This window comes from Stegostoma tigrinum, chromosome 26, assembly GCF_030684315.1.
Source record: "Stegostoma tigrinum isolate sSteTig4 chromosome 26, sSteTig4.hap1, whole genome shotgun sequence".
NCBI classification, from domain to species: Eukaryota; Metazoa; Chordata; class Chondrichthyes; order Orectolobiformes; family Stegostomatidae; genus Stegostoma; species Stegostoma tigrinum.
The window spans coordinates 14,172,353-14,316,531 of NC_081379.1; the positions used below are offsets into that span (position 1 = coordinate 14,172,353).

General features: G+C 41.9%; 1 protein-coding gene across 3 annotated transcripts; it reads left to right on the top strand.

Annotated features, from left to right (window-relative positions):
* The first annotated feature begins 3,518 nt into the window (after positions 1 to 3,518).
* Positions 3,519 to 110,665, top strand: morc2 (MORC family CW-type zinc finger 2). Of its 3 annotated transcripts, none has more exons than XM_048556396.2 (26): positions 3,519 to 4,031; positions 19,572 to 19,625; positions 33,578 to 33,612; positions 35,970 to 36,038; positions 40,407 to 40,497; positions 45,604 to 45,712; positions 46,162 to 46,321; positions 52,344 to 52,455; positions 53,434 to 53,559; positions 54,473 to 54,552; positions 55,886 to 55,968; positions 57,136 to 57,221; positions 70,289 to 70,429; positions 71,945 to 72,099; positions 73,648 to 73,776; positions 83,683 to 83,788; positions 86,416 to 86,527; positions 88,164 to 88,238; positions 91,429 to 91,800; positions 92,807 to 92,965; positions 95,213 to 95,267; positions 95,547 to 95,688; positions 100,751 to 100,945; positions 101,633 to 101,726; positions 103,576 to 103,764; positions 106,760 to 110,665. In XM_048556396.2, the coding sequence occupies exons 1-26, from the start codon at positions 3,964 to 3,966 to the stop codon at positions 106,826 to 106,828; spliced, it is 3,066 nt and encodes a 1,021-aa protein (XP_048412353.1). In that variant the 5' UTR covers positions 3,519 to 3,963; the 3' UTR covers positions 106,829 to 110,665. The 3 variants fall into 3 exon arrangements, with proteins under 3 accessions (XP_048412353.1, XP_048412354.1, XP_048412355.1); XM_048556397.2 differs by having other exon boundaries at positions 88,167 to 88,238; XM_048556398.2 differs by having other exon boundaries at positions 3,717 to 3,735.
* The last annotated feature ends 33,514 nt before the right edge of the window (positions 110,666 to 144,179 follow it).

The following is a 144,179-nucleotide window of genomic DNA, read 5'->3' on the forward strand; positions in this document are numbered from 1 at the left end:
ACATCAGCTAAATAAGAGGTTGCGTGGTCTTGGTTCTGGACTGGAGACGACACAGGTTAAACAGTTTCCTATTTGTCCTATTAAGAATTTCCACTCCAGCAGAAAGTCTCATGTGGAATGTCGTATAACTGAAGATACCAAGATCAAGAGTCATGTAATGACACAACTTTGCTTGACCCCAGTTTACACAGATATTAGGTCTGTAGTGGATCTATTGATGACAATCATGGATTGCAAGCTGTTGTGCAAGCGAAGGAAAGAAAATTTCTGTGCACAACAAAATTTGAGGAGGAATCTCAACTGTTCTATTCAGTTGACATCGTCAAAAGCCATGTATAGTGACTGTATACAAATAGTACATCCACCTGGCTGACCTTATTACAATCTGACTGGTCATTACACAGATAGCCCTGTTGTTCAGCACTGGAATAGTCATTACAAAACTCCTTCTCGTGACTTAAAAACTCCTGGAGTCTCAATTTGGATTTTGTTCATCATGTGGCACAGTAGACAAATTCAATATTTGAATTTTGCTTTTACATTCAGACAATGTGGATTCTGGAAATCTGAAAAATGAACTAAATGCTGGAACTAATTAGGTCATGCAGAAAATCCTTGTAATACCTAAGTTCAATTATTAAAGCTCGTTGAACAACATGTTTCCCAATAATGTTGCCTGACCTGTGTGTTTCCAGCATTTTCTGTTTTATCTAATTAATATACATGTGGCGAGTAAAGGGCATATCAGTGCTTGGTATGGAAAGTAATATAATTGAGTGAAAAGTAGAACAAAGCCTTTATGTTTAAAATGGAAGCCAGCAAAGATTGTGGAGAAAACAGGGAATGGTTAATTCGGGTGGTTAGGCAGGATTGACTGATGATATGGTATTGACATTAAGGGTGATGGTAGCAAAAAAGAGAATTGAAGATGATAAGATCGTAATCTCTAATGGGGTGTGTTGGTGTGCAGGAAAGTATGTGAAAACACAGTAAGTTGATATATCAGGGGAGAGGCTAGGAGCGGTAATATAGGAGTTCTAAATAGGGAAGATGATCTAAGGAAATGGGAATACTGGGGAGAGAGCAGTTGAACTTTTTCATCCCCTGAATCCTACCATTATGTTTTCTCTCTGCCACTTCTCATCTATGTTGTGCCTTCCTCTGCCTCCAATCTACTTCTCATTTTTGTTTCCTCCACCAAAGAAGCCAAAGAAGATTGAAAGCAGGGTGGTGGATGTTGTGTGTATATATAGACTTTAGTGAGGCATTTGACAAGGTTCCATGTGGTAGACTGGCTGGCAAGGTTAGACCATCTCCATTACAGGGAGAACTAACCATTTGGATATAAAATTGGCTTGAAGCTAGGAGACAGAAGGTGGTGGTGGAGGGCTGCCTTTCAGACTGGAGGCCTATGACCAGTGATGTGCTGCAAGGATCTGTCCTTTTCATCATTTATATAAACGATTTGGATGTGAGTATGGGAGGCATGGTTTGTAAGTTTGGAGATGATGCTAAAATTGATGCTGTAGTGGACAGTGAGGAAGGTTACCTCAGAGTACAATGGGATCTTGATCGGATGAGCAGGTGGAGTTTAATTTAGATAAATGTGAGGTGCTGCATTTTGGAAAGGGAAATCAGGACAGGAGTTATACATTTAATGGCAAGGATTCAGGAATGTTACTGAACAAAGAGAATGAGGAATGCAGGTACATAGTTTCTTGAAAATGAGGTCACAGGATAGTAAAAAGGGGTTTGTTACGCTTGCCTTTATTAGTCAATGCATTGAGTATAGGGCTTGAGAGGTCATGTGTCTGTACAGGACATTGGTTAGGCCAGTTTGGCAATATTGTGTTCAATTCTGGTCTCCCTGCTGTTGGAAAGATGTTGTGAAACTTGAAAGGGTTCAGAAAAGATTTACAAGGACTTTCCAGGGTTGGAGGGTTTGAGCTATCAGAGATGCTGAAAAGGCAGGGACTGTTTCACCTAGTGTGTCAAAGGATGAGGGGTGACCTTGTGTAGAAGTTTATAAAATCATGAGGGGCTTGGATAGGGTGAATAGTCAAGGTCTTTTCCCCAGGGTAGGGGAGTCCAAACTAGACAGCATAGGTTTAATGTGAGAGAGGAAAGATTTTAAAGGGATCCAATGGGCAACTTTTTCATGCAGGGGGTGGTGCATGTTTGGAATGAACTGGCAGCATAGGTGATGGAAGCTGGTACAATTACAACATTTAAATAGCAACATTTTTGGTATATGAATAGGAATGATTTAGAGTGATATGGGCCAAATGCTGGCAAACAAGACTAGATTCATGTAGACTATCTGGTCAGCATGGACCAGTTGGATTAAAGGGTTTGATTCCATGCTGTACATCTCAATGACCTGACTTTGCCCAATAACAACACTCTTCCCCAATTTAATCTTACTCACCCATTTTATCCCCTTGCTTTGCCTCTTCCTGTTTGCTCGAGCTTGTCCCTCTCCCAAATTCTTGCACCCAGTCTCCCTCTTTGACTTAAATGGATTATTAGAATAGAGGGCTTTGGTTTACTGCTTCATCCAAACAGTGTGCATTATACTAATGCAATACTTTTGCACTTAAGCATCAGTCTCTGCTTAAAATGGGGATATCTTACAGTGAGGGCCATTAACCCATTATATTTATTGATTCAGAGAGGTCAGAATCCTAACATCAAAGTCAGGACCAATGATTCAGCACTGCTTGCATTGATTTTAAAATACATTGACTTTTCTGGGCCTTTTAAAAATTATCTTGTCCTCCCCTCTCCCCTTAAAAATGTAACAAAAGAGTTGCAGATGAAGAGACAAAATAAAGGGCAAAATCTGAAAGGGGTGCTGGAGCAAAGGGACCTTGTGTATTTGTACATCAGTAACTGAAAGTGCATAGGGCAGAATGAAAGAGTGTGATGAATTGTGTAAAATATTCTAGACTTTGTTAAAAGGGGAAAATAGAGTACAAAAGTAAGGGGTTACACCAATTTCGTCTCAGCCGGAGTGGAGCGTCTAATTTTGAGCATGGTACTTTCAGAGAATGCTGAAAAGAGGCACAGAAAATAATTTTAGGGACAAGGAAACTTTTTAGTTACAAAGACATTGTGGAAGTTAAGGACCGTGTTGCTTTGGGGAAAAAGCCTGAGCGTCTATTTGGTTGAGTAAATCAATCATGAGAGTCTGGACAGAAGAGAGAGCAAAGAAATTGTTCCCATTTGTGAAAGAATTGGGAATGAGGGCACGAATTTCAAATAATTGATTTTAAAAGTGACTGTGAGGAAAAATCTTTTTTGCAGGCATTTCGTGGCTAACATTTGGATCGCACTGACTAAGACGATTTTGGAGGCAGATTCAACTGAAGCGTTCCAAATTGTTTTTTTAAAAGGGAAGGATACGTAGACTTAGCAGACAGAGGTGAGAGAATGGCAATGTTTGGGGAGTGGGTGCTGACATGAGAGATGCTTTGGCGCAGGCGTGGTGCGGGTGGAGTCTGGGGTAGTCTTGCCGCGCCTGCGCAATCGTGCTGGAGGTTGCAGTTACTTTTTTCAAAGAGAGTGTCTCGCTGGCGGTGGATGCGGTTGTTGGAAGGTGGAGGAGGGAAAACGGTGAGGTAACTGGGGCCTGGAGAGAAAGGACAGAACCGGGCCGGAACGGACCAGGCCAGGCCTCGTAAGGCAGGCGTTAACTGAAGCACCGAAACCGGGCCTGAGAACGAGGTTTGAAAGGTGACGGTTTGGCGAGGAGCGCCTGTGTTTCTAAAAGGAAAAGGTGGAGTGGGAGGAAGGGGGGGAACAAAAAAACCGTTCGTCAATAAGTGAACGATAAATGTGTCTAAGAAATCTTGTACACGGGGAGAGAGAGGAGGACGAAAAAGGCCCGTGTGTTGCAGCGTGAGGCGAGGGGGCGGCCCTCAGAAGCCCGGAGCGCTGCGTTAGCAGAGAGGGGAAGGCGCCATGGCTGGTACCAATTACAATTGCCTTAACCGAGCTCAACTGACCTTCGAATACCTACACACCAACTCGTAAGTATTCAGATAGGGTGAGAAAATCATGTCTGTGTGGGGGTGGACGTTTTAAGTATCACATGGATTTTGTCTTGAAAGTGTAACCTAAACGTTACCTTAAATCCGTCTCTTGAAGTAGCGTTTTATTAATGTCTGTATTCTGAATTCTGAGGTGTTTATTTTAAAAAGACACTAATAATTTTGATTTAGCAGAGGTAAACAAATCTGCATATTCCTCCAGATTGAAGTATCCACCCATGTAGTGTAGGTGTGGATTTATTCGAACTCAGCAAAATAGAGGCCAGTTGGTGTTTAGGCTGTTGACAAGGTGGGACAGCATCAACTTGTTAATAAAGCTCTTTTGACTAATCTGACGATTGCCAAACATATTTGTACTTTAACGCAAATTGAACTGTGAGGTAGCCAGACAGTAGTAGAAGCACTCCGTCTGTGGTTAGCAGAAGCAGTTTGATTAATCACAGGCATGACATTTTGTCAAAATGAGAAGAAATAAGAAATCAAATTGTTTGAGTTATTTGGGGGGGATTCTCCACACAAAAGCACCTACTTTTCTGGTGTTTACTTCATTTTGTATTGGAGCAGTTTATTTAAAATGCCCACAGTGTATGAACAGGCCATTCAGCCCGTCAAATCACTCTGACTCTCTGGAGAGCGTCCCAGCACATCCCTGTAGTCCTGCATTTGCCGTGACCTAATCCACCTGGCCTCCCTGACCCTGGACACTGTGGGCAATTTAGCATGGCCAATCCATCTAATCTGCACATCTTTTGATGTGGAAGAAAACCCTTGCAGACATGAGGAGAAAGTGTGATCTCCACACAGAGTTGCCTGAGGGTGGAATTGAATACGGATCCCTGGCACTGAGGCAGCGCTCCTAACCGCGAACCACTGTGTTGCCTTGCTCATGCTTTTCAATTGTTTCAGAGATAGTAGGAACTGCAGATGCTGGAGAATCTGAGTTAACAAGGTGCAGAGTTGGATAAACACAACAGGCCAAGCAGTGTCAGAGGAGCAGGAAAGCTGATGTTTCGGGCCGAGACCCTCCTTCAGAAACGAGCGAGGAGTTCTGAAATAAATAGGGAGAGGCGGATAGAAGATGGGTAAAGCAGAAGGTAGACAGGTCAGAGAGGCGGGGATAGAGCCAGTAAAGGTGAGTGTAGGTGGGGGGAGTTAGGGAGGAGATGGGTCAGTCCAGGGAGGATGGACAGGTCAAGGGGGCGGGATGAGGCGAGTTGGTAGGATGTGGGGCTTTAGGTGGGAGGAAGGACAGGTTAGGGAGGCGGGGACAATCTGGGCTGGTTTTAGGATGCGGTAGGGGGAAGGGAGATTTTGAAGCTTGTGAAGTCCACATTGTTACCATTGGGCTGCAGGGTTACCAAGCAGAATATGAGGTGCTGTTCCTGCAACCTTCAAGGATGGCAGTGTTGCCTGAGGAATGGGAGGGGGAGTTGAAATGCTTCGCGATTGGGAGGTGGTGTTTAGTGCGAACTGTGGCTCCACCTCCCGGTCGCGAACCGCGGCTCTACCTCTCGGCCCCATTCCTCAGACGACATGTCCGTCCTGGGCCTCCTGCAGTGCCACAACGATGCCACCGAAGGTTGTAGGAACAGCACCTCATTTCGCTTGGGATCCCTGCTGCCCAATGATACCCATGTGGGGATACAAAAGACCAATTTCCTTGGAAATCCAAAGTCCACATGATACCCATGTGGACTTCAAAATCTCCCCTCCCTCTCGCATCCCGAAACCAGCCCAACTTGTCCCTGCCTCCCTGACCTGTCCTTCCTCCACCTATCCCCTCATCCCACCTCAACCCCCACCCCCATCTCCTACCGACTCGCCTCATCCTGTCCCCTTGACCTGTCTGTCTCCGGTCCACCTATCTTCTCCTTTATCCATCTTCTGCACGCCTCCCTCTCTTTCCCTATTTATTTTTGAATCCCTTCCCCCATTTCTGAAAAAGGGTCTAGGCCTGAAACATCAGCTTTTCTGCTCCTCTGATGCTGCTTGGCCTGCTGTGATCATCCAGCTCTGCACCTTATTATCACATGCTTACCAGTTGTTTAGTTTAATTTCTTGACCTTTTTTAAACTCGACCTGATCTGTGCTTTTTTTGTGACCTGAATGCTTTAAAGAAGTTGTAGATGTGCTTTTCCATTTTTCAGCATAATATAACTGGCTTGTGTTCTTCTGTACCAGGCTGAATCCTGGGATGGTATGACTGACGTACAGACTGGATTGCTTTGGGCAATATTCACTAGGGTTTAGAAGAATGATGGGGGAATCTTATTATACAAAATTCTAACAGGATCATACAGGGTAAATGGAAGAATGATGTTACCACTGATAAGAGTCATTAACTGGGGTCCCAGTCTCAGGATATAAGGTATCTGCCTTTTATCACAGAGATGAGTAATTTCTTCACCCAGAGAATGGTAAGTTGGTGGAATTTTCTGCTGCAAGAAACTGTTGATGCCAGAATGTTGCAAAACGTTCCAAGGAAGATGTAGATATAGTTTGTAGGATTAAAAGGATCAAGTTATGTAGGTAGAAAGGTGGAACAGGATACTGAGCTGCATGAGCAGCCATGGTCATATTGACAAGCAGAGTAGGCTTGAATGGCCGCTTGCTGCTCCTATATTCGATGTTGCTATGTATGCTTAGATTTTAACTCTAGATGGAGATACAAAAGACCAATTTCCTTGGAAATCCAAAGTTTAATTTTGTGCTGGGAAGTGATGGTTGTATCCTGCAGCAAGTCATAAAATTTCGTCCATGGCTCATCTGTAAGGTAAATTACTTCGAACATTCCAGAGCATCTGAAATATTCGGCATTTAGCTTAATTGTGGTGGTAGATATATATTAAAATCATAAAGACTTCATTGATTTGTTGAGAACAGAAGATCCGGAGTTGCTTAGAGATTGTACATTTTGAATCGGCTTGCGTAACAGCCATTAAACAACTGTGACAATGCAGATCATTTTTCAGTGTTCTCTCTGTCACATGTAAATGCAGGCAAACTTTGAGGAGGAACTTAACAAGAAATAGCATGAGGAGTAGACCACACAGCTCATCAAGCCTCTGCTACACCATTCAATATGATTGTAACTGATGTGTAGCAGCATCTCCACTTGCTCACTTACTCCTATCTCCATGAGTTATCTAAAATCTGTCCGCCTCAAATAAAGCATTCAGTCCTCTAGTAGATAATTCCAAGGATGTGCCATCCTTCGAATGAAGATATTTCTCCCTTCTGAGTACCAAATGAGCATCCCTTTTATCCTGAGAGAATGCCTACTGTGTTCCACGTTCTCTTAACCGCAGAAACAACCCCAGTGTCGAGCCTCTTTAGAATCTTCTATGTTTTGGTGAGATTGCTTTGCATTCTTCTAAACTGTGGAGAGCATAGTCCCAATTTACTCAGCCTCTGATCATAGCAATGTCCTCGCAGCCCCAGCTTTAGTACCCAGTTGAAATATCATACTGCAAAGGGCATCAAGGCAAGATAGGTCTTGTCTTTGCCAGGAGTTGAGCGTTTTCCAAAATACACACAGCGGTGAGGTGTATAAGTATTTTTGCTCCTCATATGAAGACATTTGATTACCCAAAGCACAAACCAGAAACCAGGTATGGAACTTTGTTAACCTGCAGTTAGAGCATACTAATGTGTTTGGGACGACCGCCCCAATCAATGGACATTTATCAGATGTAATGGATAAGTAATATATTAAGTCTTTATTGGACTTTAAGTAATTGGTTCCACAAGTCATAAGCAAATCAGCTGCTGTAGTCATAGTTACTATGGCAATCTTTGTCATATATGGATCTAATTCTTTGACTTGTCAAATTTGGGTTTCATGGTGAGATCCAAACATTTTTCAGGTTGTGACTGAATTTTTAAAAATGTTGATGAAACTGAAAGGTAATAGTAATACAGAATTCAGTACTGATATGAGATCTACTGTAGTTCCTTTGGGTTAAGATTATTCTGTCTGCTGCTTGCTTCCAAGGCTGATTAAATATTGGTGCCAGGTATCCTAACCTTTCTCTCTTTAATGCGGGAGACTCCAGTAATTGTCCTAAGAGAATGAATCATCTAGGAGAGATGATTGTTTAGAGACAAAGTTATGAACCTTCATTCTTGATCACTTGCCCAATAGTAGTGTCATAGAATCCCTAACTTGTGGCAACAGGCCCTTCAGCCCAACAAGTCCATGCCGACCCCTGGAGCATCCCACTGAGACCCATCTGCCTATAACCCACATGCCCCTGAACACTACGGGCAATTTAGCATGGCCAATCCACCTAGCCTACGTATCTTTGGACTGTACGAGGAAACCGGAGCACCTGGAGGAAATCCACGCTGACACGGGGAGAATGTGCATACTCCACACAAACAGTCGCCTGAGGCTGGAATCGAACCCGTGGCCTTGGTGCTGTGAGGCTACAGTGCTAACCACTGAGCCGCTGTGCTGTCCCAGTTCTCTCTATTTGAGCAGAAAGTCCCTTTGCCAATTCATTTCCATTAAGAAATGCAGGTAGTCAAGAATACAATATGCATGTAAGAATGCATAAAATTGACACAAGTGGGCTGTCATTGTTCTTCCAAGGCAGAAGGTTAAAACTAGTTTTCTGATATCAGAAAATGACGACGGTTGTCTATTTATTGTAAAGGAGTAACTGATTCATTAAACTAGGAAGATTTCAGTATGTCAAGACGCATTCGTTGGACTTTGATCTCATATTGCAACAGCTTCCGCTTTGAACTTTTTTCTCAGCAGTTTGTTTCTAATATACACATATGTGTAATAAGGTACAGTAAGTACCTTTTTCTATTATGTTGGCAGCTCATTAATTTTTACTGCAGAGTTCGGATTTTTGCCAACCGATTTGTCCTGCTGCCACACGATTCTGTACTTGCCACTGTGTGTAAGGAGTAAACTCATTTGTAAATTCTATTGAATTCTAGACTGGATAGCAGAACTGAATTTTAATGGACCCTGTAGGCAAAAGACTTGATCTCTCATGGGTTGAAGATTTGTTGGGCTTAATCAAGTACAGCATAACTAATTGGAAGTAAAAGATTTTATTGAGAGTAAAGCAAAATGCACCGAGGGTGAAGGGAAGGAACCCTCTTGAGGGATTGCACAGAATATCAAATTATTTTGAGGTGATTGAGCTACACGCAACTCAAAATGAAGTGTCCACAATCACTTAGGTTGTAAATTGAATATATTTTCTTTTGGAAGGCTTCATGCCACATTTCTAGACTAGAGCATTTTTTTAAGGTGAAAGGCATCCAGCACTGCCGGGGGTGGGCCAGGAGGCGGGAAAATGTCTTCTCTTTAAGATGGATGCCCTGTTATCACCTGTTAGACCTGTGTTCATCTGTTCACAACTTTAATCTCTTCAGTCAGGATTCCAACACGTTGACAGTGACGAAATGGCCATGACCAAAGCCACAAATAATCTTCCCTCTGTTGTGCTTTGCTCCCTATTGTCTCTGGAGGGTAGGTGACATTGGCAGAGTTCTGTTTATTGTTCTTTGACTTGCTACTGAGAAGTTGCTAAGGCCGTTTCCTAAATTTAGCCTCATAATGTGTGATTAAAGTCACATTTAGGCCAGATTAGGTAGAGATGGAAAACTTTCATCAATGAAAGGCCAATTGGGGTGTTGCAATAGTCAGTGCCCCCCCCCCCCCGTCCCCGGTATCAGACTGTATTGTTGCGTTAGCTGAATTCAGTTTCGTAATTTGCTCTAGTGAGATTTTAAATTTGCATCTAGCCTAAAATAGTTAGTGTGTGGCATGAACTGCTGGAGGAAGTGGTGGATGCAGGTACAGTTACAACATTTAAAAGATGTTTGGATAAGTACATGAGTAGGAAAGTTTTGGAGAGATATGGCCAAACACAGGGCCCGGAGTAGGTTCTGATTAATTGTAAAATTGTCAGCTTTCAATTTTTTCGCTGTCTGGTGTTCATTATAAAACTATAACTAAATAGAGATCTCCTCAATCTCAATTTCTAGTTGTCATGTTTGTGTATGACTGTCATTAATCATGTTATTTTGTTTAATTTTTTTTATTGAAAAATGCTATTATTGTACTAGCTTAAGAAACAATTTTATAAGTTGTTTTGCAGTGATCTGGTCATGTTGGTATAATTTAAGCTTTTTTAATTTTTATCAAGAGCAGTATCCATTGAAAATTTTTTAAACCATTGAAGCGCTCAGTATAGTGGAAAGTGTGCTTTCAATTGTGGCTATACCATAGTACACATTTTATTTTGAAAACAATGAATGGTAACTTATGGTCCATTCCCTTCTGGGACAGCTGGTGCAGATCCTTTGTATACCTGGGATGAGGAGAACAGATCAGCATTGGTACCTGTGAACTCAGTAAACATACTGCTGTTCTGATTTGATTGCTATATGTTCTATTTCGATTCATTTGACTGAATGTGGGTATCGTTGACAAGGCCAACCCATTCTGAAATGCCTTTGAGAAGGTGGTGACTGAGCCTTTAATTTGAAATCCCCTTGACCTAGGAAACAAACCTAGTCACTGCTTCTATAATGGCAGTGAAAATGATACTTCAACTAAGATACAATATACTCAAAGTTTGGCTGCTGCAGCTGTCCGCATTTCTCTAAGGTGAAGACAGTATTCTTCCATAATGTCCAATTTCCCCTTTTCTAGGAGTTTCAGCATATTATCAAGGAATGCTTTCTTTTGTAATTTTGGCTGTATGTTTTTAAGTTTACCAGCACAGACATTGCAACATGAGAGTTTTGCAAAACCAGTTAGAAAAGTAAAAGTAAAGTACAGTGGATGCTGGAGATCTGAAATTTTTTAAAAAAAGTTCTGGAGCAACTCAGGAGATCTGGTAGTGTCGGTGGAAATTGAGAGAAAAACTTGACATTTCAAGTTGATATGACTCTTTCTCGGAACTTCTTGGGCAGTTGCAATGGGTCTCTCCCCAAATTAGAGCTGTAGTCGAAGCTTGGACCAAAGAGCCGAACTGGTAAGGTGAGAGAACTTCCTTTGACATCAACATAGTATCTGAGTGCATGTAATTTCAAGGACCTCTAGAAAATTAGGAGTCAGTGGGAATCAGAGAGTACACTCCACTGGTTTGAGTTGTAATTGGCACAGAGGAGTATGATTGTGATTATTAAAGGTCTCTTATCTCAGTCACAGGATTTCCTCGAGGGAGTGCCCTTTCAATTATCATCCCTGTATTCAGAGATCAGAAGTGGAGTATTCACTAACTTTTGCACAATGAATATTATTTGTGACTTCTCAGCTGTTGGAGCTATCTATGTCTGTATGTAACAAGACCTTGACAGGCTGAAGCTTGAGCTGATAAGTTGCAAGTTATGTTCACATCGTGTGAAGTGAGAGATATTGGTTATCTTCAACAAGAGAATTTAACCATTGACTGGGAACTGAAGTGGGCCAGGCATATATATACTCTGGTTCACGGTGGTCAGAGGTTGGGATTTCTGTGGCAAGTAACTCGTCTCCCTTCTTCACACAGCCTGTTAACCATCTGCAAGGTAGTTTGGGATTGTAATGGAATACTGCCCTTGCCTGGATGAATGCAACTCACTCAACAGTCAAGAAACTTGACACCATCCAGGGCAAAGCAGTCCAGTTATCAGGTATACAGTCTGTAAGATGGACTGTAGCAAATTATCTTTACTCATTTCACAACACCTTCCAATCCCACAACCTCTACCACCTAAAAAGGTAAGGACAGCACACACATTCACATTACCAATGTGAGTGCCCCTCCAAATCCAATTCCATCCTGACTTGGAACTGTCACCTCACCCTCTCTGTCATTAGGTCAAAGACCTGGAACTCCTTGAACAGCGCTAAGTCTATCACATGGACTGTAGTAAATTCACTGAGTTGACTTATTACCATCTTTTCAGGGGCACCTGAGGACAGACCATATATGTTGACCTAACCAGCAAAGTCGTCCTCCTCTGAGAGAGTAAAAGAAATGCTGCAGTGAGGTAATTTTGTGCATGGATCCAAAATGAAACTGAGGCAGTGAAGTCATGCACACAACTGACAGTTGGAAACAAAGAATCACAGATTGCAAAGATTTCCATTGAGATAATTTGTATTGTGCTTTGTGGTAAATATATCTTTATATTATAAAGAACTAATGCCCACATTTTTGGTAGCTAGTGGGCAGTTGGGTTTGTGGGCACCCAACTTTAACTATTAAGTCATATCAAGGATGTGAAATAGTGCTTCTCTGCATGACTTATTAACTAAATTTCTCTTAAAACTAAGATAACAAAGTGTGAAGCTGGACGAACACTGCAGGCCAAGCAGCATCTCAGGAGCACCAAAGCTGACGTTTCGAGCCTAGACCCTTCAGAGAAGGGGATGGGGAGAGGATTCTGAAATAAATAGGGAGAGAGGGGGCGGTGGACCGAAGATGGATAGAGGAGAAGATAGGTGGGGAGGGGATGGGTCAGTCCAGGGAGGACGGACAGGTCAAGGAGGCGGGATGAGGTTAGTAGGTAGGAAACGGAGGTGCGGCTAGAGGTGGGAGAAGGGGATAGGTGAGAGGAAGAATAGGTTAGGCAGGCGGGGGTGAGCTGGGCTGGTTTTGGGCTGCAGTGGCGGGAGAGGACGAGCTGGGCTGGCTTTGGGATGCAGTGGGGGAGGGGGAGATTGTGGACTTCACAAGCTTCAAATTCATACTATTGGGCTGCAGGGCTCCCGAGCAGAATATGAGTTGCTGTTCCTGCAACCTTTGGGTGGCATCGTTGTGGCACTGCAGGAGAGCCATGATGGAGATGTCGTCTAAGGAATGGGAGGAGGAGTTAAAATGGTTCGCGACTGGGAGGTGCAGTTGTATATTGCGAACCGAGCGGAGATGTTCTGCAAAGCGGTCCCCAAGTCTCTGCTTGGTTTCCCCAGTGTAGAGGAAGCCACACCATGTACACTGGATACAGTGTACTACATTGGCAGATGTGCAGGTGAACATCTGCTTAATATGGAAAGTCATCTTGGGGCCTGGGATGGGGTTGAGGGACGAGATGTGAGGGCAAGTGTAGCACTTCCTGCGGTTGCAGGAGAAGGTGCCGGGTGAGGTGGGGTTGGAGGGGAGTGTGGAGCGGACAAGGGAGTCACAAGGAGAGTGGTCTCTGCGGAAGGCAGACAAGGGTGGGACTACTTTGGATTTCTCCCTCTTGTTGCCGTTGCCATTGCTAACACTGAGAATTGTACGCTGTCCACAAGTTAATGTTTTGCATTAACTGTCTTTTGCATCATTAAAAGTGGCAAGCATTAGATGGGTATCACAGGCAAACTAGGCACCTGTAGACCTTTTTGTATCTCAACCAAATGAGAGATGATAAATGTGCTGATAACAAAGTGACCTTGGACATCAAACCTGCATGTATTCATGTCTTTACCTGATTTGCCTCACTTGCATTTTCTACTTTAAGATTATCAGACCATGATAAGGAGCAGGATTTTTCTTTTTACTCCCTTAACTATCTTTCCCAAAGTCAGGGGGTATGGTGTTCAAATGTGTAATTAAACTTGGGGTCTTAATGGAGACATTGCAGCCCACTCTTTATTTTTCTGACAGTTTTTATATTTCAAAGTTATCGCTTCTTGACTGAAGTATTTTTTCCTTCTTTGCAAGCAGTTTAAATATTTTGGGCTTCAAGTTCATTATTAAAGGGAGTGTGCGTGTGTTCAGATGTTACAGTTTTGCTGGGCTTTAATATTACTTTAGGATCGATTTAGAGTTTTATTTATACATAATGGCAAAGGTTAGACGAAAAGAGTGTAGCCTCAACTGTGTATAACATGGGGCGTTTGGTGACGTGGAAATCTGATTTCACTGGAGCAGAACAGTTTAATGGTGAAACTGCAGACTGACTTTAAGAAGGAACCCCAGGGGTTTTTGAACATTTCACATATTGACTGCTGCTGCAAGGTTTTCAATTCGTACAGCAGGAAACAAATGTTGTGCAGCCCTCCATTTGGCAGCGATGAGAGAAAAATACCCTGAAGCTTTCAGGCAGTACTAAAGCTGTCTCATTGCATATCTAAGTGGTGAAGGGAAAAAACATGTCACTGAGATTTGGGTAATGTAGTGGTGGACACTTTTAAATTGTTCACCTTACGCCCATCTAAATTTTGAAAGGCACTCAAGTGAGGTACTGGGTTGCTCTGAAGAGACTGTTATACTACTACTGATTACAGGTCTCATACACTCACTGACTTTTATAACACAGGAGGAGGCCCTTCCACCCATCATATATACCCAGTCTACAAAGATCTAATTAAACTAATATCATTTCTAGCATTTGGCCCATAGTCTTCAAGGCTATTGCAACGTAAGCGAGTATCTAAATGCTGCTTAAATGTTGAGAATTTTTGACTCAGCTGCCCTTTGGATTAGAGAGCTTCAGGCCTCCTTCACCCAAACTGGATGAAAATATTTCTTTTAGCTCTTCTAAGTCTTACTTTAAATCTATGCACCAGTTATTAAGCCCTCTACAAATGGAAAAAGTTCTTTCCCCCTCTACCTTTTATATCCTTCAATGTTATGCATCTCTAACATTTTCCTCTTATCCTTTGCTGAGCCAAGGAAAATTAACAGTTATCCAATCTTTCATTATAGCTCAGACCAGACAATGTCTTGGTAATACTCCTGTATACCCCTTTTAATGCTGTCACATATTTCCTATAATGTGACCAAAACTGTATGCAGTACTTCACTTGTGGCCTAATCGCAAGCAAGATCTCCTTGCTGTTGCATTCTTTTCCTCAGCAAATGAAGGTAAAAATACAACATGCTGTCTTAACCATTTTACTTAACTGTCCTGCTGCCTCAGTGATCTGTAGATATGCACATAAGACCTCCAAACTTCAGTATATTCCAGGGTCCTACCATTTATGTTATAATCCTTTTCCTCAGTCCTTGCAAGCATGTTAACTCTCCCTTTTCCAAGTTGAACTTTATTTGCCATAGCGTTGCCCCCTGACCAGTCCGTTGATACCCTCCTGAGTCTTGTGACTATCCTCTTCCTGGTTTGCTACCCCAAAAGTTTTTCACCTTGTATGTTTGTAGTAATCTTGATCTTTTCCCTTGCATTTAACCCTGCATCATTAATTTGTTTCAAGCACAGCAAGGGTCCCACCAAAGATCCTGGGGAGCAGCATGGGAAACAAACTTTCAGTTACAGAAATGTCCCTTTACCATCAACTTCTGCTTCCTGTCTGTCAACCAGTTTTAGATCCAATGTGCTATTTTACCTTGGATTGCATGGAGTGTGACTTTCTTGACCAGTCTGTTCTGAGGGTCCTTCTGAAAAGCCTTGCTAAAGTCCATGTAGACCACATGAAATGTATTATGTTTCGCTTTCAAAACATTTGATCAAATTTATCAAGCACTTCCCTTTTCAGGTCCATGCTGACCATCACTGACTAATGTGGTCTTGACTTCTAATATGAAAATAATAGCTCGGGCTCCTGATATTTCCTACCTTGCACCCCACTCTATAATCTAGGATACATCTCATTCAGGCTTGTGGACTTATCCGCTCATGAGGCTGCTAAACCCATTTGTACCTCCTTTCTTTGTAATTTCTTCTAATATTTTGCAGTCCCCCACTCTGATATCTATATCCATGTTGATATTCATTGAAGACTGTGCACACATCTTCCAGATACACTCTCTCTCAACCTCAGTTGTTCCTATTGGGCTTTACTCTTGCCCAACTTAATTTCTTGCTCATTATAGATTTTGTAAAGAACCTTTTGAGCTTTTCAGTATACTAATTCACCAATGCTTTCTCATGAATTATTTGTTTTCCCAATTTCCTTTAAAGCACTTTTTATACATCTGTTAGGACTGTGATGAACAAGCTGTATCTGCTGTAAGCTTTCTTAATTCTAACCTTTATGTCCCTTTACATTAAGGTTTTCTGGTCTTTGCCCCACCCTGTCTTTTTGGGAACACAGTGCTGTCTTTTGTCCTTAAGTGTATCCCATTGCTCTCTGTTTTATCTGCAAGTACGTGCTCCCAGTCAATTTCTTTTCCTTTTTCTTTTCCTTGTTTTTCTTTTTGTTCATTCATGGGACATGGTTTTCATTGATTAGGCCAGCCTTTATTGCCCATCCCTAGTTGCCGTTGCCATCTTTAACTGCTACAGTCCATTTGTGACAGGTAAATCCACAATGCCAGTCCCCTTGGGCCAAGTCACATGCATCTTGGTAAAATTAGTTTTTGTCCATTTAGGGACTTTTCTTGTTCCCCATCCATTCTTTATTCTTTTCCATAACCAACCTAAATGTAATTGAGTTATGGTCACTATCTCAAAAATGCTTCTAATCCCATAAGCCAGGTATATCTTTTTTAATTTATGAAGGAGACCAGAACTGTGCACAGTCCTTCAGGTTTGGTCTAGCCAAAGCCACGTAGTTTCCTTGATTTTCTTGCTTCTGTACTCTAACCCCTTTGCAATGAAGGCCAACTTGCTTTTTACCTTCCTAACTATTTGATGTACCTGCATGCTTGATTTCAATGAATGATGCACAAGGGCACCCAGTGACCTTTATTCGTCAGCTTTTCACTTTTTATTCCTGTTTGAAAAAGAAGCTTATGCTGTGCTTGCTTTTCATAAAAGACTTGCAACAAGATTAATAATTAATCCTTTCTCATTGCAGAAAACCAATTCTAGGATAGCCAATTACCCAGCCTGGTTCCTCAGTGTACTGGTCTTTTTTGAAAAAAAAATTGTACGTGCTGCAGGAATCTGTCTTATATTGTGGTGCTTATGTCATTTTTCCAGTCTGTGTTGATGTTGTTTGTTCCTTAGTTCCACCCAGACCAATTCTACATTGTAGATTTCCGCACTACTGTCCTTCCATGCTGTTGCACTGATTTCACCTTTGACTAAAGCCACCCCATTTCTTCCTTTTGAGCTGTAGTAGAGTCAGTAGTTATATGTCATGGAAACAGATCTTTCAGTCCAAGCAGACCACGCCGAACATTATCCTAAACTAAACCAGTCCCACCTACCTGCTCCTGGCCTATTCTTCCAAATCCTTCCTATTCATGTAATTATCCAAATGTCTTTTAAATGTTGTAATTGTACCCACATCTACCACTTTCCCCAGAACTTCATCCCACACGCAAACCACCCTCTGTGGGGGGGGGAAAAATTGTTCCTTGTGTCTTTTCTAAATCTCCCCCCCTCAACTTAATCATGTACCCCCTAAGTGTGAAATTGCTCATCCTAGGGAAAAGACAACTACCCTTAACCCTATCTATACCCCTCATTATTTTGTGGAATTCCGTCAGCCCCTAACCTCATTACAACCTTGGTTCAAACATGGACAAAAGAGCTAAGTGGAATTCCCTCCCTTATGTCATTGTGGGTCAACCCACAGCAGATGGACTACAATGGTTCAAGCAAACTGCTCACAACACCTTCTCAAAAGACAACTAGGGATAAGCAATAAATGCTAGTCAGTCATTAACGCCCACATCTCACAAATGATTTTGAACATAAAGCTCTGAGGAAGGGTCAACTGAAACGTTAATTCTGAATTCTTTCCACAGATGCTGCTAGACCTGCTGAGCTTTCCCAGCAATTTTTTTATTTCTCAATACCTTTTGGCGTCCAATTCCCAGCCTTGGCTACTCCACAGATGTGTCTCTAAACTTGGAATCATATTCTACCTGTGTACAGGTACTAACCCTGTTAGTTCTTATGCCTTATTATGACTATTCTGTGCATTCAGGTATAGTATCTTTTGGAATTGTCTTTTGATACTTATACAATTCCCCTATTGGCTGCTAGCCCCTGTTTCCTTTGCCTTTCACTTTCGCTATCTACTTTCCTATCTTTCATTTCCATCTTTTTGTCTCCTGATTAGTGAACATTGTGTTGCCCTCGTCATCCTCCAATGCAGCCTCTTCAGTTTGTATGTATCTGATTGGCCCCAATGCCTGAAGAATCTAAATCCTTGCATCTTCTCCACGGCTGCACATTCACCTGGTCTGTCCTCTTTACAATTTTGCTGGGAGTAATCCTGAGATTGCTTCCTTTACAGGGCATGCTCTTGAATGTATTTCATAAACACCTGCCTTTCCCTTTTTCATAACTTATGACATTGATTCTATTATTAACCACAACTTCTGAGTGTTCTCCCTTCTCTTCACAATGTCCTGCAACCACTATGCTAGCATCAAGGATATCACTAAGGGAGGAAATTTTAATGTCATGGTGTTGTGTCTACAGCTGGAGAAACCTCTGTTATGTTTGCCCTGCAATGGGATCTCATGTCACAATTGTTGTGCAACTCTGGTTGCGATGACTTCGGCTGTTGCTGTGTTTTGTTGAGGATATTTTTTTGCCTGTGGGTTTTTTAACCTGTCCACCTTGCTGTACAGAGAACATAGAACTGTACAATGTTATTAATAAACATACCAGTCTTGGCAATACTCCTCCTGGGCTCGTGGATTTTATGTGAAATTAACCCTGAAAGCCTTTACTTCTGCTTTGACCAATTCTCAGTGTATCCTTTAAAACAGGGACTTCAAGCCATGTATTTAACCATGGTCTCACCACACTGATGTCAGTGTCCAGCAGGTTGCTGAGATGCTAATTATTTTGTTCTGGTATTCAAATACCCTGATGTAAGGGGAGGTGATGGCCTGGTGGGATTATTGATGGACTTTTAATCCGGAGACCTAGGTAATGTTCTGTGGACCCAGGTTAGAGCCCTGACGTGGAAGACAGTGGCATTAGAATTCAAGTACAAATCTGGAATTGTGAGCCTAATGAAGACCATTAAAACCATTGTTGATTTTTGGAAAACTCATCTGGTTCACTAAGGAAGCTGCCATCCTTACCTGGCCTACATGTGACTTCAGAACCACAACAATGTGTTGTTCCTTAATTTCCCTCTGTGCAATTAGGGATGGGCAATAAACGCTGGCATGGCCAGTGATGCCCTTATTGCATGAATGAATAAAAAAAGAAGTTGGGTTTGTAAGAGTTGAAAAATGTTTCAAAAATAAGTATGGTGAGAAATAAAATGATAATTACATATACAATAGAGAATTTAGGATGAGTACAGTCATTTTATTCCACCACCTTCAAAATTTCCCAAAGCTTATGACAAACAAAACCTTCAATTTTCAATTGTGTGATCCTGCTGTGTGCTCCCTTGTCACACTTTACTAATTTAAAAGTATGATTATATTGTAACGATTTGAGACATTTCTAAAAAGTATAAGATACTAAATACATTTTCTTTGTTAAAAACATTTTGACTGCTAAACACAACCCAATTTTGGATATTTATATTGCTGGGCCAGGTCAACTTTTCAGATGGCTTCAATGTGAAAATTTCATGCGTTTGTCATTCTACTTGTTTCTTTGACTGACAAATAATATTATTTGTGACCGTGTAAACTGTACTGAAATTCTGGCAAAACAGGTGCATTTTTAAAACAATTTCCATGTTTTAATTTTCAGAACCACTCATGAGTTTCTTTTTGGAGCATTGGCAGAGCTAGTAGACAATGCCAGGTAAGAATTTTCTCTTGAAATCTATGGGTGTTATCTGTTTCAAATTTATTACCACCTTTTGAATCATTGCAAGTGGGATTTGTGCTGGTCTTTTGTAATTATTCTTTATTTCACTTAGTGTTTTTTCCACTGAGAAACATCACTAAATGAAAACACAAAGGACTGAAGAAATTCAAGTTTGGCACATCCTGTGTAGGATGAAAGTGTGAATGTTTTGAATCCGCTCTGAATTCCTCAGAACTCACTATAAGTGAATACACTTTATTCATTTATGCGCTTGCTAACATTGAATTTTCCCTGAGCATTTTTTCTTGATATACAGCATTAACATCAAGTTAACACTGCAGTACAATGCTTCAGCAATACTGTCGTCGTTAGAGATGTGTGAATGAAACAGTTTAATATCTGCCTGATCCAGTGGTCAAATAAATATTAAAAGCTTTTAAATAGTGACTTTTACATAGGGGATTGTGGAAAAATCAATGAAGAGGCAATGAAGATATGGTCTTTTTCTGTAATGGCACCTTCCATTAGCTGTTCTTCAAGGGTTGCAGCTAAAGGAGTTTCCTGTCAAACCTCAAAGTGGGGAGAATGCCTGGTGGACTTGCACAGTGAAATACCCAAACAATCACTGGGCAGGCACTGGAGTTGAGGCACCTTTTGGAAATCAATCAAGCGTGACCTTGAATGGGCTGAAAATCCTGGGGGAGGAGACAAGAGGCCTAGAGGCATTGGAAATGGAATCAAGCCAAGTTTTTGAGTATGCAGTTGAAACTGCTCCCAGATACTGGTGGTGTTCTAAAGGCAGATATGCTGCATTTATGGCAGCGTGCCAGTGATGTTCCAGCTTGCATAATGAAGAATCCTTAAGCAACTCTGCTGTCAAGCAGCTGGTGAGGGTTAACTTGCAAAACTTCCAACTGTAATCACCAAGTCTAACCACCTGGGAGAGCAGGACTGTGTTGTGAAGTATTCAACAGACTGAACTTGCCAGAGGTACCTTTCATCTGGAGGTAAAATTTAAAATTCACTCTCTTTTGCCTCAAAGCACCAGGGTCCCGGGTTCGATTCCACCCTTGGGCAATTGTCTGTGTAGAGTTTGCACATACTCCTTGTGTCTGCGTGGGGGTGCACTGGTTTCTTCCCACAATCCAAGCATGTGCAGGCTAGGTGGATTAGCCATGCTAAGTTGCCCGTAAGGTGTAGATTAAGGGGGATTGGTCTAGGTGGGATTGGTCTAGGTGGGATGCTGAGTGTCGGTGTGGACTTGGGCTGAAAGGCCTGTTTCCACACTGTAGGGATTCTGTGATTTACAGCCACTGTCACAATTTCATTCATGTCCTCTAATGTGAAACTGCTGAACTTTAGATTCAGAAATATAAATGACCAAACAGTTGATACAACTGAATCTTGATTTTTGCCTCAGTCCTTATTCATTTGAGTTTGGTGTATTGATTCCTGTTGCAAAGTCAAGCAAGTGTTCTTTACATATTTTGATGTACTGGATGCCTTAATTGATATCTGACCTCTTGTGCTGAGTATCAAGTCCATTTTCCACCCATCTTACTACATGCTGTTTCTGGAATAAGTTGCCATTCATCGGATGTCCTGGGATTATCCCTCGCTGCTGCATCATCTTTAAGAAGCCACTTGCGCACCTGGGTAGCTGCTGTAAGTCTGGAACTGATCTGTATTGTTCCTGATATTTGCCTCAGTCATGGCAGACTGGAAGAAATTGGGGTGCTGGAGATCTTATTTGTTAGGCTGGTGCACAGATGGTAAATACTTTTTTACCTCCCTGGACCAGTAGTGAAGATCATGATAGTAGATGGTGCCAGCCAAGTCCAAGATTATCACTCAGGTTAAAGTGCCTTCGGCCGTCTGGCCAGGTTCGTGTCCTTTGCTATTCTGCCAAGGTAAGTACTGCTATCTTCTTCTCAGTACCTCATGCTCATTGTATCTTTGCTACTGTAACCATGAGTTGATGTGTGTCTGAGTACACAGTGTCCTTGTAGCAGCATTGCAGTGATTGTTGGCTGTGCAGTATTGAAGTGCAGAAGCATGTTTAAGTGGTTTGGAAATGTTCCATGAATGTTCTCAGATTTTGGTACAGTGGATTATGTTCAACATGAGCTGGTTGCACCAAAGGACCTGTTTCCATACAGTATGTCTCTATGACTTTGTAAAATGTAGGGTGCCCTGAGAAGTTGATGCCTTGTGTGCATGATGGAAGTCATTTAGAGCAAACAAAGTGAATGCTCCCAAGCGTCTGCTCTGGTTTCTGTGTTGCCTTTCATCGTCAGCCAGTTTATGTGGTAATGTTTGGTAAGATCTAAACCAATAGTGAGTTGCGTTGTTAACAAGGTATTCAAGAAGCAGTGCTGATCGTCTGTTGGGATGTTTAGTGAGAATCTTGTCATTCTACTTGAAAAGAGCCTAGAAGATGTGTAAAGGGTGCCCGTGGTGCAGTGTAATACCCCTCCTTTTGTGAGAGAAGATCCATGCTCGTGTCCCACCTTACTTAGTGTGGCAACATGACAAAAAATGTTGGTCAAAATAACTGTACAGTACAGTATGCCTGCAGCCACATGAGTGTGAAAACACCTGCCCGCAGAAGCTAAGCAGATTCAGGCCTCATTAGTATTTGGTGGAACTGTTATGGTACACTGGCAGCGTTTCTGCCTAAAACAAAAGGCCCAGGTTAAAGTCGTGTGCTTCATTATGCATTGAACAGGCTGCTCAAAAATATCTACTAGATACCCTTGAATCTCATGATTAACCCTGCTGAACGTCTCTCCCAATTCTGTGAGACAGCTTGTCCTAGCCCACAGCAATCTGCATCTGGTAAGATTTTGCCCACAGTCTATTATGTGGGGCGGCATTCCACGTTTCCTAATTCGTTATAAAAAGGGCCTTTTTTAACCAAATAGCTTTGAGAAGAACTGTTATCTGTCTGCTTCAAAGGAATTGGGACTCATCGATCCTGGTTGTTCGTATGTTTATTGTGTGGAAATTTTGCTGGCAGAAATCAGCTGTTGTGTTTGGCTGCGTGATGATTACAATTCAGCGCAGTTGATTTTGTAAGGTGCTGAGATGTCCCAGTGTGCTTGAATGCTATGCAATTGCTGTTGTATAGTAAAACCATAAGACACAGGAGATGTTTAAACTCCCCTTTCATGCCAAATACTCCCATTACCCTTGATTTCCTTATTACGTAAAAGTCTGGGATTTGGGTATACTTTGAGTATACTTGGCCTTTACAGCCCTCCGTGGTAAAGATTCCACAGATTCACTATCCTCCAGAAGAAATTCTTCTTCATATCTGTTTCAACTGGGTAACCTCTGACTCTGAGATCATGCCTTCTGGTTCTAGATTCTTCCACAAGGGGAAACAGCTACTGGGCATCTACCCTGTCAAATGTCTGTGCAATCTATAATTTAAAAAAAACGCAAGAACTTCGAATGCTGTAAATTAGAAACCAAATGCAAATTGCTGGAAAAGCTTAGCAAGTCTGGTAGCATCTGCGAAGTGAAATCAGTTAATGCTTTGGGCCTGGTGACCCTTAGAACCCGGAATAGTTCTGAGGAAGGGTCACCAGACGCAAACGTTAACTCTGATTTCTCTTCACAGATGCTGCCTGACCTGCTGAGCTTTTCCAGCAACTTGTGTTTGTCTGTTAAGAGTCTTGCATGTTTCATTGTGGTTGCTTTTTTTTTTATTATTCTAAACAGCAGTGAGTACAGCATACTTGACCTCTCCTCTCAAAAATCCCTCCATAGCCAGGATCAACCTGGTGAACCTTCACTAGACTGGCAGGAAATCTTCCCTAAGATGATGGGACCAAAACTGTTCACTATTTTCAATGTTGACTTACTAGCACCTTAATAGATTGAGCAAAACTTCCATATTTTTGTACTTCATTCCTTTTGCGTTAAAGGCCAGTGTTCCATTTGTTTTCTCTGTTACCTCTTAACATGGATAATTTGTGCAGGAGGGGTCCCAAATCTGTGCTGCAGCTTTTTGTATTCTATTCTCCATTTATATAATGTTGAACTCTCTTGCCCAAGGACATAACCTCATATTTTCCCACATTATGTTCCATCTGCCAATATTTTGCCTGCTCCTTCTCAAATAATCTGTTTCTATCCCAAAGTAAGGACACATCAAGGCAAAAACAAAGGGTGAAGATTTCAATTTTAACTGGTGTCTTAAAAGAAAGATATTTAGGGAGAAATTTCCAGCGCTAAGGCCCCCTGAAGCAGAAAGCATGGTCACCAGTGGTTAAGATTGGCTATGTTTGAGGTCAGAATTGGAAGAATGGAGGTATACCGCATTATGTTTTGGGGCTAAAGGAAATGATGTAAGTAGGTAGGCCATGACCGTGATGGTTTCTGAAACGAGGGATGGGTATTTTAAGGTTAATCAGGGTCAATGTAGATTATCAAGACATGCATGATGCGTGTGTGGAACCTGGTGAAAGTTAGGATTTGAGCAGCAGAGTTTTGGTTAAATATGCCAAGATTGCACACAGTCTAGTTCAGCCGTGGCTATTGCCAGGGTGAGAAATTAAGTGTAGTGTTTGTAATTTTAGATGAGAGCCTTTTGGCACTGTGGCAAGGACAGAAATCTGTTTGGAATGATTCAAATGTGGGAGTTATGAAAAAGGTGGCAAGCACTTGGGAGGCAACAGCACATTCAAGAGATAACAAGTGTGGGGCTGGATGAACATAGGCCGAGCAGCATCTTAGGAGCACAAAAGCTGACGTTTCGGACCTAGACCCTTCTGACTTTGTTACCTCAGATTCTCCAGCATCTGCAGTTCCAATTTTCTCTAGCACATTCAAGAGCTTTGAAGAGGAAAGAGATGTTTGAAATGAAGTGACAGTTTGTAAGGATATTGTTTTTTAAAGAGAGGGCGAAAGCAGCAACTTTACCATTGGTTGCTGAGAAATACGCAACAACAGCCTTTGTGTGTGGGAGAAAGGATTTGTTATTTTCCAGAACAACATTCTTGATTATATGGAAAATATGCATGTCTGCAGTTTTATCCAGATATTTTGTTGCAATCTGCCAAACTCTTGTACTGCTGCTGTCTATTCCTTTATTTAGGGCATGAAACACTTAGATGGCTTCTGACTTTTTTTTCATGCATTCTGCAATACTTTTTTTTAAATTTGTTGATTTATGCTATGCATGAGAAATCATACGACTTCTGAACTGATTTTTCACCCAGTTTATGGCTGCGTAATTTATTGATGAAAACTCAATCAATTGGTGAAAATAAACAGTCTGTAACTTTACCTTCCATCAAGGAATGTTTCAAACTGTTTCACACTGTATCTTGTTGAATTTTCCAGCATTAGGTTTGAGTCTTTTCTGGAATGTATAAAGCCATCAATATCTGAATTGTGTACTATATATGGATTTGCTACGTATTAAGTCTGAGGACTCTTGATTAAAGGAACATGATTAAAATATAAGCAAGGATTCTTCTTTGGTTCAGTTGCTGAAATGAAGCTGAATGAATCTGATGCATGGCCTGACCTAAAGCAGGTGTGAGATTAGCAATGTAAAATAAACTCTTTTGGATTGCAAAATGGAAATCAGCCAAAATTTGCCCTTCTAACAATATCAGACATGAATGCGATGCCATGTATAATTTAATTATTTTAAGTTCTCTCTTGGGATGTGGGCATCGCTGGTTGGGCCAATATTTATTGCCCATCCCTAGTTGTTCCTTGAGAAGGCGTTGATGAGCTGCCGCCTTGAACCACTGCAGTCCACGTGCTGTAGTTTGACCCACTGTGCTCTTAAGTGTTCTACCCTTCGTGCCTCAATAAGGAGGACTTTACTGGGTCATCAGGATTGTTTTGACACAAAAGTAGAACATAAAGTATAGCACAAGATCAGTCCTCAGTCCACGACATCTGCAGTGACCATTATACAATTCTAAACCAATCCCATCTGCCTGCATGTGGTCTCTACCGCTCTATTCCCTGCTTGTTCATAGCCTTTCTAAATACGTCATAAATGTTGCCATCGTATCTGCTTCTAACATCTCCCTGGCAGTGCATTCCAAGCATCTATCACCCTCTGCATTTTTAAAAAAAAACTTGCCTCGCACATATTCTTAAGTATTCACCCCCTCACTATTAACCTATGCCCCCTAGTATCTAACGCTTCCACCCTGAGAACGAGAGTCCTGTCTATCTACCTATCCATTGCCTCTCCTAATTTTATATACTTGTGTCAGGCTACCCTCAACTTGCACTATAGCAAAAACAATCCAAGTTGATCCATGCAGGCAATATCCTGGTAAGCCGCTATTTCTCTGCCTCCATAGCTTCTGCACCCTACCTATAGTGTGGCGACCTAGATCTACACCAAATTAGGCCAATCTAAAGTTTTATAGAATTGTAACATGACTTGCCAACTTTAATACTTGATGGCAAAAATGCTGTACGTTCCCTCTCCACCTTATCCACTTGTGTTGCCACTTGCACTCCAAGCTCATTCTACAGCAGTACTCCTAAGAGTCCTGCTAGTTACTGTGTATTTTTCTCTTGTATTTGTGCCCCAAAATGCTTCACCTCACACTTGTCCTAGCTAAACTCAATCTGCCAGTTCTCTGCCCTGCTTAGCAACTGATGTTGAGGCTACCTTGTTGAATTTTTTTAAGTCAGAGATTTTTGAACAGTAAGAGAATTAAGAGTCATTTTGCTTTGGTGGCTAAGTGGAGCTGAGTACATGAAAAGATCAGCCCTGATCGTATTGAATGGCGGAGCAGTCTTGATGGGACAGAGGGCGTACTCTAGCTTCTGTTTATGTTCTTATATTCATATACATCCTGCTGTATCCTTTGACAGCCATCCACATTATCCACAACTCCACCAATTTGCAAACTTTCTAACTAGATCCCCTATATTTTCGTTGAGTTTGTTTATTTGAATTACAAACAACGAGGTCCCGGCACTGATCCTTGTGGAACACCACTGACCTCCAGACAGAAGAACACACCTCCACAACTGTTCTCTATCTTCTCTGTCCAGTCACACATGGCAAGTAACAACAACTGTAACTTATACTTCCAGATCCACCGATCATTAAGGACTTTGTCAAATGCTTTTGTAAAGTCCATATAGACAACATCTATTGCCATACCCTAATGAATAATCTTTGTTACTTCCTCAAAAAAAACTCAATCAAATTGATTCAAGACCTCTCCAAGACAGGACAAGATCCTCCTTAATCCTACTTGCTAAGAATACGTCACAGCTCCTTTTAGCCCTTCTAACTTCTTGTTAAAGTTCTTTCCTGCTTCCTTGATATTCCTCATGGGCATTGTTTGATTTCAGTTTCCGTAACCTTACATATGCTTTTGTTTTCTTTTTGACTAATCTGTCACTATCTCTTTCTCATCCAGGGTTGATGAATGTTACCATCCTTAACTTTCATCCTTAGAAGATCATACTAGTCATGAATACTGATACTGCCGTTTAAGAAGACACCCGTATAGAGATTTGAATTTACTTTCAAACAGCCACTCCAATCTAATTTCTCCAAATTCCTGCCAAAGTTGTTGTATTTAGCCTTCACCACCAATTTAGCACTTTAACGTAAGGACCAGCCTTGTCCTTATCCACAACTATCTCAAAATGTGTGGAATTGTGACTACTGTTCCCAAAAAGCTCCCCCACTGAAACTTTGATCACATGGCCAGGGTCATGCCCCAGTATAATAAAACGTGAGGCTGGTTGAACACAGCAGGCCCAGCAGCATCTCAGGAGCACAAAAGCTGACGTTTTGGGCCTAGACCCTTCATCAGAGAGGGGGATCGGGAGAGGGAACTGGAATAAATAGGGAGAGAGGGGGAGGCGGACCGAAGATGGAGAGAAAAGAAGATAGGTGGAGAGAAGAGTATAGGTAGGGAGGGGATAGGTCAGTCCAGGGAAGACGGACAGGTCAAGGAGGTGGGATGAGGTTGGTAGGTGGGAGATGGAGGTGCGGCTTGGGGTGGTGGAAGGGATGGGTGAGAGGAAGAACAGGTTAGGGAGGCAGAGACATGTTGGACTGGTTTTGGGATGCAGTGGGTGGAGGGGAAGAGCTGGGCTGGTTGTGTGGTGCAGTGGGGGGAGGGGACGAACTGGGCTGGTTTTGGGATGCGGTGGGGGAAGGGGAGATTTTGAAGCTGGTGAAGTCCACATTGATACCATTGGGCTGCAGAGTTCCCAAGCGGAATATGAGTTGCTGTTCCTGCAACCTTCGGGTGGCATCATTGTGGCACTGCAGGAGGCCCATGATGGACATATCATCTAGAGAATGGGAGGGGGAGTGGAAATGGTTTGCGACTGGGAGGTGCAGTTGTTTATTGCGAACCGAGCGGAGGTGTTCAGCAAAGCGGTCCCCAAGCCTGTGCTTGGTTTCCCCAATGTAGAGGAAGCCACACCAGGTACAGTGGATGCAGTATACCACATTGGCAGATGTGCAGGTGAACCTCTGCTTAATGTGGAAAGTCATCTTGGGACCTGGGATAGGGGTGAGGGAGGAGGTGTGGGGGGCAAGTGTAGCATTTCCTGCGGTTGCAGGGGAAGGTGCCGGGGTGTGGTGGGGTTGGAGGGCAGTGTGGAGCGAACAAGGGAGTCACTGAGACAGTGGTCTCTCCGGAAAGCAGACAGGGGTGGGGATGGACAAATGTCTTGGGTGGTGGGGTCAGATTGTAGATGGTGGAAGTGTCGGAGGATGATGCGATGTATCCGGAGGTTGGTGGGGTGGAGTGTGAGAACGAGGGGGATCCTCTTAGGGCGGTTGTGGCGGGGGCGGTGTGTGAGGGATGTGTTGCGGGAGACGCGGTCAAGGGCGTTCTCGACCACTGTGGGGGGGGAAGTTGCGGTCCTTGAAGAACTTTGACATCTGGGATGTGCGGGAGTGGAATGCCTCATCATGGGAGCAGGTGCGGCGGAGGCGGAGGAATTGGGAATAGGGGATGGAATTTTTGCAGGAAGGTGGGTGGGAGGAGGTGTATTCTAGGTAGCTGTGGGAGTCGGTGGCCTTGAAATGGACATCAGTTACAAGCTGGTTGCCTGAGATGGAGACTGAGAGATCCAGGAAGGTGAGGGATGTGCTGGAGGTGGCCCAGGTGAACTGATGGTTGGGGTGGAGGGTGTTGGTGAAGTGGATGAACTGTTCAAGCTCCTCTGGGGAGCAAGAGGTGGTGCCGATACAGTCGTCAATGTAATGGAGGAAGAGGTGGGGTTTGGGGCCTGTGTAGGTGCGGAAGAGGGACTGTTCCACGTAACCTACAAAGAGGCAGGCATAGCTGGGGCCCATGCGGGTGCCCATGGACACCCCCTTTGTCTGTAGGAAGTGGGCGGAATCGAAAGAGAAGTTGTTGAGCGTGAGGACGAGTTCAGCTAGGCGGATGAGGGTGTCGGTGGAGGGGGTCTGGTCGGGCCTGCGGGACAGGAAGAAGCGGAGGGCCTTGAGGCCATCTGCATGCGGAATGCAGGTGTATAGGGACTGGACGTCCATGGTGAAAATGAGGTGTTGGGGGCCAGGGAAGTGGAAGTCCTGGAGGAGGTGGACGGCATGGCTGGTGTCACGGACGTAGGTGGGGAGTTCCTGGACCAAAGGGGAGAAAATGGAGTCCAGATAGGTGGAGATGAGTTCAGTGGGGCAGGAGCAGGCTGAGACAATGGGTCGACCAGGGCAGGCAGGTTTGTGGATTTTGGGAAGGAGATAGAAACAGGCCGTGTGGGGTTGGGGAACAATGAGGTTGGAGGCTGTGGGTGGAAGGTCCCCTGAGGTGGTGAGGTCATGAATGGTGTTGGAGATGATGGTTTGGTGCTCGGGTGTGGGGTCATGATCGAGGGGACGGTAGGAGGTGGTGTCGGAGAGTTGGCGTCTGGCCTCGGCGATGTAGAGGTCAGTGCGCCATACTACCACTGCGTCACCCTTGTCTGCGGGTTTGATGGTGAGGTTGGGGTTGGAGCGGAGGGCTGCCCGAACTGCGGGGGATCTCTGTCTCCATCTCAGGCAACCAGCTTGTAACTGATGTCCATTTCAAGCCCACCGACTCCCACAGCTACCTAGAATACACCTCCTCCCACGCATCCTCCTGCAAAAATTCCATCCCCTACTCCCAATTCCACCGCCTCCGCCGCATCTGCTCCCACGATGAGGCATTCCACTCCCGCACATCCCAGATGTCCAAGTTCTTCAAGGACTGCAACTTTCCCCCCCACAGTGGTCGAGAACGCCCTTGACCGCGTCTCCCGCATTTCCCGCAACACATCCCTCACACCCCGCCCCCGCCACAACCGCCCAATGAGGATCCCCCTCGTTCTCACACACCACCCCACCAACCTCCGGATACAACGCATCATCCTCCGACACTTCCGCCATCTACAATCCGACCCCACCACCCAAGACATTTGTCCATCCCCACCCCTGTCTGCTTTCCGGAGAGACCACTCTCTCCGTGACTCCCTTGTTCGCTCCACACTGCCCTCCAACCCCACCACACCCCGGCACCTTCCCCTGCAACCACAGGAAATGCTACACTTGCTCCCACACCACCTCCCTCACCCCTATCCCAGGCCCCAAGATGACTTTCCACATTAAGCAGAGGTTCACCTGCACATCTGCCAATGTGGTATACTGCATCCACTGTACCCGGTGTGGCTACCTCTACATTGGGGAAACCAAGCGGAGGCTTGGGGACCGCTTTGCAGAACACCTCCGCTCGGTTCGCAATAAACAACTGCACCTCCCAGTCGCAAACCATTTCCACTCCCCCTCCCATTCTCTAGATGACATGTCCATCATGGGCCTCCTGCACTGCCACAATGATGCCACCCGAAGGCTGCAGGTACAGCAACTCATATTCCGCTTGGGAACCCTGCAGCCCAATGGTATCAATGTGGACTTCACCAGCTTCAAAATCTCCCCTTCCCCCACTGCATCCCTAAACCAGCCCAGTTTGTCTCCTCCCCCCCACTGCACCACACAACCAGCCCAGCTCTTCCCCTCCACCCACTGCATCCCAAAACCAGTCCAACCTGTCTCTACCTCCCTAACCTGTTCTTCCTCTCACCCATCCCTTCCACCCACCCCAAGCCGCACCTCCATCTCCTACCTACCAACCTCATCCCACCTCCTTGACCTGTCCGTCTTCCCTGGACTGACCTATCCCCTCCCTACCTCCCCACCTTACTCTCCTCTCCACCTATCTTCTTTTCTCTCCATCTTTGGTCCGCCTCCCCCTCTCTCCCTATTTATTCCAGAACCCTCACCCCATCCCCCTCTCTGATGAAGGGTCTAGGCCTGAAACGTCAGCTTTTGTGCTCCTGAGATGCTGCTGGGCCTGCTGTGTTCATCCAGCCACACATTTTATTATCTTGGATTCTCCGGCATCTGCAGTTCCCATTATCACTCATTCCCCAGTATAGTGTCTAGAATGGCCCCTTCTCAGGTTGGACTATCTGAATAATGTTACAGGAAACCTCCCTGGATACGTCTTCTAAAGAAAAAATTCTGCCCCATCACAGTCCCTAGCCCTAAAAGAAATCCCAGACAATATTGGGGATGTTGAAATCACCACCTGCAATCCTGCGATTTTTTTAAAAAGGTGTTGTTCCTTCAGTGGCCACCAGGAAGACAACGTAATAGCATGGACTGGGTTAATAGATGGGAAACAGCATGTATAATGCAGTCTTCAAGCTATGGCTAGTGGTGCCTCAGCCACTGTGATAACAACTTGGATGCGTTTCTTTTAGTCTCCAAGTTTTCTGACCATCCACAGCTCTGAGACAGTGAGATGTGAGAAGTTTACAAGGTTGCAAAGAGATATGCATACATTAACTGTGCACATTAACTGTTTCTCTTCCCTTTATTGATCAGTATGTTGAGTATAGGAGCTGAGAGCTCATATTGTACAGGACATTGGTTTGGCCACTTTTAGAATACTTTGTTCAGTTCTGGTCACCCTGCTTTAAGAAAGATTTTGTGAAACCTAAAAGGGTTCAGAAAAGATTTACAAGGCTGTTGCTGGGGTTGGAGGGTCTGAGCTTTAGGGAGAGGCTGAATAGGCTGGAGTTATTTTCCCAAGAATGTCAAAGGCTAAGGAGTGACCTTGTCGAAGTTTATAAAATCATAAGGTGCATGGGTAGGGTGAATAATCAGGTCTTTTGCGCAGGGTAGGGCAGTGCAAACCTAGAGGATGTTGAGTTAGGGTGAGAGGGGAAATATTTAAAAGGGATCTGATGGGCAACTTTTTCATTCAGAGGCTGGTCAGTGTATGGCATACACTGCCATCAGAAATGGTGGAGGGCGGTACAATTACTTAAAAGGCATCTGGATGAGTATATGAAATAGGAAAGGTTTAGAGGAAGATGGGACGAATGCTGGCAAATGAGATTAGATTAATTTACAGTAACTGATCAGCATGGACAAGTTAGACTGAGGTTGCTGCATATTTCTATCACTGTAATTTTGGGAAATGTGGTTTTTTTTGAGGGAAGAATTTTTTTTTAAAATGGTTTTTAAATGGTGAGGCTTTGCCCTTGTACAAGAAACATAATGCAGGTCCAAAAAGTAACTAGACAGGCAGGTAGTGTGTCAACCTTTATTGCAGAGAAATTTTGATTATATGAATTTTAAAAAATCTTGTCACAAGTACCTTTGCTGAGGCCATACTCTGCTATGTACAGTTTTGATTTTCTTATGTGAAGAATTGGTACTTGTAGCAAAAGTTCACTAGATTGATTTGAGATCAGAGAGTTCTCTTACAGTTGTCTTTTTTATGTATTTCGGTGTTTGAAGAATGAGAATTGATCTCATGAATATATGGGCTTGAAGGGGCCGATGGGTAGACAGGGATTGTTTCCATGGAAAGTCTTAAATGAGGGGACATTGTCTTAAATAAAAGATGACTCATTTAAGACTGACAATACAAAGAATTTCAGTAGTCACTTGTGTACCTTTTTGGAATCATCTGTCCCAGGTGACTGAACTTGGTTATTGTTGATATACAAAATGGACAGATTGGATTTTGGACTCTGGGATATTCAAAGCAACTGGAAATCCGAGTGAAAAACCAACATCAAACGTCAGTTATAGTTTTACTAATTGAAAGGGAAGCTTGAAAGCCCATTTGTCTTTGGTTCTTAAATACTCACTAAATCTTGTTTGGAGGCCTAATAGCAATTTGACTCCAAGGCCTGTTGTCTTACAGTTGTGGTTGATGACATATTTTGGCATTAACCTGTTAGAAATTAAATAAGATAGCATGCTTAATGCATTAAGCATCTCAATGCCTTTAATTTTCTTTCCCAATCCAAAACCATTAGTAAAACTCTCAGAATTGGAAATTAAATGTTTTGAAAATGGTGGAAGCATAAGTCCATTAGTATGCAAAAGAGGATTAACCAAGCTCAAGGTTTAGGTAAGGATATAAAATGTAGGAGCAGAAATATACCATGCTCCCCATAGAGTCTGCTCTGTCATTCAATGAAATCATGGAGGAACTGATAACCCTCAACTCCGCTTTCCTTCCTTTTAACTCCTCAATTCCATTGCTGATTTAAAAATCTGCTCATCTTATTTCTTTTAAAATATTGATCGACCTTCTGTGCTTTTCTCAATTTTCTATTCTTTCAAGTTGACCATTTATTGAAAGTGTGTTGAGCAAAATGAATATATCTTCTATATTCCAGAAAATACTGGCCGAAATAAAAATTACTGTGAGATCCTTAGAGTGCATAATGCAATATTTGACATCAGTCGCCCAAAAAGCTTATTTTTATCCACAATTTACTAACAGCAATGTAATAGTGTGATTGTAAGGATATGCAACTTTGGAGTTTTGAAAGATTTTAATCTTTGGTATTTTTGACCATTATGTCCTGAACTTAATTTTTCCATCAATTATTTATTTCTCTGATAAATTTTATAGGGATGCTGCTGCTACAAGAGTGGATATTTACACTGGTAAGTTAAGCAGATGCTATTACTTTGTTTTATCTAAATTATGAAGTCACTGAAAAAGTGAAAAACCTGAAATTAGGAGTTGACTTGAAAAGTAAATCTACTCTCCGTAATATTCCCCAAGTCACAAGTTCAGATTTATGTCATGCAGAGTTGAGGTACATAGAGACTGAGTATTTCTGAGGAAAGAAAAATTGGCTTACAGCTGTTCCTTGGCTGCTTTCCAAGACCTGAGAACAGGTTGTTGAAAATTGGCAAATGTGTGAAAGCAGGTCTACTGCCCACGCAGTCAGGCATGAAATTTCATGTTGATTCTGCTTTGAGAAGCAGATGGATGATGGCTCTCAAAAGCACACTATGTACACACCAGTTTCATGTCTTGTTATTATCTGGGTCTCGGTTGCATAAATTCTGCACTTGAATGGATGAATATCACACCAAAAAACAATTATATATCCATGTACACAATGAGTTATATTAAATTGTGTATATATAGAAGCACAAGTTAAGGTCATCTGAGATCTGAATTATTCAGATATTTAATATTTGCATGAAGTCTGGTGGCATAATTCATTTGAGCACTTCCTGGAGGAAGTGTGGGTAAAGACAAGACATTTGATTTAGTGTCTCTGCAGCAATTTGTTATGCTCTTTGTTCATAAACAAGCCTTATGAGGTAAGAACAGAAGATGTTGGAGCAGAGTTAGGCTATTGAGCCAGTTGATTCTGCTCCTTCATTCAGTGTGATCACGGCAATCTTATAATCTCCTATTTCACTTCTGCCTTTTAGTCTCAATCCTCGATTCCCTTACCGATTTTCTTTTTTGCCTTTTAAAAACCTGCCTCATCCATGAATATACTTAATGACTAAGCTTCAATAGTCCTCTGCAATAAAGAATTCACCAGACTTGTTACACTGTGGGAGAAGAAATCCCTCCTTGTCCGTCTGAAACGTGTGAGCCCTTATTCTGAAATGATGCCTTCTGGACCTAGACTCTCCCACTTAGAGAAACCACCTCTTCATATCTACCCTAGATGGTGCCCTAAATAAAGATTGCCTTTCGTTCTACTATATTCCAAGAAACACAGGCCCAATCTACTCAACCTCCCCTCATTTGCGACCTTCCATACCTGATAACAACCAAAGTGAACATTATCTGTACTGCGCCCAATACCAATATATCTTTACTTAGATAAAAGGGCCAAAACTGTTTAGGTATTTCAGAATGACATTTGTCCCATGCGAGTGCAAGACAGTAACCAGAATAAAAGTTAACAATCTCCTGAGATTTTGATTGTGATTGCCACCACTGAATCTCCTACCATCAACTAATTGAGGATTGTCTTTGACCTGAAACTTAATTGGGCCAGTCATTATAAATACTCCGGTTACAGGGGAAATGGGAATTTTGTAGTGAGTAACTCCCCAAAGCTTGTCCACTGTCTCCAAGCATCAGTCAGGAACTTAGTGGAGTGTTCTTCACTTGCCTGGATAAATGCAGCAGCAACAATACTTGAAGCCACATACTCTTCTGGCCTAAATCCACCTGAATAGCACTCAGTCTACCATCTTAAACATTCATTTCTGTCACCATATTGGTAACAGCGTCATCTTCAGAATGCACTGCAACATCAAAACTCCTTTGACTGCACCTTCCAAACCCACAGCCTCTACGAGAGGGACATAGGGCAGAAGGCACATGAGAAAACAACCACGTGCAAGTTCCCCTCCAAGTTGCAGAGTATTCTGCCTTTAAACTATTTTGTCATTCCTTGGTCTGCTGGCTCAAAAACGTGGAACTCCTTCCTAACAGAGCCATGAGTGTACCAGTTGGACCATAGCAATTGACTTTGCCTATGTTGCTGGCATCTCATGAACGCATTTTCAAAGTTCAAAAAGTGGTTGGAATGTGCGGAATTTTCAATCTTTATTCAACTAGAGACTCAACATTTGCTGTCAAAATACTGTGCCTACCAATTCCATTATCTCATGTAGCCCTCATTTACTGCCCCCAGCATGCCTTCCCTTTATCCCATGCCTTTCTCTTTTGGTCTACCTCATATCCTAAAGATAAGTTTTGTATCCATGATACAGATTTTGATTGAAGAAGGGATCTTCTGCATTGATTTCTGGTGGTTGAAGTCCACCGTACAAACTGCCTGTAACTTGTCATTGATCATACTAAATTGATAGCGTCGTTCAGAGATGTTGGTTTATTCTGGGCAGATGTCACTGGTTCTTTTTCTGAGGTGAAGCCCCTAAACCATATTGTTCCTGGTATATGCTTCACGTCGGCACCTGGACAAAAGCATCTATGTATGTTTTATGTTCCCAGCTAAAATTCAATGCCTGTTTTTCAGTGCGGAATGTAGATTTGCGAGGAACGTTCATGCTGTGTTTTCTGGACGATGGAGCTGGGATGGATTGCAGTAAGTAAACATCATCCTGATGTGATACTTGAGGATAGGTACAGATCAGAAGTGTGATTCAAACAAAAATAAAATGTGAAATGGGGATTTTTTTTGTTTGCAAAGCAACTTGATGAATAAATACGCTGGAAGGGTGTTAAGACACATTGTATCAGGCCTATATGTTTACAGTTCTGCTGAGGGGCCAAGTTCTTGATCTCCACTTTGCTGCCAAAATGAATGAAGGTAGAGAATTGTTTCCATGAAAACAGGAAATGTAAGACAGTTTTTGGATGCCGTTATCATTGGTAAAATGCTTGCAATCTGCTGTCTAATCCTAAATGTGTGCTTTTCTTATCCTGGCTAATAACATGTTTGACTTTTCTCCCAATCTCTAAAAGCTGGTAGTGCCTTGATAGAATTGAATATTGGTTCTTTTTTGGTATGGTTCCACCCAGTGGGAGTTTCCATTATTTTAGTCTGTCAACTTGTGCAAGACCACAAATTGTTTTCATTCTTGTTGGATTAATTACAATAAAGGTAGGAACACTTGGTGAGTATTCGGTAGGGTTTGCAGAGTTGATACTTAAAAAGCTGCTGGCAAAATAAATAAAGTTCAGAAAGTGTAAGGATTTCTTGGCGTATTTTTACATCAATTGTAAATTAGAATTTATATTATCAAGGAATTATTTTACTCTTGTGTAAGCAATTAACAAAATTGATCGCTGAAATTTTAGAGATTTAATTTGTTACTTCAGGTTGATAAAATAATATAACTGTGGGAACTACTGTAGATCTCCATAATGCCTCACCTTTTCTGTTACTTTGAGTAGTGTGTTGGATATATTCTTGCATGTAAAGTTCTCTGTTGCCCAAAAAATTATTTACATATTTCAACAACATTGTCGTCATTGCTTTTATGTTTAGTTCACTTAAAGTTTATGGGGCGATGTTGCTGTCAAGTTGCCACTTAGATGTACTCTAGGCTTTGTGCACAATCTCTCATCTAAGGTTGGAACATATTGAACTCTCAAAGTTAAATTGCGAGCTAAAGCTGAACAAAGTATTTTCCTTAATTACAGTAGTTTAGCAATGTGACATTGTTTGGCCTCCTGACTGGATGCGAGAGCAGTTTGGGCAAATTACAATTCTTAGTAAATTGCTCATCGCAATTCATCTTAACTGTCGTACCTCAAGTTTGAAAAACTGTATCAGCAGTGTCTAATTTGCAAGTTTTGGTTCAGCACAAATTTATTTTAAAAATAAACGTGTGAGAGACACAATGGTGATTTGCAAAGAGGTGGATTGAGAGGTGGTGTATTTAGAAAATTGAGAGGGGATGAGTATTTGTGCCTTTTTAATTAACTTGTGGTTCTGCGAGGTTTCTCCATTGTATCAAATTGTTTGATCTGCTGCCCTTTGAGCAATTGAAAAGCTAAATTTAATATACTCCTTCCTTTTACATGGGCTTCAAAACTAGACACAATTATCTTGTATCAGGCTGTGTACCAGTAAACAAAAGTAGCTTCATATTGATGTAATTTGCCACTTCAGGGACTTGATGATCCCCAATAGAATTCATAACGTTGTGGATAGTGCTGGAAAACTTTGTGTGGAATTGCACATGCAAGCTTGATACAGGGTGTTCCACCATAACACAATAGTTGCATTTCTATGGGAGGACTGGTGAAGACCAACAAAAGAGATCATTCAAAATGACTCAGAATCGCTCAAAAACTAACACGAAGGATAGCGCAGTTTTGAACAAATGTTTAATTCACCTGCAATAATGAAATAACAGTAAGTTTATCACCTTATCTGGGGGGAAAAATTTGTCAAGATGACTTGATGGGGAGGAGGTTCCGAGGTAACCAAGTGTGGAGCTGGATGAACACGGCAGGCCAAGCAGCATCTTAGGAGCACAAAAGCTGATGTTTCGGGCCTAGACCCTTCATCAGAAAAGGGGAATGGAGAGAGGGTTCTGAAATAAATAGGGAGAGAGGGGGAGGCGGATCGAAGATGGATAGAGGAGAAGATAGGTGGTGAGGAGACAGACAAGTTAAGGGGGCGGGATGTAAGTTTTGAGGTCGCTGTGATAATTGCAGGGGCTGAGAATTGTCGTCATAATTGTCACATTCAGGTGCAGTTTTGTTTGCAGGGTTAGGGCGAAAAATAGTTGCTGCAGATGTGGATGGATGTATTTTGTTGTCTTCTGACTGCTTCTTGGGGATTGTCTTTAAAAAAAGACATGCAGTTTTTGCTGCTTTGCCCTTTTTCTTCATTCATGAAGAAGCAATTAATTTACATGCTAAAGAAAATCTTCCTTCACGAACTGCTACCCTGCTGCGTTCTGCATTGTAATCTTCGCAACTGCTTCTCAATTTCCCCTCCGGATAGAAGACAAAATAGAAATGGAAAGTTCTCATGATGCTGCATTCTGGACTACTATATCTTCACCTCCAGCATCGACTTCCCACTCAGCAACCAGTTGTTGTAGATCAGCTGTGGAGAGGTCTTCACAAATCGGATTCAAGCAGCTCTTCAACATCTTCACTCTCCGCTTCTTCAAATCCAACTTGCTTTGTGAGATCAGCACAATGTTCTTTGATTCTTCAGAGCACCTCCGATGGATCAAAGCTTTTTAAATCTTAAAAAAATCTGGGAGAAGCTTCCATCAAACTGCATGCAAGCAATCCTTACTGACATCATTCCACGACTCCACAGTAATGTCAGTTGCAGTCTTGATGTTAAATCTCTTCCAAAATGGAGGAACACCGACCATATCCCCCCAGTGGCTGAAATCACCCTTTTAAACGTGCACCTTAAATAATCAGCTTTAAAAGCTGCTATTACACCCTGGTTCATGGATTGAAGGAGAGAGAGATTGTGCTTGTGGATAGAAGTAGCCGTTTGATGTTTTCAGGAAGCTTACCAATGGCGGGAGGATGGGTTGGTATTGATTTCCAGGATGAGGAGAATCTTGAAATCCACATATTTTTCCTCCCTGCAATACTCCTAAAAACATCTTCCAAAACATCAACAATCAGGTCAGGAAAACATTTGTCCTTTCATCCAACCTCTCTCGCTTGACCTAAAGTAGATGTCTAGAGTAGACTTGATAACCTTTCAAGGCTCACAGATTGGCAGAATGCTACACCGCCGTGTGTTTAAGCTTTAAGTCTCCACTCGTATTAGCATCCAGCAGCACAGTCATTAAATCCTTTGCCATCTAAAAGTCTGGAGCGTGTACTTCATTTATAGAAACATAGGTTCTTGACGGCATTCGTTTCCAGTATCAACCTGTCTTATCCAAATTGAAAATTTGATCTAAGTTGTAACCTTCTTTCTCAGTTTTTTTTTAACTTTGGGAGGAAATGCTATTGCATGCTCCTCTTCTGTGCTGGAAGCTTTGCCACATAACTTTACGTTATAAAAAGCATTGCGGTTCTTAAAACCAGCCACTGCTAGTACCAAAGGCAAGCACATAAACAGGATTTTTGGCTTGTTTTGTTAGATCTTCATAAATTGATACGGCTTTCTCTTTTGTGGTGAGAAAAGTTGTCCAAGATCACTTTCCTTGTTTGCTGTTCTATCCGCACTGTTAGAAGCTACTCCACCCACTCAAGTTCCTTTGTCCGTCACCGCTCAGATTTGTCAGCACTCAAACTTGTTCCTGCAAAACAGCTTGCTTTAGTCTTTTCTGCATTCTCTAATGGTGCATAAGATAGACTCCTTCATATCTGTTGCACAAGCATTATCACAAGTTCTCTCATTACACTCAAAATGCTTTGCACCATTTAGCTTCTCTTCCAGCATTATAGCTTCTTGCATTGACCACCAGTAATTTTATCACCAGGATGCTGCTTGTTATCATTCTTGCCACTTTGCCTTCACATTTTCTGGGTAACATGGCAGAATTGTACTTTGCCTCTCACAGCACAAGGATCCTTGATGCCAGTGCGGGGACTCTTTAGGGACATGTTCAGGACAAAGATCACGTGCTGATCATGTGATGTCAATGTTGGAATCGTGTTATAGCCAACACAGTTTGCATTTTATAAATGCTGTTGCCCATACCTCAATTGTGTTATAGCCCATTCACGTTGCTGGAGCATGCATTATACGAGAACCCCCTGTACTGCGTGGCTTACTGCAGTAAAGTTGTGTGTGGCTGTCCTTGGAAAACCCGTATATTAAATACAAAATCCAGTGCTACAGTTCTACTCTAGTGTGTAAACCTTATGCTTGCCAATTATTGATGGCTTTAACCTGTACGATTATTGATATAGGCCTGTCCGGATTCTTGTGCTGTTGGAATCTGTCATATTTGTTGCTTAGACATTGTTTTATTTGGCTCTTTCTAAATTGATGAAAATTTCTTCCTGACAGATGAGGCTGCCAGTGTCATCCAGTTTGGGAAATCTGCCAAAAGGACTCCAGAATCCACACAGATTGGACAATATGGAAATGGACTCAAGTCGTATGTTTTCAATTTTCATTGAATTCATAATGTTTTTTCCTTTAAAAACGTCTGCCTCTTAGTGAATCAATCACTAGCTTGTTAACATAATGAATAGTAATAACTGCAATATGAGTGATAGAATTTTTGTATTCTCATTGCCTTTTCTCAATTTGAGGAGCATGTTAATGGTGGGAAAGTTAAAGGTTTCAAAGCAAAATTTCTCATGGCAGTCCTGTTTATTTGAAGATGTTGATCTGCTACTGTTGTAAAATTCTTTAGTCATACACTTGGAACTTGCCAAACTTCAACAAAGTCACCACTATACAGAAAGGTGAAGGCAAAATGCTTCCATTGTGACAACACCCTTTTAACGTAGAAAATACTCCAAGTTTTTATTAGTAGGTGTTGTGGAGTTAGAAACAGGTTTTATTATTTAACATAGATGATGGACTTTAGGTGTTTATCCATGCAATGAAAAATTGGGATGAGTGATTAAAATCTTGGCTGAAGGGATTTTTTTTTAAATATGGAAAGGAATAGCTTGGAAATAATTAGGGAGTTCCAATGAGCAGGATCAAAGTAATTTAGCACCATCTTGTGCAGAATGAGTGGGATTCAGAGCCAAAGGGTATGGTGGTGACAGACGCCTGGAAGAAATTGTAACAAAAAATAAAGTAAGGCCAGGAAGAGATGTAGAGATGCGAAGATAGGAGTGGTGAACAAGTGTGGCTTAGTATACATAATTTAAGAGCATTTTGCTATCTTGCAATCTCTATTGCTTTCAAGGGCAAGAATAACAATGTTGTGAGAGCATTATCATGTCCAAATGCCAAACATCTGACACCTTATTCTTTAACAGCATGTAGATAACACTGGTTAGGGCAACTCTATTGCTCTTGAGGAGGTGGTCATGAGCTGTCATCTCGACATTGTGCGGTCTGAGGCCTCGGAATGCCTGTAGTGCAATTAGGAAGGAGGTCAAGATATTATGACAGCAGAAAATGAAGAGTGAAAGGTTTCCTAGACAGGAAAATGTGGCTAGAAGGAAAGCTAGCAGGTGGTGATGTTCCTATATATTTTTTACCCTGGTCCTAATAAGTGATGGGAACTGCTGGTTTGGAAGGTGCCATCTAAGGAATTGCGTTGTTGCAGTGCAGCTTGTAGATGATGCACAGTGCTGCCACTGTGTGTCATTGATGAAAAGAATGAGTGTTGAAGTTGTTGGACGAGGTGTCGGTTCCACAGGCTGCTTTGGATGATATCAAACTTCTTGAGCAGTATATAATCAGGTGAGTGGAGAGTATTCCATCATATTCTTGACTTTGTGCCTTATAATTAATGGGTAAGCTTTGAGGAGTCAGGATATGAGATGGCTGCTGCAAACTTCCCTGTCTCTGACTTGCTTTTGTGACTGTAGTATTTAACCAAAATATGTGGTTGGCTCAGTTAAGTTTCTGGTCATTGCTATTCCCCAGTATGTTTATAGTGTGGGATTGTTACACCTTAGATCCTACCCTGAGGAACATGTCTGAGAAGATGGATCTCCAACAAGGCAACTACCTGTTTTTGTTTTACCCTAGGTATGTTTCCAACCAGCAGAGTTGTTCCCTGAGTCCCATTAACTTCACTTTTGCCGTAGCTACTTGATACCTCACAAGGTCAGATTCTACTGAAGCTAAAGGTAGCCCTCACCTCCCTTCTTGACTTCACCGCTTTGGACCATGTTTGTGATGCAGTATTATGGCTTTGAGGGGTGTATTTTATCCTTTTTAATGAAGAGAGGTTGCCATGAAGGTGCTGAGAAGTCCTTTCCAAGCCAATAAAGTTAGCAGCTTGTAAGGCCTTGAGGGTTTGCTTTTGAAAGTTGGAGCGATAGAAGCAGCAAGAATGTGTGAAGTCAGGTTCCCATGGATTCACGGTTTTAGTTTTAACTTTCAGTGGTTGATGTAATTTGAAGATGACTGTGGAAACTGCTATGTCTCCCTATTGCAGCAAAACACTCGAGTCCATGTGAGACCATCTATTTCACTGAACTTGCCTTTGCCAAGGGTGTGTTTATGGGATGTTACTATATTGGAACATTGCTATTTTGTAGTTAAGGAATCTATTATTCCATTAAATTCTCCAATAGAATTAAAGTTTTTGACTAATTCTTGTTTTTGTTTGCATTTAACTGTAGAGTAAGAATAATCTGCCTTTTGCTTAAAGCCGAGTATGCAACCAATTGAATTACAGCTGGAACATAGCACCTTACACTTTAAGTGAGAAAACGTTAGGCCAACACCTTGATATATTTGAAAGTGGTTTGGTTTGGACTGGACTGGTCTGGTCTGGTCTGGTCCATAACATTTGGAACAAGGCTGAAATGAGGTTGAACTAAGTAGGTGAGGCAGAATCCAAACTGCATGTAAGTCCGCACTGCCACTGACACCCAATCATAGTGTTCATGATTGAGAGTAGATTGGGGTGTGTAAGTATATTTGCACAGGATGGTTGTTATTAGAATTCTTGAGCAATAACATTGATATGTAAACACCCGATATTCAATATTTTGAGGGGACTCACTACTGCTGGCTCCTTGGAAGTAGTCTCAAAGCCAAGACGTAGCCTTTAGGGAAAAGAAGAAGCAGCTATCATCGTCTATGTTGTTGGCACACTATGATACCAAGCATACCTCCCTGTGCAATGTCGGGATTCTGTTGGCTTACAGATGGCACAACAAAGAGGAATGTCCAGTAGCGTACGTGTCCTGGACTTTGGCTGATGCGGAGCACAAATGTGCCCAAGTAGAGGAGGAGGATTTGGTTGATAAATCTTCAGTGTGAGAAAGTTCCACCGATACCTTTATGGACATAAATTTGTAATAGTACCAGATGACAAACCCTTGCTCAGGCTACTGAGAAAGGACAGGGCCATATCATTCCATACCTTCAGGTTAAATCCAATGTTGAGTTCTTATTCAAAGTGCGTACAGTTGCAAGTTGGATTGCTGTCTGTGAGGCCACTTAGCAAATGCGGATGCATTGAGCCACCTCCGTCTGGCCGGTATGGCAGCAATGGTGATGTGCCTAGAAGAGTCTGGACACCTTTCCGGTCACAGCCGACAATATTTGAATGCAGATATAAAAAGATTTGATCCTGAGAAAATTAAAACAGCTGGTGGTGATAGGGAAAGAAAGTGGCCATCACAACCAGAACTGAAACCTTTCTCTACCTGACAAAGATGTTGGTGACAAGTTATGTCTTGTGGCCAGCATTGGATGAGGCATTGCCGCATTGCTGGGGCAGTGCTCACCCTACCAACAAGGACAAACATTACAGTTAACAGCTTCCCCCACATTCATGGGAATGGCGAGGTAAACCCTGGACTTAGTTACACATTGATTATGCCAGCTCTTTCATGGACTCAATGTTCTTAGTCATTGTGGACGCCCACTCCAAAGTAGTTGGATATGCATAGAAATTATTCATCAAACACTGGGACAAGAGCAAAACTACAAGCATCATTTGCACTGCACAAACTCTTGGAAGTGATGGTCACAAATAACAGGCCTTTGTTTCCCTCAACGAACAAGAATATTTCCTAAAGTTGAATGGTATTCTGCGTATAAGGGGGCAGCTCCAAACCATCCATCCATCTAATGATCTGGCAGAAAGAGCTGTCCAAACTTTGAAGGAATGCTTCAGGAAACAGGCTACAACTTCACTCAATACCAAACTGTCTTGGTTCCTATTTAATTTTCGGACGATCCTTCATGCAGCTTTGGGGATAGCTCCAAATTTGATCTTCGTAAACCTGGAAATGGAGGGCACAGAATTGGCATCAGGAACACCATTGTTGGACACATGACTCCTCTAAGTGAGAGAGTGTTTAATTCTGGGGATAAAGTTTGATGCCCAAACTGGGGAAATGGCCCTGGGATGGGTAAGAGGCATGGTCAACATGACATCAGGTCCTGTGACATACAAAGTTTGGGTAGGTGAGGCCGTCCTGAGCAAGCACGTGGGCCGCTTGAAAGTTGCAAACAGCAGAAGCAAATGATGCCCAGTTCCTCAGAACAGGTAGACAGGCTGTCAGAACCCGTGGATTCTCCCCATCTGTTTAGCATCGAAGAAGCTGGTTCTGAGGAAGACTGAACAGTGTCAAGCGCTATGCACATGTAAAAGGGTGACTAGGTGACGGGCTATCAGCCTCTGTGGAGTTTTCATGGTTTAACAATAAAAATTGGTCTACCAGTGTTGTCCACTTGCCTCTAAACAAATGCTGAAAAAAATAGTCGATAATTATGCTTTTCTCCATTTGGCTGTGGCAGATGTTGGATAAGATATCATTGAGATTGTTAGAGTCTAAAAGCTATTATTTAAAATAATAACACTCAATAGTATTGGATATAATAGGGCCTGAGTTGAACAGGAGACAGTTAATGTTATTTTCTTTCACTTGTGGGACATGAGTGGCGCTGTCTGGTCTAGCATTTATTATCCATTCCTAGTTGCCCTTAAAAAGGTGGTAGTGATCTGCCTACTTGAACAGCTGCAGTCCATATTCTGTAGGTAGACCAGTCATGCCGTAAGGGAGATAATTTCAAGATTTTGACCCAGTGAAAGTGAAGGAATGGCAGTATATTTCCAACTTAGGATGCCCAGTGGCTTGGAGGGGATCTTGCAGGTAGTGGTGTTCCCATTATTGTGCTATAAAGGTACCATATATTGTTTGGAAAAAATTTAGGGCATTAGTCAGAATATGCAACTGGATCCATTGTGAAAGGATTTCTATATTCACCAAATTTGAGTAAGTAATCAAAGTTGGATTACTGAGGCAGTAAGGATATTGTACAGGATGTTATTTTTATGCAGCAACAGTTAGTCAATGGCAAATGATCAGGATGGAATCCATTATTTTAAAAAATTCATTATCCCAAGATTAGGCATTGGTCTGTGTGGCACAAAATTGATTGGCAGCTGCAGTCATTAGTTACAAGAAGTGCTTTACAGCAATGGATCGAAGGAGAATAAGTTAACTTTTTGAAGCTGTTGCGCATGTTAGGTGCTAAAATTGAGTCGAGTTTGAGACAGTTAGAAAATTTAAATGGGCTTTTTCCTCTCTTCACTCTCTTTATCTAGTGGCTCAATGCGAATTGGCAAAGACTTTATTCTGTTTACGAAGAAAGAGGAGACTATGACCTGTGTTTTTCTTTCAAGAACATTTCATGAAGAGGAGGGGATTGATGAGGTTAGCTAATTTAAATTATTCCACAAATTTATTGTGCTGATGGTATCCCCAAATCTTCCCCCTTGTTACTCAGTAATTTTTCATGAGTGAGACTAGATGGTACACTCTGAATAAATCTCACTCCTGTAACATCCACATCTATACACTTGCTAGTTTGGTCAGTGTTGACTAATCAGGATTTGGCACAGTCTGCTTCTATTGTCCCAAATTGCATGGTTGGAGGCAGTTTTAAAACCCCTATTTCCAGACAAGCTGAGATGAAATAATTTTGTTTGGACCAGCAATTGAGGTGAAAAACTGCTGTTCAATATGATACTGCCTTCAACAATAGAACAGCCATCTTATTTATGGTTAATAACTTAGGTACATGGGTCTGAGGTGTGGTAGTGTCTCAAATATGTCTGTACATGTGCTTCATTTTAATGATGTATGTTTTCTTGGGTGAAAAGGTGATAGTTCCACTTCCAACATGGAATTCTAAAACCAGAGAGCCCATCACTGACAACCCTGAGAAATTTGCCATCGAAACAGAACTGATCTACAAGTATTCACCATTCAAGGCCGAGTCTGAGGTCATGGAGCAGTTTGATAAAATCAAAGAGGATAATGGTAAGGCAGACAACTGATAGCAATTCCAATGCAAAAATACATCTAATTCTTCAGTGAACATAATGAAATATTCTTAGTGCTTTACAGTAGAATTGATAAGCGCCAAAAAGGAAGAAGAGGCAAAGTTAGTGGTAGTGACCACAGAAGACAACATAATTTGAGTGCTGTATGACATCTCTGCCACTAGTGTGCAGAGAATCAGGCAATTTGCATTTGATTGGTAGTAGAAAGTATTATGTTCAATTTAGCCTTCATTTATTCCTAATGCTTTTAAATTAAAAAAGGGTTGAGGAATTTGAAATTGATAATACCAGCAAATGCGCAGTTGCTGTAACAAATTAAAATAAGAAGAGCAGCACAGATTCCATTTCTTGACTGCTGTTCAGAAATAATGCTGTGTTCATGTCAGAATACAGGCTCACCTTTCAAGTGTTCCCTGTTTGCAATCATCCTGAGATTTGCTACAAATTGAGAGCTGCAGAAGGTGTAACCATGCACAGTAAATTCATTCCCAATCAACTGGTAAAATTTTAGCCATCACTGTATGGATTGAATATGCCCCAAAACAAATATCAGTCAGTGACCTCTGGACCAATTTTGGAATTCTTTGAAGAAGAAGTAATTGTCAGATAAAATGCAGTAAATAGGGATTTAACAAAAAGGTATCAAACAAGAGATAGTACATACAAAGTCAAACAGTCTTCAATGGAATGTGGGCATATGGGGAGATGCTTTTGGGAAGAAAGCAAAATATCAGAACTAAAGGAAGTCTCTTAGACAGCAGACATGATTAATGTTCTGTGGAATCCACATTGCAATAAAAGATTTGGACTTGAGAATTGAGCAGTCTTGACCTACAATCCCAATTTTGTGTTGGGCCACATTTAAAAGGAGAATGTACATCTACAAGAGGATATAGGTAGAATGACACAATGGGAAAATCTGAAATATGAACTGGGGGAGAAAAGAAATTGCAAAAATCTCAAGTAGAGAAATCTGGATTGTTAAGAATAATAACAAAACTAGGCAACATTTTAAAATGAAAGTCAGGGGCAGCATGGTGATTCAGTGGTTAGCACTGCTGCCTCTCAGCGCCAGGACCTGGGTTTGATTACCCCCTCGGGGTGGCGTTTGCATGTTCTCCCCATGTCTGCGTGGGCTTCCTCCAGGTGCTCCAGTTTCCTCCCATAAACCAGAGGTGTGCAGGTGAGGTGGATTGGCCATGCTGAATTGTCCATAGTGTTCAGGGATGTGTAGAATAGGTGGGTTATAGGGGGACGGATCTGGGTAGGATGCTCTGAGGGTCGGTGTGGACTTGTTGGGCCATAGGGTCTGTGTCCACACTGTAGGGATCCAATGATTCAAATCACTAATTTTTTTATCAAAAGATATCAGAAGCACCTGGAGCACAGTTAGTTTAAATCTGACTTACCTCAGGAATTCGTGGCCTTTGTTTCCATGGAGAGGAGTCAGGGAGAAACATTCAGAAAATGGCTAGTATAAATCTAACAACTTAGGGATTCGCAGCCTTGTTGCCAGGGAGCAGAGTCAGAGGGAGGAGCATACGGGCTGACTGAAACCAAACTGAAAAAGTGACATCTCAGGAGGGCTGTGGCCTGACTGGCTGGTAGGAAATCAGTCCTAATTTTGAAAAAACTGCAAAACCAATAAATAATTAACTAACCAGGGATTAAGTAACTAACCAAATTAATTAACTAAGAGATAGCTGGTCACGTAATATGCTGCAGCTGGTGGGATGTGGGAGCTGGCTGCAAGTGTTGGTTGCTGGAGGAATTTAGGCTCAGGATTGATGGGGTGGAGTCAGAGCTTCAGGCACTGCAGCACACTTGAGGGGTGGTGGGGTTAAGGGAGGGAGGGACGGGAGTTACCTGGATGCTGTGTTTCAGGAGGCAGTCACACCTCTCAAAATATGTACCACTGATTTGCCAGGGACAGCAGGCTGTGACTGCAAATGAGGTAGGTGGAGTAGTCTTGCGTTCAGGAACAAAGGAGTCTTGACCTTGTCCAACAGCTATGAGGTACTTGCTCCTGCGTGTATTAGGAACAGGGCTGTAGGGAGGGTGAGCCAGCTGACTGTGGCACCGTAGCACAGGAGTCCATTCAAGATGGAGCAAAAAGGCAAGTAGTAGTTGTAGGCGATTCTGTATTCGGGGGAATAGGTAACATCTTTTGTAAGTGGGATAGTGTCCCTCATGGTATGTTGCCTTCACAGTGTCAGGATGAGGGACATCTCTGACTGGTTTGAAAGTTACTGGAGAAATTCAGTTGTTGCGGCCTACATTGGAACCAATAACATTGGCAAGACCAGACAGGAGGACCTGTTGGGGATTATCGGGAACTAGGAACTAATCTTAAAGACCAGGCCCTCAAAAGTTATAATCTCTAGATTACAAATCTAGATGTGCAAATTGGTATAGGAATGCTAGAATAAGGAAAGTAAACATGTGGCTAAAGGAATGGCATGGTAAAGAGAAGTTCCTTCTCATGGGGCACTGGCATCAGTATTGGAACAAGAAGGATCTGTACTGCTGGGACGGTCTCTACCTGAACTGAGCTGGATCCAGTGTTCTGGCAAAAAGGGTTAATTGAGAGGTCAATAGTTTTTTTTTAACTGGAAAGTCAAGGAGGAAGGGAAGAGTAAAACTCCAAGAAGTATAATGACCAATGGGAAACAAAGCAACAGGTTAACGTCTGTGGGGATGGGTTCAACTCTATGAAGAAGTAAGGAGAACTCGGGAGAGGCTACTAAAGTCTCCAGCACATGAACTAGAACATGTGTTTGAAGAGGGTTAAGAATCAAACCTCAAGCGTACTCAAACCTCGATGATAATGAGAAGGGGGATGTCAGTACAGGACAATGGGTGTTGTATACTAAATAAGGTCAATGAGCTTCTGGAGCAGATCAGAATTGGCAGGTTTGATGTGGTGGGCATCACGGTGATGTGGCTACAAAGAGATCAGGACTGGGAGCTAAATATCCAAGGATGTCCATCCTAGGAAAACGAAGGCAGGTGGCAGAAGAGTAGGGTTGCCTTATTAGTAAGAAATTAAATCAATAATAAGAAACAAAGTAGGGTCAGATGATGTAGAATCAGTGCGGGTAGAGCTGAGGAACTGCAAAGGCTTAAAAAAAAACCATAGTGGGAGTTATGTACAGGACTCCAAATACTAGTCAAGATTTGGGGCACGGGATATACCAGGCAATAGAAAAGGTGTGCAAGAAAGGCAAGGTTACAGTGATTATAAAGGAGTTTCAGTATGCATGTAGATGGGGAAAATCAGATTGGTAGTGGATCGCAAGAAAGGGAGTTTGTAGAATGTCTATGGAATGGCTTTTTGGAGTAGCTTGTAGTGGAGCCCGCTTGTGAACAGGCAGTTTTGGATTTAGTGTTGTGCAATGAGGCAGACTTGACAAGGGACCTTAAGATGAATGAGCCCGTAGGAGGAAGTGACCGTAATGTAGAATTTACTCTGTACTTTGAGAGGGAGAAGGTGGAAACAGATGTAACAGTATTACAGTTGAATAAAGGCAACCACAGAGGCATGAGAGAGGAGCTGACCAGAATTTACTGGGAGAGGAGTTTAGCGGGATAGACAGTGGAACAGCAATGGCAGGAGTTTGATACTAATTCAGGAGATGCAGCAAAAATTCACCCCGAGGATAAAGAAGCATGCTGAAGGGAGAATGAGGCACTCATGGCTAACAAGAGAAGTTGGGGACAGTGTAAGAGTGAAAGACAAAGCATATAATGCAGCAATGGGGATTGGGAAACCTGCAAAGACCAACAGAAGTCAACAAAAAAGAAGTAAAAAAGGAGAAGATTAAAAATGAGGGCAAGCTAGCCAGTAATAGAAAAGATTTCAAGAGTTTCTTTACATATGTGAAGGGAAAAAGAGGGCAAAAGTGCAGTTGGCCAGCTGGAAAATGGTGCTGGAGAAGTAGTAATTCCGAACAAAGAAATGGCTGAGGAACTGAATAAGTACTATGCACCATACTGTGGACTGTGGAAGACGCAAGTAATATCCCAAAAATTCAAGAAAGTGAGGAGGCAGAGGTGAGTATGGTAGCCACCACCCAGGAGAAGGTGCTTTTAAAAAAAAAACTCATTTCAAGGTGAAGAAATGACCTGGACCAAATGAACTACACCCCAGTGGCCTGAAGTGATAACTAATGCGAAGAGATAGTGGAGCTGTTAATGGTGATCTCGCAAGAATCACCGGAGTCAGGGAGGGTCCCAAAAGACTGGAAAAATCATTAACGTAACCCTCCTCCGTTTAAGAAGGGAGTAGGACAAAAGACAGGAATTTACAAACTGATTAGCCTGACCTCCGTCATTTGTAAGATTTTGGAGTCAGTTGTGACAGATGAGATTTCTGAATACTTGGAAGGTATGGATAATGATGGGATAGTGTAGGGGGAGGGGCTTAGATTAGTTCACAGGTCGGCGTAACATCGAGGGTCGAAGGGCCTGTTCTGTGCTGTATTGTTCTGTGTTCTGTGTGCATGGTAAAACAGGGCAAAGTCAGCATGATTTCAGCACGGGGAGGTCAAGCCTGACACGTCATCTGTTAGAATTTTTTGAGGAGATAATGAGCAGGTTAGACCAAGGAGAGCCAATCGATGTTATCTACCTGGGCTTCAAGCAGGCCTTTGACAAGGTGCTGTACAAAAGACTGCTGAGTAAAGTAACAGCCCATGGTGTTAGATAGTATGAATAGAAAATTGGCTATCTGTCAGAAGGAAAAGAGTAGGAATAAAAGGGTCCTTCTCGGGATGCCAACTGTTGACTGGTGTTACAAAAGGATCAGTGTTGGGACCACAACTTCTCACTTTTTACATGAATGATCTACATGAAAGAACTGAAAATATGCTGGCTAAGTTTGCAGATGACACATAGGTGGAGGGGGAGTTAATACTGGGGAGGCTGAAGAAGGATTTAGACAGAGTAGGAGAGTGGCAAAGAAGTGGCGGATGGAAACTAGGTGGAAAATAGGAGAAAGAATAAAGGCATGGACTATGTTCTAAATGGCAAGAAAATTCAGAAATATGAAGTGATTCTCTTAAGGTTAACTTGCAGGTTGAGTCAGTAGTTAGGAAGGCAAATACAATGTTGGCAATTATTTAGAGAGGACTAGAATATAAAAGCAGGGATATACTTCTGAGGCTTTATAGAACTCTGGTCACACCACATTTGGAGTATTGAGCAGTTTTGAACCCCATATCTCAGGAAGTATGAACTGGCCCTGGAGCGTGTGCAGATGAGATTCATGAGAATGATCCAAGGAGTGAAAAGCTTAACATATGAGGAACGTCTGAGAACTCTGGGTCTTTACTTGATGGAATTTAGAAGGATGAGGGTGGGGGGCAGATCTAATTGAAAGTTACAGAATATTCAGTGGTCTGGACAGAGGGTACATTGTTTCTATTGGCAGGAGAGACCAGGATCCGAGGGCACAGCCTTTGACTAAAAGGAACACCCTTTAGAATGGAGATAAGGAGAAAATTGTTCAGCCAGAGAGTAGTGAACATATGAAACTTATTGCCACAGAAGGCTGTAGAAGCCAGATCATTGAGTATATTTAAGACAGGTTCTTGATTGTCAAAGGGATCAACAGTTATGGGGAGAAAACAGGAGGATGGGCTGAGAAACTTCTCGGCCATGATTGAATGGCAGAGCTGCCCAATGTCTTAAGTTAAGAACTGAGTTTAATTGTACAGGGTCTTAGTTATTTGAGAAAAAGTAATTACATGAGTCTGATGAGCAAGAAAGAAAGTAGCATTTAACTAGCAAGTTTGTGAAGAAAAGCATTGCATTGAGGGGCAAAATGCTGTGCTTTGACATTTTATGATTCTTCCATTAATTATTTACGAACTTGGGGAAACTTTAAAGAATGTCCATAAAACTTGTGATATGTCAAAGGATGTTAATGCTTTTGTGTTCTTAATTATGTATTTATTTAATATTTTGCATTTTTAATGATTATTTTGAATCCTTTGCAGGAACATTGGTGATAGTTTACAACCTTAAACTGATGGATAATGGGGAACCAGAACTGGATGTTACCTCTGATCCTACAGATATTCTGATGGCGGGACCACAACTTGAAGGAGTGTAAGTAGTTAGACAGCAACACTCTTGGGACATTTTGGTTTGGCAAGGATAATCCACTTTAAGCAGATTAATTTGTCATTAATAAGCATGGCACTTTACTGACAATTTGACATAATCCCAGAAGTTGAGAAAATCACTGTGAAAGAAACTTAAGTTTGTCTTTTCGAGTAATGGATGTGGAGTGTAAACCTATGGGGTTAGTTAGATACAAGGCATCGTATCAAAATATTGCTGTGTGGAACCATTGAATGAAGTCCCGCTAAATGGCAGTGCTATATCTCTGGTGCTGTAAAATCATAGTATCGGTTTATTGTACATTTCCATGGAGAAAGTTGATTCTGAAGTCTTTTTGATATCCTAGAGTGCCAATAAACTTGTTGAGGCACAGACCGAACTTCAATTCTGCATGATGGTTTATGGTTGTCACAAAAGTTCATCAACTTCGAATTTTTCAGACATCATATATATATTCTTATTTAACAGTCAAAAACAGTCAACGAAGTGGTGATAAAATCTGAGGACCTAGTTCTCAGGCCACTGTCAATTGGTAACAGTTATAAAGACAAATAAGGATTTTGCTTCTATCTACCCATTGTTCTCAATTCAGCATGAAAAAAGGTTGAATAAAGTTTCAACTATAACCATCATTTAAAATATTTTTTAACCCAATGTCCTCCTCTTTGTACAGTGTACCATTATAGACATATTGCTTAAAGGTTGTTTTGGGAGGATCTCTGTGTTTCTTTTCCTCATTTCTTTCCCCTCCTTACCCAGCCACTCTGTGCCCCCTGTCAAATTTGTGATGGTTTAATATTACTTTGGAGATGGTCTAAAGACTTACCCTGGTAGTTAGCTTCTGTTTTGGAAAACAGACCTCTGAACCTCTTATGAGCGAGGAGACAGCTGATTCCTGAAGATTACTATGATTGCTGGAAACTAAGAATTATTTTTGTTCTTATACAAATGTTCATTTTGTAGAAAACCTGAGCGGCGTTCCTTCAGGGCATACACAGCTGTACTGTACATTGACCCTAGGATGAGAATTTTCATTCAAGGTCACAAGGTCCGAACAAAACGACTCTCCTGCTGCTTGTTCAGGCCCAGGTAAAATCAGGGACCTTTATAGATAAGAGAATTGCATCATATTTCATGATGTCCAGTCACTTAAATGCAGTGCAATTGCTATCAAAAGTAAGTTGCTACTGAAGTGCAGGAAAAGTAGCAGCAGGTTTATGCCAAGAAGTATGGTAATGAACAGATAATTTGTTTTTAATATATTGATTATAGGATGTATGGCGACCTGAATGTTGGGGAGATATTTGAGACAAAAATAGCGATTCTTGGAAAAGCTCAACAGGTCTGGCAGCATCTGTGGAGAGAAATCAGTTAACGTTTCAGGTCCAGTGATCCATCCTTGTCAACCCAAAATGTTAATTTTGATTTCTGTCCACAGAAGCTGCCAGACTTACTGAGTTTTTCCAGCAATTTCTATCTTTGATCTGATTTGCAGCATCCTGCAGTTCTTTCGGATTTTAAAAAGGGAGAAATTCTGCTGTTTTACAAATTAGTATCAGTTATCTTTTATATCCATTTGGAAGAGGAGATCTGTTAGAGTGTCATTTCTGCTAAAAGGCGAAACCTCTTGACGCTATAGCACTCCGAGTACTAGACTTTGAGCCCAAGTCTCTGGACTAGGATTTGTTTGTATATATGGAAGCAGTGATTCAGTGAAGCTGAAGTATGAAGGAGCTCTGATTTAATTAATTTTAGGAACAAGATGAGAACTGAGTACCTTCTCACATTCCTGTGTTGTTATTTCCTTGAAAACGAGACTCTGTGTTTGTTGATCAAATAAATACTAATTAATCATTTAATAAATTAATAATTATGCTAGATAACCTTAGTTTCTATGTGTAAGTTGAATTTGAGAATACTTTTTATACACCATCTTAGCATTGACGATTTTAAGTTAATGCATCTTGGTCTGTACTCTGATTAACTTCTTTCCATTTCATAGAATGTACAAGTATTCGTCAAATCGGTTTAAGACCCGTGCAGAACAGGAAGTGAAAAAAGCTGAACATCTGATGAAAATAGGTATGTTGAGATAGGGGAAATAATTTATAACATTTTTCCATTTTATAATTGTAAGGATGTTAAATGTTATAAATGAAGTATTAGAAATGTTTTTCACAGTAGTTGTATCTTGATTATTCGTCAGCTAAACACACCCCTTGAATGGAATTTAGCTGTGTTAGCCAGGTTTACCCCAAGTTAAGTTCTGGTTTATATTAAATTAAATAGTTTTCAGGTGGGAATGAGGGGAAATGTGCTGGCATATTATACCTGAGGTGGGGTAGCAGGAAAAGTTCCTTCTACTTACAATTCAGTGACCTCTGCTGAGGTAAAGTTTTGAGAGTACTGGTACTTTGCCACTTTACATCAGAACATAAACTGTTCTCAGTTGCATATTTGACTGCAGGCAGGGCAGATTTATAGATTTAATTCTGTGAATGATTCTATAAATTTTAATAGTGCTGTACTTAATCTGACTGAGAGACTATTTTTAATCATTTAAGGGAGTCGAGGCTTATGAGGAAAGTGAAGCAGACTTGATGGGCTGAATGATTGACTTCTGCTCAATTTATTAAATCACTAACAGTTTGTTTTACTTTTGTGAAGATAACATTGTATTTCCCAAGGAGATTGAGGAGAATTAGATTAGGAGAATTGACAGCAATTGCCAAAATTATGGTTGAATAAATTAATTTTGTGGAGCTGTTACAGGAAACAGACAGAATTGGCATGGCAGAGGTACACGGGCTTGGCTATGAGGACTTTTTGTAACGTAAAAGGCACAAAATGAAGCTGAGCCATTTGACCCATTCAATTTATTTTACTTTCCACTTGAGCATGTATTCCTAATCCTATTTAACTGCAAGATTTAAGGGAGTTTGTTGTACTAGGTAGAGCTACCAGTTGAGTTTGTAAATGAGGACAAGGGTATTGAAACCCATATTGGACCTGAGACATTTTGGTCTGTGCATTACTATATCATGTGGCTTGTTAAGCCATTAAGGAAGCATTGATCACTGAAAATGCAGAATGTGCTCATCTTAACGTTTAGTGCAGTAATCCATCATTTGGTATGATGTAGGTTCATAACCGTATTCGTTTTGCATATCCTCTTCTTGGATGTATTGGGCAAAGCAAAAGCAAGCTTCCTGAACAGGTTTATATTCAAGTTGCAGAGGCCAGAGCACCATTGCCAAAAGCTGCAGTCATATAGTGATGTTCGGGACAAAGTCAACTTCAAACATGAGCTCTAATTTCTTAGATTTTTCTAATCAGGTATTGGTGCGTTTCTGGATTTTTGTAAATGTTCTTAATGCTCCCTAAGTGAAACAATATCTCGTTTTGTTGTTTTCAGCTGAGGAGAAATCACGGGAAGCGGAAAGCAAAGCACGGGCCCTAGTATTGAAGTTGGGAGATGACTTGAGCAGGGAATCGAGGGTGAGCCTATTTGATTTGTATTTTGAACAAGCGCAACATAATTGTTTGCGTATGGCTAAAAGAACGTGCCAGAATGTATGTGCACTCTTAAATTTATAGATGCCTGATTGTTTGGAGTAGCCGCCTTTTCTCAGGGAATTACAGTGCAGCAGAGGTTAAGTTGTTTTTTTTTAATCTATTTGGGTATCAAAGGAGTCTGTTTCCTATATCAATTATCAACATTGTTACTTTGATTCGAAATCCTGGCAGTTTATTTGTTTTTATGTGTAAAAGTAAACAGTTAACTGTGTTTTTCATTGTTAAATTTATTTTGCTGGCAGTGTCTTCAACTGTCTGGTAACCTGTTCAAAAAATAAAATGAAGATTTGGTTTTACCTTCTAGTATGTTAAAATTGGATGCCTTGAATAGAGCAGGAGTTCATCTGAGATCTGGTTATTCAGTATGAAGTGCTCAGAGCTATGGTTAATGAATCTTTAAGACAACCGTTAGGCAGGAAGACCAGGACCCATGGGCACAGCCTTAGAATTAGAGGGGGTAAATTTAAAACTGAAATGAGGAGACATTTCTTTAGCCAGAGGGTGGTGGGCCTGTGGAATTCATTGCCACAGCGCGCAGTGGAGGCTGGGACATTAAACATCTTCAAGGCAGAGTTTGATAAATTTTTGATCTCACAAGGAATCAAGGGCTATGAGGAGAGTGCAGGGAAGTGGAGTTGAAATGCCCATCAGCCATGATTAAATGGTGGAGTGGACTTGATGGGCCGAATGGCCTTACTCCCACTCCTATGTCTTATGGTCTTAACCTTGTACCAAGGATCTGCAAGATGAAAAGGCTGAATTTTACTGCTCAGACATAAAGTTTAGCCCAAGTGTTTGCCAAGGCTAATTTTCAATCCAAAACATTTTAACATTAGGACTTTTGTTCTTGAAATTATCTAATTGTCTATAAATAAAGTCAGAACTTTACAAATCTTTGTCTTTTAATATGTGCCAGTTTGAAACATTTAATAGTACAATTTGAGGTGGTTAAATCCTGTAAGATAATTTGAGGAATTGGTCCCTTAGGTAGTTTCCTATGCAAGATCCAGTAGAAAAATTACAGGGGTACCTCCCCCAACTCCAACCAAAGAATAAAACCTGCTAATTCAGATTGTCTCAACTTCACAGGTTCATCTACGACAGGTGCAGGATGCTGCATTCAACCTGAGCAGAGAAGCTGATGTGAAAAAACGAATACACGAGGCAAAACTCAGGTATACATTGCATGGTAAAATTGTTCTGTGTTACATCAAGAAATGTGGTATCTTGCTTCTTTGCCATTCTTTCAGCACTGATTTTGATTATTCTGGTTTAGTTGAGTATTTTGTTTTGAGAGAAACTAAATTATCAATGGCTCACTGACACTATTGTTTACAGTTAGATTAAACTTCTTGCCATAACTAGGACTTGAATGTACTCTCCACTCAGTAGCAAAATTAATGGAATTCTCTGCCAACAAATGTGACGTGTTTGGATGAGATGTTAGCCCAAAGCCCAAATATAAAAGATTCATTGGCGCAATCTGAAGAAAAACGTCTATTTTACGAAATAGAAATGGGTGTTTGGCCCAACTAGTTCACTCTGGCATTGATCTGTCATGAAAGCAACTCATCATCACTATATTTACATGTATTTTGTATCTCCATTCCCATTTTCCTACATCCATCTGACCAATCTACTCATGAGTATAAATAATTTTAAATATTTCTGTTGTCCCATAGTCTGTGTTGCTGGAATGGTGGGGGGGGGATCTCCAATTTAAATACTTCTCTTCAGATTTTAGTTTTCTCCCATCCTGCAATGTCATATGCAGGTGATATTGTTTCCTGTCAAATCTCATTCTCTTTTCTTTGATATAAAATCAAATATTGTAAATTGCTTTTTAATTAAGGTCTAATTTCATTACCTGTCAACTTACCCTTTAATTTTTGTGGCAAGCAACATCTGGGGTGGGTTAGGCAGGAGAGTTCTATGGGAAATCGGCTATTCAGAATAGCCTTTGCAATGCATACTTTATCCCATCATCTTCTTGACTTCTTGCCAGAGTTAATTCCATGTTTGCACGGTTCTTCGCTCTAACGCTTATTCTTGTACAAACTTAGACACACACCACTGTTGGTTGACAACAGGAGGCATGGCAGCAGCATCCTGGCTGAAGTAATACCCCACACAATTCCTGGAAGTTCTCAGGAGAGAACTTGTATGATAATACAAAAACAATTTGCTGGACAAACTCTGATCCGGCAGCATTTGTGGAGAAAAGGCAAAGTTATGTTTTGTTTCAGATCTTCAGCATCTGCAGTTCTTTGTTTTATTGTGGTGATATTCCATTTCCACTTCCTCTACACAAACTTTGTTTTATCACTTGTTCTATTACCGTACCTTTTGCCTTGTGCCACCGTTTTCTGTAATTTAATCTTCTCTTCTGACTACCCACTCTGAGACATTCCTTTTGTCCCATGCTCTTCTGTGTTTGTTTTCTCCCCCACAACTACTTTTCCTGCTCTGCTTAATTCTGATATATTCCAAGTAATCTCAGTTTTTGTGTTCATTCACGTGATATTGTTGACCAGGCCAGCATTTACTGCTCAAGTCTCTTTGCCCTTGCAAAGCCATGATGTGGAGACACTGTTGTTGGACTGGGGTGGACTAAGCCAGATATCACAGGGCACCAGGTTATTGCCCAACAGGTTTATTTGAAAATACAAGCTTTCAGAGTTCATGGGTACACCTACAGTGTCATTAGGAAGGGAGTTCTGTGATATTGATCTAGGCGTGCAGTTCTGGTCTGACTGCTGTTGGGGAATGTTGTGGGCCTTGAGGGGCTTCGAGGAATTGGATTTCCAGGATGTTACTAGCGTTGGAGTTTTTGGGCTGTGGGGGAAGGTTGGGTGGGCTTGGGCTGTTTTCCCTGGAGCTTTGGGGGCTGAGGAGTGACCTTGTAGAGACTTGTGCAGTCGTAGGGGGGCATGAATGGTCTTTTCCCTTCGTGGGGAGGTCCTTGGCTGGAGGGTATGGGTTTAGGGTGGGAGTGGAGGGATTTTTGGGCACCTGGGGCAGAGGGTAGTACATGTCTGAAGTGCTGGAGGCTTGTGCAGCAACATTTGGAGCATCTGGATGGATCTGTGACCGGGGCCGGGCGTTGGTGGCAGTGATGGTGCGCAGCAGGGTGCTGTGGGCCGATGTTGGCAAATGGGACTGAATTGGTTTGGAATGTCCGGTCGACGTGAACGGATTGGGCTGTGGGGTCTGTTTCCTTGCTGTTTGGCTATGCGACTCCATGAGTCTGTAAGAAATTAGAAACTTCTAAAAAGGACATTGAGGGGCAACTTTTTTTACAGACAGAATAGTTTGTGTGTGGAATGAACTGTCAAAGCAAGTGATGGATGCAGGTACAGTTATGACATTTAAAAGACATTTGTTTAGGTACATGAATAGGAAAAGTTTGGAGAGATATGGGTCAAAATCAGAAAAGTAGGGTGAGTTTAGTTTGGGAACATGGTCAGGTGTGGTCTAATTGGACTGAGGGGTCTGTTTTCATGCTGGTTGAGTAGTCATGGAATGACCATATTGCTCCCAGTCAGGATGTTGTGTGGTTTTGAGGGGAATTTGCAGATGGTGGTACTTCCTGTGCAAATGTTGCCCTTGTCATTATTAGTGGTAGAAGTTGCAACTTTAAAAGGTTCTGTTGAAAGGAGCCTTGGTGAGTTGTTGCTTCATGTCTTTTTAGATTGTGTGCACTGTTAACACTGGTGGTGGCGAAGGAAGTGAATGTTTTCTGGATGTACCAATCAAATAAATGTTTTGCCCTGGCTGTTGTCAAGCTTCTTGAGTGTTGTTGGAGCTGCACTCAAACAAGCAAGTGGAGACTACTTCATCACACTGCTGTCTTGTCTTGTAGATGGTGGGCAGGCTTTGCGGAGTCAGCAGATAAGAGACTAGTTGCAAAGTCCCTAGCCTCAGACCTGCTGTTGTAATCACTATTTAGAGTCCTAAAAGGTTTTAAAGCCTTCAATCCGTCATGTCCATGCCAGTCATCAAGAGCCTTTCTACTCTGGTTCCATTTCCGATCATTTGGCCCGCAGTCTTGTGTGCCTTGGTGCCTCATTTCTTAAATGTTGTGATAGTACCTACCTCTACTAATTTTTCAGGCAAAGTGATCAAGGTACTTACCACTTCTTTAAAAACAAATCCTTAAAACTACTTTATATCTCCTGCCCTTTAAATCTATACCCCCTGATTATTAATCTCTTTAATAAAGTTACTTCCTATCTAGCCTGTCCATGCCCCTTATAATGTTATATACCTCAGTCAGATCTTTGCTTGGTTTTCTCTGTTCCAAAGAAACAGCCCCAACTTATTTAGTCTTACTTCAAAGCTGAAACACTGCAGCTAGAGCTGGCGAATCTTCTCTGCATCCTGTCTATAGCATGGTGATCAGATCTGCATGCCGTTTCACAGCTGTGGCCTCCTAATGTTTTATATAGCTCCATCATATTCTCCTTGCTGTTTCAGTGATTATTTTGACTAATACTAGTTAGAATCCCATATGCTTCCAAACCACCTTGTTCACTTGTACTGCTGTCCTCAGGGATCTGTAGACATGCACACAAAGGTGCCACTGATCATCTGTGCTAGGGTCCTAGCATTCATTATGTATTTCTTTACCATGCATCACCTCAGACTTTCAGGGTTAAATTCCACTTGCCATTACTCTGCACACCTGACCAGCTTTATACATTGTTCTGTAGTCTAAGGCTTCTCTCCTTTATATTTAACGCACCACCAATTTTCACATCGTGTGATCAAACCACATACATTCATATCTAGATCATGAATGTATATTACAAGAAGCAAGGAACCCATCAGAGAACCCCCCCCACGTCACTGGACACAAGCTTGCAGAAACACAACCTGTGACCGTCACTTTCTGTCTTCTGCCACTAAGCCAGTTTTGGATCCAATTTGCCAAATTGCCCCAAACCTCATGGGCTTTTACCACTTTGGTCAATTTCCCCATGTAAAACTTTGTTAAAAGCCGCCAAATGCCCATGAAGCTTGCATTCTCTGTGGTACTCTCCCATCTAGTGACCTCCATTTAAAAACTCAGTTAGACATGTTAGATATGATCCGAGTCACGAAGTTGTAGAGGATGGAAACAGATCATATAGTCCCAACTTATCAATGCTGACCAGGTTTCCCAAACTAAACTAGTCCCATTTGTCTGTGTTTGGCCTGTAACTCTCAAACTTTACTTAGTCATGTACCTGTCCAAATGCCTTTTAAATGTTGTAACTGTACCTGCAAAAACCATTTCCTCTGGAATTTCATTCCACATACACACCACCCTCTGTGCGGAAGAAGTTGCCATTCAGGTCCCTTTTAAATCTTTCAGGTCCCTTTTAAATCTTTCTACTCTAACCTTAAATTTATGCCCTCTAGTTTTGAACTCCCCGACCCTAGGGAAAAAACCGTTGCTATTCACCTTGTCCACGCCCCTCATGATTTATAAACAACTTTATAAACCTGTATAGAGTCACCCCTCAGCCTCCTATTCTCCATGGAAAAAATGTCCAGCCTATCCCACCTCGCCTTATAACTTAAACCCACCAGTGCGCAACATACTTACTTATGCTTGTAAACTTTTTGTACAGTCTCTCGAGCTTAGCAACATCCTTCCTATAGAATGGTGACCGTAATTGAATGCATTATTCTAAAAGTGGCTGCACCAGTGTTCTGTATAGCCACAACATAACATCTTAACTCCTATACTCAGTGCACTGATCAATGAAGGCAAGTGTTCCCATTGCCGACTTCACCATTCTGTCTACCTGCAACTCCACTTTCCAGGAACTACGCACCTTTTGTCTTTAGGTGTCTTTGTTCGGCAACACACCCCAAGGCCCTGTCATTAAATGTGTAAGCCCTGCCCTGATTTGTCTTAGCAAAATACAATACCTCGCGTTTATTTAAATTAAACTCCATCTCTAGTTCTGAGCCTTTTGGCCTAACTGATCAAGATCCAGTTGTAGATAACCTTCTTCACCACCGGTTTTGGTGTCAACTTATTAACCATGCTTCCCATATTCTCATCCAAGTCATTTATTTAAATTGCAAACAACAGTGGACCCAGCACTGATCCCTGTGAAATATGGTTGGTCACAGGTTCCAGTCTAAGCAACAACACTCTGGCACCAACTTCTGTCTCCTGCCGTCATGCTGACTATCCTTGCTTAATCTAGTTCATTGATGTTTTCCCAATAGTTTCCCTACTCCTGATGTCAAACTTGCTGGTTTACGGTTCCCTTGTTTTTGGTCCTCTGCCACCACCTCTATCTAGTGAAGATTTGAAAATTAATGTCTGGGCCCTGCAGTCACCTGTCTCACCTCCCATAGCATCCTGGGGACCATATCATTTAGGCCTGAGGTCTTGACCAATTTTAAGTCTGGTAAAATTGCTAATACCTCCTCCCACAATTGTAATTTGTTCAAGCAAGTCATGACAGTCCTTTTCCTTGATTTCTGCACCTATATCTGTATTCTCTATTGTGAATGCAGGTGTGAACCTCACCTGAATCTGGCTCCTACAGATTGCCAGTTCAGTAGGCGCCACTTTTTGCCTGATTATCCTCTTGGCCCCAGCATACTTAGGAATTTCCTTTATTTTATCCAGGAGTTGGTTATTTTTCATGTCCCCTCTTCACTTTCCTAACTGTTTTTTACGCCCACCTGCATTTTCTATTGTATCAGGCTTCTGGTGTTCTGAACCTTTGGTACCAATGATAAGCTGCCCTAATTTTCCTTATCCCATTCTGTCCCTTGCTCAATATCCAGGGTTCTCCAGAACACCTGATATAATGTCATGAGTTCTGGAGTACAGTAGAAAGCTTTGCTTACAAGCAATACAGCAGATCATAGTAAGCAAGGATGTACAGATCAAAAGTTGTAAAAAAAAAACTTAAAAGGCATTTGGGTTACATTGCACAGGACGTGCAGTAGGAGATAGCAATGTCAGCATAGATTATTAACAGAATCTATTCATCAGCCTAATAATGGCCGGGAAGAAGCTGTCCCTGACCCTGCTGATGCTTATGTTCAGGCTTCCGTATCTTCTGCCTGACTGAAGAGGTTGTAGGAGATCATTACTGGGGTGCGAAGGGTCTTTGTTGATGTTGGCAGCCTTTCTATGGCAGTAAGCCATGTAAGTGGGTCCATGGATGAAATGTTGGCTTCCGTGATGGCCTGGGCTGTGTTCTAATGGTCCCCGGCAGAGCACTTACCATACCACACCGTTATGCGTCTGGACAGTTTGCTTTTAATGGTGCATTTGTAGAAGTTGGTGAGGGTCCTTATGGACATGCCAAATTTCCTGCGCTGCCTGATGAAGAAGAGGCGCCGCACTTGGTCCCATTTTTCACTTTTACAGGAACCCATTAGCCTTTATTGAAAGACTTGTACTGCTTTGTATATTTCGCTATAGGTAACTACTCCCAGTCCACTTTGGTCAGATTCAGCTTTATCATATTAAAATTGGCCTCCTGCCAATTCACATTTTTTAAAATTTCTGGTCCATCTTTGCTCTTTTCCCAAATCATCTTAAATCTTATCGAATTCCAGCCACTATGAAATTCTCTTCTACCACCTGCTAATCTTCATTCCCTTGACTTAGGCCCAGCACTCTCCCGCATCTTGTAGGATTGGTTCATACTGGTTTAAAATGCTCCCTTAAGATGCATTTTAAGAATTCCACCCCCTCTTAAACCTTTTACACTTTGTCTATTCCAGTTACTGAGAGGTTACTTAGCTCATTGGCCAGATAACCTGGTTTGCAATGCAACATGATGCCAGTAGTGTGGTTTTAGTTCTTGCACTGGCTGGGGTTATCTCAAGGGTTCTCCTTTTCAACCTCTCCCCTTGCCTGAAGTGTGATGACTTTACCTTTTGCGCTGAACATAGAACAACACAGCAGAGGAACAGGCCCTTCGGCCCACAACGTTGTGCCGAACATGATGCCGAATTAAACTAAACCCCTGTGCCTGCCCTTGGTCTATATCCCTCCATTCCATGTATATTCATGTGCTTATATAAAAGTACCTTGAACACCCCTATTTTACCTGTTTCCTTCGCCACCCCTGGCAGTGCGTTCCAGATTCCTACCTATGTAAAAACTTGCCCTTGCATCTTCTTTGAACTTTTCCTTCTTTGCTTAAATGCATGTATTATCCTGGTATTGATTGCTTTTCTCCCAGTTAATATCAGAAAAATTATTCTTTTTTAAACACTTTAAGTTCTACCACTGTGGCATCAGTTAACGAGCTTTAACATCTCTACTTGATGCAGTAATTGACTGCTTGATAATATTACATCGTCTCTTTTGCACCTTTCCATGTTTCACCTGAAGATTCTATACCTTGGAATATTGAACTGCTGGTCCTGCAGAGATGCAACACATTGCACTTTTCCCAGAAACAGACCCAGTGAGCCAGGACTCTTACAGCTCTCCTTCCTAAACCAACTCATAAGCCATGCATTAATCTGGTCTATCCACCTATTCCTACAGTCACTAGCGCCTAACGCCAAGAATGATGCAGAGATTACAAGGACGCAGCTCTTCAATCTGCTACCTCAATGCTTGTATCAGAGATAATGGGAACTGCAGATGCTGGAGAATTCAAGATAATAAAATGTGAGGCTGGATGAATACAGCAGGCCAAGCAGCATCTCAGGAGCACAAAAGCTGACGTTTCGGGCCTAGACCCTTCATCAGAGAGGGGGATGGGGTGAGGGTTCTGGAATAAATAGGGAGAGAGGGGGAGGCGGACCGAAGATGGAGAGAAAAGAAGATAGGTGGAGAGAGTATAGGTAGGGAGGGGATAGGTCAGTCCAGGGAAGACTGACAGGTCAAGGAGGTGGGATGAGGTTAGTAGGTAGATGAGGGTGCGGCTTGGGGTGAGAGGAAGGGATGGGTGAGAGGAAGAACAAGTTAGGGAGGCAGAGACAGGTTGGACTGGTTTTGGGATGCAGTGGGTGGGGGGGAAGAGCTGGGCTGGTCGTGTGGTGCAGTGGGGGGAGGGGACGAACTGGGCTGGTTTTGGGATGCGGTGGGGGAAGGGGAGATTTTGAAGCTGGTGAAGTCCACATTGATACCATTGGGCTGCAGGGTTCCCAGGCGGAATATGAGTTGCTGTTCCTGCAACCTTCGGGTGGCATCATTGTGGCAGTGCAGGAGGCCCATGATGGACATGTCATCTAGAGAATGGGAGGGGGAGTGGAAACGGTTTGCGACTGGGAGGTGCAGTTGTTTATTGCGAACTGAGCGGAGGTGTTCTGCAAAGCCATCTCCAAGCCTCCGCTTGGTTTCCCCAATGTAGAGGAAGCCACACCGGATACAGTGGATGCAGTATACCACATTGGCAGATGTGCAGGTGAACCTCTGCTTAATGTGGAAAGTCATCTTGGGGCCTGGGATAGGGGTGAGGGAGGAGGTGTGGGGGCAAGTGTAGCATTTCCTGCGGTTGCAGGGGAAGGTGCCGGGTGTGGTGGGGTTGGAGGGCAGTGTGGAGCGTACAAGGGAGTAACGGAGAGAGTGGTCTCTCCGGAAAGCAGACAGGGGTGGGGATGGACAAATATCTTGGGCGGTGGGGTCGGATTGTAAATGGCGAAAGTGTCGAAGGATGATGCGTTGTATCCGGAGGTTGGTAGGGTGGTGTGTGAGATCGAGGGGGACCCTCTTTGGGCGGTTGTGGCGGGGGTGGGGTGTGAGGGATGTGTTGCGGGAAATACGGGAGACGCGGTCAAGGGCGTTCTCGATCACTGTGTGGGGGAAAGTTGCGGTCCTTGAAGAACTTGGACATCTGGGATGTGCGGGAGTGGAATGTCTTATCGTGGGAGCAGATGCGGTGGAGGCGGAGGAATTGGGAATAGGGGATGGAATTTTTGCAGGAGGGTGGGTGGGAGGAGCTGTATTCTAGGTAGCTGTGGGAGTCGGTGGGCTTGAAATGGACATCAGTTACAAGCTGGTTGCCTGAGATGGAGACTGAGAGGTCCAGGAAGGTGAGGGATGTGCTGGAGACGGCCCAGGTGAACTGAAGGTTGGGGTGGAAGGTGTTGGTGAAGTGGATGAACTGTTCGAGCTCCTCTGGGGAGCAAGAGGCGGCGCCGGTACAGTCATCAATGTACCGGAGGAAGAGGTGGGGTTTGGGGCCTGTGTAGGTGCGGAAGAGGGACTGTTCCACGTAACCTACAAAGAGGCAGGCATAGCTGGGGCCCATGCGGGTGCCCATGGCCACCCCCTTAGTCTGTAGGAAGTGGGAGGAGTCAAAAGAAGTTGTTGAGGGTCAGGACGAGTTCAGCTAGGCGGATGAGAGTGTCGGTGGAGGGGGACTGGTTGGGCCTGCGGGACAGGAAGAAGCGTTGGGCCTTGAGGCCATCTGCATGCGGAATGCAGGTGTATAGGGACCGGACGTCCATGGTGAAGATGAGGTGTTGGGGGCCAGGGAATTGGAAGTCCTGGAAGAGGTGGAGGGCGTGGGTGGTGTCACGGACGTAGGTGGGGAGTTCCTGGACCAAAGGGGAGAAAATTGAGTCCAGATAGGTGGAGATGAGTTCGGTGGGGCAGGAGCAGGCTGAGACGATGGGTCGACCAGGGCAGGTAGGTTGCTGTCGAGACATTAACCGCCTCAACCTCTCCACCCCTCTCACCCACTCCAACCTCTCCCCCGTAGAACGGGCAGCCCTCCGCTCCAACCCCAACCTCACCCTCAAACCCGCAGACAAGGGTGGCGCAGTGATAGTATGGCGCACTGACCTCTACATCGTCGAGGCCAGACACCAACTCTCCGACACCACCACCTACTGCCCCCTCAATCATGACCCCACACCCGAGCGCCAAACCATCATCTCCAACACCATTCATGACCTCATCACCTCAGGGGACCTCCCACCCACAGCCTCTAACCTCATTGTTCCCCAACCCCGCACGGCCCGTTTCTATCTCCTTCCCAAAATCCACAAACCTGCCTGCCCTGGTCGACCCATCCTCTCAGCCTGCTCCTGCCCCACCGAACTCATCTCCACCTATCTGGACTCCATTTTCTCCCCTTTGTTCCAGGAACTCCCCACCTACGTCCGTGACACCACCCACGCCCTCCACCTCCTCCAGGACTTCCAATTCCCTGGCCCCCAACACCTCATCTTTACCATGGACGTCCAGTCCCTATACACCTGCATTCCGCATGCAGATGGCCTCAAGGCCCTCTGCTTCTTCCTGTCCCGCAGGCCCGACCAGTCCCCCTCCACCGACACCCTCATCCGCCTAGCTGAACTCGTCCTCACCCTCCACAAGTTCTCTTTTGACTCCTCCCACTTCCTACAGACTAAGGGGGTGGCCATGGGCACCCGCATGGGCCCCAGCTATGCCTGCCTCTTTGTAGGTTACGTGGAACAGTCCCTCTTCCGCACCTACACAGGCCCCAAACCCCACCTCTTCCTCCGGTACATTGATGACTGTATCGGCGCCGCCTCTTGCTCCCCAGAGGGGCTCGAACAGTTCATCCACTTCACCAACACCTTCCACCACAACCTTCAGTTCACCTGGGCCATCTCCAGCACATCCCTCACCTTCCTGGACCTCTCAGTCTCCATCTCAGGCAACCAGCTTGTAACTGATGTCCATTTCAAGCCCACCGACTCCCACAGCTACCTAGAATACACCTCCTCCCACCCACCCTCCTGCAAAAATTCCATCCCCTATTCCCAATTTCTCCGCCTCCGCCGCATCTGCTCCCACAATAAGACATTCCACTCCCGCACATCCCAGATGTCCAAGTTCTTCAAGGACCGCAACTTTCCCCCCCACAGTGATCGAGAACGCCCTTGACCGCGTCTCCCGTATTTCCCGCAACACATCCCTCATACCCCGCCTCCGCCGTAAGAGGATCCCCCTCGTTCTCACACACCACCCTGCCAACCTCCGGGTACAACGCATCATCCTCCGACACTTCCGCCATTTACAATCCGACCCCACCACTCAAGACATTTTTCCATTCCCACCCTTGTCTGCTTTCCGGAGAGACCACTCTCTCTGACTCCCTTGTTCGCTCCACACTGCCCTCCAACCCCACCACACCCGGCACCTTCCCCTGCAACCGCAGGAAATGCTACACTTGCCCCCTCACCCCTATCCCAGGCCCCAAGATGACATTCCTCATTAAGCAGAGGTTCACCTGCACATCTGCCAATGTGGTATACTGCATCCACTGTACCCGGTGTGGCTTCCTCTACATTGGGGAAACCAAGCGGAGGCTTGGAGACCTCTTTGCAGAACACCTCCGCTCAGTTCGCAATAAACAACTGCACCTCCCAGTCGCAAACCGTTTCCACTCCCCCTCCCATTCTCTAGATGACATGTCCATCATGGGCCTCCTGCACTGCCACAATGATGCCACCCGAAGGTTGCAGGAACAGCAACTCATATTCCGCCTGGGAACCCTGCAGCCTCATGGTATCAATGTGGACTTCACCAGTTTCAAAATCTCCCCTTCCCCTACTGCATCCCTAAACCAGCCCAGTTCGTCCCCTCCCCCCACTGCACCACACAACCAGCCCAGCTCTCCCTCCCCCCCCCACCCACTGCATCCCAAAACCAGTCCAACTTGTCTCTGCCTCCCTAACCAGTTCTTCCTCTCACCCATCCCTTCCTCCCACCCCAAGCCGCACCCCCATCTACCTACTAACCTCTTCCCACCTCCTTGACCTGTCCGTCTTCCCTGGACTGACCTATCCCCTCCCTACCTCCCCACCTATACTCTCTCCACCTATCTTCTTTTCTCTCCATCTTCAGCCCGCCTCCCCCTCTCTCCCTATTTATTCCAGTTCCCTCTCCCCATCCCCCTCTCTGATGAAGGGTCTAGGCCCGAATCGTCAGCTTTTGTGCTCCTGAGATGCTGCTTGGCCTGCTGTGTTCATCCAGCCTCACATTTTATTCCCTCAATGCTTGTTGCAGGATCTCATCCTTTTTCGTCCCTGTGGTGTTAGCACTAATGTGAACCACGAGTTTTGACTGTTTGCCTCCCTTCAGAATGCCCTGCTGCTGCTCAGTGTCATCCCTAACCGTGGCCCAGAGGTGGACAGCGCACCACTCAGGAGTCATGTCTCCTCACAACTATAGCTCCTTTTTTTTTGGTCTGGTCCCTTTTGTGTAACTGGGTTCTCATTCAACTGTCTGACTGTTTACCAACACACACTATCTTTGAGTGAAATGGACTTCGGGACTTCCTTGGCTGTCTGTCTGTATGGGCATTCCTCTTTTTGACTGCCGGTCACTCATTCCTGCAGTTCATATAGCTATGGAGTGACAATGCCTAAAAATGTATTCTCCACCTAACTTTCAGCATCAGGAATGTACTGCAGTGCAGTGCCTCTAACTGATGTTCAGGCTCCTAAAACTAGAGTGTTGATCAGACTCCCTGCAGATGTGGTCATCCAGACTATCTGGAACATCCAAGATTTCTCACATGCTGCAGGCCATATAACATACAGGGCTGAGCTCCTGTGCCATACCTGTACTTAAGAATCATAGAATCGCTAGTGTGGAAACAGGTCATTCAGCCCAACAAGTCCATACTGACTCTCAGACCATCCCACCCACACCCATCCCCTTGTAACCCATCTAATCTACACATCCCTGAACACTATGGGCAATTTAGCACTGCCAATCAACCTAGTCTGCACATCGTTGGACTGTGGGAGGAAACCGGAGACAATCCACGCAGACACCGGGAGGATGTGTAAACTCCACACAGACAGTTGCCCGAGGGTGGAATTGAACCCAGGCCCCTGGCGCTGTGAGGCAGCTGTGCTAGCCACCGTGCCGCCCCGATAGAAAAGCTCATGCACTAAATTTAAGCTAAGTAGAAAATTAGTTTTTTTGAAAAATATATGAAGCTAGAACTGAACTTAGCCACTACCTACTGGTGGGTGTTTAGCTTCTGGTTAATAATAACCCTGTGCTATTGAAGGGTTAGGGTTTTAACAGTGATATTGGCATTAGATGTTTTGATAAAATGTAGGTGTTCTGTTTCTCCGTCCTCATGCTGTGAACCCTCCTAGCTGCTTCCAGCAATTTGTTTTTGTCTTAGAAGTTTTACTCCTGATCCCGACCAGTGCTGTTCTGGGCTTACTTGCCTGTAGGTGTTTTGCTTGGTCTCGTGGCTGGCTGCCCAAGAGGAATCCTTTGAAATGAATTTGTTTTTAAAAACATGTTAATTTCTGACTCTTACAGAGCATTGAAAGAGCCAAAGGAGATGTGCTTTATTTTTGGTGTGAACATTGAACATCGTGACCTGGATGGAATGTTCATTTATAACTGTAGTCGTCTCATAAAGATGTACGAGAAAGTCGGACCACAGCTGGAAGGAGGAGTGTGAGTTCCCTGATAATTGTCTGCACACTGGCTTAAATTTCTTGATATAGACTTACGCTTCCCCAGGGACCTGCTAAGATTTCCGACTTTGCAAATGAAATGCTAAAATACGGTAAGAAGGAGAGGGATTATTACATGCCTCTCCATCATGTTCATATAGCTACGTATGCTATACATGCGAGGAATCGTGGTCAAGACTCAGCTTGTCCTAATCAATGTTGCATATGCCCATATGATAAATTGCCAAATTACCCGGTGAATGAAATAGACAGCACTGGCCTACTGTTGAGGTTTAGTTATAGAGTCATAGAATCGTAGAAATATGCAGCATGGAAACAGGTCCTTCACCCAACTTGTTCATCCTGACCAGATATCCTAAATTAATCTAGTCCCAGTTGCCGGCATTTGGCCCATGTCCCTGTAAACCCTTTTAATCCAGATGCCTTTTAAATAGTGTAATTGTGCCAACTTCCACTATTTCCTCTGGCAGCTCATTCCATACACATACCACCCTCTGCGTGAAAAAGTTGCCCCTTAGTCACTTCCTAAATCTTTTCTCTCTCAACTTAACTCTTTATCCTCTAGTTTTGGATTTCTCTATGTTCCTCATGATGTTAACAAACCACAAAAATAAGGTCATGCCTCAGCCTCTGATGCTCTGTGGAATATCGCCCCAGCCTGTTCAGCCTCTGCATATAGGTCAAACCCTCCAACTAGGAAAGATCCTTGTAAATCTTTTCTGAACCCTTTCAAATTTCACAACATTTTTCCTATAGCAGAGAGACCAAAATTGAACATGTATTCCAAAAGTGGTCTAACCGATGTCCTGTGCAGCCACAACGTGACTTCCCAACTCCTACTGTCAATATACCAACCAATAAAGGCAAGCGATCCAAACACTGCCTTCAGTACCCTGCCTCCCTGCAACTTAACTTTCAAGTAACTATGAACCTGCACTCCAAGGTCTTTTTGTTCAGCAACAGTCCCCGAGATCTTACCATTAAGTGTGTAAGTCCTGCCTTGATTAGCCCTACCGAAATGTAGCACCTGACATTTATCTAAGCGTCACTATAAAGACAATGAAAGCTCTGCTTTGAAAAGGGACTCAATGATGAGCACTGTGCTGCAGAAGTGGAGGAATCTGGGAAGAACGTTAAAGTTTAAAAATGGAGCAAGGGGAAGATAAGCATAGGCTCAAGACGGCAGAAAAGTGAAGAGGAATGATTAGATTATAAAGGAAAACGCCACCTAAATACCAGAATTCTAATTTCACTTACACCTGGGGCTAGGACAACTGTAAGGGCAAGTAACCAGATCCCATTGTGGAACAGGATGCAGTTTGTATTGACTTTAACAACTTTTGGAATTTATAGTGAGTGAAAATCAGAAGGTTAGCAAAGGAGATCTCAAATTATGCCTCAAGAGATGACAGAGCCATGAATAAGAATACGCCAAAGAAAGAGGGCAGTTATATTTTTACCTTTTAAACAAAAATAAAATCATTTTTATCTTTAGTTCATGTGGTGGAGTGGTGGGTGTGGTAGATGTCCCATACCTTGTTCTGGAGCCTACCCACAACAAACAGGACTTTGCAGATGCTAAGGAGTATCGGCATCTTCTGAGAGCCATGGGCGAGCACTTGGTGCAGTACTGGAAAGACATCGGCATCGGTAAGGAGAGCAATTGCCACTAAACCTTTTTGAACATGTATTTTTTCCTTTAGTGTTTTTCTTTAAAATTAGCACTGATAAAACTAGTCAGAGGTTCACTTGAGTTGGGTAGGAGTTGAATTAAATGCATTGTTTGAATCCATATGTTTGCATAGTTTTCTATGGTTATCTATAGCTTGCAGACTCTGTCAGTTTTCTCACAATTAGCCATTTCGTCATAACAAAAGGAAATGAAATGATTGGATTGCAAGATCATTCTTGCAAGTTTTTCAAAGCTGTTAACACTTGGCTGATATACCGACTTTGAATAATTGAACAATGTACTGACTTATTATTAGAGTCATGTCACCAGGGACAGCACTAGTACAATTGCATATATAATTGCTTCCCTTCTGTGCAGATTTGTTAAGCTCTGGGGATCATATTTTGATTGTTAGCTGTGGAGTAAGATGCAGTGTGGGAGCTGGAATTGCGTTGTGATGAGTGGGTTACTGTTGGATGAAGTTCATGTGTTTTTGATGCTAATTTTCAGTTGGGATTTGAAGCATTTTGTCTGCTGTTCTGTGGGAGTGGGACAAGAACACTTTATTCGTACTAAATCAAAGACACCTTCCACCACTATTTTCTACCCTATACTGTTGGGCAGAAGATATAAATTTTGAAAACATTTAAGGACAGATTCAAGAACTGCGGCTTCCCTGCTATTATCAGACTTTTGAATGGACCTCTTAAATGTTAATGTTGCTGTCTGTGCACCTTTTGGCAGCTGTAATATTGTACCCTGAACTCTGTTCTGTTAGCCTGATGCACTTGTATAGCACGATCTGCCTGCAAGGTGCATAAGTTAATACTTTTCACTGTACCTCAGTACCCATTGCAGTAATAAAGTAAGAAAGAAACTTAATACGTCATGGCTAATGTTTGAATCAATTTTCTTTTTGTTTGAGCTATCTTCTCAATGTTTTCTTACATTTTCAGTGTTCAAAACCAGAAAGAAACCTCCAGTTGTATTGCAGTCTGCAATTTTTTGAAATGTCAGTGAGCCACGTGCTTTAACTGTGTGCCGTATGATCTTTGTATCTGGCAGTTTGTAATAGAGTAGCAATTTATCTTTGTTTTGACTGAACCAGTTTAGCCTGTTTTAGACCATTAAGTAACTATGATCGCTCTTTTTTTAATCGTAAAACACTTTGGCACATGACCTGTTCTGAGTCATATGTCCTCCCTTACCAGACTGAAACATGAACTTTTGTTCTTTCCAAATAATTTGCTAGTTAATAACATTTCTTTCTAATGTTAATTCCTCCAACATGAGGTTGTCCAAATAATGTCATTTAACTTCCAAACACTATGTTCTGGGCATGATTCTAGGTGGCAGCTCCATTCTGAGGAAGCACGTTTACTAAATTCCAGCAAATCTTTGAACCTGTTGTTATTGTTATCAAATATACTCTGCTTTTCACACTTCTGTGATTCTTGTTATCAAATGTACAGTGATTTTACATTATGATCTTTTAAAATGTTAACAAAAATTCTCTTGGCTTACAGCGCAGAAGGGAATATTGAAATTCTGGGATGAATTTGGCTATCTGTCAGCCAACTGGAATCAGCCACCTTCTGACGAGACATTATATAAGAGGCGACGTGCTATGGAAATCCCAACCACCATTCAGTGTGGTATGTTTTGCCAGTAATCCTCTCTTTGCATAAAGTTTGTAAGTTTAACAAACCAGTCTCAACAGGGTTCGAGATAAGTCGGGGTGGGGGGGTGGGGGGAATCCATTACCTTGCTAACATAGAAATGAGCTTAAGCATTAGATGAAGTTTTTGCTCTCTTGTCATCTTTGACTTTATACATTCAGTTATGCATTTGACAAGGTGCCTTATGGCAGCCTGGTTAGCAAGGTTAAATTACATGGAATACAGGTAGAAATATTTGGATACTGTCGTGGTAAGTAAAATTGTCACAATAGGATTTGCAATTAATACAAAAGGCTCAGAGTCAGGTTGCCATGGGTAAGAGCAAGTTCTTTATTTCAGACTCTGCGCAGAGCATGCGTTTCTCCCCACCACTTGAGTAAGATGAAGGCGTGCCCCACGCTTGACTTTATCACGTTTTATACATATGCTGGTGCTGGGCAGGTTACACTAAGACGTACACAATTAACTGACTCAGTACGATTCTATACCCTATATGGAATTCTCCTACAAGCTTAACTGTCTACTTCCTTATCTTGCTCATGTAGCAATGTGCTCTGCAAAGCTTATGCAGCAGTTTGGTGGTTTTCTTTGTTTATGTACTTCTGCAATTCCCTTTACCGTTTTCTAAAGATATTGCTCAAGGTTGATCACTCAAAATTTTCCATCACAATACAGAACTGGCTCGAAGGTGGAAGACGGTGGTGTTGGAAGGTTGCTTTTCACATTGGAGGTCTGTGACTAGCAGTGAACCACAAGGATTGATGCTGGGGCCATGCCTTTTTATCATTTATATGAATGACTTGAAAGCAAACATAGGTGTGGTTAGCAAGTTCGCAGATGACACAATAATTGGAAGTGTAGTGGACAGTGAGGAAGGCTAGTGTGGGGATGGAGGAAGACAATAGGTCAAGCAGCATTAGAGGAGCAGGAAAGTTGACTTTTCAGGTTTACGCCCTCCATCAGGACTACGTGTATTGACTCTGACTCCAGCATCTGTAGTTCTTGCCGTCTCCTAATGAAGAAGGTTACCTCAGAGTACAACGGGATCTTGATCAGATGGGCCAATAAACTGACGAATGGCAGGTGGAGGTTAGTTCAGATAAATGTGAGTTGCTGCATTTTGGAAAGGCAAATCAAGTCATGACTTATACACTTAATACCAAGGTCCTGGGGAGTGCTGCTGAAAAAGAGACCATGGAGCCCAGGTTCATGGTTCTTTGAAAGTGGAGTTGCAGGTAGATAGGATAGTGAAGAAGGCGTTTGGTATGCTTTCCTTTATTGGTCAGTGCATTGAGTATAGCAGTTGGGAGGTCATGTTGCAACTGTACAGGACATTGGTTAGGCTGCTGTTGGAATACTACATGTAGTTCCGGTCTCCCTGCTACAGGAAAGGTGTTGTGAAACTTGAAAGGGTTCCGAAAAGATTTACAAGAATTTTGCCAGGGTTGGAGGGTTTGAGCTACAGGGAGAGGCTGAATACACTTTCCTGCTGTGTCGTAGACTGAGGGGTGACCTTACAGAGGGTTATAAAGTCATGAGGGGCATGGATAGGGTAAATAGATAAGTCTTTTCTCCTGGATGGGAATGTCCAAAACTAGAGGGCATAGGTTTAAAGTGAGAGGGGAAAGATTTAAAAGGGACTTAAGGGGCAACTTTTTCCACACAGGGTGATGCGTGTATGGAATGAGCTGCCAGAGGAAGTGTTGGAAGTTGGTACAACTACACCACTTAAAAGGCACTTGGATGGGTTTATGAATAGGGAAGGTTTAAATGGATATGGGCCAAATGCAGGCAACCGGGGCTAGGTTTATTGAGGATATCTGGTCGGCATGGATGAGTTGGACAATGGGTCTGTTTACTTGCTGTATACCTCAATGACTCTGGTAAAATTGCTGATGTATTCGTGTTTTGCTGTATCCATTTGCATGTGTCAGTTGCCCAACTTTCTTAGGTCATCATTAAAGATGGTGCAGTGTGTCATTCCAATGCTCCTAAATTACCTTGTTCTGGATAGTGAGTGTCAGCAAACTAATTGGCCATGCTCTGCTCTTATTCTTGCCCACTATTGATGTATACTTTTACTAGGGTTTCTTACTAGTATCCAAATATCAGATGACTTTGCCACTGCTCTCTCCCCGTTCAAATAAATGCAGGAAGACTGAGAGTCCCATTTTGACCCGGACCTGCAGATAGTTAAGCACAGATCAAGAATAGAAACTCAAAGTTTCTTGATTTGAATGGCTCAATTCATATCACACATTGCATTATTCATTAAGCCACGAGGAAGTGTGATGCATTCCACATTGAAGAATAAAATTCATAACTAAGCTATACAACTGCTCAAAGAAATTGATACTAAACATGTCTTGTCACCATATTGCACAGAATGTTCTGAAGAAACCATGTTAAAAGGGATGTATTACATTATTAGTAATCAGTTTTCTAATTCTAATATCAATTAAAAGTTCTGAAAGCTTCAGACGCAATGTTAATTTATGTTCAGTTATCATTGCTAACATGTCCTCAATTTAAGAAGCAAGCAGCTTAATGCTTTGTATCCCAAGATGGCCATGTTGCTTACTTTGTTTTATTAATTCAGAAAGACCTGAATAGGAGCATAGAGTACAAGAGCGAGGATTTGATGTTGAACTTGTAAAAGATGCTTTGTGGACCTTAACTGGAGGATTGTACACAGTTCTAGATAGGATGGATGTGAGTGCATTGGAGACAGTGTAGAAGCAGTTTACAAGAATGGTTTCAGAGATGAGAAACTTCAGTTATGAGGAGAGATTGAAGCAGTTAGTACTGTTCAGCTTGGAGAGGGATTGGCTAACAGGTGATGTGATAGAGGTCTTCAGAAGCACGAGTGGGCTGGACAATGTTTCCATTCTTAAAAGGATTGGGAATAAAAGGACTTAGATTTAAATTGATTTGCAAAAGAACAACAACGGTGAAGTGAGGAAAATCTTTCTCACATGGTGAGTAATTAGAATATGAAAAGGCACTGCCTGGAAGCATGGAGGCAGGTTCAATTAAGATATTGAGTGGCTATTTGGATTAAAAATAACAAGGCAAAAGCCGAAGATTTGAATTGGTTATGATCATTTATGAGCTGGTGCAGGCATGCAGAGTTTATATTTGGGTGAAAACAGTTGTGTGATTTTGTGACCATGTGGTCTCCCATTACAGTATCCAGTTTTTAAGTGGTTGAAGTTTTTGTCCTGCCTACTCTTATCTTAAAAAAAATCTATTTGTTGACCACTCATTCCTAACTAGATTTTTTTATTGGTTTGAACTTGTGTGTTCTTACCATTCTTTGCAATTTGGTCTGAAGAAATTTTCGGATTAGTTAGAGAGCATGAGAAGATGTATGAATTTCAGTTGGATTCTTCTGTTCACTTATATATTCAGTGCAAGTCAAATCATAATTTCTGAACTAGATGCTTCAAATCCACAGCACCCAGTTGTTTGATATTGTGTGAAAATTTGGGTAATACGTAGTGGGTTTGTGAATCCAAGTCATTGATGTAAATTAGAAACAATAATGGTCCTAACTCTGATCTCTGAAGCACCTTGAGGTATTTCAAGTGTAATTATCAAACAAAATTTGATACCAAGTGATATGAAATATTGAGACAAATGATCATAAGCTTAGATAAAAAGCAAGGTTTTAAGGAGCACCTTTGAAGAAAGTGAGATGGAATTCCCGGGTGTAAGGTCCAAACAATTGAAGGCATGACTGCCAAAACTGGACAAATGAGAACTGTTGGGCATAAAACCAGAATTGGAGGAACGCAGAGATCTTTGAGTTTTGTATGGCTGGAGATTACGGAAATGGACCGTTGTGCAACCTTGGAGGTTGTAAAAAGGGAGGTGAAAATCTTAAAATCAAAGCTTGCTGATCCAAGAGCCAATATAAGTCAGCGAGTTCAAGAGTGATGAGTGATTAGATTAAAAGACCTGGCCGGGTGGACTGAGATCCATACTTTTAGGTAAACCTGTGTCAGAGCAATGAGAGCATGGTAAAGAAGGAAATACGGAGAGTACAGACCCAACATGTTCTAATAAAGATAAAGGGTTGGGCCATCAAATCTGGTAAATCCTGGATAATCGGTATTTACGGGATTGGATAAAGGAAAGGAAAGGCTTATGATCGATGCTGACGACTTAAAATTAGCAGAAACCCCACAGTATGGAGTGTTTAGAGTTGTATGGCATGGAAATTAACCCTTAGGTCCAACTTGTCCACACCTAGTCTAATCTAACCTAGTCCCATTTGCCAGCATTTGGCCCATATTCCCCTCAACCCATCCCGATGCCTTTTTAGATGTTGTAATGTAACCCACCTCTACCACTTCCTCTGGGGCCTCATTCCATACATGCACCAGTCTCTGTAGGGAAATAGTTAGCCCACGTTCTTATCTAAATTTTTGCCCACTCACCTTAAACCCTATGCCTTCAAGTTTGGACTTCCTCACGCTACGACCAAGCCCTTGGCAATTCGCCTTATTCATACCCCTCCATGATTTTATAAACGTCCATAAGGCCACCCCTCAGTCACTGATACTCCAGGGAAAGAAGGTTTAACCTACTCAGCCTCTCCCTATACCTCAAACCCTTCATTCCTGGCATCATCGTTGAAAATTTTTTCTGCACGCTCTCAAGTTTAACAACATCATTCATAGGGAAGGATGACCAGAATTGCATGCACTGTTATAAAAGTGGCCTTACCAAAGTGCTATACAGCCACAACGTGACATCGCAACTCCTGTACTCGATGTTCTGAATAGTGAAGGCAAGCGTGCCAGATGCTGCCTTCTGCACCCCGTCGACCTGTGACACCAATTTCAAGGCCCTACCATTATAGCTGTATAAGTCCTGCCCTGGTTAGCCTTACCAATATGCAACACCTCACGTTTACCTAAATTAAACTCCATCTGCCACTCCTCGGCCCCTTGGCTGATCTGATCAAGGTCCTGTTGTACTTTGAAGTAATCTTCTTTGCTGTCCACTAAACCACCTATTTTGGTGTTACCTGCAATGTTACTAACCATACCTCCTATATTTAAGTCCAAATTGTTAATATAACTAGTGAAAATCAGTGCACCAGCACTGATCCTTGTGGTATACCACTGGTCTCAGGCCTCCTGACCAAAAAAAAAAGACCTCTACCACCACCCTCTGTCTCCTGCCTTCAATTTTGTGTCCAACTGGCTGGTTCCCCCTTAGAGGAAATTAGCAGAGCAAAGAGGGCACGAAAGGATAATGGCAGGTAAAATAAAGGGGAGATATGTTATAGACAAAAAGATTGCTATGAAAAGTGTAGGACCCATTAAAGAAGTTTAGAGGGGATGTTTCATAGAGGCTGGTGGGAATCTGGAACTCACTGCCTAGAAAGATGGTAGAGACAGAAACCCTCAACATTTAAGTAATATTTAGGTGTATGCTTGGTTGCCAAAGCATACAATGCTGCAGGCCAAGTGCTGGAAAATGGGATTAGATTAGTTAGATGGTTATTTTTGACTGGCATGCAGACTTGATGATCCTTTTCCTGTGTTTTCAGTCTCTAGGCAAGATGGTGGAAGGTGGGAGGACAGCCTGGAAAGATGTTTTTTTTTAAACTGTCAGTCAATTATTATCTGTTATTGATCCTGAATCCCCAAAGCTTTGACTTTACCAAACAATTCTTCACACCGAGCTTGATCATTTATCTTTTGATGCACTAGGATTTCCATAATTCATTTGAGCTGTGAGTTCTTAAAAAGAAATAAAGCCAAGAAGATTGTGGAGTAGGATGGTTCTGTAATTTTTTTACTCTTTCATGGGATAAGAGTGTTCCTAGGTAGGCCAGCATTTGTTGCCCATCCCTAATTGCGCAACTCTTTCAGCATGCCCAGCATAAGTTTGCATTGGAATTAATTCTACTTAAATTAACTCATTTTGGAGGACACATTGTTCACAGACTCTTTTGTAAAAACTTGGAAGCAGTGATCATACAGAAAAATAGTATGTTGCTCCACAGTCATCGGACTCAAAATGTTAATTCTGCTCCTCTCTGTACAGTCGTGCTGAGTTTCTTCAGTACTTTGTTTCTAACCTCCAGCATCCTTAATCTGGTCTCTTGCTGTTGAATTGACAAAAAGATTCTTAGTTAAGTTCTTAATTTCGTCACTGCATTTTCATGCCATGCGCCTCTGCTTCTTCGATATTCTTTCTGAACTTCTTATCCCAATGAAACCTTTTCATTTTTTTCAAGATTATAGTATACTTTTGATTCTGGGTAATTATCAAAAACTGTATTGAAAAATAATAGTCTTGTACTTGACCAGTCAATTTCTTTTAACACATTTGCCTATTTCTTTGTTAACTCTTCATAATATTTAGGAACACCAAAAGATCAGATCTGAATCACAGATCAAGTTGGAATTTGGCTGATTCTAAAATTCCTTCCGTGTGGAAACAGGCCATTCAGCCCAACAATTCCAAACCAAACTGTCCGAAGAGCATCCCACCCACGTTCATCCCCACCACCCACCCCCACCTGCCCCATGAAACTCTGTACTTCAATTAGAACATTTCTTATTCTTGTAAAATTCAATGAGTACCTGCCCGAACTGGGAGTTAAACTGGAAGATATAAAATTGTCTGAACACTGAATTAAATATGGTTTTTAACCAAGGGAGAAGGGAACTTGTGTTTTCTTAGAATATGAGGACAGCCATTTATCATAGGTTGTGATCCACCTGATAAATACAACAAGTTAAGTGACTTTGGATAAATTACCAAGGAAACATTTTAGGAAATCCATTGCCCTAAGTTATCTGAAAACCTGGCTTTGGAAGAGACTATGGGATTGTGCTGATGGTTGCCTAGCAACTTTCTCTGGTCTCGATTTCGATTTCAGTTTCAAAAACCTAGCAAGTCAGAAGGATCCTTAAATATGTACCACTGCTTATTGTACTATATTACGTTTTAATGCACTTTCTCTCTCTGGCTTTGGCCAACTCTGTTTTCATAACTTTGTTCTGGATCTTCAAGTTCAAGACTTGGATTTCAGACCTGGGTTTCTTGTCCTCAAACCGAAGGTGAAATCCATCATGTTATGATCACTCTTACCTAGAAGATGCTTTGCTATGAGTTGCTCATTTGAAGAGCTCATGTAGATACTATATCTAAAGACCTCTGTGCTGTAGAAATTCTGAGATTTTGAGGCTTTTAAGTAATTCTGTTTCATTACTTGTTACTAATTACTTATTATGGTGAAAGCAGCTTGTTCCCTATCTGGTTCAGCAACCTTTTGAGAAGCTGCTTGAAATCAAGTCGAAGAAACCGCTTTCCAGTCGAAGAAACCGCTTTCCAGTCGAAGAAACCGCTTTCCAGTCGAAGAAACCGCTTTCCAGTCGAAGAAACCGCTTTCCAGTCGAAGAAACCGCTTTCCAGTCGAAGAAACCGCTTTCCAGTCGAAGAAACCGCTTTCCAGTCGAAGAAACCGCTTTCCAGTCGAAGAAACCGCTTTCCAGTCGAAGAAACCGCTTTCCAGTCGAAGAAACCGCTTTCCAGTCGAAGAAACCGCTTTCCAGTCGAAGAAACCGCTTTCCAGTCGAAGAAACCGCTTTCCAGTCGAAGAAACCGCTTTCCAGTCGAAGAAACCGCTTTCCAGTCGAAGAAACCAGTTTGACTTTTCCAATCTATATGCTGATTAAAGTTGCTCGTGCCTATTGTACTTTTCTTACAAGCCATTGTTCATTAATATCCACTGTGCTACAGTATGGCCACTGTTTGGGGGCTTACAAATCACTCCCATGAGCAATGTTCTCTTCTTTTCCCTAGCTGCACACACCTCCAAGGTCTTTTCACGGCATTGGCTTCAGTGGAAGCCATTCGTTGGCATGCCGGTTGATATACACAGAATTTTCCAACAGCTTAGAGGGAACATTGCCCTTAATTGACTTTTTTTTCTCTTGGTAATTCTTGTTTCCACCCAAACCTACCTGACATTTTGATCTTTCAATATAAATTTATTTCTCATCATTGTACTGATCTCATTCTTTACTAATAGAACTAACCCATTTTCTTCTACCTTTCTTTTCAACATGTTTAATAATGTTGAATATTCACTTTTCACTCTTGGTCACTTTGAAACTATGTCACTTAATGGCTATAATGCCCATTTTTGTTTTTCTGATTTAATACCTGACTAGATTGGATAGGTGCTTGACCACAGTGAACATGATAGACCAATGGGCCTATCTCCAAGCTGTAAAGAAAGTTGTAGCATGGCACTTAGAAAAATATAATGCATTTAGAATCATCATAGGATTGTGAAAGGAAAATCATTTATGATTAAGTTGTTAGAGTTCTTTGAGAAAGTAACAAATAACAAGGACAAAGGAGATCCTGTGGATGTGATGATCTCAGATTTTCAAAAAGTGTCCAATAAGGTACTACATGAAAGATTACTACGTAAAATAAGAGCTCTTGGTTGGCTGTAATTAGTGGAGTACCACACTGATCAGTGCTGCAGCCTTAACTATTTTCATTTACTTAAACAATGTGAGGAAAGGACCAAAAAGTTCCTAAATTTGCAGGTGAGACAAAGATTCAGGTAGTTCTCCTATAACACAAGTTATGTTCTTCTGTGAGCTTGTGCTATAGAAAACCACATTATAGGGAAATCACCATCGAAAATCACTACACCTGTTATGGCAAAAAGTTTTGTTATCCAAACAGCGTCCACTATTTATCAGTGACGTTACAATTCACTTTAATGAAATACATGTTACAGCAGAGCTGTCTGTATATAGGAAAGTAAATTGTGAGGAGTACCTGATTCTGTAAAGGGATGTAGATAAGTTAAAGAAGTGAGCACAAGTTGGAAGATGGAGTATAATCTAGAAAAATGTGAACTTGTCCACTTGTGTAGGCAATATTGAAAAATGCGGTTTTTTTGGGGGGGGTGTTGAAAGAAATTACAAGACTTTGTGGTACAGAGAGATCTGAGTGTCATGGTATGTGAACTTCAAAGGTTAATATGCAGATACCCCAAGTGATTAGGAACGCAAACGAAATGTTATCACCATAGCTTACAACTCCGTTTTCTTACCCTGGTGTGAGGCAGTTGGAATCTTTGCCACTCTTTCACTATTTTACGTGAGAAGACAAACGCATCAGTGCTAGTTCCTCAATTACATAACCAACTCTGATCCCTAATTTCTGTCAGGGCAAATATTTTTGCCTGAAACTCTTAAGTAATCTTACAAGAACAGTTCATCTTTAATAATTGGCTGACTAACCACTCGGAGACATCTAGTCCCTTTTGTATGCTTTGGCATCCTGAAGAAGGAAAAAAAAAATCCGTGTTTCAGTATTGCTGATGTTCAAGGTCAAAGCTTTAAAGTGAGGAATTGTAACTGAGATCAGGTTGCCTAATTGCTAGAAGCCTGGGAAGATTTACTGGTCAGATTAAACGGGAAGGAAACTAGGAAAAATTTTTAAAAAATGGTAGTGGGTGATTTTGAAAAACTTGCACGTTAATAAAAACCAAAAGAACTGCAGATGCTGTAAATTAGGAACAAAAACAAAGTTGCTGGAAAAGCTTAGCAGGTCTGGTAGCATCTATGAAGGAGAAAGCAGAGTTAACGTTTCGAGTCCGGTGACCCAGTGTTCTAAGAAAGGATCACCAGACCCGAAACGTTAACTCTGCTTTCTCCTTCATAGATGCTGCCAGACCTGCTGAGCCTTTCCAGCGACTTTGTTTTCGTTCTGCATTAATAACACTGACAAGCAGAAATAACGTGATCAGTATGAAGGTACTGAAATGAAGCATTTCCTTTCAAAAGGAACCATTTTTGGGAACTAATTTTTTTTGTATTTGCTTTCCAGATCAATGTTTAAAATGGAGGACACTTCCATACAGAGTGGATGATGTTGGTAAGGAGTATCCGGACAGTTGGACGTGTTCTGTAAGCCCAGACCATGTACAGAATCGGTATGTATGCCAAATTCAAAACACAATGAGGTAAAAGCCTGCTTGATATGTGATTCTATATATATAGGTTTCCAGCACTTGGATAGATGATACAATAGTTATTGAGTCTGTGGGAGATAAAATCCAATTCAGACAGCAGAATAACTAGTGAGTTTTGAGAAGATTTATAGCTCAAGTTGAGGTTCTGGATGTGAGTTTGCTCGCTGAGCTAGAAGGTTAGTTTTCAGACGTTTCGTCACCATTCTAGGTAACATCATCAGTGAGCCTCTGACGAAGCGCTGGTGTTATGTCCCGCTTTCTATTTATCTGGTTAGGTTTCCTTGGGTTGGTGGTGTCATTTCCTGCGTTGGTGATGTCATTTCCTGTTCTTTTTCTCAGGGGTGGTAGATTGATTTGGGGCCAATATGTTTGTTGATGGAGTTCCGGTTGGAATGCCATGCTTCTAGGAATTCTCATGCGTGTCTCTGTTTGGCTTGTCCTAGGATGGATGTGTTGTCCCAATCAAAGTGGTGTCCTTCCTCATCTGTGTGTAAGGATATGAGTGATAGTGGGTCATGTCGTTTTGTGGCTAGTTGATGTTCATGTATCCTGGTGGCTAGCTTTCTGCCTGTTTGTCCAATGTAGTGTTTGTCACAGTTCTTGCAAGGTATTTTGTACGTGACGTTCGTTTTGCTTGTTGTCTGTATAGGGTCTTTTAAGTTCATTAGCTGCTGTTTTAGTGTGTTGGTGGGTTTGTGGGCTACCCTGATGCCAAGAGGTCCGAGTAGTCTGGCAGTCATTTCGGAAATGTCTTTGATGTAGGGGAGAGTGGTTATGGTTTCTGGGCCCGTTTTGTCTGTTTGTTTGTTTGGGTTTGTTGCTGAGGAATCGACGGACTGTGTTCGTAGGGTACCCATTCTTTTTGAATACACTGTATAGGTGATTTTCCTCTGCTCTGCATAGTTCCTCTGTGCTGCAGTGTGTGGTGGCTCGTTGGAATAATGTTCTAATGCAGCTTCGTTTGTGGGTGTTGGGATGGTTGCTCCTGTAGTTCAGTATTTGGTCGGTATATGTTGTTTTCCTGTAAACGCTGGTTTGAAGTTCCCCATTGGCTGTTCGCTCTACAGTGACATCTAGGAATGGCAGTTTCTTGTTGTTTTCCTCCTCTTTTGTGAATGTTATGCCAGTCAGGGTATTATTGATGGTCTTGAAGGTTTCCTCTAGTTTGTTTTGTTTAGTGATGACAAAGGTGTCATCCACATAGCGGACCCAAAGTTTGGGTTGGATGATTGGCAGAGCTGTTTGTTCGAGTCTCTGCGTTACTGCCTCTGCTAAGAACCCTGATATCGGAGATCCCATGGGTGTACCGTTGGTTTGTCTGTAGGTTTTGTTATTGAAAGTGAAGTGGGTGGTGAGGCATAGGTCCACTGGCTTGATGATGTTGTCCTTGCTGATGAGGTTGGTGGTGTCTGGTGTATGTGTCTTCAGTTCTTCAAAAAGTGTAGTCACTGTTTCTTTGGCCAGGTTGATGTGGATGGATGTGAACAGGGCTGTTACGTCAGAGGAGACCATTATTTCATCCTCTTCTAGCAACCATCCCAACACCCACAAACGAAGCTGCATTAGAACATTATTCCAACAAGCCACCACACACTGCAGCACAGAGGAACTACGCAGAGCAGAGGAAAATCACCTATACAGCGTATTCAAAAAGAATGGGTACCCTATGAACACAGTCCGCCGATTCCTCAGCAATAAACCTAAACAGACAGACGACAAAATGGGCTCAGAAACCATAACCACTCTCCCCTACATCAAAGACATTTCCGAAATGACTGCCAGACTACTCGGACCTCTTGGCATCAGGGTAGCCCACAAACCCACCAACACACTAAAACAGCAGCTAATGAACTTAAAAGACCCTATACAGACAACAAACAAAACAAACGTCATCTACAAAATACCTTGCAAGAACTGTGACAAACACTACATTGGACAAACAGGCAGAAAGCTAGCCACCAGGATACATGAACATCAACTAGCCACAAAACGACATGACCCACTATCACTCGTATCCTTACATACAGATGAGGAAGGACACCACTTTGATTGGGACAACACATCCATCCTAGGACAAGCCAAACAGAGACACGCACGAGAATTCCTAGAAGCATGGCATTCCAACCGGAACTTCATCAACAAACACATTGGCTCCAAATCAACCTACCACCCCTGAGAAAAAGAACAGGAAATAACATCACCAATGCAGGAAATGACATCACCAATCCAAGGAAACCTAACCAGATAAATAGAAAGCTTGACATAACACCAGCACTTCGTTGGAGGCTCACTGATGATGTTACCTAGAATGGTGACGAAACGTCTGAAAATTAACCTTCCAGCTCAGCGAGCAAACTCGCATCCAGAGCCGGATAACTCTCCAAAATGTAACTGGTCTCACTTTACATCTTTGTAATTGGTCTCACTTTGTTGAAGGCACATGGAATGCAATGCACCTGAAAAAGAAATGATGCCAAAATACATTTGAAATGGTATTGGGTGCCCAAGGGAATTGTTCCCTTTGAATGTAACTCTTTTTAAAGTACGGATCCTGTTCATTAACACAACGTTGCTTTGTTTTTCTTCAGGTGTGATGCTCCAGAACAGAAGCAAAATGTTCCAATAGGGACACTTCGAAAAGAGGTGAAATCACATGAGGAGAAAATACAGGCACAACAAAAGAAGTTGGAAGCATTGAAGGTAAAGATTGGTGCATGAGTGATTTTGGTGTAAAAATAACAATTTACATTAATTTTCATTATACATAATTTAAATGTGAAACCCATAAACTGAATTGTGGACATTAAAGATCCCAAAGCCCCTTCCTGAACAAGCGGAAAAGGTGTTGTCAAGTTCAGTCTAAAATTTTTATCCCTCAATCTCAGAGCAAAACAAATCATATCTGTATTGCCATATTGCTGTATATGAAGTGAAAGTAAATTGGATACCACATTTTCTACATTGTGTACTTGGCTCTAAAGCTCTTTGAGACATTATGTTCATGAGATATGCTTTATAAAAATAAATCTCTTCATTTTGGTGTGAACACTGGCAGTTATTTAACAACATGAATTTCTTCATCAAGATAAGCAGTTAAAAGTTTTTAAAAAGTATTTATCCGTCAAAAAAAAACTACTGGCCCTTAGGTTGGTTTTTAGTTTGTTTTTTTTTAAACTAAATCATTTGGAAAGATGTTAATTTCTTATTTGTGTCCCATTCTACCTCCAAACTCTTAGTGATTTCTTTTTGTCCTTTAATTTGTGCTGTGTTGCTGATTTTTTTTCAGTTGGTCAATACCCTGGGTTAACTTAGCTGAATAGTTTAAAAAGAAATACAGGTAGTAAGAATGCCACAATGAAGGTTTTATGGTAATTATGTTTTCTTGCAAATTGTTCTAATTGCCAAGATAAGTCGTCTCTGAATAGCAACTGATTTTCAAAGTTGTGATGCTAAATTAAACCAAACTCTTAAGGGACAGTCTTTCTCATTCTCCATGGAAGCTGAGCAACTGACTAAAAGGTATGGTGATTTCAGAAAAGCATCCACTTTTTCCAACCCCTAAACAGTTTAAGCAGGATTGATTAATACTTTTTCAGTCACTCAGACCAAAAATTTTTAAATAATTCTTGATTTAAGAAAAATACTACAAAGTGAACACATTTGGAAATCCCTCTTTGAACTGAACTGTTTTGCTTTATTACTTAAGCACTTAGAATAGAATAGAGTCCGTACAGTGTAGAAACCGGCCATACGGTCCAACAAGTCCACAGCGCCCCTCTAAAGAGCATCTCATTCAGAACCACCCTGTCGACCTATCCCTGTAACCCTGCATTTCCCTTGGGTTAATCCAACTAGCCAGCGCATCCATGGACACCGGACAATTTAGCATGGCCAATTCACCTAACCTGCCGATCTTTAGACTGTAGGAGGAAACCAGAGCACCCAGAATAAACCCAGGCAAACACGGGGAGAATGTATAAATTCCACGCAGGAGTGCTGATCACTGAGCCACTGTGCTGACCCTTGCACAAGGTGAAACAGGATCTGCGATGCTTGTACCAAATGCTGTGTGAGAGCAGTTCGTATATACGATGAAAAACTATTTGGAGAAAATACCACACTAAATTAAAGACAAAAATGCTTCTGATTTTCTCAGTGTAAAATGTCTGCAGAGAATTTAGAGGTTTCTATATTTAATGTTCAGAAAAAAAATATGGAAAATGAACGCACATTTCTGTTCATTTTCTGTTTTATTTTGACAGTATCATTTAAGTTGGATTTTTTTTGCTGTTTAATTTTGGAGGAGGATTTTTATTTTTATTTTTTTTGTTTCCAGAAGAATATGCCTATCCGTTCACAGGCAGATTTAAAAAAATTACCACTGGAGGTCAGCAGCAAACCCTTGCTGGAGGTGAGTAATGCCAGTTTCATACAAGTGCTGTGGCTTCTAAAGAATGGGGGAGTTAGAGATTGTGTTATTTGAATTTTAATAGTAAGTCAATATAATGTAGGGATTTCTCATGGGTCCAGTATGTGAATTAGATGTGAAATTGCAACTGATGTTCAAAGCTTTTACACCATGAATTTTAATTTTGCCATATTGTGTATCTATGCAACTAGTCATAGTCATACAATACAGAAACAGACTGGTGCTGCCCATGCACTCTGACCAGACATTCCAATCTGGCCTAATCCTATCTGGCCCATTTCTAAACCCCTCCTATTCATAGACCCACCCAAATGCCTTTTAAGTGTTGTAATTGCACCTGCCTCCACCACTTCCTCTGGCAGCTCATTCCATACACGTGTACCATTCTGCCCTCTGTGAAAAACTTCCCCATGGGTCCCTTTTCAAGTCTCTCCCCTCTCACCTTAAACCTATGCCGTCTAGTTTTGGACTCCCCCACCCTAGGGAAAAGACCTTGGCTACTCATCTTATCCATGTCCCTCATGATGATATAAACCTTTTATATGGTCACCCTCAGCCTCTGACACTTCAGGGGATAAAAAGCACCAGCTTCTTTGGCATGTCTTTCTAGCCTGTATTTGTGGTATATTTTTCAGGCACGATTCTGAAGCACAGCAATTGAGGTTCCTTCCAGTGCCTACTCATGCTGGAGGAAAAATCATTGAGTGACTGGAGGTGGCATAATTGTTCTGATGATTCCCCCCCCCCCCCACCCCCCCTTGCTGTCCAAATTTGGTAATCACTGGCATAACCACATTATTTTCTTATCTATCTCTGGCATCTTCTGAAAATGCTAATGGGCTTTCTCCTTGACCATTTCATTCCCAGTGGATGCGCTGTTAATGCACTGCAGATAGTAACGCAGTGATCACGTTTATGACATCATGTGTAATTTGGAGGGGATCTTGTACATGGTATTTTTTCACCTGTCGGGTGATGGCAATTGGAGGGAGAGGATAATGTCAAAATGACATTGGTTATTTGATACAGCATAGTCTAGAAATTGTAACACAGCCAGAGCACTGGAGGGGGGTGAATATTGAGCCTTGTGACAGGAGAGCAACTCCATCAAATTTTCTGTCTTGGGTAGTGTTGAGGTTTTTGAAAGTTGCAGTTGTGCAAGGTTAGAAAATGATGATCTCATGCTCCTTACTTGAACTTTAACAACGGAAGATTGATGAGGTACAGTATTTGTTGCAGACCATCCATCTACTGCCAGAGTCTTATAATTGCAGTTAGCGTGACTGGTTCAGTTAAATTTCTGCTAACCACTACCCAATATTTTGATGCTTGATGGTGCTAGTGCCATTGAAGAGGTTGACCATTTTGTTGTTTGAAATGGTCATTATCCACCCCTTAAGTTATTGAATTGGTCATCTGTCATTTTGAGAAGGGTCCCAACCCGAAACATCAACTTTCCTGCTCCTTTGCTGCCTGGCCTGCTGTGTTCCTCCAACTCCACTCTGTGTTGTCTCTGACTCCAGCATTCTCAGTTCTTACGGACTCCTTGACTGAGTTTGATTATGTTAAACACTTTTAACTGTTCTGCTGTTACTTCCTTTATAACAGACCAGGATTTTCCCCACTATGGGTGGAATTATTTTGAGGTGATGATTGAGCTATATGGAACTTGAAATTAAGTTTCCGCAATCAATTATGGTATAAAATGAATATATTTTCTTGTGGAAGCCTTCATGCCTCATTTCTGGCCTAGAGCACATCAGCATTTGTGAGTGAGGGAAAACATCGTCTTTTTGGGATGAGTGCCCTGGTTATCACCTGTTTTATAACTTCAATTTAGTCTCTGTAGTCAGGCTTTCATCACATCCACAGCACCAAAATAGCCATGACCAAACCTTGTCATTGGCAGAGTTCTAATTATTATTCATTCACTTGCTGCTGAAAAGTTGCTACAACTGTTTCATAAATTTAGCCTCAATGTGTGGCTACAGCTGCATTTAGGCCAGATTAGGTAGCGATGGAAAACTTCCTTCTCTGAAATACGTAGACTAATTAATTAGATTGTTGCAATATTTGGTGTTTTTTTTCCTAATATAAGACCATGTATCATTGCGTTAGCTGAATTCAATTTCTTCATTTGCCCTTGAGGTTTAAACTTGCATCTAGTCTAAAGGTACAGCGAATGGCACCTTGCTTCATCACACCAATCACAAGTGTCTCCCCTCCACTGACCAATTTCAGATATTTTCTAATTAGTCTGTTCAGAGATGTCATTACACACATCTGCACCAGATGGACCTTGAACCCAGGCTTCTTGGATCAGAGGTAGGACCATTACTACCATGACACAAGCTCTCGTTGTACAGCTTCATCAGATGGTCCTTGCATCATTTCACCAACACTTCCCTAATTGCTATCTAATAGTAGTCACTGGAGTAGTGTTCTTTTAATAACTCTCCCCAAACCTTTGTATTCTGTTTCCTAACAACTCCTTAAAGCAAGATTAATTGTTCTTTTGTTTACGGTGGACATCTTAGATTCTGAATGCATGCCTGGACCTGAGTTCTACAGCTGAATGATTGTGCTAGAATCAAAATTTGAACATTCAAGACCATTGGCCAGTTGGGTGAAGCCAAAAGCAACATCTCTAGCTCTGTGAATGTACTCCTACCATTAGCCCTGCATCAATAGCAACTATGATAGTGGATGCTACTTTAGAGTTAAATGGGAAAAGTTTTCAAGACAAACCTCAACCTCTGCGAGGATTTCCCAGATTAGCTATTGTTAGGCCTCTCTAAGGTAGATTGCTAATTCACTGTCTGTAGCAGAATGCACCATTTTGTGGTGTGAACACTGTCATTAAGAATTAGACTTAGAAATCTAAGTAAATTTCACAAGGGGCTTTTGTTTTGCTTAAGAAGCAGACCTCATTCTTATAGATCAACAGAATAAATGGTCGCAATTTATTTTTCTATGCCAGTAAACATTGAAGGGAGATGTGAAATCTTCTTTCTCGCCTAGCTTCATGTGTGATGTATGCTTTTGAAGCTTGAAGGGAAGAAGTGTAGACAGTTTGGAAAAATGTGATTTGAAGACTTTTTGAAATTGCTCTGATGACCACCTGGTAAAGCTTTATATTTGTATTTTCATACTGTAGTATTTTACTTTGTAGGGACAGTCATCTACAAGTAGCCAGCGGCCACGATCACCACCTCTAGCTGATATAATCAAAAATGCTCCAAGTCACCCACCTCCAACAAAGTCACAAGCTTTATTACGAAAGGGATCTGCAGCTCGATCTGCGGGCAAAGCTGTGACCACACATACCAGCTTTAATAGTAAGAAAGCAGCAATCAACACAGGACGGCCCCAGCAACGGCCAACAGTGTCTGCAAAACAAAAACCTACTTCTTCCAAGGTTGGATCTCAGCCTTCTACCTCCACAAGGAATACTCCTTCTGTCTCTGCAACTATGAAGGGTCAACAGTTGAAAGGAACAAAGACCTTGGGACTGAGGAAAGAGATACTGAGTAGGGGAACACAGGTATTAAAATAATTTTAATTAATCTTTAAAGGAACCACTGAGAAGTGGGCAGTTGAATTGAATTTTGAGTCAAGATTGTAAGTTGAATGCAGAATATGTCCTTAATTATTCCAACAAGATGTCTTAAACTGAACCTCAGATCAACACCTGTTACAGCAATAAACATTTTCCATTTGCTTCATCAGTCAGTCTCCAATCTTTGCTTTGTGTCAAATTTGGTTGCATTTAATATTTGAGACTAGTTTTCCTTATATCTGCTCACCATTCTGCTGGCACTGCCTTTTTGTTTTGCATCCTGTATTAATTTCACAATATATTTCAGGCTGGTTTCTCTCATAATGGTCAGCTGCTTTCCTGTGTCATTTTACAGAAATCTTGCTGTAATAGCTTTAGTAAAGTTGTCTAACTTCTTGAGTCTTTGAGAGTTTTGTTGGCTGTCTGATGGGCACTTGCAGGTTGGTAGCTGCTTGTAATTCTCCTGCAGCCAAGCAGGAAATAGACAATTTATTAACAACATTTTTGTGCATCAGTGTGTGAAGATGGCCTTCAAGACTTTACGCAAGTGCACTAAAGCAAGAACTCCAATTCATTGTTTGCAGATGATCATGCGTAGATTTTTACATACCAATGCTGGACCAGATATTTTTATTTCTAGGAGGTGCCACGTAGAATCCAGGTGTTTCATCCAGCAAGGAGAATGGACAGCCCAATAAAGTGATTTAGTCTGTATGTGCATTTAGCAGGAGCTTGCACCTGAGGCTTGGGAGAGGTTGCTGTTGCCTTTCATCTAGGTTGGAGTGTTGATTAGACTTCCAGAGAGAAAGCAAAGCAACCTACCAGGGAAATGTTAGAATTGTACAAATTCATATCTGTTTCCCAACAAACTCAAAACATTTGCAAAACAGTGTTCCGAATGTCTGGAAATTGTTGGGAGGTTTATATCAATACAATCTAGTTCTAGAAGCCTCATTTTTATATTTTTTAAAACTACTCCTCCTTTCCATAGTCTGCAGGGACACGAAAGAGGAATACAACAATAGAAAGCAGTGAGGAGGAGGAAGTGGAAGACGAGGGGGAAGAGGAACAGGAAGAAAGGAAAGTGAAGATATCTGCGAAAGTTTCTGATTCAAAGCGCCTTAAAAAGGACATAACCGATGTTGTGGAGGTAGTTCAGCAAACTGTTGTTTTACATGTAGCCCCTCAGTAAATCTACACTCATTGTTTATCCACTCCTCTTCCCCACTCTGGCATCTCTGAGTCCTACATTTACTTTGAAGAATACTGAACCCTATTCGTTACCTTTGCTTCCTGTAGGTGCTGACTTTTGCTGGCCATGCTACGGTTCTGGTCACCATTATCTTTAAATTGTACTATTCAAATCAGCCTAGATAAGAAGTGCTTTTGCAGCGCAAAACAATCCTTATCCAGTGTTCTCTCTCAATTTCCAGCTGAATAATGGGCAACAGCAACATTGCCAATTTCTCTTCACAGAAAATGAAGTGTGAAGCTGGATGAACACAGCAGGACAAGCAGCATCTCAGGAGCACAAAAGCTGATGTTTCGGGCCTAGACCCTTCATCAGAGATGTCTCTGATGAAGGGTCTAGGCCTGAAACGTCAGCTTTTGTGCTCCTGAGATGCTGCTTGGCCTGCTGTGTTCATCCAGCTTCACACTTTATTATCTTGGATTCTCCAGCATCTGCAGTTCCCATTATCTCTTCACAGAAAGTACATTTAAAACAATTTTTTCAGAGATAGTAGGAATTGCAGAAGCTAGAGAATCTGAGATAACAAAGTGTAGAGCTAGATGAACACAGCAGGCCAAGCAGCGTCAGAGGAGCCTGAAGGCTGACCTTTCAGGCCTCAATCCTTCTTCAGAAATGGGGACAGGGATTCTGAAATAAATAGGGAGAGAGGAGGAGGCAGATAGAAGATGGATTGAGGAGAAGATAGGTGGAGAGGAGACATACAGATCAAAGAAGTGGGCGGGAGCCAGTAAAGGTGACTGTAGGTGGGGAGTTAGAGAGGAGATAGGTCAGCCCAGGGAGGATGGACAGGTCAAGGGGGCGGGATGAGGTTAGTAGGTAGGAGAATGGGGGTGGAGGGGATAGGTGGGAGGAAGTCAAGCTAGGGAGGCGGGGATGAGCTGGGCTGGTTTTGGGTGCGGCATGGGGAGGGGAGATTTTGAAGCTTGTGCAGTCCACTTTGATACCATTAGGCTGCAGGCCTCCCAAGCGGAATGATTTGCTGTTCCTGCAACCTTCGGGTGGCATCGTTGTGGCACTGCAGGAAGCCCAGGATGGACATGTCTGAGGAATGGGAGGCATAGTTGAAATGGTTTGCAACTGGGATGTGCAGTTGTTTAGAGCGAACAGAGAGTAGGCGTTCTGCAAAGCAGGCCTCGAGCCTCCCCTTGGTTTCCCCGATGTAGAGGACGCCACAACGGAAACAGCGATGCAGTATACCTTCCTGCAACTGCAGGAAATGCTGCACCTGACCCCCCCCAGGTTCACCTGCACACCTGCTAATGTGGTATACTGCCTCTTTGACCTGTCTGTCTCCTGTCCATCTATCGTTTATCCTTCTTCTATCTGCTTCCCCCCGCTCCCTATTTATTTCAGAATCCCCTTCCCCATTTCTGAGGAAGGATCTAGTCCCGAAACATCAGCTTTCCTGCTCCTCTGATGCTGCTTGGCCTGCTGTGTTCATCCAGCTCTACACCTTGTTATCTCTTAAATAAGATGATTTAATCAACTTAGACTGCTAATTCTGCATAAACCAGAGTTCGAACCTGGTGCATTCCTGGCTAAAATGGAACTACAGCTCCCCATGTTGATATCAATCACATGTTTTTCTTTGAGCACTATGACTTGAGGTTGAATATTCAGCAGGTTGGGTCATTTAGTAATAGGACACACGTCACTATTTTTCCATGCTGAGAGTCCCCAGTTTTAATCATACATTTGTGGGGTGCATCTTGTTGCCTGGTTTTGCTCTCATGTCTCATACTCCTCCATTCCCAATATTGGTAGTTTTTAGAACTACTTTCTCTTTGATTTACTGTCTGCTGTGGCTAATAGAGGCAATTCTTAGGTCTTGGGAGACTTATTGAGGGGAAAGGGGAGAAATAGGCCAATGTAGCTTTGCTTGATGTTAAACAGTCTTTTTGCTTCAAGTACAATGTCCCAGAAACCAACGAAATAGTCAGGAAAAGGTTTTTTAGGACTCTCTTTCTTGGACTGTTGCAACATGGCAGGCATGCCGGTGGTGTCTCTTTAAACCTTGCATGTTCATTTTTCCTTTTTCTTGGATCTAAATGAATTCAGTACTCCTAGCTGTTATGGATGGATGCAATTTCTTTTATAAAGCTAGGGGTTTGTGTTTCCCTGTAGTCTTACTGTGTTCTGTTACAGATTTCAGATAGTGGAGGAGAGGTTGAGGAGGAGGATGAGGCCAGCACATCAAAAGGTGAGAATATGCATCTCTAATCTCTGATCAAGTATCTTACTTCTTGAAATGTCAATGAATGCCTGACTCATTTGGGGGAGAAAAACGTGGGTACTCTGCTGACTTGTGCAGTAAGGTTCGGTAGGAAAGACCTTGTCATTGGCCATATTAAGAGATGGAATGTGACTCTGAAGGTCTCAAATTTTGAAAAACATTACTAGTAATATATTTTTGAAAACATTTCCTTCAATGTTTTGAATAGCCCTCACCTTTTTTAATTTTTTTGTTACCCCTGTGTAGATCGAGGGCTTCTTGTAGAGGTAAAGGTGAATAAGGAATGGTATACAGGCCGAGTCACTGATGTTGCAGCAAGCAAACAATCAGTGCGATGGAAGGTCAAGTTTGATTATGTTCCAACTGCAACTACTCCAAGAGACAGATGGTGAGAATATTATTTTGTTTCTTTTCTTGCTGCTCACTCATTTCTCCACAGCATAAAACACAGTGATGCTATTTTAACCTGTAATCCCTGAATAACCTAAAATCAATTTTAAGTAAGGGCCGTAATTTGTTGCAGCATGATATTTATCCACGAATCAGTTTTCCTTTGGAAGCCACATAAACAATGAAAATACCGGAGTAGCAAATGTGTCCCATTTGTAGGACCACTCTACCTATTCTTCCTTATTTTTCTATCCTCAATTATTTTGAAATTAAGACTTGCAATCTTTCATATCTGTACCAGGGCTTTGTAGCAGGACCTCCTCATCTTTCTTTAGTTATTTGCTTTGCCTCTGCAGCCTCTAGAATTTGAGATATCGTGTAGCCACCATTTTATTCATTCTGTCCTCTTCCACTTTTTAAACCTTGGTGATGTCTAATGTAAGTTCTTGACCCAGAACTTAAATAGCTCAGTTTGAAAAATATCTGATTTCTACTCATCTTGACTGTTCCTTCTCTGTTTTTTAAAGTTGCCATTTTCAGAAATAATGCAGTGCTTTGAAGAATATTTAATATGATGGGCTGAAAATACATGTTCAGACTAATCTAACCTTTAATTGCAGTGGCTTCTCACTATATCTCCGATCTGCATGGCCTTCTGTCATGGAGTCAAATGTATATCCAACTGTTATTTTGTAAATGTTTGTATTGATGATGTGAACTTTGTTGAGATTAGATCATTATTCCATCTTTGGTACTAAAATTGCAAACATGCAGTTTTTGTCTGATAATTTAAACAATAAAACTGGGACATAATGAGAAATAAGAGCAAAAGAATTTGGAAAGAGTGCTGAATGCGTAGTGTCTGATCTTCATCTTTGATTTGCTTGTCTGCCTCGGCTCCACATTCATTCATTTCCTTGCCCAACAAAAACCTATCAGTCTCATTTTTTAAAATGTTCAGCTGACCTAGCCTCAACAACCAAGGTAAGGAGAGCCTTAGACTTCCACTGCCCTTGTGAGAAAAGTGTTCAGCCTTGACAAACTCAGCTTATTTTTAAAATTGTGCTCTTTGCTCTGGACTTCCCTCATCAGATGAAATAATTTGTCTATCCTGTTACCTTTAATCTTCTTGAGCGCCTAAGTTACATCATTGCATAAGCATTTGTACTTGAGAAAATTCAACCTCAGTCTAATTAACCTATCCTTGATTTCTTTTCAGTCCACATATAATTCCTGTGAGTCTGTGCTGCGTCCTTTCCAAGGTCACTGTCACGTTCTTCTGGTGTACTGCATCAAACTGAGTACTATACTCCAGGTGCAGCCTAACCAGTGCTGTACATAACTCTTAACATAGCTGAATTCACATGGAGTGCAAGTTAACATTCCATTGGCATTTTAAATTATATTTTGGAAATGATTTAGAGTATGATTAAATCTGTTCAGAATCAGCAAAATCATAATAAAACTCATACAGGTCTCAATCTGTTTTGTTTCTTTAGTTTGCATTATATCATAAATCTTCCTTCAAAACAAGCCCCTTGATCAGGAGGAAATAATTATAATAACATATTAGGCGAGAAATGGTGTTGGATAAACTGTTAGGTCTGAAGGCTGATAAGACCCCGGGACCTGATGGCCTGCATCTCAGCGTACTTAAGGAGGTGGCTCTAGAAATCGTGGACATATTGGTAATCATTTTCCAATGTTCTATAGATTCAGGATCAGTTCCTGCAGATTGGAGGGTGGCTAATGTTATCCCACTTTTCAAGAAAGGAGGGAAAGAGTAAACAGGGAATTATAGACCGGTTAGCCTGACGTCAGTGGTGCAAACGATGCTGGAGTCGATTATAAAAGATGAAATTACAACTCATTTGGATAGGAGTAACAGGATAGGTCAGAGTCAGCATGGATATACGAAGGGGAAATTGTCCTGGACTAATCTTCTGGAATTTTTTGAGGATATAACTATGAAGGTGAACAAGGGAGAGCCAGTGGATGTAGCGTACCTGGACCTTCAGAAAGCTTTTGATAAAGCCCCACATAGGAGATTAGTGAGCAGAATTAAGGCACATAGTACTGGGGGGCAAAATACTGACTTGGATTGAAAATTGGCTGGCTGCCAGGAAGCAAAGAGGAGTGATAAATGGGTCCCTTTCGGAATGGCAGGCGGTGACCAGTGGGGTACCGCAATGTTCGGTGCTGGCACCGCAGCTGTTTACAATATACATTAATGATGTAGCTGAAGGCATTAAAAGTAATATTAGCAAATTTGCTAATGACACGAAGCTGGGTGGCAGTGTGAAATGTGACGAGGATGTTATGAGAATACAGGGTGACTTGGACAGGCTAGGTTAGTGGACGGATGCATGGCAGATGCAGTTTAATGTGGATAAATGTGAGGTTATCCACTTTGGTGGCAAGAACAGGAAGGCAGATTACTATCTCAATGGAGGCAAGTTAGGTAAAGGGGAAGTACAACGAGATCTAGGTGTTCTTGTACATCAGTCAATGAAAGCAAGCATGCAGGTACAGCAGGCAGTGAAGATAATTAATGGCATGCTGGTCTTCATAACAAGAGGAATTGAGTATAGGAGCAAACCTTCTGCAGCTGTACAGGGCCCTGGTGAGACCGCATCTGGAGTATTGTTTGCAGTTTTGGTCTCCAAATTTGAGGAAGGACATTCTTGCTATTGAGGGAGTGCAGCATAGGTTCACGAGGTCAATTCCCAGAATGGTGGGCCTATCATGTGTTGAAAGATTGGAGCGACTGGGCTTGTACACACTTGAGTTTAGAAGGATGAGAGGGGATCTGATTGAGACGTATAAGATTATTAAGGGATTGGACACTCTGGAGGCAGGAAGCATGTTTCCACTGATGGGTGAGTCCAGAATCAGAGGGCACAGTTTAAAAATAAGGGGTAGGCCATTTAGAATAGAGTTGAGGAAAACTTTCTTCACCCAGAGAGTGGTGGATATATGGAATGCTCGAACCCAGAAGGCAATGGAGGCCACTTCTGTGGATACTTTCGAGAAAGAGATGGATAGAGCTCTTAAAGATAGTGGACTCAAGGGTTATGGGGATAAGGCAGGAACAGGATACTGATTATGGATGATCAGCCATGATCATAATGAATGGTGCTGGCTCGAAGGGCCGAATGGCCTACTCCACCTATTGTCTATTATCAGTCCTTGCCTGCTTTTGTTGCTGTGTATATTTGCATGCATCTTGATTAATCTGTCTCGCCTAGTTAGCCAGACCTTTCCTGGTCCATTATTCAATATAGATCAGGACTGGCTTGTGCAGAAATCTCACTTCATAAATGTTGGCATTGATGCCCATAATAAGTTCCTTTATCTTTGAGAAACTAGCTAATGACTATGAAACCAGCAAACGGAGGATAGTCATTGTGACCAGTTGTCATTTTCTTTGAATATTTTGTGATTGCAAGTTGTTTTAATTGTGTTGATTTGATATATCTCCTAAATCTCCTGGCCCCGATGGGCTACATCCTAGAGTTCTGAGGGAGGTGGCTGAGGAAATAGCGGAGGCTTTGGTCGTGATCTTTCAAAAGTCACTGGAGTCAGGGAACGTCCCAGATGATTGGAAAATTGCTGTTGTAACTCCCTCCTTTAAGAAAGGATCAAGGCAAAAGATGGAAAATTATAGGCTGATTAGCCTAACCTTGGTAGTTGGTAAAATTCTAGAATCCATTGTCAAGGATGAGATTTCTAAATTCCTGGAAGTGCAGGGTCAGATTAAAACAAGTCAGCATGGTTTTAGTAAGGGGAGGTCGTGCCTGACAAACCTGTTAGAATTCTTTGGAGGTAACAAGTATGTTAGACCAGGGAAACCCAGTAGATGCTATCTATCTAGACTTCCAAAAGGCCTTTGATACGGTGCCTCACGGGAGGCTGCTGAGCAAGGTGAGGGCCCATGGTGTTCGAGGTGAGCTACTGGCTTGGATTGAGGATTGGCTGTCTGACAGAAGGCAGAGAGTTGGGATAAAAGGCTCTTTCTCGGAATGGCAACCGGTGACGAGTGCTGTCCCACAGGGTTCAGTGTTGGGGCCACAGCTGTTCACCTTATATATTAATGATCTGGATGAAGGGACTGGGGCATTCTGGCAAAGTTTGCCGATGATACGAAGATAGGTGGACAGGCATGTAGTACTGAGGAGTTGGGGTAGCTGCAGAAAGATTTAGACAGTTTAAGAGAGTGGCCCAGGAAATGGTTGATGAAATTCAGTGTGAGGTTTTGCACTTTGGAAAAAAGAATACAGGCATGGACTATTTTCTAAACAGTGAGAAAAGTCGCAAATCAGAAGTGCAAATGGATCTGGGAGTGTTGGTATAGGATTCTCTAAAGGTTAACTTGCAGGTAGAGTCCGTAATTAAGAAAGCGAATGTAATGTTGTCGTTTATCTCAAGAGGGTTGGAATATAAAAGCAGCGATGTGCTTCTGAGGCTTTATAAAGCTCTATTTAGGCCCCATTTAGAATACTGTGTCCAATTTTGGGCCCCACACCTCAGGAAGGACATACTAGCCCTGGAGCGTGTCCAGCGGAGATTCACATGGATGATCCCTAGAATGGTAGGTTTAACGTATGATGAACGGCTAAGAATCCTGGGATTGTACTCATTCGAGTTTAGAAGGTTGAGGGGAGATCTAATAGAAACTTACTAGATAATGTATGGTTTAGAAGGGGTGGACGCTAGGAAGTTGTTTCCGTTAGGCGGGGAGACTAGGACCCGTGGGCACAGCCTTAAAGTTAGAGGGGGTAAATTTAAAACTGAACTGAGACGACATTTCTTCAGCCAGAGAGTGGTGGGCTTGTGGAATTCATTGCCGCAGAGTGCAGTGGAGGTCGGGACGTTGGATGCCTTCGAGGCGGAGATCAACAAATTCTTGATCTCAAAAGGAATGAAGGGCTACGGGGAGAGTGCAGGGAAGTGGTGTTGAAATGCCCATCAGCCATGATTTAAATGGCGGAGTGGACTTGATGGGCCAAATGGCCTTACTTCCACTCCTATGTCTTATAGTCTATATGTTATTCCTGCAGGGTTGAAAAAGGATGTATGGATGTAAGGCTGATGAAACCACCATCTCCAGAGTACCAGACGCCTGATACACTTGGTGTGGAAGAGGACATCTCTGTCGAAACAGGATCAACTTCGGACAGTACAAGAATGGAGCCAGACACAACTCAACCGACAACCAGCAAAGAGACAGTGGAAGCACTGGTGGTGAGCTTCAGGTGAGAGAACGATGGTTCGTTATGTGCCCGTCGTCCATGCCAAAGGTTGAAGAAAATGTCAGTAAAACTTTTAAACATCATGAATGTAATCAATCATGGCATCTTCATGATTTGAAAAAAATCTCCATAATGTGCCTTTCAATGTCAACAACTTAAGGCTTGTTCTGGGAAACAACATGTACTGCTAGCTCTTCCCCATGTAATTTTTAATCTGTCCTAGATATTGATTATGTAGAGCTTACTGTACTTTAGATGTTATGCTTCCAATCACAGTTTAGTGTTCCCTTGTCCATTTTCCAGCATGAATCACGGTCATAATTAGATGCTGGAACTGTGACTCTTTTATGTGCACTTCTCAGTTTGGTTGTACAGTTTATTGGATCCAAGGATCATATGTCTAACTGTGGTGACAGTAGCAATTGGCAGATTCTTCATATTCCGTGAAGCCAGCTTGATCTTATGGGTCATTGTTATACTGCATGAGCACTAATGAAGTGGCTACGAGCGCTGTCATCATTCCTTCTAAATTAGTGTTTATATGATTACTTGTTTTCAGATCAGAAACCAGTACCCAGTACTTAGTCAGGTAACCGAGAAGAGGTATTTTGCTAAACTGTTCTCGGGTTTAATTATTGTATTTTAAGGATGAGTATGTTTGCTTACTAAAATGTTCTCTTTTCTGTTTAGAAATGCATTGCGGTATTTTCTGCCACCAAATTACAGGATAACAAAGGAGGAGTTAAGTTCTATGACGCCAGAAGAGCTGGCTTCATTCCCACTGGTACGTTTTAGCACCAGATGCAAATTGCTTACTTCATATCTTTGCATTGCTTTAGCAACGGTAGATCTCACAGAATAGAGGGAAAACCAGCTATTTGGACACAGAACTGGCTCAAAGGTAGAAGACAGAAGGTCATGGTGAAGGGTCCCATTTCAAACTGGAAGCCTGTGACCATCGGTGTCCCACAAGGAATTGTGCTGGGTCCACTGATCTTCATCATTTTATATAAATGATTTAAATGTGAGCATAGATATGGTTGGTAAGTTTGCCAATGACACCAAAATTGGAGGTGTAGTGGACAGTAAATAAGGTTACCTCAGAGTACAACGGGATCTTGATCAGATGGGCCAATGGGTTGAGGAGTGGCAGATGGAGTTAAATACAGATAAATGTGAAAGTGCTGCATGTTGGAAAGGCAAATCAGGATGAGGCTTATACACTTACTAGTAAGGTTCTAGGGAGTGCTGCTGAACAAAGAGACCTTGGAATGCAGGTTCATTGAAAGTGGAGTAGCAGGTTGATAGGATAATGAAGACGGTGTTGGCATACTTATCGTTATTGGTCAGTGCATTGAGTATTGGAGTTGAGGTAATGATGCGTCTATAGGGGAATTTGTTCAGGCCACTGTAGGAATACTGCGTGCAGTTCTGGTCTCCCTGCAATAGGAACGATGTTGTGAAACTTGAAAGGGTTCAGCACAGATTTACGAGGATTTTGCCAGGGTTGGAGTGTATGGGTTATAGTCACAGCCTGAATAGACTGGGGCAATTTTCCCTGTCGTGTTTGAAGCTGAGGGGTGATCTTAAAGGATTATAAAATCATGAGAGCAGTGAATAGGGTAAATAGGCGCAAAGTCTTTTCCCTGGAATTGGGCCCAGAACTAGAGGCCATTGGTATAAGGTAGGGAGGCAGGATTTTAAAGGGCAACTTTTTCATTCAGAGGGTAGTGTTGAGAATGAGCTGCCAGGAGAAGCAGAGTAGGCTGGTACAATTGCAACATTTAAAAGCCACCTGGATGGGTATGAATAGGAAGGGTTTAGAGGGATATGGGCCAGCTGTTGGCAAATGGGACCAGATTTATTTCAGATATCTAGTCAGCATGGATGAGTTGAATCAAATGCCCTATTTCTGTGCTGTTTATCTCTATGATTCAATGACTCAATTAATGTACTGCAGAGCTGAGGGATATGTGTTGTCAAGTGCTAAAGACTTGCTACTTTGACTTCTCAAGTGATACAAATCCGGTATGATTTGTACAAGTAAAAACCATAGAACTGCAGATGCTGTAAATCAGGAGCAAAAAGGAAGTTGCTGGAAAAGCTCAGCAGGTCTGGCAGCATCTGTGAGGGAAAATGATTTGTACAAGTATTTTCTTAGCTAAGTTGATGGCATTCTTGTCTATAGGCTCAAGCCCCAACAAGATTTGAGCGTATAAAATAGGTTCATACTTGATTGGGGTACTGAAGTGTTATCTTTAGTCGTTGAGATAAACATCAATTTGTTTTGGTGGTTCGGATGAATGGAAAAGATCCCGAAACACATTTTCAAGAAAAGGCAGCCTCTTGAAATAACAAAGCAATAATAAGTGGTAACCGCTTACAACGTGGCAAGTGTTGATCTAAATCAGTAAACGCTGTGCAGCACACCCGCAGTACAGCTCTGTGTGTCATCTTGGGTTTTGTTTTCTGGTCACTGGAGTGGGATTTGAACTCTCAACCTCCTTTATTCAGAAGGGAAATTGCGGTAAATGAAAATGAAGTTTTTTGATGGGGTAAAACTGCAAACCAAGGAAGTTGTTTTCTGTAACTACTATCCTGAAATTATCTTTTTCTCTTTTGTGTGAAAACAGAAAGATTATTTTGAACAGTATGAGGAGGGATTGAAGAACCTCTGCACTGCCTATCAGACAAGGGCTGAAGAGCGTGTCCGAGCAACTGAGAAAAAGCTGCAGCAAAATGATGCAGAGCTGACAGATGCGCAGGAAAAGCTCTGTAAATTGCGAAATAACATTGTGGAGCTGTTGCGGAAAGTACAAGAGGTAACACTGCCAATTGAGCATATCAATGTTCAGAGTTATGTATACAGTGCTTAAGAACAAGACTTGGATATAGTGGTACTGCACTCTGAAAGTAGTTTCGAGCCCAAGCTAAGAAGATCTGAATACTAAGTTGAAATCTGAAATTGAGTTCCAGTTACAAATAGATGGTCTCACTTTGAGGTCACCAAGGATAACGTTGTAGTTGGGAATGTCACACTGAGCACTTCTCTATGGAATGTCTTAACATAATTATTGTAATAATATAAAGAGCAATACTGAGAATCTGAATTCTGCTGGAACTTGGTCTTGATATTTGGTTGTAAAATTCAAACGCTACTTCAGCATCAGCGACTTGCATTTGTGTAACGTCTCTATATGAAAAATCTCTCAATAGTTATCATTATTTTGGAAAGGTAAAATCTGAGAGTGATAAAGAAATGTACTTGAGCTTCAGTAGCAAGTGGGCTGAGAGTTATTGCAACATGCCATCAGCATATTGGCAGAAACTGACACTGTCTTCAATAATGTCACCAAGAGGCACTATGAAGAAAAGGTTGAGACCATTTCTAGATCTCGCAATACTCGGCTCAAGTACAAATGTTCATTTTCGAAATTATAGCACCGAAGCAAACCATTTGACCCACTGTCTATAATTGAGCTCTCTTATGAACACAACACTGAAAGCTTTGATACTTAACACTAACTCAAGTATTGTACAAAATTTAGATAATTGTGAGAGGTTGCATTTTGATATGGCGAACCAGGGAAGGACTTGCTCAGTTAATTCTAAGGCCCACGAGAATACTGTCAACAGAGACCCCTAGGGGTGCAGGTGCATAATTGTTGAAAGTGGAGTTGCCAGTAGACAGGGTGGCAAAGAAGGCATTTGCACCCTTCCTTTCTTTGGTCAGAACATTTAGTATAGGAGTTAGGATATGATTGTGTGGCTGTACAAGACATTAGTGAGGCCACTTGTGGAATACTGTGTTCAGTTCTGTCAGAAGGATGTTGTTAAACTTGAGAGGATGCAGAAAAGATTTACAAGGATGTTCCCGGGACTGGAGAGTTTGAACTGTGGGGTGAGGTTGAATAGGCTGGGTATTTTTTCCCTGGAGTGCTGGAGGCAGGGAGATGACGTTAAAGGGGCCGATAAAATCATGAAAAGCAGGATAGGATGAATATCCAAAATCTTTTTCCCAGGGTGGGGGAGTTCCAAAACATAGAGAGCATAGATTTAAGGTGAAGGGAAAGATTTAGAAAAGATCTGAGGGACAATTTTTTCATGCAAAGGGTGATACATGTACGGATTGAGCTGCCAGAGAAAAGCCTTTTAAAAGACACAAAAATAGGAAGGCTTTAGATGGATATAGGCTAGGTCAGATTAAGATATTTGGTCAGCACAGACAAGTTGGACTGAGCATTGGTTGACTTTCTCTTCTCACTGAGGTCAATTGTGGCTCCTGAGCTTTGATCAGCAACCAGAGGAAAAATCTTGAGGTCTAGATAGTTCAGTCAAGACATGTCTTCACCAGCTGAACTAGAGTGAACAAACTCCAGAACATGTGACTAACCATAGGAAGTTCAACATTGGGTCTGATCAGTCCATTTTAAGAATCTGATTTTTGGCCATTATCTATTATTTGAATTCCAAATTCTTTCAAGACAAACTGTTCAACAATAACTGAAATTTTCCCTGTAAGTCTGTGTCCGTGTCCAAGTCCAAGTCTGTGCTGTCTGATTCTATAACAACATTATTGCAATTTAAGATCATTAATTTTACACAGTACATCACTGCAGTAAATAAATCTACAGCATTTACTTATCTTCAGTACTTTCTGTAGCTGATGTACTGTTCCAGGAAACATTCAGGAGTGATCTTTCCCCTGATTATTTCTTTAGGAAAGCCAGACTAATTATGTACAGATTTAAAAGAATCACATGCTATGGAGAAAAGGTTGGAGTTGAACAAGCTGTGTTGTTTGCAGAGATGGCAGTATGCCTTTTGGGCTCTTGCTTGTAGACTAGTAACAGTGCAGTGGAATCACTTGTCAACATAGTTTAGATTAGAACAAAAACAAAGTTGCTGGAAAAACTCAGCAGGTCTGGCAGCATCTGTGAAGGAGAAATCGGAGTTAACGTTTCGAGTCCGGTGACTCTTCCTCAGACCCCTCAGTTTAGGTTAGTATGTGTATGTTATGGGACCAGAATTGTATCAGTTGCATTGTGAGATAGGATATGGAAATAGTCACCTTACATACACAGCACTTGAGAACAAGATAAAAAGAAAGTTAGATCTGGCAGCATTTGTACAGAGAGGATTAGTTAATTTTGACTCCAGTATGGCTTCTGTTTGGAACTCAGAATTATATTGGACTAGATTGCTGTATAAATGCTGTCAGATCTGCTGACTTTCTCCAATTCTTTGTTTTTTGCCTTAAGACGGTAGAATTTTATGGAAAACTTGCAAATTTAAAGCCTTTTACAGGGAAAGTTTAAGTGATTGTTGAACAGTTTGTCTTGAAAGAAGTTGGAATTCAAATAATAGATAATGGGCAAAACATCAGATTCTTAAAATGGTCTGTTCAGCCCCAATGTCAAACTTCCTATGGGTAGTCACATGTTTTGGAGTTTGTTCACTCTAGTTCAGCTGGTGAAGACACGTCTTGACTGAACTAACTAGACCTCAAGATTTTTCCTCTGGTTGCTGATCAAAGCTCAGGAGCCACAGTTGACCTCTGAGAACAGAAAGTCAACCAATGCTCACGTGGTCGAGTACCACCCAATGATCTGTATCAGGAAATTTGCCTCTGTGACAGCATGCCAAAGCAGCACTGTGCCTGTCTGTTTTCAGTCTTGTTAAAGGCTTCCAGTATTTGCCATGCATGAAGTTGTGTACTTAAGTAAGATACTTGAGTGTTACAGAAGCAATAAAAAATGTAGTCTGTGTAATATAGTGTTGAATAATGGTAATTGATCTTTATTTTTGCTTTAACAGGATATTGAAATTAACACAGATGATGAGCTTGATGCATACATTGAGGAACTAATTACAAAAGTGGACTGATGTGGATGCTACCATACCTGCCACAAAGTGGGTCGGAAAGTTTGTTGGCACACTGCTGCAAAGTGGACTAAAAAAAATTAGCAGTGTTTTAGAAAAGAGTTACTTCATTTTGAGGTTTTAGCTTTAAAGTTTTACACCTTGTTCAATGAGCTTGGAATTTTGTATTATATTTATTAAAAATACAACTACTTTTTTTGGTCAGTCTTTCTCCAGTCCATATCTGACGGCTGTTTATTCTCCCAGAAACCACCTAGTTTCTAGGCTGTGTGGACAGCAGTTGTCTGTTTGAAACTTGTGTACATCTTGCACACTGCCTTTCTTTTCCTCTTGCTTAGCAGGTGTTGACGTTTCAGAACCTGTTGCAGTCGTACTGCCATTCCTGTGCCATCTAAGCACATTCTTCACATAAATGCTTTAATTGGTGACACTATATTCAAGTTTGTTCTTACCTTCGTGACAAATGCATTTTGTAGTGGGGTTCCGTGAATCAGGAACAAGGTAAATATAGATGTTATGCAAGCCCAAAAGTTTACTTTCTCTTGGCTGAAATGTCAGTCTTGTTGATATGAGAGTGGGTCTTTAACTCTGAGAATAGTCACCTGAACAGTTTAAAGCCTGTGTTTAGTTCTCTTTGTGGTAGTGTCTTCTGGCAAGAATATATATCACCCTGCTCATTCCTTAAGCTGCCCCTCCCAAAGATTGCAAGTCTTATTGACAGCAGCATGGTGATTTGGAGACTTTGATAGTTCTAATGATGGAATTGCAGTTCTTTCTGCATGATCGCTCTCAAGATTATCTGGGTGCATTCTAACATTTCAAGCTGCAAAATTTAGTTTTCATTGACAAAGGGTTATCCGACAGAATGCTATTCCCCAATAAACAAAGTGGAACAACCCATTTTGAGAGCACCCGTTCCTACTTCTTCACCATTTTGAGTGAGCAGAGTATATTCAAAAAGGGACTACTGAAATGCTGCTGTCCAAAGACAGCTCTATCCCAACCAGGGTCAGAGGCACCCATGTTGCCAACCTTGTCCCTAGCACCAATTCCCCTTCACATCAGGACTTGCTAAATGGTGTAACCTTGCAGATGAATCAGTTGATTCATTTTCCAGATTTAAGAGTAGAAAGAATTCTCCTGACTTCAGGAATGCAACAATTGTGAATACAGGAATGATAATCACATTTAAAAACTATTGAGGTATTTCCTCTTGTCCCTGCCTGGGACAATGACACATCCCATTCACTGACAGATACTGAACAGGTTTTGCGGTGATAAGCATTATCTGCTACTTGGACTTGAGAAGCATGCAGATTCTTAGTTTATATTTCAGTATACAGGTAGATGACAAATCCTTAATGACACAGGTTTTAAGGATTTGGTAAAAATAAATCTTGTGCAGTGTCATGGACAGAGAATGATGTGGTTTGATGCAGGTACTTTGTTGTTTTGATCACGGCTGGTGGCAATACCAGACAAAGTGGTTTCTGACTTGCTTACCGTGGTGATCAGTCACTGAACATATCAACAAGAGGCTGTTGATTAACTTTGCTGTTTTGTTAAAAGTACATTACACAAAAGGGGAAACAAAACAGCTACACTCTACAAGAATTATTTGAAATGGTCTTATTACAAATGTCAGATATAAATATTCAACCCTTTTGCCCTCAACCACAGCCTTGCAGATAATCAAACTCCATTGAAAGATCACCTGCTCCCATTTTATAAGCTTTCAGTCAGTATGGCTGTAAGTAGTTTCTTTGTCACAGCTCTGCATTTACTTGGTCATCTTTCAGTTGGTATCTCTCGCTGAGACCCTTAAACTGCAAACGCAACTAATTTCTTAATAATGATTTCCTCAAACTCCTTTCATGTTCTCCTGTTTCTGGAACTTCTCTCTTGCTAACAATAAGCCACTCAGGACTTTGTTTGTGTTATGTCCTGATTATTTTAGAGACTTAAGGCCTGTAACAGCAGCAACATAGATTTTTGTTTCCTCTGATTTGTTTCTCTAAAAGAAGTCTGCATACACTCTGGCCTTTTGACTAGCTGTTGTTTTTAAAAAAGATTTCCATCTCCAAATTTCACAGGGGACTTTGTTCTGAGGCACAGCTCATCTTTTTTTTTACCTCTATCATCATCTTGTTTCTCAGCATTGAACTATTCACCCTAAGGATTTTAAAACACAGACAAACTTCCAGATCACATTTTACCACTCAAAACAGAAACCGAAATTTATCTCTCTTCTTAAACATATACAACAGATCCAAATTCAAGCTATGCATAGTACTGTCCATCTTAGGACCGAAGTTTCCAAATTAAAATAATATACCATGACCCTTCATTACAATGTTTCTACAAATCAAACTAACAGATGCTTTGACCTGTATCCCTGGGAAAAGGCCTAACAAGGAGATGTAAAAGTTTTCACCTCTTCAAAGCAAGTTACATCACCATCAACCAAAACTCTACTGCTGACACCCTCGTGACTGAATGAAATCGCAGATGCATAGAAATCTGATGAAGAATGTGCTCAAGTCTACAAGACCTATAAGATATCGAACTAGGCCATTCAACCCATCAAATCTGAAATCTGTTTTGCTAACCAATGAGATGGAGATCATGGCTGCCCTGAATGATTAATTTCACTTTGTCTTTTCTCCATAACCCTGTCTCCCCTTTCTAATTAAAAATGTCTGTTTCAGCCTTTCATAGACTTAATGACCCAACCTCAATGGTTGTTTGCTGTCAATTATTCCATAGACTCACCATCCTCAAGCAATTCCTCCTCCATCTCTGTCTAAAATGTGCAATCTTTTATTCTGAGATGATGCCCTGTGGTCTGAGGTTCTCCCACAAAGGGGAAATAAACTCAGTTACCCTGAAGGTAGTGGTCACTAGGAACAGACAATAAATGCTGGCAACCTAGTGACACCATGAGTGTTTTGTAATGGTTAGGAGAGAGGACAGGGAAGGGAATGTCATGACATCAAATGTCATGTGATCATGCTCCCTTTTGCAATCTCAAGAAGCAGCTATAGTAAGAGATTTTGTAATTGTTTAGGTAAAGAAACCATTAACTGACATTTTCAGCAGTTCACCCTACCCAAGATCTAAAATATGTTAACATCCAGTAATTATTCAAGAAAGAAGTAGATATGTTTCTGATGAAAGGCTAGAAAAGGGCTATGAAGAGCAGGTGGGGAAACGGAGTTGAGACCAGGATAAGCTCAGCCATGATCATGTTGAATGGTGGAGTGAACTCGAAGGGCTGAATTGCTTACTCCTGCTCCTAATTCCTATGTTCCTAACTATAACATTGTAGAGCAAATATTGTGAGACACATTTTCAAGGTAGTGGTATTTGTTAAAGAATATAGCCCCAGGAAAAGGCCATTCAGCCCACAAGCCTGCATTGAGACATGACACCTTTCTAAACTTAAAAAGCTTTTGCCTCCGTGGTCTACACTCCTCTACTCCCCACCTACATGTATACATCCAGATGCCACAAATGTTGCCATTGTATCTGGTTCTACCACCTTTGGCAGTGCTTCCACGCACTTGCCACTCTGTTTTTAAAAAAAACTTGTCTCAAATCTCTATTAAACTTTCCCACTTTTATCTTAAATCTATCTACCCTAGTAACTGACATTTTTACCCTTTGATCAAGACTTGAAGGTCCATTGTATTGATGCGTGTCAGAATTTTGTAAAATTCTATCGGGTCGCCTATCAATCTCCATTGTTCAAATGAAAACTAAGTTTGTTCAATCTCTCCTCATAATTAGAGATAGTAGGAACTGCAGATGCTGGAGAATCTGAGATAACAAGGTGTAGAGCTGGATGAACACAGCAGGCCAAGCAGCATTAGAGGAGCAGGAAAGCTGATGTTTCTCTAGGCCCAAAACATCAGCTTCCCTGCTCCTCTGATGCTGCTTGGCCTGCTGTGTTCATCCAGCTCTACACCTTGTTATCTCCTTATAATTAATAGCCTCCAAACCAGATGACATCCTGGTAAACCTTTTGTGTACCGTCTCGAAAGCCCCAAAATCTTCCTGGCTACCAGAGTGATACGCAGTATTCCAAATGTGGCCTAATGTGTTCTAGACAGCTGCACCATGACATGCCAGTTATACTCAATGCCCTGTCAATAAAGGCAAGCATGCCACAGTGTGAACTTCTGACTTCAAGGTGATTTCTTGATGTGCAGTTACACAGTGGCTGAGCAATTTTTTTTAAAAAAGGCTAATGTTTGAACTTTCAGTTTTATTTCTTTATTTACTACTTAAAACTCAAAGTCTTCAATGTGCAACTTTTAATTTCTGTTGTATACTTTATGCTATACTATAATTATTGCAATGTTTAACTTTTAACTTTGTTCTTTCTTCAACCCTGTACCCGAGGTGCTGCCTTGGGTGGCAACGTTATACACTTTTCACTGTACTCCTGTACTTTATACTTGAGTACACATGGCAATAAAATCAGAATCAAATCAAATGACTACCTTATCCACTTATGTTTCCATTTCCAGGGAACTGTGGACCTATACACCTAGATCCCTCTTATATGTTGATCCTTTAATGATGTTACAGATGTTCTTGTCATGAATAGAACATGTTAAGGAAAAAGAAATGTGAAGAGGTGGGCAAATGCCAAAACTCTTGCCATGTTAATCTTAGAAACACATGCAGAGCGGATGTAGTAGACCAGCAGGTATTAGGAAGTAGCATTGAGAATAGAATATTGTTTTCAGTAATAGATACACCAGACTGTAATATTACTGCTCTATGAATTCCTTGTCTTATAGTATTTAGTCTTATTATGCAATAAATCCAAGTCCTGAAAGTGGTTGTTGACCTTCTCAACCAGCCTGAATGAACCCTAGCTCATGGATGTCAGCATAAAAACACAAAAAAATAATTTCAAACCTACTTGTACCTGTCCTCTATTAGACCTATGAGTAGACTTTCCAGTCAGGGACAGTAATTCAAAATGGGCTCAGGCTGATTTTTAGGCTATCTAGCCCAGGGACAAAGTATAAATCCCATTGGAATATGGTAAAATCAACTCAAACCAACAGTGGAAAAGTTGGACCCTTCACATCTGTATAGTTCAGTACTATTGTGCAGTGTGTTTAGCAATCAGGGACAGAGAGATTTCAGTCTTTATTTGTGCTGGGGAAAATCGTAAAGATCCGAAACTCACATGGAATTAGCATTTTCAAGGAAGAAGACTTTAGATAAGCTTTCCATTAAAGTTCTGTGCAGCTTACATATAAACCAGAACAGTGATTAAATATCCTCCTCTGACTTGTTTATTCCAGAGCAGGTGTCATGGTCAGTTTTTTTTATTGCTGTCCTTTGTCTTGAAGACAATTGAAGCTCCGTAACTGCCACTTTTCTAGAGATGGTTAAAGAGCACTGACCAGGCATTGAGGTCAAGGGGTTGTTTCAGTAATATTCAGCATATTGCAATCCTTATTACATTAAGCTAGTAAATTCAGTAACCTTTACAGAAATGTAAGTAATTGGGCATAGGAATTGGAGTAGGTCATTGAACTTGCTCCAGCATTTAATATAATTGTGACTGAACATTTCAATAGTTTTTACCCGTGCTATCCTCAAACTTTCGTGCCATCAATAATCAAAAATTTATTAATATCTATTTTAAATGCACTAAAAGTCTCAATTTCTACAACCTTCTAGGGTAGAGAACTCTGAAGGTTCACCACCCTCTTAAAAATGCTTCTCATTTTGATCCTAAATGGCACCCTTCTTATTTTTCACTCATCCGCCCTGGTTCTAGACTGTCCAAACAGGGGAAACATGTACACTGACCCTCTCCATTCCTTTCAGTTTTTTTACCAATTAGATCAACTCTCATTCTTCAAAACACTAGAGAATATAATCCCCGTTTTTCCAGTCTCTCTTTATAGGACCATCCTGCCAAGTTCTGGTAAAATCTTTACTGCCCTCCCTCGATAGAAATAATCCTTTCACGTGATAACAAGGTGAAAAGTGTGCACAATACTCCAGGTACCTACACAATTGAAACAAAGTTTCACTATAGCTGTATTCAAACCCTCATGCAGTAAGGGTTAACCTTGTGTTAGCTTTTATAGCTTGCTACGCCTGCATGTTGGCCTTTAATAACTTCCTGACAAGCTCACCCAAATCCCTTTGCATGTCTACACTTTTCAGCCTTGCCATTTAAGAAATATTATAGACGTCTGTTCTTCCCACTTCACATTTTCATGTTCTTCCCTAATCATTTAAGCTTGTCTAAATCTTCCTCACAATACACATTCCAGCTTAGTTTTGTATCTACTCTCAAATTTGAACATTTACATTTGGTTCCTGAGTTCTAATCATTGATTATTATTGTGAACCAATGAGGCCCAAGTACTAATCCTTGTAGTACCTCACCTAGTCAGTCTGCCAATGAGAGTAATCTATTCATGCCTACTATTTTGTCTGTAATCTAGTGCTTAATCCATCTGTTTTAATTTTGCTACCTTGCTTCCTGTAGGAGGGACCTTATCAAAAGTCTTCTGAAAATCTAAATATAGTACATCCATTGACTCCTTTATCAATTTAGTTAGTATCATCCTCAAAAAAAACTTATTTTTCCATTCACATCCATGTTATGCCCAATCTTTGTTATCCAAGTGACCATTATCACAACCTTTATGATTGGAAAATTACCAGAATCTACTACTGAGATAAGTCTGACTAGTCCAAAGATTCTTCCCACTTATAGTCCTTTAAAGACTATCGATAATTGGTGTATATTCATGCCTGACTTTCACAACCTCTCATTCAAATTCAGCACCCTTGCTTCACATTGAACTGCCTCATGTTCAAACATAATGTTAAACCTTTATTATTAAGCATTTATAATGCGTTGTGTGTGAAGTATTACAAGATTTGGACCCTGCATAGAAAGAGTTTACAATAGGTGCTGAGGGATTGCCAATTGACGATCTTTACAATGCATCCAAACTGCATTAAATTTACAGTTTCAATTCAGTTGTTTGAATTCAAAGTAATTTGTTTATCTAGAACATAAGATTGTTGAATTTAATAAAACCACAAATTTAAATAGGACAGGAACACAAAAGACCTGAATTTTACAGCACAGGATACTATTGACTTGCCTATTTCCTGAAAGTATCAAAGTCTACAGAATTTACAGAACAAGTGGCCATTCATTGCAATTGGTTCATGGGGGTATTTATGCCCAATAAAAGTTGCCTCCCATCCCCATGTCTAACCTTGCCTGTATACCTTCCTATTTCCTCCAACCACTCATGTTTTTAACTATTCAAGTGCATTTTCTTTGTAAATCATAGGATGTGGGCATCACTGGTTAGGTCTGCACTTATAGCCCATCCCTAATTGCCCTGGTGTTGATGAACTGCATTTTTAAACCACTGTTTAGGGGCACCTATGTGATTGAAATTCTGGAATAGGAGAAGCTGCCTGGCATTTCTTCAGCTATGGTGTGAAAGAGTTTGTGGTTGTGATTAACTGCCTGCCAACCAAGCAAGCTTCTACAAACTCTGAATTGTGTTTTGCAGAGGATATTGTGCAAGGGCACATATCTGGAAACCAGGGCAATATTTTAGCCTTTCTTGGTCTGGCATCCTCCTCCCTGGTCTACTCTTGAGAACCTACTTGCACGAGCGTCTTTCTTGGTCTCAGTCCTACAAAAGTGACAAATCTGCACAATTCAAAGTCATGGCTTCCTTGCCAAGGCTGGCAAGAATTTAAAAAGTCACTTCTTTTGCATTTTAATATGGCACACACCTGCAATATGAGGAAAATTGAGCAAGTTTTAAGTATGTAAAAGGAAATTGCCATTCTCCCAGAGAGCTGCGCTCATTAGAGGTGACTGCTAGTAACTTTAACCTGGAGAACACCACATCTTGTGAGGTTGCGAAGGCAGAGCCTTATGTTGATCACAACCGATGTGGGAATTGAACCCATACCATTGGTGTTACTCTGTATCGCAAATCAGTTGTCCAGCCAACTGGACCCTAAGGCTAAGTATTTAAAACCATATTGAAAAGGCAATTATAAACAGCAGTGATCAACCCTTGAGATAACAAGTTGTAGAGCTGGATGAACACAGCAGGCCAAGCAGCATCAGAGGAGCAGGAGAACTGATGTTTTGGGCCCAGACCCTTCTGAAGACCCTTGTTCCCTGTCGCATAGGTGCTGGCATTTTTGCCTTAAAATATTTCTGGTAAGATAATATATGAATAAAATTGTCAGAAGTGAATACATTCCAAATTGAATATTACAGAAATAAAATAGAATGCAAGTTTTCTTCATACAGCATTTCCAATATAAGATTCATGAATACAGTTTCCAATACTCTTGATATTCACAAAATGAATTCCATGTGAGGCATCTAACTTGAGGATTTCTACAAAATTTCCATTCCCTTCATTGACCAATGGCTTAGATGCTGATATTTCCTCAATTCACCTCAGAGGCAAGATTTGATAGATGTCAGTACGTTGTCCTGCATAATTCTTGGCATTGGAGGACCAGTGTGTTTTTGGCAAACTTGAGAGCATCTTTCATCATATTTATGATCTTGCAGCCACAATAAGTGTTGTTTTCTCAGTATGCAACTCTGGGAGCTGTCCACAAGTAGAGTGACACATACCAGAGCTACTCCAGATGAACAGCGACAAAAAAAATATTGCTTTGTCAGACTTCCCTACAAAGACACATTCCAGAAGGAAGTGGATAACTTTTTCTTTTCCTCACCAGAATCGCCTCTAGGGCAATGACTGCAACAGTGAGACTAATCAAGCAGGAAGGACATGAGAGCGTGGGCGGTTGTTGCCATCGGCCAAGCTACTACTATGTGCTTTTTGGAAAGTCTGGTGATCAGGATTTCTGCCACACAATTTCAAGTTTGCTCTGGGAGCAAAGTGATACCACCTACTGTCTAAATTGAGGAATTTGCTTGATGACAGCTACTTGATGGACGGCTGGCCAAAGGGGATTTTCAGCATATACTTTACCAGAAAGGATAAATGGTATAGTACGTTCAAATGAATGAACCATTGCATGGCAACATGCCCAGGCTTCATCCTTAGCCAAAGATAAAGCTTAAATAGACAGCGATGCTTGGTGTTTGTGTAACAAGGGTCTGTATACAGCCTGATGCTACTGCACACAAAGATGACCATCAGGACAAAAGGTGATGCTGGGTCCATGGTTTTCCTGTGATCAAGAGGTTTGTACATCATGTCCATGTGACTGTGGTCCATATTTAACCTCCAGACAATGCAACATACGGCTAGGGTGACCATAAGTGAGGAATGGGCCAAACCTGTGCTGTATAACAGCACAAATGGCCAGGTTCTTACACCAAGCAATTCACAAACAACCAGTTTTTGTTTCACTATAGCAACAAGACCTGAACATGAAGGAGCCAGACTGCAGAGTCAAGATGTACAGCTGGATGAACACAGCAGGCCAAGCAGCATCATAGGAGCAGGAAAGCTGACGTTTCAGGCCTAGACCCTACATCAGAAATGGGGGAGGGGAAGGAGGTTATGAAATAAATAGAAGGAGGCAGGTAGGAGATGGATAGAGGAGAAGATAGGTGGAGAGGAGACAAACAGGTCAAAGAGGCGGGGATGGAACCAGTAAAGGTGAGTGTAGTTGGGACGGTAGGGAGGAGATAGGTCAGTCCAGGGAGGACGGACAGGCCAAGGGGGTGGGATGATGTTAGTAGGTAGGAGATGGGGGTGGGGGTTGAGGTGGGAGGAGGGGATAGGTGGGAGGAAGGACAGGTAAGGGAGGTGGGGACAAGCTGGGCTGGTTTTGGGAATGCGGTGGGGGAGGGGAGATTTAGAAGCTTGCCAAGTCCACGTTGATACCATTGGGCTGCAGGGTTCCCAAGCAGAATACGAGTTGGGTAGGTTGCAGGAACAGCACCTCATATTCTGCTTGGGAACCCTGCAGCCTTATGGTATCAACGTTGACTTCACAAACTTCAAAATCTCCCCTCCCCATACTGCATCGCAAAACCAGCCAGCTCATCCCCGCCTTCCTAACCTGTCCTTCCACCTATCCCCTCTTCCCACCTCAAGATCCAGCCACATCTCCTACCTACTAACCTCATCCTGCCGCTTTGACCTGTCTGTCCTCCCTGGACTAACCTATCTCCTCCCCACCTCCACTCACCTTTACTGGCTCCATCCCTGTCTCTTTGACCAGTCTGTCTCCTCTCCACCTATCTTCTCCCCTTTCTATCTTCAATCCGCCTCCCCCTGTCTCCCTATTTATTTCAGAACCTCCTTCCCCTCCCCCATTTCTGAAGAAGGGTCTAGGCTGGAAACGTCAGATTTCCTGCTCCTCTGCTGCTGCTTGGCCTTGCTGTGTTCATCCAGCTTTACACGTTGTTATCTCAGATTCTCCAGCATCTGCAGTTCCTACTATCTCTGAAACTTAAGATTCAACCCGGATCCCAAAGAACATATCCTTGCTCTTACCATGTTTTAGTTTGCCTCCCAAGGTCTGGTTGCAGATGTTTTTTACAGTGATCCACAGTAGACAGTGGTGACATCCAAACATAAACAGGCTTTGACCTGAGTGCCTGCACTTCCTGGGGTTGTCGACCCTCTTGCACCCCATGTGTCGGCATCCTTTCTGATAGACTCAGAAAGCGTTCACTGCGACAGGTGACCATGGGACAGTGCCAGACAGCCCTGCCTTCATCCAGATTTGATTGGAAAGTTTCCAATTCCCACCCTTTGGTCAAAATTGTTCTACTTACATTTGTTTAGAGCAGTGGCTCCCATTACGGATGCCCTCTCCAAAATCGAGCAGGTACATCATATAAATAAAAGCAATGTACTGCAGATGCCAAAAATTTAAATAAACAACAGTGCTGCAGCTATTCAAACTTGGTAGCGTCCATGGAGTGTGTTATGCTCCCAGCTGGTGTTTACACTGAACAAGTCAGATTCCAGAGTGAAACCTGGCTTGACAGATTATAAATATAATTTCTGCAGCTAGTTATTATGGTACTCAGTCATTTGAGCATATTGCACAAGCCTGTCATATTGTTTTAATACAAAAACAACAGTTTATTGCAGAAAAGGAGAAAACAACCAAGCCGTACATCTGTGTGTACAAAAATAAAATGGAAACAAAAACAGCAAATGCACTGATTCATCTCTTTTCCCAGCAAGATTCTTTTCAGATACTCAATCTTTCTCTTTCAGTCTAAAATAGCAGGAAACATCTTAGACACAATTAGTAAGTTACAAAATGCTCAACCTAGATTAACACAGGAACAGGCCCTTTGACCCACCCAGTCAAAGTTAATCCCATCTTTCTCCACATGGTCTGCATCCCTCAATTCCCTGCCTGTTAGTCTGCTTGAAACATTCCAGTTATTAGCAACGTTCAATTTAAAGTATTACGATGTCAGTAGAAGCACATCGTCCAATTCATTAGAAGCATACATTAATATTAAAAAAAAACACAGCGGCACAAGAGTAGCGTGGATCTTGCAGCTGCTCCTCAGTCTTGTGGATTTCTTAATTATTATAAAGCAGAAGCAGACTTTTTTAAAAAATCTGAAATAATTGTTTTGGAACATCTACATTCTAAAAAAGTACAAAGAGAAAAATGATACAAAGAAGAATTTCTTTCCCCCACGGTGAGTTTGTGGGAAGAGGCCTGTCCACATGTTTGTTCAACAGCTCGAGAGAGATTTTTTTCTGTTAATTCAGAGATGTGAAAGCTTGCTGACAGAGGACTTGAGGAGGCTTTTTTTCAGATGATGAGAGTTTCAGCCAAGTGCTTTTATTTATTTTAAATATTTATTATTTTATCTTCTGCATGCTTAAGATTAATATCTGTGGATAAGGAAGGGTAGACTTTTTTTTACAATATAAGGAGCTTTTCAAGTTTAATGCCACAAAGGGCATTCAAGAGACAGCGAGATGGTTAGTAGGTTTAGAGAGGTCGTCACACAGCAGGATCAATCACATAGATGGATGTCTGTCAGGAAAGGTAAGATGTTCGTGCAGAAGTCTCCTGTGGTTATTCCTGTCTCAAACAGATATCACGTTTTGGGTATGAGGTTCTGCTGTAACTCACGTTCCGGCAATGCAATTTGGCTGTAATGTGACTGATGAATAGCGGAATGGTTATTCCTAAAACACGAACTTATGTTAGCTATAACACGATTCCAATTTTGAGGAGACAGGTTAATAACGGAAACAAATGCCATCAAGAACCTATATTTCTATGAATGGAGCACAAGCTCCAGGCTTTAAGGTGGCAAAGGTTTGTATGACTGCGCTGTGGGTGCTAACGCCAATGGAGACTTGAAGCTTGTGCTTGTGCTTGTGCTTGTGGTGTACCATTCTGCTAACCCATGAGACTTGAAAAGTTAATTTAGTTTAGTCTAGGCATTTAGGTCAAGCAAAACAGATTGGATGACAGGGCAAAGTTTTTTCTGACCTTATTGTTAATGTTTTGGAAGCTGTTTTTACAAGGTATTGCAGGAAATAAAAACATGGATTTCAAGATTCTCCTCACCCTGGATAATGCGCCAAGCTATCCTTCCACCATTGGTGAACTTTCTGAAAACACCAAAGTGCCATTTCTATCTCCAGATACAACCTCTCTCCTTCAACCCATCAACCAGGGTGCAATAGCAGCTTTCAAAACTTATTGATTAAAGGTGCACATTTGAGAGGTTGCTTGCAACCACTGACGGAGATAAGGACAGTGTTCTTCAATATTGGAAGAGCTTTAACATCAAGAATACAAATTGACATTATTGTGGAGGCCTGGGATGATATCAGTAAGGACTGCTTGCATGCAGTTTGGTGGAAGCTTCTCCCAGACTTTCTTCAAGATTTTAAAACCTTTGATGTGTCAGAGGAGCTCCCAAGGATCAAAGAGCATTGTGTTGATCTTGCAAAGAGAGTTGGATTTGAAGAGCTACTGGAGTCCCACTGTGTGAAGACCTCTCTACAGCTGATCTACAACAACTTGTCACTGAAGGGGAAGTGGAAGCTGCAGATGAAGCAGACGAAGTCTTGGAAGCAGCACCATGAGAGCTTTCCACTTCAGTTTTGTCTTCTATCCTGAGAGAAATTGAGAAGCAGTTGCAGCTCATAGTGGACAATGATTAAAATGCAGAATGCAACAGGGTAGCAATTTGTGGAATAAGATCTTATTTGGCACCTTATGAATAGCTTCTTCATGAAAACAAAACGGCAAAGCAGCAAAAACTAGATTTTTTTAAGCCAATTACCGCCAACCACCCCCACTTCCAAGAATCTGTCAGAAGACAATGAACCACAGCCATCCAATTCTGGATTAACTATTTTTCACCCTAACCCTGCAACCACAACTGCACCTGATGATGAGGGTGATGATGATGATGAAGATGAAGAATACCCTCAGCCCCTGCATTAACAACCTCAAAACCTCCTCCTTCATCAAATCATCTTGATAGTTCTTTTTCCAAGGTAAGGTATTAAAATTACTTTTATTTCATTATTAGATATGAGTAAAACATTTATTCAAACTGTGCTGTCCTTTTTGTTAGGTTTTTGAGTGATTTTTGAGCAATTTTGAGTTATATGTTTTTGGATTGTTTGCCCCTTATCCCACTTTTCCCATAGGCCCCATTATTTCTACAGCTTGATTTTCTATAAAGCAATGTTGTGCAGGAATGCAACTATCCCATTGTAGCAGAACTGTCGAAGGAGATAGTCTCTCAGATCAAAATAGACATGGCAGACAGGCCTTGGGCACTAAGAATGAATCTTATGTTAAGCAGTGTTTGTTAAGGTTTAAAGGAATAATTGTTATCAGGGACACACCAGTCAGGAACGCAGATAGGAGATTTCATGCTTATGGCTGCACATTTAGGAAAGTATAATGCCTGCGGTGTAGACCTGGATGAACACAGCAGGCCAAGCAACATCATAGGAGCAGGAAAGCTGATGTTTCAGGCCTAGACCCTTCTTCAGTATAATACCTTCCTGGTGCTAGGATTAAGGACATCTTAAAAATGGTTGAAGCATATTATCAAAAGGGAGATTGAGAAGCCAGAAGCTGTACACATTGGCAAACTATGACATAGTTACAGAAAAAGTTATGGCTTTACACAGTGAGTATAAAAGGTTAGGTAGAAAGTTAAAAAGCAAAACCTCAAATTGTAGCAATCTCTGGTTTACTCCCATTGTCACATTCTAATGAGAGTAGGAATAAAAGATAGGACACGCAAATCAGTGACCGAAGAGATGATGCAATGTGCGAGGATTCAGATTTTTGGATCGCTGAGATCTCTTATGAGGCAGAAAAGACCTGTACCAAAAGGATGGGTTTCACCCGAATGGGAAAGGGGCAAGTGTCCTGGCGGGGAGAGTTGCTAGTTCTAACACAGGACCCTTTAAATTAAAGAGTTTCATAAATTAGTCCTTAAATAACAGTAAATATAGACAGACAGTTGAGAATGGCTCTGAATCAGAAAAGAGCAAGTTAATTGGAAAATGCAGACAAGAGCAAGTCAGAGAGCAAAGCGACTGAGGAATTAAACTGCATTTACCTCAATGCAAGGGATCTCATAGGTACGGCTGATAAACTCAGGGTATGTGTGGGAACATGGGACTAAGAGTCATAGCTATTAAGGAAGCTTGGCTGAGGGAAGGACAGGAATGGCAGCTCAGTGTTCTGGATTTAGATGCTAGAGGAGGAAAGAAAGGAAAGCAAACAAGAAAGGGGAAGAGGAGTGCATTTTTGATTAAGGAAAACATTACGACTAATTAGGATATTTCTGAGATCATCCAGTGAAAGTATATGGGTAAAAATTAGAAAAGAAAGGGATGATCACCTTGATGGGATTATGCTATTGGCCCTCCAATAGTCAGAGGGAAATTGAAGAAGAAATGTGTAGAGATACCAGATATATGAAATAACAATCATAGGGTAGCAGTAGGAGGTTTTAATTATCCACACACTGACTGAAATTGTCATAGTGTTAAAGGCTTGGATGATGAGGTGTTTGTTAACAGGTTCAAGAAAATTTTCTTTATCAACATGTAAATGTATCTTCTAGAGATAGAGGAAAACCTGACCTTCACTTGGGAACTAAAGCCGGGCTAGTCACTGAAGTGTTGGTAGGGGAACACTTTGGGATTAGTGATCATAAACCTATTAATTTTAAAACAATTACGGAAAAGCATAAGCTTTCCATAAAAGTTAAAGTTTTAATTGGAGTAAGGCAAATTTTAATGGAATGAGACAAGAACTTTCTAAAGTTGATTGGAGTCAATTGTTTGCAAGTAAGGAGACGACTGATAAGTGGGAGATTTTCAAAAGTATGATAACGAGTGTTCAGAGGTATCACGTTACAGTTAGAGTGAAGGGTAAGGCAGGTAAGAGTAGGGAACAATGGATGAATGAAGACAATGAGGCTCTAGTCAATAATAAAAAGGAATCAATATTAGAAATAGACAATGGGGATCTAATGGATCTCTTCAAGAATACAAAGGCAGCAGGGGCATTCTTAAGAAAGAAATGAGGCTAGAGAACTTAGGGAAATAAATATTGTTGTTTTGAAAACAGTTCACATGATAGAAGAGGAAGTGCTGCAAGTCTTAGAAGCCAAATGTGAATAAATCTCCTGGACCTGATCAAGTGTATCCCAGAATGTTGGGGAAAGTTAAAAAAGAAATTGCAGGGTCCCTAGCAGAAATATTTGCATCACCTATAACCACAGGTGAGGTGCCAGAGGACTGGAGGACGGTTAAGGTTGTGGCTTTATTTATGAAAGGCTGTAAGGAGAAACCTGGGAATTATAGGCCTGTAAGACTGAAGTCAGTGGTGGGTGAGTTGTTGGGGTTGATTCTGAAAGATAGGCTTTACATGCACTTGGAAAGGCAAGGTCTGCTTAGGAAGGTTCTGAGGAAGGGTCACCGGACCTGAAACGGTAACTGTTTTCTCCCTCACAGATGCTGCCAGACCTGCTGAGCTTTTCCAGCATGACAAAGTGTTGAGCTGGATGAACACAGCAGGCCAAGCAGCATCTTAGGAGCACAAAAGCTTTTGCAGCAATTTTGTTTTTGTTCAAGGTCTGATTAGGAGTAGTCAGCATGGTTTTGTATAAAGGAAATTGTGTCTCAAACATGATTTGAGTTTTTTTAAAGGAAGTAACCGAAAAGACTGAGGGCAGTGCAATAGATGTTGTTTACATGGACTGTAGTAAAGCCTTTGTCAAGGTTCACATGGTACACTAATTAGTAAAGTTAGATCATATGGGATTCAGGGTGAGCTTGCCAAATGGGTAAAAAAATTTGCTCAATGGTAGGTGACTGAGGGTGGTGAAGGGTTGTTTTTAAGTCTGGAGGCCTGTGACCTGTGGTATTCCATTGGGATCAGTACTATATCCACTTTTGCTTATCGTTTATATAAATGATTTGGATGAGAACATTGAAGGCATGTTTAGTAAATTTGTGGATGACACCAAAATTGATGGTATAGTGGACAGTGAAGAAGATCATCTAAGATTACAGAAATCTTTATCATTTAGGACAATGGACTGAGGAGTGGCAGATGGAGTTTGATTTGAATAGATGTAAGGTATTACATTTTGGTAAAACAAGGGTGGGACTTAATATATTAATGGTAGGGCCCTGGGTAGCGTTGCAGAATTTAGAGACCTAGGGGTTCAGGTACATAATTCTTTGAAGTTTGCATCACAGATAGACAGGATGGTTAAATAGGCGTTAAATTTGGGAATACGGTCAGCATGGGCTATTTGGACCAAAGGGTCTGTTTCCATGCTGTGTAGCTGTAAATAAAATCTATTGAATCTTAAATCGATATGTATTTGCTGGGTTACTTGTTTACTGGTTTAGCAGTACAATTATTAGCCTTGTTGTATATAGATATAGCCATTGCATGTTGAAAATGGGATAAATGTAATTGAAGCAAACTTTCACGTTCCTCTGATGCTGCCTGACCTGCCATGTTCCTCCAGCTCTACACTGTATTGACTCTGATTTACAGCATCTGCAGTTCTTGCTCTCTCAAACATTAAAGGCATGCCACCTAAATGCATGCAGCATTCACACAACGTAGATAATCTAGAGATAAATGGTTATGATATAATTGTGGTTATAGAAACATGGCTGAGTGAAGACCAAGATTGGGAATTGAACATTCCTGGTCATTCCACATTTGAGGAGGACAGACAAAAAGGAAGAGTTGCTCTGATATTATGAGATGGGATCAGTACGTAAGGTCATAAGGCCATTAAAAAAAATTGGAGCAGAATTAGGCCATTCAGCCCATTCTTCTGCCTTCTTCCTGTAACTCTTTACCCCCCTTACTAATCAAGAACATATCTACCTCTTGTGTCTTAAATGCTCAATGACTTGGCCACAGCTTTCTGTGACAATGAGTTCCATAGCTTCATCACCCTCAGGCTAAAAAAATTCCTCCTCATCTCAGTTCTGAAGGTTCAGCCCTTTGATTGGAGGCTGTGCCCTCATGTTCTAGTATTTCCTACGAATAGAAACATCTTCTCCATATCCATTCCATCCATGCCTCTCTGTATTCTGTAAGTTTCAATGAGTTCTGCCCTCATCCTTCCAATCTCCAAAGTCTGCAACAGCTCCTCACACAGATCTCTTCATTCCAGGATAATCCTTGTAAATCTCTCCAAGACTCTCTCCAAGGCCACAACATCGTTCCTTAGAATCAGAGTCCAAAACTGCTAGCAATGTTCCAAATGAGATCTGACCACAGCCTTATGCAGCTTCAGCAGTACATCCCTGGTCTTGTAGTTAAGCCCTCTTGATATGGTCTTACATTAGTAATGGAGGATCTCAGATTGGAAGAATATTGTGCAAATATGGTTGGAATAGCAAAGGGTGGCAGGCATTGGGTAATTTATAGGCCATCAAATAATAATGACAATGTGGGGTCTGGTGCAAATCAGGAGACAAAAGAAGCTTGCAACACAGTAATCATTGGCGATTTCAGACTGCATTTGGGTTGGGCAAACCAAATAAGCACTAAAGCTATGGAGGACAAGTTCCTGAAGCGTTTTAGGGGTCATTTCCTAGAGTAGCGTGTCAAAGAGTTAACTAGAGGACAGGCTACTATGGATCTAATATTATGTAATGAAAAAGGACTAATTAATAACCTTGCTGAGAAAGAACCTTTAGGGACAATTGAAAATATGATAAAATTTTACATTTTGTAGAAAGCTCACCCTGAAGCAAGAGTATTACATTTGAATAAGGGAAATTATGAACACAAGGCACAAGTTGGCTGACTGGATTGGGAAAATACATTAAAAGGCATGATTATATATGTTATTTAACAAAACATGGCATAACTTATAGCAGTCATATATTCCCTCAAGGTGAAAAGAAAACAAAAAATGGCCAGTCAATCGTGGCTAATAAAGGAAGCTAAGGATTATGGAAGATCAAAAGAGAAATATTATACAGTGGCCAGAAGTAGTAATAAATCTGAGAATTGGAAAGTTTTAGAATTTAGTACATTTCAAAACTTATTTTAAAATTCAAAGTGTGGCTTCAGATATTGTTCCCTTTCCCCTTTGCTCCATGCTCAAAGTAAGCTTGCACTAACAGTACTGGCCCCAATTACTTTTTAAGGAAATGTTTATTCTTTCAGGGATAGCTTCTGATAGGAGCACGTTCAAACTGTTTGATAAAAATCTAGTTGAACAAGTCGACATTGTGTGTAACCCCCTTCTGAAGCCAGAATAAATTAGTGAAGCAATTCCCAAAAACCTGTCTCCAAGGATACGCGGATCTCAGGAAATCTCTGACAGCTGGCTCAGTTTGGAATAAAAGTGTTTATCTGTGAACGGTGAAGCTAGCTTTTTTTTCAAATCTCATTCCATTCTGTTTGGATTCCAGTCTTCTTCCTGAGGACGAAGAGGAAGGTGGCCTGGAGCCGAGTCCTGGGCACACAGAGAACCCAACACACACACACACACACACACACACACACACAGACCCCTTTTTATTGGGAGAAATCAACAACAAGCCAGAGTAATGCTGGAGAAAGGAAACCATTTGTCAACACATACAAGATGCCCTGCTTTTTTTTGAAGAAGTTAGCGCATTTCTAAATAAACTTCGCTCAACTTTTGTCTGTGATTATTCTCACTTAAATGAGTCTGAGGTAAAATGTGAAAGGGCTGCTTAAGGCGTGTGACTATGAATGAAGCCAAATAAAGACCTTATTTGTGCTAAATTGAAGCTCTACTGATTATACAGGACATTGCTGGAACAGCCTCACACACTTCCCTAAACAAATAATTTTAAATAATTTATAAAAGCACCTTTGAGCCTGAGTACAGGCGTTACTACTCAAATTTGCTAATTACACAACTCCCTGCACTAAGAGTTATTGGAACTGACTGAAAACAGAGTTACAACTCCTTCCCTACCTACACTATTGGCACACATTCGTCTGCTTCTTGTTACAAAAATAGTTTTATTCTCAGGTTCCTAAACAAATATGTTAAACATTTTTATTCAAATATCTGTTTCCCAAGTGAATCATTTTTCTATTTCCTTTGAAAATTTGTGTTATTCTTAATTCCATCCAAAAATGAGCAAAATGGATGAAAGCCATTCTCTAATGTCTCAGGGCAATGCCCTGACCAGAGTCAATCTACCTTGTTTAAAATGTAAGCAAAGCTTGGCAGTTGACTGTCAATCACCACTAACAATTACCTCCTCCAAAGCAATGCATCTATCAGTTAGCACCCGCTTGCCAACCAATTAACATTTTCCTCTCCCTCTCATTCCAAAAGAAAGGGAAAACAACATTCATGAAGCATGTCATTCAAACTTCCCTAATGATTACAAGTTGAAAGCTTCCACAAAATGTCTTTTGTTCAGCAAAAACAACAATTAGAACTAGGCCATTCAAGAATTAAGTCAGGAAGTACATTATCACAAAAAGAGTGAAAATATGCATCTCATGCTCCCAATGGCTATTAATATGAAAGATCATCAAGATTGAAGCCACAGCATTTTTGTCGGGTATGGTTGTCATGTGATATGAAACAAGCGGGAATAAATGGGGTGAGGTACTGATGAACCACAATCTGATTGAATGGCAAAACAAGATTAAGGGACTAATGACCAAAAGAATTCAACTGTTTCAGTTAGAAGTGCCTTGAAGTTGTAAGCAGGAAAAAGTCAGAGTCATAGAGTTGTACAGCATGGAAACAGACCCTTTGGTCCAACTTGTCCCTGCCGATCAGCCATCCTAAAGCAATCCAGTCCCATACGTCAACATTTGACCCATTTCCCCCTAAACCCTTCCTATTCATATATACACATGCAGGTACCTTTTAAATGTTGCAATTGTACCACTTCCTGTGGCATTTCATTCCATACATGCACTACCCATCTGTGTGAAAAATTGCCCCTTAGAGCCCTTTCAAATCTTACCCCTCTCACCCTAAACTTAGGCTTTCTAGCAGATGTACTATAGTTATGAGAAAAGGGCAAATGGCTAGGCCAGGGAGTGGGTGATAGAAATCAGGATGTGCAATCTAGGCTGCAATCAGCAGGATTGGAGTGGGGTCCTTTGGTAATTAAAGAAGAAGCCCTAATGTATGTGTGTACTGCGGGAATAATGTCTAATAGATTTGCCACAGGAAATTGGCACTGAAGCCACTGTCATCTTAAGTTGTAGAATTAAATGACGTATGCGACTAAAATTGCATATATATGGAATGAATACTTGTTGCTTTTCAGAGTACAGTCTTACACTGCCTCAGACTGGCTTGCCATATGTTTGAATAAGCAATTATAATCTGTACCCAAGTCTCCTGATGGTTTATAAAGTTGCACAACAATGATTTTGGCATATTTAGCAAGACCATTGTGTCCTGTCATCAGGGCAGTACTGTAAATGGCTATCTTTTAATTTACCATATATAGGTAGGGATATTAGTCTCACCTGAACCAACATGGGCAAGATACAAAGAATTTAAAGGAGGACACACAACAGGAGTTACCTGGTAAGGAGGTAGAACCACGCCGGTAAAACAGAAAGCGAAAGCCACACAAATAAGTCAGACCTTAAAAAGCCATTAAAGGCAACACTTCAGCCAAAGCTGCACAGATCCAGGAACTAAGATTGTTCGGGGAGACGAAAAGTCTAAAACAAAGAATAACGATGTTTTCAGGAAAGGAGATGGAAGCAAAGGACACTGGGCTTCATTACAGAGGATCACATGGCACCTAACAAGTTTCACTACAAAGCACCAAAAAAGAAATCAGGAAAGTTCAGAACAAAAGGCAAAACTTAGACCCCAAGGAAACAAGAAATGTGAATAGGCCAAAGAAAAAGAATAAGGACAGTGATTAATACTACTTTATACCTAGAAATACATAGGCGAGTACATGTCAGCATACAACAGTCTAAGGAAACACAAAAACGCCAGACTGTACTATCAGTGGTCACCACCAGACAACGGGGAGGAAATTAATTGGAGTTCAGGCTTTGAAGCAGCCATGTGCAAGAACCACCCATTCCCGTACGCCGACTCAGACCCCTGCTGCCATGTGAAACAAATGCAGCTCAATGACAGCAACAATTAAGAATACAAAGTATAAAAGGAAACACAGGGGTGGGGGAGTATACCATTGCAAGTGGATTTGGAACATGGAAAATATTTTACAGGGTGAGTCATTAATAAAGTTTAAGTCACTGGGAAGAAAACAGACGTTTCACATTCCCCACCATCTGCAGAACTCAGGGATGATTGAGCAACATGAACAGGACTTTAAAGAGCATTAGCTAAGGCCCGTCAAGAGACAGGACAGGGATTTACCTATCTACTCCCTAATGTTATTAGGGAAACACCCAGGAGAAAGCCTGGCTTAATTCCAAATGAATGAATGACAGGAAGGGTGATGGCATTCCCAGTCATACTGTCCCCTGGCTGTGAGGAAGTAGGACCTGAGGAAGAGGAAAATAGAGATGGCAAGAATTCAATGGCTTGTCAGACAGCTGCACGGACTGGGACAAGACGTGATGGATCAGGAGGTCGGATACTACATGGACAGGAACAGAACTGACTGAGGTACTTTGTGTAGAAGATAAGGTCACAGTATGGTTACACCAAAGAAGCCAGGATTCACACCAAAATGGATGGGATCTTATTAAATTACAATTATCAATGTGTGCCAGTTTGATCATGAAAGGAAGCGGTAATTGGAAACATTGGTCATGGCTGATTTTTGTTACCAATTCTGTTTCACAGAATTAACCATGACCAGTGATGGCTACAAGATCATTTGCTTATAACCCGCAGCATATTCTCATCACATTGATGATGGTGGGAGGCAACCGAAAGTTCAACTGGGATTCATTGAGAAACTGGAACTCACAGGGAAAAGGTGCCTCAATCCGATCACCCGTGGCACCCTCCCTTGGTGAAGGATGGTAGAATTTTAACTATAATGGTCACCATTACCCGATACCTGGCATTCCAAACATCTCCTCAGTTGGCTGGCCTGAATGGTGTTTGGTTCAGACTCAAGCATTGTGTGCAGCTTTGGTAATGTAAGTGACAACACAGGTGGCTTGGTCTAAGGGTCAAAGGGCAGTCATTGGCTGCAGCCACTGTTCAGAGAATAGATTGACTCAGCATTATCAATGATGTTGCCGTAACATTTAAGGCACCTGTTGCAAGTTTGATTTAGCAGCTCTGGAGGCACACTGGAAGTGTCCCTACCACAGGACCCAAAGGCCCAGTTTTCAAGTTCCACTTGCTTGAGAGGTATCAAGTAATGTCTCTGAATAGGTTGATGAGAAAACATCATTAATTTGATTGATCTGGCAACAGTTTGTTTAAAAAAAAACAGTCCACTAACTTTAAGCTCTCAACTTAGTACAATTCTGAAAAAGGAACAAGGGATCCAGGATAGACAGCCCACTACAGACAATGGCCTGAGACGGGTAATTTAGAGTTTGACCACTGTACTATAGAGTGATGCATAGACCTTTATCAGATTGATTTGTGGGAGAAAAATCTCTTAGTCAATCAACCAGGAATGATATCTGCAGCACCTAAGGATACTTGAGCAGATGGTGGGAAAACTTCAGTCAAATTCATGAGGGTGAGGGGACCCTACACAAAGTGAATGTGCATTTGTTTAACTTTTCATTGCATAAGTAGCTTGGCCTGATTGGTCAGTATATAAAAAACAGATCTAGAATTTGTTATACATTATGTATTAATCAGCTCAGTTTTGGCAATCCCAGCAACACCAGAGTCAACACTCATTAAGGCACAATGTAAAATGTTGAAATATTTAGTGAAGGCTACTATATAAAGTATTTTAATATAAAATCAAACACAATAGACATACAAGATAACATGGTAAACTTTGGACAGATGCACTGTAAAACCTCATTGATAGTGTGTTCACATCAGATACATGACACACAAAAAGCAAAGCGCAGGTTTAATGCAACAGCCAGTTATACAATGGAAGGTATATAGGCTGCAGTGGAACAAAGCCACATTGCATGTCTGGGTACAGGGAGATATTTGATATTACTACATTACAAAGCAGATCATAAAATCATACAATCTTTGGTCTGTACTGACAAAAATACACTACTAACACTAGTTCCAGTTTTCCACACAAGACCTATTTACCTTGAATGGCGTGTGACACTTCAAATTGTTCATCAAGAGCTGTTTAAAGATTGAGACTTCCTGCCTCAACTACCTTCCCAGGAAATCTTTTCCAATCTGCCACCACCCATATGGAAGCAGTGGTTCAGTGCTTAGCACTGCTACCTCACAGCACCAGAGACCCAAGTTTGATTCCACCTGTGGCTGTCTGTTCTATGATCCTCTGGGAGAAAAGTGTTTTCCTCAAAACTCTTATAAAACCTTTCACTCTATATCATGCTCCCTTCCTATTGACCCTTTAACTAAGGGGGGCAGCTGCTTTCTATTCACTCTGGCTATGCCCTCAATCTTATGCACCTCTATCAGGTCCCCCTCAATCTTCTCTGCTCCAAAGAAAATAGCTTTAGCTTATCCAGCCTCTCTTCATAGCCAAATTATTCCATGCCAGGCAACAGCCTGGTGAATCTTCTCTGCATCCCTTCCAGGGTAATCACAACCTTCCTATTGTGTCGTGACCAGAACTGCACAAAGTACTCTGTGGCCTAATCAGTCCTGAAAAGTTCCAATATTAGCTCCCAGCTCTAATGATTATGCATCAACTAATAAATTCAAGTGTCCCATATGCCTTCTTAACTACCCTATTAACATGTCCTGCCATCTTCAAGCATTGTAGACAACAGACCAAAGATCCCTAAGTTCCTATGAACTTCTTAGGTGCCCTGCCATTCATTGTGGACTTCCTTGTCTTGTTCCTTCACATTTACTTCACTTCACTTCACATTTAAATGTTAAATTCCATCTGCCACTGATTCTACATCTGACCAATCAATTTATATCTTCCTGTAACCCAAGGCCTTCCACCTCACAGGCAACCACCAGCTAATCTTTGTGTCATCTGCAAACTTACCATCCAGTATACATGAGATAACAAAGTGTGGAGCTGCATGAACACAGCAGGCCAAGCAGCATCTTAGGAGCTTTTGTCCTTGGCCTGCTGTGTTCATCCAGCTCCACACTTTGTTATCTCAGATTCTCCAGCATCTGCAGTTCCTATTATCTCTGATACAGTATACAAGAAACTGGCTACATTGAAGTTATGTGTTTAAATCAAGAGGCACTGAAACTCAATTGGGCATCAAAAAAATTCACATCTTTCTTTTTATTCATTTCTGCACGATAACTACATAGTGGGAGATGTAAAGTTTCTCTGACAGATAGCCAACTTGGAAAAACAATGAGCAGTCTCAAGAATATACAAATAGACCCAAATGAACAGTAGTCTTTGAACAAAGCTGAAAAAGCAACATGGAATAACAACAAGGATACTGAAAACTCTTATCGCTCTTTTTCCAGTGACCTCAGAAACCACTGCTAGCAAAAAAGCCAACATGCACTCACTGACAACTCCAGTTTATCTGTAAGCTTCATCATGCTTATGGAAAGAGCACAACAGCTACAGGAAGCCAGGTTTCATTCTGGCAACTCAGGGACCCTAAAGTCATTAGCAACACCTTGTACATTCTTGAATGTATACACATCTACCAGATCCCAGTAGCTTTTTGTGTTTATTATTCCCTGTGTAGTGTTTATTGGCACATTTTCTTATTTTTCTTGGTTTAAGAAGATTCCACTCCCTTTCACTCAATAAACTCAAAGTGGGCCTCTTTTATTTTAGATCTGGTTTGCCAAGTTTAATTGAAGTGTGATAGCTGCATGTTAACAAGGAAAACCTGCTGTAACCAACTGAGTGGGGACATGAGAGGGGAGCCAGTCATCCTTTCTCACAGCATCATAACGTTTTTTGGTTTTCAGGGCTCCTTTTCCATTCTCCCTAATACCTTTATTGGGTAATGCAGCCACATATTCACCAGTGCATGTGCTTTCTTTTTTCAGTATGTTCTTTAGATAGACAAGATAACACAGAAAGACTTGAGTACCTATAAAAACAATAATTAATCGAAAAAAAACTTTTATTTAGCAACACACAGCTTGTGTAATAGTGATTCCAATAAGTTCATAACAAAGAAAACATGCGAAAAACAAAAATTTTAATTGAAGTGGAAGTTTCCATTCTAACCAACAGCAATAAATACGCATAAAGCCTTTCTTTTGATTGTCTATTACCATCAAGAGATCAGTGTGTTGTGTAACATCACCAAAGTGACCTCAGCATTTCAAATTTCAGCTTTTCTGTGCAATTACTACATCCAAAACAGGATGAAGTCCATGCAGTAGCAACAACAGATCACGATCTTGTAAGATTATGAATATCACACTTCAGTAAAAGGAAGCAAGATGTGAGCCAATGTTGTCCTGCCAACTATAAGGTATTTGCTCATTGCTGAAATGCAATTCCCAATTTACAATGGTCAAGAAACTAAGATCACATTCATTTAAAACTGCATCTATTTGATGCAATGAAATGGATGCTGGGCAGATAGAAAACAGTTTCAGTAAGTTAGCAAAAGATCTGCATGGCCTTCTTCTCATTGCCTCCTCAGCTCCTATTAGCACGAGATTTAAATATGATCACCTTCTGAGTTAGCTGTAACTCCTTCATTTTCTACTCCTGGCCTCTGTCTCAGCTCCCATCAGCACCACACCAAGAGTGACTGGGTGGTTGCTCCATTCCTCCCACCACACCCAGGCCCAGTGAAACTGGTAATTAGTGAACTCAACTCCTCATCATGGTTACACCTCCAAACATCTTCCATGTGAGCTGCTGCAGCTCCTCCAATCACAGGCCTCCTTCTCTCCCACTTTTGTTTCTCCTCCAGTGAGAGCATCTGTCCCTAAGGAGTTTCTGATTGGACAAAAAAATGCAGCCTGTATGTGAGTAATGACACCTGTGACTGGATAGGTGACTCCCCACTCATCCAATTAATTCATGGATAATGGGAACTGCAGATGCTGGAGATTCCAAGATAATAAAATGTGAGGCTGGATGAACACAGCAAGCCAAGCAGCATCTCAGGAGCACAAAAGCTGACGTTTCGGGCCTAGACCCTTCATCAGAGCCCTGATGAAGGGTCTAGGCCCGAAACGTCAGCTTTTGTGCTCCTGAGATGCTGCTTGGCCTGCTGTGTTCATCCAGCCTCACATTTTATTATCTACCAATTAATTCATGTGTTGTTTTCCTGCTTCCTGTGCGTTCAGATTTTGGGAGCTCTGTTTGAGGAGCAATGATGTACAGACTAAGGATTGGGGAGATGATTAGCATGGGTGCCTTTTTCTGTATTCACTTGTTGAATGTGGATGTGTTTGGTGCCCTTGAACTGAGGGTCTCGCTCAGCCATTTCTGAGGGTTAACCACATATTGCCATAGGTCTGGAATTGCATGTAGGCCAGATTAGGCGAGGACAGCAGATGTTCTTTCCTAAAAGACATTAATGAGCCAGGTAGATTTTTCTGACAATTGGCTGGTTTCAGGGTCATCATTAGATTCTTAATTCTAGATTACTGTTTCTTTTAATTGAATTCAAGTTCCACTATTGCTGTGAGGGGATTTGAACCTGTCCCCAGAACATTTGCTGAGTTTCTGGATTTGAAGTCCAGCAAAAATACCATTAGACCATTGCCTCCCTTAAATTGAAGAGGTGTTTGGGAATATGGAATATGGGGAGTGTAAATGTCCTCCATTTTAGTGGGCTGCATTTAACAAACTTATTTGCGTGTAATATCTGATTTAGTTTTGGGCCTTGGCAAGTTGCTATGGCATTGAAGGGAATGCTGAGTATCTTTAAATGTTTGGCACATGTAGTACATGGAGTTGAAATTATATGCCTCATGTGTTCAGGTAATGTCATGCAGTGAACAAATAAGGAAAAATGTGGAACTTTATGGCTTCAAAGGGTTAGAGCTACTAATGGCAATCCATGCTTAGAGCACTCTGCTGTCAGAAGGAAGTATATGGTGTTTTGTCCATATTTAACATTTCATGAGCACACTTTGAAGGGTTTAAAATGCCAATCCTCTCCTTTTAGCAGTTCAGTGGACAATTGTACTTAATCATATAGACTTTCATGTTTGTTCTATGCCAACCTCCTTCCTTGAGATTTTTTTTTGGTTTTCAAACCCTCCTCTCTGGGAGTCCCTGTCTTGAGTGTATCCATTACCTTACTAGGGCAAGTTTTCAATAAACAGAACAGTGTTTAATAATTGTAACTACTGAAATTATTTTACAACACCATATAATTGGGAAGGGGTGTTTAGGAATGAGGGATAATTAGAATGCAGGGGCAATTGGTAGCAAGAAACCATTGGGAAAGGAGATAATTGGAAACTGGAAAGAAACGCACTGTTGGGTCCAACTCATCCCCACTGACTAGACGTATTTCATCCCATTTGCCAGCATTTGGCCCATGACCTCGACCCTTCCTATTTATATGTCCATTCAGATGCTTTTTAAATGTTGTAAATGTATTCACCTCTACCACTTCGTTTGGCAGTTTGTTGTATAAGTTACTCCTCAGGGATTAAGGGAACTGCAGATGCTGGAGAATCCAAGATAATAAAATGTGAGGCTGGATGAACACAGCAGGCCAAGCAGCATCTCAGGAGCACAAAAGCTGATGTTTTGGGCCGAGCCCCTTCATCAGAAAAAAAAACTCTTCTCTTTCTTCTGATGAAGGGTCTCGGCCCGAAACGTCAGCTTTTGTGCTCCTAAGATGCTACTTGGCCTGCTGTGTTCACTCAGCCCCACACTTTGTTATCTTAGTTACTCCTCAGGTCTTTTTCTAAATCTTACCGCCACCCATGTCCTCTAGTTCTGGATTTCCTCTACCCTAGGGGAAAAGACCTTGGCTATTCACCCTATCCATACCCCTCATAATGTTATAAACCTCCAAGTCTTTGATACCCAAAGGGAAAAAGCCCCACCCTATTCAGCTCTCCCTGTAACTCAAATACTTCAGTTCTGGCAACATCCTTCTAAATTTTTTCTGTAACTTCTCAAGTTTTGCAACATCCTTCCTGAAGAAGGATGATTATGATTGCTATTTCTTAAATGCTCTCAGTTCTGACATTCTCCACTTGGCCTGCCTCATTTCCTAGGACCAGATTTAACACAGCCCCTACCCTCGTAGGACTGGATATTTGTTGTTCCAGAACACTCTCCTGCACACATTACAAGAATGTCTTACACCCTACCTTTCTCCCCATCTACCCTAGGGTACTAGAAATTGTCCTGTAGATTTCCATAATCTGCCTGCAAATACTCTTTTCTACTTCTTTTCTACTGTTTGGAGGCCCATAATAAATACCCAACAAGGTCATTACTTCCTTCCTGTTTCTCACCTCCAACTAAATAGATTCTAATTCAGGAACTGTATCTTGTTCAAGAGCAATCTTTGACCAAGGCTGAGACACCACCACCTCTTTTACCCTCCCTGTTTCTACTAAAAGCCTAATATCCAGCCCTGTTCTGCCAACGCTACTATGTCGTGGACCCAGAGCACTTCCTGCTTCCAGTTCTCCAATTTTGACTGCTATAGTGTTGCTGCCTAGTTTTGAGTCCCTGTTCCTGATGCAATGTTAGCTTCCCTGACATATCAGACATGTTGATCACATCATCTGCTGTAAACAATAATGCAACGTAACTCTTCAAGTCTGCCATTTCCTTATTTTCAGTAGAACAGGGAAAAACTGTTCCAACTCAAAGGACCAAGAATGAGAAGCAATAATTTGAAGTGATTTGCAGTAGAAGTAAACATGACGTATGTGAGGGGTCAGGGGAAGGCTTTTCTGCACAAGTTGCTTGTGTGTGGAAGGCAATGCCCGCAACTATATTGGAAGCAGATTCAAATGTGGCATTCAGAAGGGTATTAGATGATTAATTAAAGAGAAACCAGAGTATGGAGAAAATGTAGAAAATGAATCTCAGGCATGCTGCACATTTGCAGAGCTGGTACAGACACGGTGAGCTGAATGGTCTTGTTGTGCGCGATAACACTTCAGTGATTCTGCATTAGCTAAAGAAAGCTTTTAGTCGTTCCTAGTGGTCCCCTTTCATTATGTTTTGATCCTCCTGGCTCACGTGGAAACTGAAAAAAAATTAACGAAATATGTAAAATGACTTTCTCACCCAGAACTTGGATCCTAATAGATACGAGTTGGGGAAGAGACCATTACCCCTCTACTCAGAGAGCCAGGGCATTGGAGAGTGGGCCCCAATTTTTCACTCAGAGAGTGATAAGCCTGTGAAATTCGCTACCACTGAAAACATTTGAGGCCAAAACATTGTATGATGTTAAGAAGAAGTTGGATATAGCATTGGGGCTAAAGGGATCAAGGATATGGGGGAAAGCAGGAGCAGGCTATCGAGTTGGATGATCAGCAATTATCAGAATGAATGGCAGAACAGTCTCAAAGGACGAAATGCCTGACTCCTCCTGTTTTCTATGATTCCAAAATTGGACCATGATTAAAGAAGATTCTGCTACTTGCTCAGATCTTGATGAGAAGGCTGTGTAGAATCTCAGAATTATTGCATTTTTGAATTATTAAATTATTTTAACCCAGTAACTATAAAACTACGATAACAAGCTGTAGAGCTGGATAAACACAGCAGGCCAAGCAGCATCAGAGGAGCAGGAAGGCTGACGTTTCGGGCCGTCAGCTTTCCTGCTCCTCTGATGCTGCTTGGCCTGCTGTGTTCATCCAGCTCTACAGCTTGTTATCGTAGTTTTATAGTTACTGGGTTAAAATAATTTAATAATTCAAAAATGCAATAATTCTGAGATTCTCCAGCATCTGCAGTTCCTACTATCTCTGAAACAGCTATAAAACCATGTATCGAAGTCAGTGTTATAACTTATGGAGGAATTTGGTAATGGTGCACATAAGCATCTTCTGATGCCTTGTGGTGGATACAGGTCGCAAGTTTGGGAGTTGCTGACAAGGAAAATATGACAATTACTGCAGTGCATCCTGAGGAGAGTATGCTGTCTCCCAAGCATGTCGGTGGTGAAGAGAGTGGATATTTGAGCTGACGAGATTCTGATTAAGACAACTGCTTTGTCTGGCATGGTGTTGAAATTTATGAACATTATTTTAGGTTCTTGAGTAGATTTGTAGCTCGGGTTGTGGATGTTGTAGTTGGTTTGTTCACCCAGCTGGTTTGTTAGTTCGCAGACGTTTCATTACCCTGCTGGGTATTTCCGTCGGTGAAGCCTCCAATGAAGCGCTGTGTGTCTTCCCGCCTGGTATTTAAACTCTGGGTTCTGTTGGATTTGATTACCTCATTTCCGGTTTTCCTTCGCAGCGGTCCAGCTCGATATATTTGTTGATGGCGTTCTTGGTGGAGAACCAGGCCTGCCTCTAGGAATTCCCATGCTTGTCACTGTTTGGCGTGCGCTAGGATTCCTGGTGTTGCCCCAATCGAACTGGTTGTTCTCCTTTTCTGTGTGAATGGACACAAGTGAGTATTGGTCATTTTTTTTGTTGTTAGTTGATGCTCATGTACTCTTGGGGCTAATTTTCTTCCTGTCTGTCCAATGTAAAGTTTGTCGCAGTCTTTGCGTGGAATTTTGTACATTACATTGGCTCTGTCCGTAATGGGTAAGGGGTCTTTGGTTCGAGTTAGTGGTTGACGTGAGCTTGTGTGCTACTCTGATGCCCAATGGTCGTGGGAGCCTTGTGATCAGTTCAGATATGTTCACGATGTATGGTAGTGTGGTAAGTGTGTTAGGGCGTGCAGTATCTTCCTGCTGTTGTTCATGTGATAAGCATAGTTGGATCGGGTATCTGTTGTCCTTAAATACTTGGTGGAGATACCCTTCTTTTTGGCATAGTTTCCAGGTTGCTACAGTGTGTTGTCACTCATTTATAAAGCGTTTTCACACAACTTTCTTTGTGTGTGTTCGGCTTGTTACTTTTGGAATTCAGTGCTTGGTCAGTGTGTGTGGCTTTTCTGTGTACTTCGTCAGGAATTCCCCGTTGACCACAAGACTCCGACCACCACTGGGCATCAGAGTAGCACACAAACCCACATAAACCCTATGCCAACTGCTAACTCGAACCAAAGACCCTTTACCCAGTATTATGTTGGTAATATACTTGCTAAGACTGCGACAAACATTACATTGGACAGACAGGAAGAAAATTGGCCCCAAGAGTACATGAGCACCAACTAACAACAAAACGACACAACCAATCCTCGCTGATCTTCATTCACATGGATAAGGAGAACCATCAGTTCAATTGGGAAAACATCAGGAAGCCTAGGACAGGCCAAACAGAGACAAGCATGGGAATTCCTAGAGGCCTGGTTCTCCACCAAGAACACCATCAACAAATACATGAACTGGACCCTATATATAAACCTCTGTGAAGGAAAACTAGAAATGAGGTAATCAAATCCAACGGAACCCAGAGTTTAAATACCAGGCGGGAAGACACAACAGCACCACCTCCTCCAGGACTTCCAAATCCCTGGCCCCCAACACCTCATTTTCACCATGGAAGTCCAGTCCCTATACACCTGTATTCCGCATGCAGATGGCCTCAAGGCCCTCCGCTTCTTCCTGTCCCGCAGGCCCGACCAGTCCCCCTCCACCGACACCCTCATCCACCTAGACGAACTCGTCCTCACCCTCAACAACTTCTCTTTCGATTCCTCCCACTTCCTACAGACAAACGGGGTGGCCATGGGCACCCACATGGGCCCCAGCTATGCCTGCCTCTTTGTAGGTTACGTGGAACAGTCCCTCTTCCGCACCTACACAGGCCCCAAACCCCACCTCTTCCTCCGTTACATTGATGACTGTATCGGCGCCGCCTCTTGCTCCCCAGAGGAGCTCAAACAGTTCATCCACTTCACCAACACCTTCTACCCCAACCTCACGTTCACCTGGGCCATCTCCAGCACATCCCTCACCTTCCTGGACCTCTCAGTCTCCATCTCAGGCAACCAGCTTGTAACTGATGTCCATTTCAAGCCCACCGACTCCCACAGCTACCTAGAATACACCTCCTCCCACCTACCCTCCTGCAAAAATTCCATCCCCTATTCCCAATTCCTCCGCCTCCACCGCATCTGCTCCCACGATGAGGCATTCCACTCCCCCACATCCCAGATGTCCAAGTTCTTCAAGGACCGCAACTTTCCCCCCACAGTGATCGAGAACGCCCTTGACTGCGTCTCCCGTATTTCCCACAACACATCCCTCACACCCCGCCCCCACCACAACCGCCCAAAGAGGATCCCCCTCGTTCTCACACACCACCCCACCAACCTCCGGATACAACGCATCATCCTCCGACACTTCCGCCATCTACAATCTGACCCCACCACCCAAGACATTTTTCCATCCCCACCCCTGTCTGCTTTCCGGAGAGACCACTCTCTCCGTGACTCCCTTGTTCGCTCCACACTGCCCTCCAACCCCACCACACCCGGCACCTTCCCCTGCAACTGCAGGAAATGCTACACTTGCCCCCACACCTCCTCCCTCACCCCTATCCCAGGCCCCAAGATGACTTTCCACATTAAGCAGAGGTTCACCTGCACATCTGCCAATGTGGTATACTGCATCCACTGTACCCAGTGCGGCTCCCTCCACATTGGGGAAACCAAGCGGAGGCTTGGGGACCGCTTTGCAGAACACCTCCGCTCGGTTCGCAATAAACAACTGCACCTCCCAGTCGCAAACCATTTTCACTCCCCTCCAATTCTTTAGATGACATGTCCACCATGGTCCTCTTCAGTGCCACAATGATGCCACCCAAAGGTTGCAGGAACAGCAACTCATATTCTGCTTGGGAACCCTGCAGCCCAATGGTATCAATGTGGACTTCACCAGCTTCAAAATCTCCCCTTCCCCCACCGCATCCCAAAACCAGCCCAGTTCGTCCCCTCCCCCCACTGCACCACACAACCAGCCCAGCTCTTCCCCTCCACCCACTGCATCCCAAAACCAGTCCAACCTGTCTCTGCCTCCCTAACCTGTTCTTCCTCTCACCCATCCCTTCCTCCCACCCCAAGCCGCACCTCCATCTCTTACCTACTAACCTCATCCCACCTCCTTGACCTGTCCGTCTTCCCTGGACTGACCTATCCCCTCCCTACCTCCCCACCTATACTCTCTCCACCTATCTTCTTTTCTCTCCATCTTTGGTCCACCACACCCCTCTCCCTATTTATTCCAGAACCCTCACCCCATCCCCCTCTCTGATGAAGGGTCTAGGCCCGAAACGTCAGCTTTTGTGCTCCTGAGATGCTGCTGGGCCTGCTGTGTTCATCCAGCCTCACACTTTGTTATGTTTCTGTCGATGATAGTTGTTCCCCCTTCACCTCTGAAATTCAGTTTTAGTGTCAATGTTATCATGGCAGGCCCAAAACTGAGTACTGATGAGCATGTTAGTGGTATTTATTGCTGATTGTGTCCATCATTTACTAATTACTGAGAATAGGCTAGTGGTGTGATAAGAGTTGGAACGGGTGGCATTGCAGCTCAGTGATTAGCACTGCTGCCTCACAGCACGAGGGGCCTGGGTTTGATACCCCCTCAGATGGCTGTCTGTGTGGAGTTTGCATGTTCTCACTGGGTCTGCATGGGTTTCCTCCAGGTGCTCTGGATTCCTCCCACAGTCCAAAGATGTGTAGGCGAGGTGAATTGAACATTCTAAATTGCCCATTGTGTTCAGGGATATGGAGATTAGGTGGTTTTGCGGGATGGGTCCAGGTGGGATCTCTGAGGCTCAGTGTGGACTTGTTGGGCTGAAGGGCCTGTTTCCACACCGTAGGGAGTCTATGGAATTGCCCTGCTTTTAACAGGCAAGAGGCACACCTGAAAAATGTTCTGTGTTGTTAGGTAGATCACAGAATTCTAAATTGACTGGAACAGTTTAGTTAGAAACACAGCTTTTGCACTCAGGTCTTCATCACTTCAACTCGGGCATAGTGAGCTGGTACCCTCTGGGTGTAACAAATTCAGCTATTTCTTTGGTGGAACGAAATGAATTGGCAGAAAATAGTATCCATGATGTTGGAGAACCTTAAGAGTTATCAGGGAAGGATTGTCAACTCTGCATAATGACTGAAGATGGTTATTTCATCATCTTTGTCTTTTGAACCTATGTGCTTGCCTCCACTGTTATTGAGAGTAGATACCTTGGAGTATCGTCCTCCTCCACCGCTATCCATGATTCATTTTGGAAAAATTAGAGCTTTGACTTTGGTCATGGGATCATTTTTAATTCAGACTATAGCATACTACTCGTCAAGCTTGGACACAGTCCAAATGCACATCCACCAGCATGACACCTGCTTTTGGGGTCTGGGTAGTGCTCTTAACATGTTCTTTTACATTTCTCATTAAACCACGTTTGGTAAATGTCGTAAGTGCATGAAAACAAAAGTGGTCTGCAAGTTATTTTATAGCACCTTTAACGGGATGAAATATCTCCTTGTGCTTCTCTGGAATGTTCTTAAACAAGTATGACACAAGCCATATACAGGAGAAATAAGTGCATAACAGACAGAATGTGGAATTAAGTGAAAAGTGTGCAGGTTGAGGACCATGAAAGTACAAGGGATTTAAAGAGAAACAAGTCCTAGTGTAAGCCAGAGCTCTCTTCCCTCTGTATCATAAGATGTGGCTTTACACCCACTTCAGCATTTTGATCTTGTAATCCAGGCTTACACTTGTAATAACATTTTGAGGGGGCTCTGCAATGTCAGAAAGTCATTTTCTCGATGAAATGTCATACTATTTCCTGGTTTAAGGGCGACTGCTGCATTTGCTACCAAAATGGTAACACTTCAAAAGGACTTAATTTTTTTGAAGTGTGTTAAGTCATTCAAAGGTAGTGAAAGGTGCCCTGTCAATTTAAGCTATTTTCTTCATGGAAATACATAAGGCAACTTACATGAGGCAATAGACAAGAAGGTAAGAATTTGTAAAAAAAGTTCGGAAAACATCTGGTAACTGAGATAGTAGGAAGTGTACAGAAGGGAGCAATAGGCACTTTGAAGGAAAGCTTGAAATGCTGTGCATTGCAGACAAGGTATATGTTCAACAGATGGATAATGTGGGTGAATGAGTGAAGATTTGGGAGACAGATGCAGAATGAACATAGAGTCAGAGATTGTGTAAATGTGGATTTGAGATCAAATGGAGCTAGTTATAATGGAGCCTTTGCATTCTTGTTTTAATTAATTACAATCCCACTAAAAAAGCATAACCAAAACTATATTTCATGTCTTTACTGTCAAATTGGACACTTTTACAAAAAGGATTTCACCAGAAGCACATTCACATAGTACAACAGCACAAAAACAATTCAAACTGATACTGCAGTAATGATATAGGATGTCAAACTGATCCACAGTCAGACAGTGATACAGTATCTCAGAAACAATTCAAATAAAGCGTATAAATGTAATAAAAGGTAGTACAGTCACCTCAGTTAAGGCAAATAATATTTTACAATGTCCAGTGTCTAATTGGTGCTTACTGTAAATTAATGCACCAACTTATAAACAGTTTGCCTTCAACCTTTACACAATCCAATAATCTTCACAGTGCACTGATAATTGACCCAAAGATATTTCTATTATTCCCAACAGCAATACTAGAACATATCAGAAACAAATAGAAGCTCCAAAAGCATTCACAAAATGATAGGTTAACCTCTCAAAACAAGAGGAGGCCAAGAGAACTCCTTTAATATATTGTCAAAACATGTAGCAGTGTATTGACTATTCCAAATGAACAGTTAACAGTTCACTTCTTTTTGGTTAGCCGACGGTTTGACATGAACAGAAATTTACTGCAGTAGTTAAAACAGTCTCCAAACCAAGTTATTCACTTGTACATTGGTAAACTTTCTAATTGCCTGTTACGGAGAACACATTCTCTCCACCCGAGGTCCTGCTCTTTTACCTAAAACTAGGAAGATTCATGTGCAAATTGGCAATGGCTAACGCTGCTGGGAATGTATGAGAAATGTAGCGGGTTGGCTTATGACGACAACTGATCTTGTGAGCTGGTGCAATATGACCCTAGAAAGCTGTTTTGAGTTTCATGAGTTCATTGGTGAATGTGAATAAATTGTAAACAAATGAGTCTCTTTGTAACAAGTCAGCATATTTGATTACTGATCTTTATTCCACCTTCCCTTGTTTTGAAGGCAACAATGAAGGGTCTAGGCCCGAAACGTCAGCTTTTGTGCTCCTGAGATGCTGCTTGGGCTGCTGTGTTCATCCAGCCTCACATTTTGTTATCAAAGGAACTGGTCTCCTTGTCTGTAATGAAGTTGCTACCCTAAATATTAGGCAACCCTCTTTCCTATTCCACTAATCTTGCGTTTCTGTTTTCATTTCAGATCACTTGAAGAATCAGTGTACTGCAGACTCCCACGTACTCATGGAAAAGTTTTTTTTTGTTTAGATCTGGCATTCTGAAGGTACGAGGTGATGAAATCGGGTGGGTTGGGAGGCGAGGTTAAGGAACTCAATCACAGAAACATCCCTACACACGTCTGTTGGGGCTTATGATTTCCCAGTTAGGTTACACAAGACAGCGACAGCGTTTGCTCTGAAAGTGTGAGCAACCTGGCAGTTGTATTCAACACAATACACCTTTCTTCAGCATGTTATCCTTTCCAAACGCTGCACACTTTTGAAACAAAAATGTAAGT

Coding starts and splice junctions, on each gene's coding strand:
- morc2 (XM_048556396.2), top strand. CDS start 3,964: ATGGCTGGTACCAATTACAATTGCCTTAACCGAGCTCAACTGACCTTC. Junction 45,713..46,161: donor AAGAGGAGGGGATTGATGAG/GTTAGCTAATTT, acceptor TTGGGTGAAAAG/GTGATAGTTCCACTTCCAAC. Junction 55,969..57,135: donor ACTTGAGCAGGGAATCGAGG/GTGAGCCTATTT, acceptor TCAACTTCACAG/GTTCATCTACGACAGGTGCA.